At 46.2% G+C, this 109678-nt stretch overlaps 3 protein-coding genes across 14 annotated transcripts; 1 reads left to right on the plus strand and 2 right to left on the minus strand.

The window, feature by feature from the left end:
* Positions 1–22851: 22851 nt before the first annotated feature.
* LOC137357172 (matrix metalloproteinase-21-like) lies at positions 22852–47824 on the minus strand. Of its 4 annotated transcripts, none has more exons than XM_068023280.1 (7): positions 42798–47824; positions 33743–34433; positions 32184–32323; positions 30363–30504; positions 29156–29413; positions 26226–26398; positions 22852–25400 (listed from the first exon to the last, which is right to left on the minus strand). In XM_068023280.1, exons 1-7 carry the CDS (start codon positions 42807–42809, stop codon positions 25104–25106), a joined length of 1713 nt encoding a protein of 570 aa, XP_067879381.1. In that variant the 5' UTR covers positions 42810–47824; the 3' UTR covers positions 22852–25103. The 4 variants fall into 4 exon arrangements, with proteins under 4 accessions (XP_067879381.1, XP_067879382.1, XP_067879383.1 ...); XM_068023281.1 differs by having other exon boundaries at positions 43416–47823; XM_068023282.1 differs by having other exon boundaries at positions 42859–47823.
* On the plus strand, positions 46605–68820 carry LOC137357169 (phospholipase DDHD2-like). 6 transcript variants are annotated; one of them, XM_068023269.1, is made up of 17 exons: positions 46605–47599; positions 50034–50371; positions 51942–52152; positions 53110–53303; positions 54604–54693; positions 55728–55929; positions 57391–57532; positions 58022–58230; positions 59578–59684; positions 60371–60460; positions 60875–60970; positions 61337–61504; positions 62913–63068; positions 64237–64339; positions 66016–66189; positions 66985–67147; positions 68036–68820. In XM_068023269.1, the coding sequence occupies exons 2-17, from the start codon at positions 50051–50053 to the stop codon at positions 68115–68117; spliced, it is 2508 nt and encodes an 835-aa protein (XP_067879370.1). In that variant the 5' UTR covers positions 46605–47599; positions 50034–50050; the 3' UTR covers positions 68118–68820. The 6 variants fall into 6 exon arrangements, with proteins under 6 accessions (XP_067879370.1, XP_067879369.1, XP_067879374.1 ...); XM_068023268.1 differs by having other exon boundaries at positions 46605–47501; XM_068023273.1 differs by having other exon boundaries at positions 46605–47501; positions 53113–53303.
* Positions 68821–74187: 5367 nt separating this feature from the next.
* Positions 74188–92174, minus strand: LOC137357174 (phospholipid phosphatase 5-like). 4 transcript variants are annotated; one of them, XM_068023285.1, is made up of 9 exons: positions 92096–92139; positions 89304–89493; positions 88466–88577; positions 87713–87821; positions 87195–87285; positions 84654–84717; positions 79753–79877; positions 78731–78901; positions 74188–77325 (listed from the first exon to the last, which is right to left on the minus strand). In XM_068023285.1, exons 3-9 carry the CDS (start codon positions 88534–88536, stop codon positions 77159–77161), a joined length of 798 nt encoding a protein of 265 aa, XP_067879386.1. In that variant the 5' UTR covers positions 88537–88577; positions 89304–89493; positions 92096–92139; the 3' UTR covers positions 74188–77158. The 4 variants fall into 4 exon arrangements, with proteins under 4 accessions (XP_067879386.1, XP_067879387.1, XP_067879388.1 ...); XM_068023286.1 differs by lacking the exon at positions 89304–89493 and having other exon boundaries at positions 92096–92174; XM_068023287.1 differs by lacking the exon at positions 89304–89493 and having other exon boundaries at positions 92109–92167.
* Positions 92175–109678: the final 17504 nt, after the last annotated feature.

Genomic DNA, 109678 nt, shown 5'->3' on the forward strand with positions numbered 1-109678 from the left:
TCCACGCCCCTACTACTCTCTGAGTAAAGAAACTACCTCTAACATCTGTCCTATATCTATCACCCCTCAACTTAAAGCTATGTCCCCTCGTGTTTGCCATCACCATCCGAGGAAAAAGACTCTCACTATCCACCCAATCTAACCCTCTGATTATCTTATATGTCTCTATTAAGTCACCTCTCCTCCTCCTTCTCTCCAACGAAAACAACCTCAAGTCCCTCAGCCTTTCCTCGTAAGACCTTCCCTCCATACCAGGCAACATCCTCATAAATCTCCTCTGCACCCTTTCCATAGCTTCCACATCCTTCCTATAATGCGGTGACCAGAACTGCATGCAATACTCCAGGTGCGGCCTCACCAGAGTTTTGTACAGCTGCAGCATGACCTCGTGGTTCTGAAACTCGATCCCACTACTAATAAAAGCTAACACACCATATGCCTTCTTAACAGCCCTATTAACCTGGGTAGCAACCTTCAGGGATTTATGCACCTGGACACCAAGATCTCTCTCTTCATCTACACTACCAAGAATCTTCCCATTAGCCCAGTACTCTGCATTCCTGTTACTCTTTCCAAAGTGAATCACCTCGCACTTTTCCGCATTAAACTCCATTTGCCATCTCTCAGCCCAGCTCTGCAGCCTATCTATGTCCCTCTGTACCCGACAACATCCTTCGGCACTATCCACAACTCCACCGACCTTCGTGTCATCCGCAAATTTACTAACCCACCCTTCTACACCCTCTTCCAGGTCACTTATAAAAATGACAAACAGCAGTGGCCCCAAAACAGATCCTTGCGGTACACCACTAGTAACTAAACTCCAGGATGAACATTTGCCATCAACCACCACCCTCTGTCTTCTTTCAGCTAGCCAATTTCTGATCCAAAGCTCTAAATCACCTTCAACCCCATACTTCCGTATTTTCTGCAATAGCCTACCGTGGGGAACCTTATCAAACGCCTTACTGAAATCCATATACACCACATCCACTGCTTTACCCTCATCCACCTGTTTGGTCACCTTCTCGAAAAACTCAATAAGGTTTGTGAGGCACGACCTACCCGTCACAAAACCGTGCTGACTATTGCTAATGAACTTATTCTTTTCAAGATGATTATAAATCCTGTCTCTTATAACCTTTTCCAACATTTTACCTGCAACCGAAGTAAGGCTCACAGGTCTATAATTACCAGGGTTGTCTCTACTCCCCTTCTTGAACAAGGGGACAACATTTGCTATCCTGCAGTCTTCCGGCACTATTCCTGTCGACAATGACGACATAAAGATCAAGGACAAAGGCTCTGCAATCTCCTCTCTAGCTTCCCAGAGAATCCTAGGATAAATCCCATCTGGCCCAGGGGACTTATCTATTTTCACACTTTCCAAAATTGCTAACACCTCCTCCTTGTGAACCTCAGTCCCATCTAGCCTAATAGCCTGAATCTCAGTATTCTCCTCGACAACATTTTCTTTCTCTACTGTAAATACTGACGCAAAATATTCATTTAACACTTCCCCTATCTCCTCTGATTCCACACACAACTTCCCACTACTATCCTTGATTGGCCCTAATCTAACTCTAGTCATTCTTTTATTCCTGATATACCAATAGAAAGCCTTAGGGTTTTCCCTGATCCTATCCGCCAATGACTTCTCGTGTCCTCTCCTTGTTCTTCTTAGCCCTCCCTTTAGATCCTTCCTGGCTAGCTTGTAACTCTCAAGCGCCCTAACTGAGCCTTCACGTCTCATCCTAACATAAGCCTTCTTCTTCCTCTTGACAAGCGCTTCAACTTCTTTAGTAAACCACGGCTCCCTCGCTCGACAACTTCCTCCCTGCCTCACAGGTACATATTTATCAAGGACACGCAGTAGCTGCTCCTTGAATAAGCTCCACATTTCGTTTGTGCCCATCCCCTGCAGTTTCCTTCCCCATCCTACACATCCTAAATCTTGCCTAATCGCGTCATAATTTCCTTTCCCCCAGCTATAATTCTTGCCCTGCGGTATATACCTGTCCCTGCCCATCGCTAAGGTAAACCTAACCGAATTGTGATCACCATCACCAAAGTGCTCACCTACATCTAAATCTAACACCTGGCAGGGTTTATTACCCAGTACCAAATCCAATGTGGCATCGCCCCTGGTTGGCCTGTTTACATACTGTGTCAGAAAACCCTCCTGCACACACTGGACAAAAACTGACCCATCTAAAGTACTCGAACTATAGTATTTCCAGTCGATATTTGGAAAGTTAAAGTCCCCCATAACAACTACCCTGTTACTCTCACCCCTGCCGAGAATCATTTTCGCCTTCCTTTCCTCTACATCTCTGGAACTATTTGGAGGTCTATAAAAGACTCCCAACAGGGTGACCTCACCTATCCTGTTTCTAACCTTGGCCCATACTACCTCAGTAGACGAGTCCTCAAACGTCCTTTCTGTCGCTGTAATACTCTCCTTGATTAACAATGCCACACCCCCCCCCTCTTTTACCATCTTCTCTGTTCTTACTGAAACATCTAAATCCCGGAACCTGCAACATCCATTCCTGCCCCTGCTCTATCCATGTCTCCGAAATGGCCACAACATCGAGATCCCAGGTACCAACCCATGCTGCAAGCTCACCCACCTTATTCCGGATGCTCCTGGCGTTGAAGTAGACACACTTTAAACCAAGTTCTTGCTTGCCAGTGCCCTCTCGCGTCCTTGTAACCTTATCCCTGACCTCAGTACTCTCAACATCCTGTACACTGGCACTACAATTTAGGTTCCCATTCCCCTGCTGAATTAGTTTAACCCCCCCCCGAAGAGCACTAGCAAATCTCCCCCCCAGGATATTGGTACCCCTCTGGTTCAGGTGAAGACCATCCTGTTTGTCGAGGTCCCACCTACCCCAGAAAGAGCCCCAATTATCCAGGAAACCAAAACCCTCCCTCCTACACCATCCCTGCAGCCACGTGTTCAACTCCTCTCTCTCCCTATTCCTCGCTTCGCTATCACGTGGCACGGGCAACAACCCAGAGATAACAACTCTGTTTGTTCTCGCTCTAAGCTTCCACCCTAGCTCCCTGAATTTCTGTCTTAAATCCCCATCTCTCTTCCTACCTATGTCGTTGGTGCCTATGTGGACCACGACTTGGGGCTGCTCCCCCTCCCCCTTAAGGATCCCAAAAACACGATCCGAGACATCACGAACCCTGGCACCTGGGAGGCAACATACCAACCGTGAGTCTCTCTCGTTCCCACAGAACCTCCTATCTGTTCCCCTAACTATGGAGTCCCCAATGACTAATGCTCTGCTCCTCTTCCACCTTCCCTTCTGAGCAACAGGGACAGACTCTGTGCCAGATACCTGTACCCCATTGCTTACCCCTGGTAAGGCATCCCCCGCAACAGTATCCAAAACGGTATACCTGTTGTTGAGGGAAACGGCCACAGGGGATCCCTGCACTGCCTGCTGTTTCTGGGCTGTATATTCTATGTAATAGGTGACCCCAAATTTCTTACCATCCCAGTCCCTCTACAATTTTTACCTTCTTAGCCTCTCCTTTAGCAGAAGCCTGGTGTCAGTGTCATTCAGAACTCTAATCGACCAGGCAGTGTCTGACCCCCCCAGTACATGACTGCAAATACCCTGTGCTATCATTCCTCACTGGATCACTTTCAGCTCCTGTAAATCTCGATTTGATGTCTCTTTGATAGCAGGATGAATATTTCAGCTGACTACTTGAGTGCAGAATAAAAGACAGCACTGAAATTTCCATGCTGCACTTGAAATGTATTTCATTGAAACGGTGTTAGTCCGGGATAATAAACCTCTGTTGCTCAGTTAATGAACATGGACTTTGCTAATATCAGAGATGCAGTCTGGCTGTTGAATTCCATCAGTATTTTACAATCCAGGACTGCAGTCGTTTGATGACGCAGCACTTTTTACTGCAGCCCTTGGTTTGCAGGCGAGCTTGTCAGCGACTCTGTTTTACCAGCGATTGATGAGACTGTCATCATTCTAAAGCCCCTCTGCCTTGCAAAATTCCAGCCAAATGAGCACTTCTCCATATCAGCTAAGGCCTGACCCAACGTGGAGAGAAGCTGCAGCTGCCCGGGTCACTAATGGAGGTTCAGTTGCCCACTCTGGGGAATTTGACATTAATTTGATTGAATGATCTGTCGCGCTCTGCAGTCCTGTTTTTAACAGCATTTCCACATCTCCCAGACAGAGCCATTAGCATTAAGTATTGGCAGAAGGGTCCAGAAAGGACTACGGTAATCATCTTCTGTAAATGGACGTGATGCTGAGGGAAGTGGCTTTGCTTAATGTTAATGAAAGTAGAATCATGAATAATTATTGGATCAAGAAATTGATGATCCAGCACGCCTTGTGCAGTACAATTTGAAAAAGCTGTCTCTCTCTCTCTCTCTCTCTCTCTCATTTCTCCAAATTACAATTCTGTCTTGTTCAAGGTGATTTAAGAACAGTCAGTGGGTTGGTACAATATGAGTAGTCTATCACACCTGAACAATGGGATCTATCTCCACTAGATAAATTCTATGCTGGCTCTTGTAATTAAGGTCCATGGATGGGTGGGGAGGGGATTGTATCAGACAGTCATGTAGAATTCAATGGAATTTAAAACACAGACACAGGCCATTTGGCCCAACTTGTCAGCGTTAGATTTACCCTCCGCTTGAGTAGTATCTTAATCCTTTCTTCCCATAGCCTTTTGTTCATGTTTTTCTCCGACACCACTCTCACCTGTTGGCAGGATCTCTGTTTGAATTTCTCACTCAGGTAGTGCATATCCCAGCCTAAACCTCCTCCCATTTTAATCTTCCACGTACGTCTCCTCGTTCTCATCCCCTCAATCACCCAGAAACTGTCTGTTCCTCTTAAATCTCACTCCCATCCCTTCCACATATTGAACACCTCCAGCCAACCGTCCGGTAATCTGCTCGAATGAAAATGTATCTTCCTCCATCTACCTGCCTGACCTAACGGTATAATCTCTGACTCCTGACCTTTTGTCTTTACTGCTCTGTACTCACAGTTGTCTCTTCCTGCACCAGGTTTTCTGTGCTAGCTCAATGCACCTTTATCAACTCTGTGCAGAATCAATTGGTGGTAAGACCAGGGAGAGCTTTGCTCCTGTGAGCTAAAGCAAACATTGCTCTCGGAACCACCTAACAACTGTCAACCCCTCCAGCTCATTGGTGAACAAGTGTGGGATCTGACTGTCCAACGATACAGGACACAGGAGGCAGCCTGTTGGGCTCTTGTTGGTCCTAAGCTCACTCCGCTACCCCTCTGCATCCACCTGCTCTCTCCCCATAGCTCTGGATCTTCCTCTGATTTAAATGCTGATCGACCCTTCAGCTGCACACGGAATGGTTGCCTCAATTGTTTGGGGAAGTTTCTGAGGTGATTGATGGGCTGCTGCAATGTTGCGGACCTTTAAATGGGTTTGTTGGCTAGTGGCTGAGGGTGTTGGAGGATGGTTTGATAGTACAGGCAATCCGTCTCTTTCCCCTGCCATCACTCCGCACCCCTTCCCCACCGCCCACCTCCCAAGTGGCTGTGTGTTCATGGACAATCTCAGTTTATGAATGAGCACTCTGTCACTCTACCCACCTTTGTTTTCCATTAACTGACTACCCACTTCTTGTTGCAGCACTGCAGTTCTACCTCAGCTGTATAACTTTTTTTTTGCTCTACTGACTGACTGATTTACCATCCTCCTCTGTTTCCAGGCCCAGATTATTGATGGCTTTCATTAAAATATTCAAGATGTAAGAATTTTCTGGTGTGCCGATCAGTGAGGAACAGGAGGTGTCCATTCAGCCCCATGAGCCTGTCCCGCCTTTCAGTTCGATCATGGCTGATATGGATCTTAACTCCAGCTCCACACTTTGGTTCCGGAACCTTCAATGTCTTTAAGCTAACAAAGGAAACGGTACGAAATATGACTGATGAACTTTGTCACGGCAGCAGAATTAATTCTTCGAGGGGCGTGGTGTTTAAAACATTCCCACTTGCTTTATTTTGAAGTTTGCAAGCAGATAGTTAAAAGGGCTGGAATGATTTATCATTGGAGGCTGACTCTGGGTTTCATTCAGTATTGCAGACTGGGCGTCTGTTCGTCTGCTGGCAAAGTCTGCTCCAGCGAGGACTGACTTGATGTCTGGTGTTGGGAGTCCTGCACTGCCCCTCAGTGTTGTAGACCATTTGTTGCAGGACAGGAACAGGAGACACTATCTCCTTCAGTTATGCAGGAATATAATAAATCACAGGGGAGCAGGTCCCTGACTGTTCCTTAACCATAGGAGTTCCTGACGTTTTGCAGGGAAACTGCTTGATTTGGCCGAGGGAGCCCACCTTGTTGAAAAGAAAAATCAACACCTGATTGCAAAATGGTTTCTTTGTCTTTGCTGCCTCTAAAATTGGTGGTCACCTTGCCAAGTGGCCTTGAGATAGGATCAGTAGTTGTTTCCTGGGAACCTGTCCTGATGGATTTTAATTGAGGTGAATTCAGAGAAAGGATCAAGGATATTCATTGGGTGGGAGAACCATTAAAAAGGAGCAGCCTGCTTGAGATATTGGAGCAGCGGATTGAGATATGGAAGCTTCAAGGAGGATACGTAACTTGTGCATTTTATTCTCTTGCCACCGCCCTACCCAACCACGGGAACTAGAAGAGGTCATTCAGCCCCTCCTTTTTTCATTAAGTTCTAAGAAGGCTAATCTGTGCTTGACCTTGACGCGACATCTCTTCATGTCTTTAGGCAACAAACCTACTGACCTACGTCTTGAGTTCCAAATGACCCACAGTCTTTTAGGGGGCATGTTAGGCGTGGAGGAGATCCTGACTACTCTTTGTGTTTACAATCTCGGGGAATTTGCCTGAGCCAGTCTCTGCCCAATCATGTGTCCAATGGGGCGAAGTTGTAATTTTGAGCTGCCTTTCTGTTGGTTGACTGGGCCACACTCCTGAATCTGGTTTCCAGTCGTGATGGGTCAGTCAGTTCTCAAAGCTTCCTTTTTCCTCCTTCCTCATTCTGGGGACAATCTCTACAGCTTGAGCAGTGTTACGGCAAATGCTTCCTGGTCAGGTCGATGTCATCACAAAAACACAATATCTGGTCATGATCACATTGCCATTCATGGGAGCTTGCTGTGCAAAGTTTGACTGCTGTCTTTGCTACCTGACAACAGTGACTACACTTCAAGAAATTACTTCATTGGCTGTAAAATGTTTGAGGATAACCTGAGGTGCTGACAGACCCAATCTAAATGCAAATCTTCCTTTCTTTTGTTGAAACAGTTGTGTGTTGACATCATGCTCTACTCGAATTGCTCTACGTTTAAGGTTGCTGGCGATGAGGTGTATCACTCTTCTGCTGTGCTTTTCCTCGATTTCCAAGTACCATTTTACATATCTCCTCAGAAGTAAATCTCCGTTATGCTACTTCCCCCTTTACCGGTGTGCTGCTTGAGGATTGAATATGGGAGGGGGCTGCGAGTTCATGCACTGATTCTAGTGTTGAACTCCCAGAGGGGCGATGTGGATTGAAATGCAAAGGAGTGGGGGTTGGGCCAGCAGGATGTCAAGGATGGTGTTTGGTTTCAGCTAGTGATTCCGTTGAAAAGGGATACGCAAATGCATTGTTGGGTGCAAGGTTCACACCTTTTACATGGAGTTTCCAGCACACAAACAGGACATTGGGCCCAGCCAATCAATATTGATGTTAATGCTCCACACAAACATCCCTGGGTTCAGTTGTATTCACAGTCTGGATGTATACTACTGAGTGTGCTGTTACATCTGGCCAGAATTCTGTCTGCGAGATGTCAGTTAGTTGATGACAGAGCTGCATGTGAGGTAGATGCTGGGAGCCAGCTGGTGAGATTATACATAGCTTGGGGGGGGAAAAAAAACTTTCAGGAAAATGGACTGTCGAGAATAACCCCCGCAGTCTCTCCACAATATGTCCTGATATACTTAACCAGCCTGCAATTCCCCACTCTGCAAGGTCATTTGGATATTCTGCGGAAAGTGCTCTGTCTTGTTTTTTTGTTTTGTAAAAGATAATTGGAAGCTGTCCATAAGAAAGTGCATTTTCCCAGCTGCTCCGGTTGTCTCTGTGTGGGATTTATTACCCTTTGTTTACTTACAGGCATGAAAAATGAGTGTGTTTCGAAGGCAGCTCCCCCCTACTCCATATCTTCTCTAACCTTTCACCAACAGTGTTTACAGGATCTGTGGAGTTATATCTGCAGATAATCACAGACTCATCCAGCACTCAAGGAGGCCCTTCAACCCATCATGCCTGTGCTGGCACTTTGAAAGGGCACTCCAAATAATCCCAATGTATATTTGCTCTAATCTTCTCTGCTCTAAGGAGAACAATCCCAGCTTCTCCAATCTCTCCACATAACTGAAGTCCCGCATTCCTGGTACCTTTTCCAATAAATCTCATCTACACCCTCGCCAAAGGCCTTGCCATCCTATGCGCAGCACATAGGTGTGTATGTTCAACGGAACTGTCGCGGTGTTGAACTGTGCTGATTCTGGCAGTCCTGTGCTTCAGGTGAGGGTGTCGCTGCAGTGGTTCTGCTTAATGATGCCATGCTGGCATGGGCAACGGTGCTATACTGACTGTCAGTCCTATTGATGTAGGCATTGCGCTGATAGCAAACACTGATGATTGATGCAGATTTGCATCTGGTAGCCTATTCACATGACTGAGCTCTTGCGTCTGACTGACATCACTTCAACAATGGCGAGGAGGGCGGGAGAATGCAAAGTTTCACTGTCGCTGTAGAACATTCCATTTATGGGTCCACAGAATGTAAATGGGACGCAGACAGTTTGGATGAGGCCTCCTGGTCAGTCTCCCACTACGTGTCATCAACGTGTAGAAAACAATCGTCCAAATTCAGGCCAGGAAATGGATTCCAAAACAATCCAGATGGGATTTAATATTTCAGGGGGTGGAGAGGCAGTGAGATCCCAGAGGTATTCCTTTACCCACATTGAACATTTGATTCCAAAGTGCAAACCAAGGACTCATTTCTCAAAGCTGCCTCGTGACCATGTTAAATAAACCCATCGGGAGGTGATGTAGGAATGCAAGTTTGTCTTCATTGATCAGGTCCAGGGAAGGTACTTCAGACACGTGACTTTTTTTTCAAATATAGTCACTTGTTAGGTGGGAGAACTCACTAGCCCGTCTCCACACAGCAAGATCCCACCAACAGCAAACCAGGCAAATGACCAGGGCCCCGGTCATTGACCCAGCTGAGTTTGTGTGTTCTGTGATGTGTCCGTCGGTGGGATTTCAGAGTGACATTGAGGACAGCTTGCATCAACATGGCTGGATTCCCTTGCGTTTAAATGTTTGAGAGGTGATGCAATTAAAATGACCAAGGGATTTAGTAGGATAGATCCAGGGAAAGAGTTTCAGTTGGTGGGAAATCCAGAACAAGGGGACACAAGCTTCAAACTAGAGCCAGGCTATTGAGCAGAGAACTGAGGATGAGCTTCTTCACATGAAGACGAGGGGAAATCTGGAACCTCCCTCACCACCGCTACCTCACCACCGCTACTCCACCCCCTCACCCCCGCCAAAGGACTCTGGAGGCTGGGGTCAGTTGAACTTTTCAAGATGGAGGTAGATAGATTTTTGTTGGGCGAAGGGTATCCAGGGATATCTGTGATAGATGGATAAATGAAGTTAAAGTACAGATCTGACATGGTCTTAATAAATGGCAGACCAGATTTGAGGGGCTGAATGGCCTCTTCCTGCTCCTATTCCACAGTGCTTTCAGGTGACTGATTGCCAATTCCTGAGCTTTTGTGCCATGGGGCTGAGGTCTATAGTGCAGGTTTACCCCTGAAGTTCAAAAAAGTCGTACAGAAGACATGGTCAACCAAGATGTAGTCATCACATGAAGTCAAGCCGAAATCATTTTCCTTTTAGTCCAAGTACCCAGCAGCAGGAAAGGAAAGGTTGAGGGAGTTCACTGGCTCAAAATTACTTGGGGATATGACTATTCCAGCTCCCTGGAACACAGAGGTTAAGGGGAGATTTCGTCGAGATATTCAGAGTAAATGGGAAGAAACGGTTTCCACTGGCAGGAGGGTCGGTCAACAGCGGGCACCAACCTCATGTAAAAGAACTAGAAGCAACATTTGTTATGATCCGAAATATTCTGCCTGTCAGGGTGCTGGCAGCAGATTCAACAGCAAATTGCACAAGAGAATTGAAGAAATACTTGGAGAAAGAGTTGCAGGGCGATGGGGAAAGAGCAGGATTCATGGGATAGCTTTACCAAGAGCTAGCACAGGCATGATGGGCTCAATGGCCTCTTTCCGTGCTGGATCATTCTATGATTCTAAAGGCCAGAAGCTTTTCAAGCAAGGAGGAGCTCCTGACCAGGGTGGAACTAGCCACCTGCCCAAAGGAGTGCAGAGCAACAGAGATCATGTCTTCAGTAAAGCAGGTAGAAAAAGGCTGTGTAGGTCACGGATGCCCCCACAGACACCGAGATGCCTTGTGTTAAATCTGTGCAAATTGGATTGATATAAATTTCACACCAGTGCTCTGGTTCTGAAATGCTTCCAGCTGCAGACAGCAGCAAAGGAACCTGTTAAAAGCCTCCAATGTGAATTATATTGGAATATGACTGAACAAGTGCTTGAAAGACACTGAGGAAAGGTGGCTAAAGGAGTAAAGGTATATGTTTATTTGTGAAATCTTATTATTCACCCAGTACCTCCTCTCTCTCTCTCTCTCTCTCTCTATCTCCTCTCTCTCTCCACCCACCCCCAACACTCTGCTATTTCCCAAGGCCTCTCTCCCACTCTGAGTTATACACGACCTCCCTCCAATGGCCACTGGTTGTAATTGCTGCATGTTTAATTCACGCTCTGAGTGTTTTTGTCGTTGGGCTTCCACAATTGTTCACTTTTGCCTCAAATCACCTGTGTGTATTCAAATTCCGATTTCCAAGCATGGCTGGCCACTGGTCTCAGTCAATAAGAAATAGCCCCTTGATAAACCTGATCGTCTTGAGGACAAATTGCAAATCACACTGATCAGCAGCACTGTGGAACAGGCACAGTATGGTGGTGGGGTGGGGGGGTGGTTGCAAAAGGCTGGGGTCAAATTATCCATCTGATCCCCAAATCAGTCTAAAAGTAACTTTTAAATTTGTGTGTCCTGAAAAGGCCTTACATTTCACGACCTTTTTGTGGTGTTTTACTTAATTTCACTGTTATCTGACCAGAAATCAGGCAGCAACTGCAGACTCTGGGGAGTGGCCTCTCCTTCATTCTGGTGCCACAGATCAGGTTAATTCAGGCTTCTGGTGAAGGCAAATGTTCCCATTCCCAGCGCATTAACATTCATTGATTTTTTTTAATGTACTAATCAGATTCAATCTTGGGTGATAGGTCAGACTTTGAGACTGTCGCTTACCTTTCACAGAATCGTTACAGTGCAGGAGGAGGCCATTCGGCCCCTCATGTCCACACTGGCTCTCTGAAAGAACAATTCCCTCCGTTCCATTCGCCCGCCTTCTCCCCAGTCATTTGACCAGTCATTTCAAGAAAAATATTGGCCCACAATTAAACCCACAATTACATTCACACGATATTATTGGTATTAAACAACATAAAAACTGTGTGCTTTTCCAACCAAACCTGATGGAATATAAAGTATTAAAAGCTTGAAATAATTATTAAGTACTGCTGTTCTGTATCTTCTCCTGGAAAAACTTATTTCTCAATAATTCTCTATCTTCAGCTCTTTTTCTTTGGTTTCTCTAATTCTTTGATTTTTCCATCCAGTTTATTTCCATTGTCTACCATCGCTGTCTAACATCTGAAGTGATTTCCGTCACACCGTAATTTAGAGTTTCTAGATTAATTCAGGGACGTCAGCCTCAAATTTCTTTTTGTCCTTTTTCCACTGCTGTGTGTATGGCAGGGCAGAACTTCCATCTGCCTGTGTGTCCCTCTCTGACCCAGTCCCACTTCATGTGGTTAGATGCACAAACCTACCTTGGGAAGGGAGTCGGAAACTCGGGCACCTTACCATGAAGTCGATGGGCCCGCACTCCACCCAGTCAGTTGCATTTTGATTGCAGTGGGGAAACTGACCTCCCCCAAACCTGCCCACCCAGTTTATTACATTTTTACACGGGAAAGTCAAAGAAACAAGGAAAAGTAAATTGAAATGACAAAAGCCGCAAACAGTGAATTTTCAAATACAAAACGCTTCATAGTAAAATTATAACTATCCGAATTAATTTCAAAGATCCCAATTAATTTCATTCAGTATCACGTTTAATATACGTAACAAAAAGAATCAGTATGTGAGATGCAACAAATCAGTTGCAGTACTCACCACAATAGGAATACCTCAATGTCTGGACCAAAACACACGTTATCCATAAATAGCCCCATAAAGGTTACAAGCTATTGCACTGGACTTCCCAACCCATTCACTGACACAAAATGATATTCTTTCACAAATCGCATTGGGTTTTTTTCTTGAGCCTTTTGCAGGGTCACATTGCAATCTCTAACTTATAAAGGACATGGCTTTAAGACTAGCATGGAGCGTCAGGGTTTTCAGGCAAGGCTGAGTGCAATTATGCAATGCATTGTCACCAGTGGCTCTTGAGATTGAGTCAGTCGCAAGACTTGGAGGGGAATGAGGTTATCATTGAAGGGTATATTGGCCATTGGGCCAAGGACGCGTCTTTTGCTGAAATTTCCATCATGGTAAACAACAAGAGGTGCCTTGTTCCCTGTTGTCATTTCGTCCTGATTGCTAGCTGTTGGAATCTGATGCTGCTCACACACCAAGTCCCAATCTGATATCAGACCAATCCTGCTTGGTTGCTCTTTGAATGGATAACCATTGGCTTTGAATAAATGTCATGAATTCGAAGGCAAAACATTCAGCAGCCATGTGTTGTATTAGCTGATGAGCACACTATATCGGCTGCAATTGATTCGAACTTAATTTGTGAAAAAAATGATCACAATTTCACTAATTTTCAAATTTAACTGCATGTTGGAACACATGATTTTCCTCATTGATTTTGCAAACCAGAGGTGGTGGCACAGTGGTAAACAGTCGGGAGGAAGTTGCCTTGGGAGTCCTCAACATTGACTCCAGACCCCATGAAGTCTCACATGGGCAAGCAAACCTCCTACTGATAACCACCTACCACCCCCTCGGCTGATGAATCAGTACTCCTCCACGCTGAACACCAATTGGAAGAAGCACTGAGGGTAGCAAGGGCACAGAATATACTCTGGGTGGGAAACTTCAATCTCCATCACCAAGAGTGGCTCGGTAGCACCACTGCTGACCGAGCTGGCGAATTTTAGGGGACATAGCTGAGAGGCTGGGTCTGCAGCTGCTGGCGAGGGAAAAACCTACTTGACCTTGTCCTCATCAGTCTGCTTTCCGCAGATGCATCTGTCCATGACAACATTGGTAGGAGTGGCCAGCGTGCAGTACTTGTGGAGACCAAGTGCCATCTTCACATTGTGGATACCCTCCATTGTGTTGTGTGGCACTACCACCATGCTAAATGGGGTAGATTTCAAACAGATCTAGCAATGCAAAACTGGGCATCCATGAGGCGCTGTGGGCCATCAGCAGCAGCAGAATTGTACTCAACCACAATCTGTAACCTCATGGCCCGGCATAACCCCCCACTCTACCAATACCATCAAGCTGGGAGACCAACGTTGGTTCAATGACTCCTCATTTTTAGGTGTGCCTGGTGCTGCTCCTGACATGTCCTCCTGCACGCTGCAGAAATCAAATTGGGGTGTTTTAAAAGGCAAATGGACATAACTGTGAGATTCAGGCAGCAAGGAGTATGCAGCAATATAGGACATGAGGATAGAGTTACCCTGGCTAGCAAACAATACCCCAGATGGTGATGCCTTTTTCTGCTTCAGTGAAGTGGAGTCAAGCACGAGGGGTCTCCGGCTCTCATCTTGTCTCAAAGACACATTCAGGGCTGGATGAATTGCTTCTTTCTTCATCAACTGATGTCATCGATTTGTTAAGAATCAGTCAAAAGAGCCTGAGTAAAAGCAAGGTGCTCATTAAAAGACGTCTTCAGTCACCTCGAGAAAACGACTGGTAATTGAGTAACAGAACACCATCCCATTGAGTACTTGTCCCAGATGCTGAAAAATTTCTGAAATGGTGCATAGCCTGCCTGGAACCTTAATCAGTTCAAGACGAGAGAGAGAGAGAGAAGCAGTTGATCTCATTATAGTGTCTCTCAGGATTCAATGGTGAGGGATAATATATAATTGCAGTTTTTAAATTCATTTTAAGATGATACGAACTAGAAACCGGAGTCGACCATAGGCCCCTTCAGCCTGCTTAAACGTTGAATAAGATCATGGCCCAATTAGTTCCTCAACTCCACTTTCCTGCGCTATCCTCATATCCCTTCATTCCCTTCGTGTACAAATATCTATCGATCTTAGCCTTCAATCGCTGAGCATCCACAATCCTCTGGAGGAGAGAATGTTAAAGACTGCCAACCCTGTGACCCAAGAAATTTCTCCTCCTCCCAGTCCTAAATGGTCGACCCATTTTGCCAAGACTGTGCCACCTCATTCTTGACTTTCCAGCCAAGGGAAACAACCTTTCAGCATCTACTCCGTCAAGCCCCCTCACAATGTTCCGTGTTAAAATGAGATCGCCTCTCATTCGGCTAAAACCCAGAGAATTCCCAAAGGGAATTTGTCCCAGTCGGTCGAGGTTCCACAATTGAGACGGCAGGACTCTCAGAATCTCGGGAGTGCCGTTGTTGGACGTTGTCTGGAATTAAATGGGATGAGCTGTCCCAGCCCAACAGGATTAATGGGTTAATCCTGCCGCCTGTGTTGCAGCCTCAATCAGGAACAGCGTCAAGGATGTAATTTGCATCCTTCCGCTCTGGGTGTTGTGTTGCTGATCAGTGTCACCCAACGTAGACAGAATTAGATTGAATTTTACAGCCCAGAAACAGGCCATTCAGCCCCACTGGTCCATGCTGGTATTTGTTCTCCACGTGAGCCTCCTCCCACCCATCTTGATCTCACTCCCGTCAGCATCTCCTTCTATTGCTTTCTCCCTATATGTTTATCCCACTTCCCCTTAAATGTAACGATACTATTCACCTCAGTCATACCCTGTGGTAGTGAGTTCCACACACTCTCTGGGGGGTGGGGGGGGGGGGGGAAGAAAATTCTCTGGAATTCTTCCTTCAAGAATCGATGATGGCTTAAGGACGGCACTCCTGATGGATGATTGATTTTTCACCGACAGTGGAGGTCACCCACCCCCTTTTCCTTGGTAAGAAATGAATCCTGACACATGGAGACCACAGCAAAAAAAAATGCTGAATATAAATACCAAGAAGTGTGGCACACCTGGGCTGAGTATCCGTGCTGTGATTGTAAACCTGTGTGTGTTCAGGCATGACGTTGGAATGGGAACGTATGCTCAGCTGGATTGTAATTGTTCATCTTAGTACTGAGGGACATGTACACACACTTGAGGTGTCTTTCCTTGCCCATATAGGTCGATCGATTCTGGAGAAGGAAGGAGGTGAAAGGTTATTGGGGGTAGGCGGGAAGGTTACAATCAGATCAGCCATGATCTTGTTGAATGGCGGAGCAGGCTCGAGGGGCCGAGTGGCCTACTTCTGCTCCTAATTCGTATGCTCGCACGTGTGTATGAGTGATTTCTTTTCATGTTCAGCTTGTAATAATCCACCAAAGGCACAAACTAAATTGGCAAACTTCCTCTCGCACTGAAATTGCAGATTTCTGCTGCAGTCACAACACCAAAGAAGTGTCGGGGTCAAGGTATCCGAATGTGTGTCTTTCCTTTTAATGCAGGCTGTTGTCTACCATTTATCAAGGCCCAGTCCAATGGACATGTGCTGTGCTCTTGGTACTGTGCACCCTGCAGTCCCATTGGAACAGGAGCAGGCATTCAGCCCCTCTGGCCTGCTCGGCCGGTCAGATCGATGACGGTTACTCCATTGTTGTCCATATTTTCTCCAACTGGGAAGCCAGAGTGAAGGGTGGAGGTCCACAGTCAGCGGCACTGGGTAAGAAGATGGCAGATGGAGAAATAGTGAAGCTAAACTTGGGATCTCAAAAAAGCAGGAGGGAGGGATGACTGAGGAAGATTTGCGATTGTGACTGTTTTGGGGAAGATCGAGGCAGAGCTTGTGTGAAAAGCGATCGATTGAAGAACCACACTTGCAGAAGTCTGGCCGATTGCCTGCGCAGCTAGTGGTTTTGACAAGAGTAGGAAGGGCAGGGGGAGATGCAATTGCATCTGCAGATGCAACTGCTCATTGAGCTAACTTTTGTGAGGCCAAATAGCCGTAGCCTGCAGACAACATCGACCAGTTAATCGCCGCTTCTAAATCTGTGAAATGAAGCTTCATTGGATAGATGATGACCGTTATCAGGTACTATTCCACAGGGTCCTGATGCCATTATCCCATTCTGAGCCTTCACAAGTTCCAGAAAGCTATTCCCCGCTGAATGCTGCCTTCGCCGAGACTCATCCTGTTCTCAGCTTCAACATCTGGACTTCCAGTAAACATTAGCCGGGAAGCAAGAATCTTGCTGGGTCTCCTGGCCCTCCCCTGTCTATAACAGTACAACCCCCTGCCTCAGACCATTCAGCACAAACCAGGGATCCAAACCAGACTGTGTTCATCTGCACAGCTGAAAAGCTGTGGAGTTCCCTTTGCCATTCCGGGGAGTCAGTGAGGGGCTGCTGGTTAGTGAGAGCTTGGTGCAGTTGGGGCTGCACTATAGAGGACATGACTTCAACTATCTAAATGCCACACCTGCTTTGGTTAATAAAATGCATTTGAGTAAATTTCTGGTTTAATGGGGTTTCTTGTTAATATTGTGCTTGTACAATTCCATTATATACCAACAGCCTCATGAAAGTCAAAGCAGTAAATTTATTCTTCGGACTGTCTTGCAAGTGCGTGACTGCAAATCTCTTGAATGTAATTATATTTGCTCTTTAGACTTTATCTTTTCCATCTGAACGACATCCTAAAGCCTCACATCTGGCGGCAGGGGGTGGGGGAGCGGTGTGGAGGGGAAGAAAGCACGTCCGACACTACAGCAGCACTTGGGTTTTTTGCTGTGGTTCTGAAGCTGAGCAGCAGTAAAGGAGGTGGGAGTGCTGGCAGTGTGGTAAGCTGATGTGGTGCAACACTGCGGTGAGCGAATCATCCACTGTTTAAGCCACAAAAAGGGACAGGTGATGTGAAAAGTGAGATGTGACACGGTGAGTATTGAAGGGAAGGGGGCCACTCGTTGCAGAGATCATGAAATAGCTCAGGATATGGGTCTGGGATGAGGTAATGTCTGTAAGTGACAGCTGCTGCAGTGAACATTCTGTCTCTCATTCCTCACTGATGATTGGAAAATATCCATCGGACTCAGCAGAAAAATTAGCCTGCTCAGTTGAGTTTCCCATCTCAGCATTTGTGTGAGCATTTATCGCCATTCTTTTTAACCTTTCCCTCTCCACTGCATTACTGATTGAAAGTTGATGCTATTTGGAGTGTTAACAGTTGCATACAAATGATCAGAACTGTGAAATACCCACACAAATCTGAAATAAGGCTTTTGAAGACTCTGAATTGATCCTCAAAACAAGATACCCTCCGAGGTTTCGAAAGAGGTGGCGTTTGGAATTTTTGGCTGCCTCACGAGAGATACTTGGGGACAATGTTATTCTCCTCCCTCTCTGGACCCCCTCGAGGTCGGTTGGAACACTGATTTAACTCTGCACTGCAGTCAACAGAGAGCAATATATGAAAGGGTGTTCCACCCCATCCAATGGCAATCCCACCTGTGAGTCAGGTGAAAATGAACCCCATTGAACAGCTGGAGATATCTAATGGCAGTGTTGTTGATGATCTGGTTTGTGATCGACAGAACCATGATTCTGCAGGAAATGCTGTCCTTAGAGAGATCAAATGCTCCTAAATCCCAGGGGAGTACAATGAGGCTACAAGTGTAGATTGTACATCAGGTGCAAAGTGAGTTCCAAGCAGATGGAGTTTGCTCCCTCTGTCAATTCTCGCTCCTCCTTTACTCCAATGTCAGGTTGAGCCTTGCCTCCCCGTTGAGGCTGTATTTACACTAGCTACAGAGGCAGTGAGAAGCAGCATCAAAGCTGCACTTGCAGTGACTGCACCGTTCGATGCAGAGGTGCATCTCCCTCTGCTCCACCCCAAAAAAATGCCTCAACCCTTGGCTCAAGTTCGATAAACTAACTCCACCAGTGTTTTCTGATTCTTGCTGTTCCTAATTTCCACCCATACTGATTTGACTTCACGATCTTCCAAGGCTATATCTTTTCTCACCAATGTCCTCATGTCATCCTTTACCATCAGGACTACCCTTCCTCCTTAGCCATTCTGTCTGTCTTTATGAAAGATTGTGTTTATTTCCCAACCTTGATCACCTTGTAAACATGTAAGGTTTAGTGCGTCCTGGACATTCAAATGTGCCAATCTCGGTCGTTGACAGCTCTTTGCACTGGTAGACCAGCAAGTTTCAGGCAGATCAAAGATGGTCCTCCAGCAGCAGTTGGTGTTCATCTCCGTGTATGGCCCTGGGAAGAGCCCAGAGGGCACTGAGTCCTGCCTTACTGAGCTGATCAGCATGAACCTCGACCAAAACCACTGCATCTGCTTAACAGTAACGTCCAGCTCACATCTTCATGTCCAGATTTCAGTTCATCGAGTGCTGGCTCTTTGCTTTTTGAGCACTCCTATTGTTGGCTTGCAGGTCAGTGTGGCAACAATTCTGCTTCCACACATTTCACCTGAGCCTTTTTGACTGTTTATGACAGGCAGGCAAAAAAAAAAGAACTCTTTGAAATTACTGCTGTTCCTGAACAGAAAAACATGTATTTATTTTTGAGCCTTTAACAGATCCCAATGTGCCTCACAGCAGTTTGACCAGAGAATATTTGCCACTGAGCTACATAAGGTATTGAGACAGGTGACTGAATGCTTGGTCAAAGTTAGGTTTTCAGGAGCAGCTTAAATGAGGAGAGAGAGCTTCAGATCTAAACAGTGGAAGATACAATAACCAACATCCTGGGGGTGACCATTGACCAGAAACTGAACTGGAGTAGCCATATAAATACTGTGGCTACAAGAGCAGGTCAGAGGCTGGGAATCCTGAGGCGAGTAACTCACCTCCTGACTCCCCAAAGCCTGTCCACCATCTGCAAGGCACAAGTCAGGAGTGTGATGGAATACTCTCCACTTGCCTGGATGGGAGCAGCTCCAACAACATTCAAGAAGCTCGACACCATCCAGGACAAAGCAGCCCACTTGATCGGCACCCCATCTACAAACATTCACTCCCTCCACCACTGACACACAGTGGCAGCAGTGTGTACCATCTACAAGATGCACTGCAGCAATGCACCAAGGCTCCTTCGACAGCACCTTCCAAACCCGCAACCTCTACCACCCAGAAGGACAAGGGCAGCAAATACATGGGAACACCACCACCTGCAAGTTCCCGTCCAAGTCACACACCATCCTGACTTGGAACTATATCGCCGTTCCTTCACCGTCGCTGGGTCAAAATCCTAGAACTCCCTTCCTAACAGCACTGTGGGTGTACCTACCCCACATGGACTGCAGCGGTTCAAGAAGGCAGCTCACCACCACCTTCTTCTGATGACATGTGACTGGACTTGTGTTAACCAGACAATCTCTGATGAACCTCTTGATCTTTACTCCTCTGAGTTCAAATCTTAGCAGCATTTTGCTCTATCAGTGATCTGAGAGCAGCTGTTTCCCCAGAAAACAGCTCACTAAACCCTCACTGTCTCGCTGTCTCCCCCTCTCTCTCACTGTCTCTCCCTCTCTCTCGCTGTCTCCCCCTCTCTCTCTCTCTCTCTCTCTCTCTTTCTGTTTAGGCCACGCAGCTGCAGGGAAATCTATGCTCATCAAGGTAGGGGGAGCATAAAATTGGGTGGGATGGTGGCCCGGGTTGGGGGGGGGATTCTCGCCACCATCCCACCTCTGCCAAAATGTAGTCCTGTGGGTGAAGCCTGTGGGCAGTCTTCCCACCCCACCGCCAGTGGAGGCCCTTACCTGGGCGATTAACCCCTATTAAGGGCCTCTTGTATCCGCTATTACCTGTGCATGGGAAGCACGGCCCGAAAAACCGGGCTGTTTGCTGGCTCCGGGATGCGGCTTGGGGCATCCCCCGTTAAAATGCACTTAGTGCCTGAACGAGGGACCCAGCATCAGGAAGGGGAAGGGCCAATGAGGGCCACTCCCCTGCCCTTGCTGCTCACACCCCTACCACCCAGCTCCCCTGCAACCCCCACCCAGCGGGACCCCTCCTGCCCTGAACTACCTGAGGCCTGGGTCCAGCGATGCTCCTTGGCCTGAAGAATGTGTTCTTCCAGCAGCAGCCACTGCCTTCCAGCATCTGACTGGCCGGCAGCTTTCCAAGGGTGGGACTTCCAACAAAGGCGTCCTTGATCCTGTGGAAGGTCCGCCGCTGTCCACTTAACTGCTTGATTGGCAATCGATGCGGTGGGCCTTCCGATGAGACGACGCGGCAATCTCAACGTGACTTTTTTCAGACGTCGAGACCCTTCCACCAGAATAAAATCCCAGCCCGATCTTGGTTTCTGACTGTCAGCCTCCACATCTAGCAAATTTATGCAGATTAGAAGTCTATAGTTGTTTCCCTTTTACAATTTTTCCAGAGACCATAAGTCTGACCGTAGAAAAACCACCTGTGCTTCTTTTGTTTCCAGGTGTTTAAACCTTGTAATTCAGATTTGCTGCTGGCTCCCTGTTTACAATCTGAGAGTCTGAGAGAGTGAAACCCGTTGTCCTTTAGGTGTTAAAACCCTGGCACCCTGCTTTCAAAAGGGTCTTTGATCTGGGTTCCTTGTTCTCCTGGGAACCAAGACCCCTGCCTTGTGTGCGATCACATGCTTCATCCAAATGTCCATTTTGACACTGCATTAAAGATCACAGTTTTTACATCAGAACCCGACTACCAAGTCCAGTGGTCATAACAATTTTTGGGGGGTAAGGGCATGAGAGGATCTGGAACCAAGGCGGTAGGTAGTGAAGGAACAGATTAGCCCTGATTTCACTGAATGATGGAACAGGCTGAAGGGGCTGAATAGCCTCCTCCTGGTCCATTTTCCACACTCACAGTATAAGCTGAAAGAAGCCTTCAGCTGCCGATTGTATGTCTTGTTTGTAATCCCTTCAACGATCGTGCCAGGGAAGCTGAATGCTTGGTTAGCCCATGTGCTACTTGTTCTCGCAGGAAGCCTGACGGGCGACAAGGTCTGAGAGTGGTTTTTCAGTCTGTCCCTGATTAGTTGATCCAATGTCAAGTGCAGCAGACTCATTGCATGCCTGTGTAGCTGTCCAGTGATCCCTGGTGGAATGGCCCAGTCTGTTGCCGAGGGGATTGGTTAGGAATGGGCTTGGGCTTTGATGGTTTTGCTGCTGAATCATCCACAGGCCCAGAGATACAGGGGAAAAGATGGGCAGCTGTAGATTCATAGTACAGCAAGATTCGTGAGGACGGGAGGGTAGAGCGAAAGGGGGAAAACTGGATGAGTGAAAACTTAATTTTAAACAAAGCACAAGCGTCAGTTCAGCCTGGGACCATTCCTCGGCTGGAAACAACAGGTGACTGTTTGGACTTCTCTCTGCTTCCCTGCGATGCAGAACCTCTCAACTGTGTCGCTCCTTGAAAACATTGAGTAGATTGTGTTGTGGAGGTAAGACGCTGAGAGCTCTGTTTGGTCTTTGGAGAGTTGACTGATGTAGTCTGTCACTGGGAGCAGTCACCGGGGGCTGGAGGAGTTTGCTGCGCAGAGAGATGATCTGGGTCAGCCACCCTCCCATTAGCCCCCACCCCTCCCCCCACCTCTCTCTCTCTCTCTTACACAAATGGCACAGTTCTGTCTTGCAATAAAGGAGGTCAAATTTCATATCGTCAGCTGACCTCAGCATGTTTGGATAGAATTACATAGGCCTTCAGTTTCACTTGAGGAACTTCATAATTAATCATTTCTTGTTTGATAAAAATATCCAGGTTGCCATGGAAGGCAAGATGCTTGACCTTGTCCTGCCCTGGACAGATACTAAAGCATGGAGCTGAACAAAAGACTGTCTTATAGGCTGAATGCTCAGAATGAGAATCAAAGCAGTAACTGTGGGCAATAGTTAGGATGTGAGAGGAAAAGGAGAGGTTCACTTCCCAAGTGGACTGAATTCTCCACTCTGATACTGTCGTCTATTATTTCTCTCTGCATATGAGTAATTCCAACAGTTTCTGCTTCTCGTTTATCTCATTGTAACATTTGTTTGGGAGTAGATCTGATTGGAAGTCATTCCGATTTTTTTTCTTTTTGCATGCCAGGATTCTAATGTTGCTGCAGAGATGAGCTAACTTGAGATTGGCTATTAGATGATCCCATAATTTGAGATTTGAAGAAAAGTTCAGACTGTGCTCCAGTTTTGCAGCATGGTCACAGTCTATACGATATGCCTGCAAAACGAGGATGCTCACACCTCAGTATGTGCTTTCTCACTGTCAGGTTCGTGATGTGAAGGAACGAGTGCTTCACATTGACACGAAATTCGAGTCCAAATGCGGATTTTCGAGGCTCTGACTCTGGAGCAAAGCCACACTGAGACACTGTGTGGTCATGAGGGCGAGGTGAGATATTGGTTCAGGTGAGGAGTTTCAAATAGGATCTTTCAGTCAGAGAGATTGAATCTTCATTTATTCCTAACCAGTAACACACAAAAACTAGCAAGATGTCGAAATGACTACATATCTATCAAATCAGAGAGTCCAATGAAACATAAGTTCTCACAAGGCGAGGTTAATGAAACAATCACCAATTAAACCCATTATTTGACACTGCTGAAGTACACACGCATTCACCAATGAACAGCACATTATGCAAAATATGCAGCAGAGGACCTATACAAAGAAAATATTAAACAATTAACAGGAGTGAACAAGAAGCAGACAGGAATGATAATTGCAGGTTGTCTTCAGCTCCCAAAGTAGCAAGAGAACATGTTGCTGGTCAAAATAATAGAAAATAATCAGCAGTCCCATTCCCACGAATGATTGACAAATGGAGCATGTAAAATACCCGGTGGGTGGGCAGAGAACAATCGAATGCATTGAACTCCAATTGCAGCTTTCCCTCCATATTTCAATAGATTGAAACCAGGGATGAACCATTTCAATTGTTTCGAGAATTTGCACTTCTTTTTCTTGGAGCAGAGAAGGTTAAGGGCAGTTTGAAATGGGAATGGGATTTTGTTAGAATAGCTAAGGAACAACTGTTGACATCAGCAAGCGGGTCAGTAGTCAGAATAGACGGCTTCAGGATAATTGGTCCAGGAGCCAAAGAAGGGATGAGGAAAAATTATCGAACACGGGAAGTGGTTGTGATCTGGAAGGCTGGTGTAGGCAGATTCAGTAGGAACTTTCAAAAAGGAATTGGATATATACCTACACAAGAAAAACATTATCTGTCTATGGAGAAAAGGGTGAGGGAGAGACTGGAATTAGATGGCTTTTTAAAAGTGCTGGACCCAGTCATGATGTGCTGTAAAATTTTGTAAATTTCTGGGTTTCTAATCTGTTCAGATCGTGTGATATTAGTTGTCTCCCGGCTTATTTAGGGTGTTGCCGTTTTTCTGTGAGAGGAAAGCTTCGCACCAGTGTCTTTCCTCATGGGACGCAGATCAAGAAATTTCTAGTCATCAAAGCAGAATTGGAAACATCACCACATCATTTCCTTCCTCCCAGCACCCATACCGTTTCTGTGATCATCAAGAAAAAAGACCCTGCACTTGTCAAAAATGCAGTGCAATCAAGCGATGGACTTCTTTTCAATTGAGGCACTGTTGGTTGGGCAGGCAGTTGCAGCAGCCAAGCCAGATCCCCAAATCAACAAATAAATGTACAATCAGGTAACCATTATTTTGTTTGACATTTGAGGGAGCAATCTTGGCTTGGACACTGGAATTGAAAAAGCTATCACCGTCCTGACGTTGAATATTTTTGAAGTTGTTCCTTTTGGGATCTGTGTGTGTGTGTGTGTGGAGCTCGACTATAAACTAAGAGTTATCTGAACAGGTGTCCTGTGCACTCCTCTATCCACACGGCAAACTGTGGTAGTGTGAATAGAAATGGGGGAAGTGAGCAAGTGGGGAACAAGGCAGAATTGGGAGAGATTTAATTTCTATTTCAACATGGTGGGTGGGTGTGAAAAATGCAAGTGTTCCATTCCCCGATAGTAATGTTCTCCAACTTGAACAGCATAAAAATTTCTTACAGAAAAGCACACACAGTGAAGCTGAATTGACAATCATACAGCACAGCATCATGTTAATCTGCATCTCGTCGCCCACTTGGACAATTTGCTCAATTATAAAACTATAATAGCCTCACCAAAATATTGAAAAACCATGTCATCAAAAATGATTAATCACAAAATATTCCATGGAAGATAAATACATCATCAGCCGACAATTGCACAATGAATTGAAGATTTTAACTTGCACCAGCGAACTGGACTCTTACGTCCTCAAACTCAAGAATACACAATTGAAACACCGCTGACATTTCTTCACTTGAGGTGGTTTACTGCTGTATCTTGTTGTGATATTCGACAAGCAACATCTCCAGCGAGTGTGGGGTTATTCCAAAAAAAAAACAAATGCTGTTACTGTGTGGCAGACCGAGAAGCTTGCACATCTGGACAAATGCTCGATTGAGTGGACAGATCTACATGATGCTGTATAGAATGTAGAGCTCAGGGCAATCTTTCGAACTAATCTCCTTCCTCCTCTGTGTTGCCACTCAGGAGTGAAAAGCTTAAGAACTTGAGCCTTGTGCTTTCTCTTGTCTGTCTGTCTCTTCTCACCCTGTCAGACATTGTCTGACTGTATTTCCTCTAACTTTGCCAGAGTCGGTCGGTTGCCTCATGTCATGGTGGAGGGGTGCACGTTGCAGATATCGAACCACAGCTCGCTGACCTTGCGCTTGGGCTGCAGACCGTTGTAAGGCACGCTGGGGTTGGTTACCCTGTCAAGTCTGTTGGTCACCCTCCAGAAGTAAATGCCTTTGAAGAAGAAGGTAGCTCTGTGGGTGTACGAATAGTAGACTGCGTCCAGGTTGCTCATTGGATGATCACCTAGGACCAGTGGTGGGAAGACCTCGATGATCCTTTTCGGATATCCAGTGACCCTCCGATTTGTGTTGACATTAAAAGCTGTAACCTGTTGAGAACCAGGGTTTAACAGTGATTTTTTAAAGACTTGAATGAGGAAAATATGCAAGCTGCAAAACTAATGGCAAACCCACTTTCACCAACAGTACAATGACATAAATGAAGTTTAAATGCAGTTGTAAAAGGGAAACAACCCCTTGAATAGTTAGCACAATTTTTCTGCCTCTGTAACCATTGGTTGAGTTTGAAAGTTCATATTTCACTTGGTTTTGAAGCTTTCATATGAAATATTATTTATCTTAGCTGTTACGATTCTGACTCTCTTTGGCTTGTCATACTGATGGTGCTAATTTTATAATCTATTGCTGGCTTAAAGACAGCAAGTCCTGGCATCCTATTTGAATGGCCACTTTTGCAGGAATACATGTCATAAAGTGGCTGTGTGACGTGCACCTCCTCTGCACATTCAAAATGCTATTTGTGGTTTGAGTATGAGTCCAGAGTGCTTCTTCAAAATGACACATCCTGGGCATGGAGTAGTTTGGTTTTACATTCAGCTACCTGTCAGCACATGAGAGGATCTTGAGGGTTTATTCTGAATTGTATTTTATTAGTCACAGTTGTGGAGTTCCTATTTTGGATTTTTTTTTTTGAATGGTGGTTTCCATTTATACTGACTGACTGACCCCTCTCCCCCTCCCTCTCTTTCCCCCCCCACCCTCACACGTTTCCCACACAAATGTCTACCTACTACCGTGTAGCTGTTCGTCATTCAGAAAAAAAACCAGTCCTGGGCAAGCCTGCAGAAGGGCCGCTGACCTAGATGGAGAAACAGAGAGTGACAGCCCCTGTTGGACGGGAAAAGATGTCTTACCATGCTTTCCTTGAAGAAATAAATACATTGGTCACGTCGATCAAACAAGGCTGCATTAATTGGACCAGAAATACCAGGGAATCCCTGAGAGATCAGCTTGGGATATCTGACACCATGCGGGTCCTCCGTGTATGCACGATCGTTCAAATGATCATACCTCCAGTACTGAGTTCCTATTGGACAAATGGAACAATATTTCATGATTAACTCTTCTATGTGCAGACATTTCCAAAATCTTCACTTCCTGTCTACAAAACCAGATGCTTCTTCCCATTCTTGGTCAGGTAAACCACTATCAACATTTCCCATTCAGAACTCCCGTGTCAACTTCTATCATGGAGGTGCATGCTTGAGCCATGAGGTGCCTGTTTGGAGTGAGTTTCTGAACTCCCTCTCCCAATTTGGGACAGCCAGAGATTGTGAAAGGCGCTATCTCAATGTAAATTCTGTCCTTACTCCTGGAAATGGACATCCTTCCCCGTACCCACAGATCTTGGGAGATGCCGCTCCTCTGTCTTGGCACACTCGGCTAACGTTTCACATCCCACTTCCTGTGCCTGACCTTGACTAGATTCAGCTGTCGGGACCTTTCACAGGTTTTCAAGCAATTCCCTACCATTCCTTCACTCTCTCCCACTTCTGCTTTTAACTGAAAAGGTAGTTTGATTGAAAAGCAAGAATGCCAGATTGTAAACGCAATGTCTCAGTGTCCACACTGAGATTCAGATAGACTTATTCAAAAGCTTTATGCATGAATTTTAACCGAGTATTTCAGCGCTGAGTATGTGTGTTTGTGAAGGGCAGTTGACCGGCTGGTTGGTTGATATCCTGTTTGTCCACCTTTCCAGGTACAGTCACTTAGAGGTTATGGGACCAGGTGGGCAACGCAGAGATCGTCTGTTCTTCTACCTTGGCAAGTTGTTAAACTGACTGCAATAAACTGGCTCATTTGTGGGTTGAAGGAAACTGATCTCCCTTGCAATGTTTGTATTTTTTAGTGCTGTTTGAAACTGTTTGGTGATGTATTTTTTACAGATTTTTATGAATAAAGTATATTTTGGAAAAAAAAAAATTTGTGGGTTGGAGTCAGGAAAATGGCCATGAAAACTGCAGGATTGTGGTTAAAAAAAAACCCAACGAGGTGACTTGGCTTCTTCAGGGAAGGAAACCTATTGGTCCCTCCCCCTAGTTCAGCCAGTGTGAGTCAATCTCACACAATGGGCTGAATTTTGTCCAGCTCCTGATGTCAGCCTCCGTGGCGGTGGCAGGGGGGGAAGCCAGAAGATCGCGGCAGCAATGGCCCGCCACGGAGCCCCATGCCGGGATTGCCGGGCCCAATCTTCCTGGCGGCGAGGCTCTGTGGCAGCACCCCCGCCCCGCCCTGCCCCCAGCCGCTCAGCGACAGGACCCGACTTTAAATATTGAAATAAACCTCATGAATACATTGATGTCAAATTCCCTGCCATCTTCACGGCCGGGATTTTGCGTGTGACGGGCGGCACTCGCGCGCCTTCACTTTCCCGTCCAGGGAAAGCCCGGGCCACCGAGGTGGGAAAAGGGGGGAGCTGAGAATTTTAGTGAAATGTGGGGGGGAGATGTTCAACTCTCCAGTTTAAAAAGAGCGCCAGCGCCTGTGCCGAGGCAGCTGACGCCGTTCACTGCATCGCTATGGCTGCCCCGCCACGTGGGGGGCCCACCCTGTGTCCCACCCTGTGTCCCACCCTGTGTATTTAAACGGGACCGCGTGCTGGATCGTGGTGGCGCGGTCCGCCATTTTTTCCGCCCACTGCCACTCTCGGTCGATTCAGTGCATTGTGCAAACTTGTTCTCCACTGTGTCCTTCAGTGCCTGTGGATCATTGCTCCAGAGAACAACATTGATTTGTCCCCCTCCTCCATCCCCACACCATTGTTTAACCCTGTTGGATTGAGTTTCTGCTTATTTTCACTGGTTTGTTCTCTCCTAATTTGCCCAATATTGGTGAAATAGGCACAAAAGATCACGGAATTTCGTACACTGCAAGTCGGAGTTCCCGCCATCTTTTGCACTAATTTAAACACCATTGAGTTTGAAGCCAGTACCCACCCACTCACTTGGGTGAATTAATCACCAGGCTGAAAAATTAAACACTCTTTTCAATGCAATGACACTAATTGGCACATTTCAAGGTTTCAGGTGTAACTTTTTAAAAAGTTTACTACGAAACTGACTACCAAAGCCCAATGAAACTAGAAAACAATTCTAATTTTACGAAGTGATTTTCAGTCATGTAAAATCGGCAGCTGGTAGATTGACACTGAGAAAAAAATGCTTATTTTTTTTTCCAATGAATTCATTTTCAGCTGTAATTATTCAAACTGCACTGTTGGCACTCAAATGTTGAGGAGTTTGTTTGGAAGTAAAATGTTGTTTTTCGAGTATGTTGTCTAACACTGCCAGATTGTGCTGGATTTTTTGGGAGGTTGTACGTGCAGGGATGGGTCAAGGAGTTTGAGGATTGCACCAAAAGCTGTAACTCGTGCAAATGGGGCCTGATTTTGACGGGGGGGAACTGTTCCCTCTCTTGAAAAGATCAAGAACGAGAGGGCACAGATTCAGGGTAATTGGCAAAAGAAACAATAGCTACACGAGGAGAAACCTTTTCATGCAGTGAGTGGTTCGGATCTGCAATGCAGCACCTGAGAGTGTGGTGGAGGCAGGTTCAATCGAGGCATTCAAAGGGGAATTTGACTGTTATCTGAAAAGGAAGAATGTGCAGGGTTACGGGGAGTAGGCAGGGGAGTGGCACTAGGTGAATTGTTCATTCAGAGAGCCAGTGCAGACACGATGGGCTGAACGGCCTCCTTCTGTGCTGGAATGATTCTGCGTAAGTGAGTGGGTTTTGAGTGAGTTAAAATTGACCCATTGGTCATTCGGCTTCTGTCGGTTACCTTTGAAGAAGTAAGCAGCTTCTTTTGACCAGGTGCAGACGTGCACGAAGGCATCGATGCCCGCCGCGGGAATGCCACGCCAGCCGCTGCAGATTGGCAGGGGGTCTCCGTAACGCGTGCGGTTGTTGCGGTTCTCATACATCCAGTACCAGCTGTCTCGGAAGAAGTACGTGTTGAAGCCAATGACTAGCCTGCCGTCCTGACCCCTCTCCCTTCGCACCCAGTCAAAGACGGTGTCAAATGGTCCCTCGCAGACCCCTGGTCAGGAGGATAAGAGCAACAGACCCGAGTTGTGAAAAGTGCATGAAGGAAGAAACTGGAAATGCTTGGACGGCTCTCACCAGCGAAAGGTAAGTGGCGTTTTTATTTTCAGTCTGTCAGATCAGGAAATGGCAGCTGCAATAGTATTGCTGATTCAAATCTGTAACTTCAACTCGTGACACAGCATTTGGGAACTTGTCTCCCACATCTTGCCGCTCCTCTTTTCCCCCACCACCACCTCACCCCACTTGCTGTAACACATGCAGCCAACGTACCCCTTCGAAAGACACTTGCGTATATCGCCTGTTTTACTCCTCTTTCCACCTCCCCCAGCCCACACAGGACCAGCTGTCCAATTGCACAGCTGATAAGAGCAGGCACATGTGTGACCAACTGGACGATGGCTGCTGGCTGGTGTTGAACCCCAGCAAGTGTTAGTGCTACAAGGGGATCAGGAGAGCAATGGCCTGAAACAAGTGGAGCAAGGACATGGGCTGAGGCTCCCAGTGAGGAGAGATGCTGGCCGGGGGACAAATCTTTGGAAATCACAGCTGCACCGCCCCATGCTTTTATAGCCTTGTACTTTATTTCACAGACCATCAGAGGCTGTGTCCCCACCATCTCATGAAATATGCTTCCTTTGACTGTCCCCGGAAGCCTCACTCTAATGCTTCTGCTGCATCGTGAGCATCTCGGCAAAATTGCTTTCCATGTCATACCTCATCCAGACTCCCCGACCTGTCGGAGCGCCTTCACCACGTGGACTGCAGGGGATCAGGCAAGTGGCTCACTGCCACCTTGGGGTACTAGGGATAGGTAATTAACACCAGCCTTGCCAGCGACACAGCACCCCGAGAATGAATGAATTTTTTTTTTAAAACCCCACGATTGGAACATGCATGAGCAGCTTTCAAAATGTATCCCGACTTGCCAAGCGAATTCTTACCGTACAGCTGCTGAATGGCTTTTCGATCTGTCCAATCCAGCTCTGTGCCCCAGCCCACCACACTGTAGTTGGGCTGCATTATTGAACCTCTGCCATATATGTGAGGCAAGCCCAGGACGTGACCGACCTCATGCACAGCCACCTAAACATGGGGGAGGTGCACAGACCGTGGTTATTCTATGTTACGTTGGGCACTTGCACTAAGTATCATGGAATCATACATCAATGTGGCCATTCTGCCCAGACTGCTTGTGCCAGCTCTCTCTCTCTGAACTGCCCATTCGTTCCCACTTGCCCACTCTTTGCTGTAATGCTGCAAATTCTTTTTCTGACGTATTTATTCAATTGTATTTGAAAAGTAACTATTGAATCTGCTTCTGCCACCCTTTCAGGCAGTGCATTCCAGATCATCATAACCCTTCGCTTTTGTATTTCCAGCAAGAATTCTCTTCATCTCGTCTCTGGTTCTCTTGCCAATTATTCTAAATCTTTGGACTCTGGTCACCCATATGCCAGTGGAAAAAGTTTGTCCCTCGTTACTCTATTAAGACCTTTCGTGATTTTGAACAGCTCTCTTAAATCTCCCCTTAACTTTCTCTGCTCTCAGGAGAGGATTCCCAATTTCTCCAGTTTCCCACAAAGCTGAAGTCCCTCATTCCTGGTTCCATTCTTGTCAATCTCCTACGCACCAGCTCCAAAGCCTTCCACATCCTCCCTGAAGTGAGATGCAGAGAAGTGGGCACAATATTCCAACTGGGCTGTAACCAGTGATTTATCAAGGTTTGGCATCAGTTCTTTTGCTTTTGAACTCTGTCTCTCCTTACAAAGCCAAACTTTGAACAGTTATATCAACCTTCAAAGCGGCTTTCTTCCCTTTTATTTACCATTATTCGCAGAATTGTTGGGATCCTGCAAATCTTCTGCAAACCAAAAAGTGAAGGAGAAAATGCTGAAAAGTTGCGGCAGGCACAGTAATCAGAGAGAGAGGCCAAGTTGATGTTTTTCAGCTGAAAATTTTCATTTGCTTGTGACCACGACTCCAGTAAATGGGTCGTTTAAGGTCATTTTATACCTTGGGTGAATATTAAAGGGAGACTTGCATTTCTGTCATGCCTTTGAGATCCCAGGACATCCCAAAGTGTGGTCCGTGTTGTAATGTAGGAAACGTGGCAGTCACTTGGGACACAGCAAGCTCCCACAAACAGAAATGTTATAATGACCAGATCATCGGTTTGAGTGATACTGAATGAAGGATAAATATTGGGTGGATCAATTGTCGAGATACCTGCCACCATGCACTAGCTGAGCTGACCCCACTATTTATTCTTTATTCACAGGTCCAGAACAGATTCTTTCATCTCGGGGAGGCTGAGGGAATGGCTCACACCTGACTTTTAGCTCCCCTAATGTCCATACTTGACCATCTGTCATTTCCAACAGCTCACTGGAGAGTGACCAGAGGATCTCTTTCGTTCTGATTTATATCTGCCAGCTCAAGGACTTTGAGACCAGTGTTCTAATCCATCTGCTCTCATCCTGACTGAAATCAGACCACTGCACTCAGACTTCGACTGTCCGACCCATTGCTGGTGTTACCACTCAGCCTGGTTTGGCTGGTCCAGGAGGAGATGGTCCTTTTTGCAATCAGTGTAGTGCTCCTGCCACTCTTGAGCAGCTCGCTTCCGGATCTCCTCCTCTGCCACTGCCGCTCCCACCGCCACCACCTACAGACCCATCGCATGTTCCCTTACCCCTCTTGTGTTCTCCCCCACCTCCCCTCCCCTCCCCCCCCCCTTGGAAATGAGTTGCCTGTGGCCTTACCCTCAGCAGACTGATTCCCTGGTTACTGTTGGCTGCTGAGAAATGTTCATCATCGTCGAAGTGAATAGCTCCATTCTGCCAAGCGTGTGCCACCTCCTGACCAGCTCCATCGAATGCCTGCGAACAGCCTAGGTGGCGTCCTGAGGAAACAGTCCAAGATGTGATTCAGCTCACTTCAAGGAGAAAGCCTAATATTGTTTTATTTTCTCATGTCCATTTTATACATTAACATACTGGACACAGCAGAGTGAGTTGACAACAGTGACTACACTTCAAAGAAGTACTTCATTGGCAGTAAAGAACTTTGGGATACCCTGAGGTTGTGAAAGTTGCTATATAAATGCAAGTTTCTCGTTGTTGTGCGCAATCTCACGCTGACGGTGTTCTGGAAACCCTCAAGCTGCCCTTATAGCTCTCTGCTTTTTCTTCATTTTATTGTCTTTTCCCTCACCCTCTCCCCACCCCACCCAGGCTTTGATTATTTAACTTGCCAGGATGGAATGGATAAGACAGTCTCCAGAAATTTATGTTCACAGTGGTGCAAACTGGACTCCCTGCGAGAGTGCTAGGACTCGGAAGAGATCAGCCACTCACCATGAGGGAAATTGTGATCAGTTGTGTCAAGTACAATCTGTAATACTGAGGTTAATTAATGGAAGGAGATAGCAACACGAGTAAAAAAAAAAACTGCGTGATCACAGGTGCCATATGAAAGGGGAGGCTGGGCATTCACTTGTTGGTGTTCAGAAGCTCCAAAAACCTGTACCCTGTCTTGAAAGAGTAACATTTAGCTCTTGCTCAAACGGAAATGTAAAACTAGTGCTGGCGTACCTGGTGCTTATGATGCTCAGTGCTGCTCACACTTGTGTTCACTAAACATAACTACCCTCGTGAACAATCTTGTGACCTTGTTGAAAACAACAGGAAAATCCTGTAGATGCTGGAAATATGAATTCAAACAGAAAATGGTGGAAATACTCAGCATGTCAGGTGGCATCTGTGGAGAGAAAAAGAGGAAACATTTTCAGTTCTGTGATCTCTCATCAGAACTGGGAAAAGTTTAAAAATATAATAGGTTTTCGAGCAAGTAGAAGGAAGGAAGGTTTGGACAAAGAATGTTCCAGCCTCCTGGACTCGACATGGCGTTCAAGAGTTTCCGACCAGAACCTCTGCCCCCGTCTTGTTTGCTTTTCTTGCAGGTTTTGATCTTCCTCTCTTGTTTTTTTTTATTTTCAGGTGCAGCTGTTCATTATTCTGCCATTGACACCTCCTGTAGACACATCTCTTGTTTCTTTCCTGGTCCCATTACTAGTCCCTTTGGTTCTGTACTGACAACTCTTTGTCATTCAATCTCTCCTGTCTTCCACACATACAAAGGCCTTTCCTCATGTTCTTTGTCCCTATCTCCCCTCTTTCACTTGGTGAAAATCTGTTCAATCAGAACTGGATAAGTTAGAAATTTAAGGTCATTGACCTGGAACATAAGCTCTGTTTCTCTCTCCACAGATGCTGCCTTAACTGCTGAGTATTTGCAGTGTTATTTCGAATGACCTTTTTACCTCTGCCAAATGCCAGTGTGATGTCCACAGTTGAGACAGATGATCTCAGATCCTCTTCGAAGTCTATTGGTGTGACCTCACTCCACAGTCTGAAAGCAAGTCGAATGGCTGCTCTTTGATCAATGACCGGCAACTGAGAGCTGTAGCCCTCAGTCAGCAAGCGCCATTTCAGTTTCCGCTTGCCAAAGGCCAGGCCAGAGACGTTTCCATCTGCAACCTCCCTTCTCCTCCCTCTTGACTTTTGGCCATGAAAGAGGAGGTGCAAAAATCGCTTCTTGCGGACAAGACGATCACTTGCAGTCGCTTTGACTTTCCCCTCAGCTGTCTGCTTGGTCCTCTCTGTGCCGTTGGGCAATGTTGCATTGACCGGCAGCTGAGCCCCGGGGAGAGATTTCTGATCTGGCACCCCACATCTGGGTGTGTTCATCGCTTCTCTTGTCGCTGAGTCAAGAGTGCCAGTCACTGCTAGTCCGTTGGCTTCTTGGAATGCTTTCAAAGCCCGGATAAAAGCTGGGCTTTCTGTGGCTTGGTTTGTTGAAGGATACGTCTGGCTTGAGACTTCAACATCTTCTCCGATGAGGCTCATCAAGTCTGGAGGAGCTGGGTCCTCATCGGTGGGCATTGCTCCGTCTTGGTGTGAGACATCCTCCCAATTAACAGGCTCTGTCCATCCATACCTGGCAAGGAATTTCTAATTGGAATAGAAAGGAGATGTTTGTTAGCATTCAAAGACAGCTGGTTCCAAACACCTGCTCAAATCTCCTGCAGCTTCTCAAAGGGAGGCCTCAGCCAGGAGTTTGGATGTGGCTCACAGTTAACCCTCAGGACCTGGCTACGAATCCGGGTTGGCTACTGGGTGGCAGTTTGCAACACGGTATCACAACCCTGTCCTTCAGCCAGGACAACTGGTATGGCTTGCCCTGAGCTCTGTGGCATTTTCAGAAATTGGACATGAATGAAGATCTAGTGATCTTGATGTCCACCTTGGGCTTTTAAAGCCGAAACGAGTGTGAGCATTCATTACTGGGTGACGACTAAACAATTCAACTCCACACCTTGTCACTCTCAAATTGGATCCATCACAACAGCCTTAGAACTTGACAGCAACAGCATATTCCAACAAAATTGGAATTAATTTCCAAGTTTGATGGGACAACAACTGGGCTTGCAAAGATTGCATCCGACGTGTAAAGTTAGCCATGAGAAACTTTGAGCAGCGATTTTGATTTTAAAGCAGACAGAGAGTTAACCATTTGTGCCACTCTGTTACCTGGGCAGATTGTTGGGCCTTGATGGGGTTGGCTTGATGGGCAACTCTGATATCATAACGGTCTCTGGAATGAAAGATTCTCTCTGCCGTAGCCAAGTTGCAGAATATCCAGGCAATAATCGAGAAGGCAGTGGGCTCATTCATGACTGATACACTCAAACTGATTCAGCACAGGGAAGGGTTCTGCAGGAATGGAGGGAGTGTCCCTACTCACTGCCTTTATATTGATGTTTTTTTTTTTTACCTGGCTCCACCTCCTGAACTATTGAGGCCAACAGAGTTTTTTTCTTGGCAGACAATCTTGGCAGCGGAAAAGCACAGAAACATGTCATGCCTGGCCAGCCCGCTTAACTCATAATCTAACTCTGTTCCTGTAGGCGAGCTGTGTTTTTACTGACTTCAATTCCCAGATCTTTGGAGCATTACAACACTGTTCTGGCTGAGGTGTCACGGCTAATTTGGCTAAGTTGCAACAATTAAACTGCAATATTGAGTCATCTTGAAGAAAGACTTTTCGATTCTCTCTCCTGGAGGGAAATGTTTCTCCACAATTTCACAGGGAAAGGCTCAAAAAAACATTTACACAGCTCCCTGAACATAGGAAAAAAGAACTTAAGGCACGTCACAAGAGTGCTAACGAACAAAATCGGATGCCAGCTACAGGAGATATTACCAATAGCTTGGTCACAGAGGTAGGTTTTAAAGGAGGAGAGCTGAGTTGGGGGCGGCAGTTGCAGAACTCGGGGCCCAGGCAGCGAAAGGCACTCGTGGTGGTGTGCATGTGCAATGTGCACAAGGTCAGAATCGAAGGAGCGCAGAGATCTGAGAGGACTGTCAGGTTGGAGGAGGTTGCAGAAGTAGCAAGGGGTGAGGCCAAAGAGGGATTTGAAAACAAGCTTGAGTTTTCAAAATTGAGGTATCGTGGCCCTTAGGCCAGGAGCCAATATAGGTCAGCAAGAACAGGGATGATGGGTAAACATTTGCATCATTTCAGATCAGTTAGAATTAGAATTAGAATTAGAACATTACAGCGCAGTACAGGCCCTTCGGCCCTCGATGTTGCGCCGATCATCTGACCTACACTATTCCATTTTCATCCATATGTCTATCCAATGACCACTTAAATGCCCTTAAAGTTGGCGAGTCTACTACTGTTGCAGGCAGGGCGTTCCACGCCCCTACTACTCTCTGAGTAAAGAAACTACCTCTATCATCTGTCCTATATCTATCACCCCTCAACTTAAAGCTATGTCCCCTCGTGTTTGCCATCACCATCCGAGGAAAACGACTCTCACGATCCACCCTATCTAACCCTCTGATTATCTTGTATGTCTCTATTAAGTCACCTCTCCTCCTCCTTCTCTCTAACGAAAACAACCCCAAGTCCCTCAGCCTTTCCTCGTAAGACCTTCCTTCCATACCAGGCAACATCCTAGTAAATCTCCTCTGCACCCTTTCCAAAGCTTCCACATCCTTCCTATAATGCGGTGACCAGAACTGCATGCAATACTCCAGGTGCGGTCTCACCAGAGTTTTGTACAGCTGCAGCATGACATCGTGGCTCCGAAACTCGATCCCCCTACTAATAAAAGCTAACACACCATATGCCTTCTTAACAGCCCTATTAACCTGGGTAGCAACTTTCAGGGATTTATGTACCTGGACACCAAGATCTCTCTGTTCATCTACACTACCAAGAATCTTCCCATTAGCCCAGTACTCTGCATTGCTGTTACTCCTTCCAAAGTGAATCACCTCACACTTCTCCGCATTAAACTCCATTTGCCATCTCTCAGCCCAGCTCTGCAGCCTATCTATGTCCCTCTGTACCTACAACACCCTTCGACACTATCCACAACTCCACCGACCTTCGTGTCATCCGCAAATTTACTAACCCACCCTTCTACATCCTCATCCAGGTCATTTATAAAAATGACAAACAGCAGTGGCCCCAAAACAGAACCTTGCGGTACACCACTAGTAACTAAACTCCAGGATGAACATTTGCCATCAACCACCACCCTCTGTCTTCTTTCAGCTAGCCAATTTCTGATCCAAAGCTCTAAATCACCTTCAACCCCATACTTCCGTATTTTCTGCAATAGCCTACCGTGGGGAACCTTATCAAACGCCTTACTGAAATCCATATACACCACATCCACTGCTTTACCCTCATCCACCTGTTTGGTCACCTTCTCGAAAAACTCAATAAGGTTTGTGAGGCACGACCTACCCGTCACAAAACCGTGCTGACTATCGCTAATGAACTTATTCTTTTCAAGATGATTATAAATCCTGTCTCTTATAACCTTTTCCAACATTTTACCCACAACCGAAGTAAGGCTCACAGGTCTATAATTACCAGGGCTGTCTCTACTCCCCTTCTTGAACAAGGGGACAACATTTGCTATCCTCCAGTCCTCCGGCACTACTCCTGTCGACAATGACGACATAAAGATCAACAACAACGGCTCTGCAATCTCCTCCCTGGCTTCCCAGAGAATCCTAGGATAAATCCCATCTGGCCCAGGGGACTTATCTATTTTCACTCTTTCCAAAATTGCTAACACCTCCTCCTTGTGAATCTCAATCCCATCTAGCCTAGTAGGCTGTATCTCAGTAATCTCCTCGGCAACATTTTCTTTCTCTACTGTAAATACTGACGAAAAATATTCATTTAACGCTTCCCCTATCTCCTCTGATTCCGCACACAACTTCCCACTACTATCCTTGATTGGCCCTGTTCTAACTCTTATCATTCTTTTATTCCTGATATACCTATAGAAAGCCTTAGGGTTTTCTTTGATCCTATCCGCCAATGACTTCTCGTGTCCTCTCCTTGCTCTTCTTAGCCCTCCCTTTAGATCCTTCCTGGCTAGCTTGTAACTCTCAAGCGCCCTAACTGAGCCTTCACGTCTCATCCTAACATAAGCCGCCCTCTTCCTCTTGACAAGCGCTTCAACTTCTTTAGTAAACCACGGCTCCCTCGCTTGACAAATTCCTCCCTGCCTGACAGGTACATACTTATCAAGGACACGCATTAGCTGCTCCTTGAATAAGCTCCACATTTCGTTTGTGCCCATCCCCTGCAGTTTCCTTCCCCATCCTACACATCCTAAATCTTGCCTAATCGCGTCATAATTTTCTTTCCCCCAGCTATAATTCTTGCCCTGCGGTATATACCTGTCCCTGCCCATCGCTAAGGTAAACCTAACCGAATTGTGATCACTATCGCCAAAGTGCTCACCTACATCTAAATCTAACACCTGGCCGGGTTCATTACCCAGTACCAAATCCAATGTGGCATCGCCCCTGGTTGGCCTGTCTACATACTGTGTCAGAAAACCCTCCTGCACACACTGGACAAAAACAGACCCATCTAAAGTACTCGAACTATAGTATTTCCAGTCAATATTTGGAAAGTTAAAGTCCCCCATAACCACTACCCTGTTACTCTCGCTCCTGTCGAGAATCATCTTCGCTATCCTTTCCTCTACATCTCTGGAACTATTCGGAGGTCTATAGAAAACTCCTAACAGGGTGACCTCTCCTCTCCTGTTTCTAACCTCAGCCCATACTTCCTCAGTAGACGAGTCCTCAAACGTCATTTCTGCCGCTGTAATACTTTCCTTGATTAACAATGCCACACCCCCCCCTCTTTTACCCTCTTCTCTGTTCTTACTGAAACATCTAAATCCCGGAACCTGCAACATCCATTCCTGCCCCTGCTCTCCCCATGTCTCTGAAATGGCCACAACATCAGGATCCCAGGTACCAACCCATGCTGCAAGCTCACCCACCTTATTCCGGATGCTCCTGGCGTTGAAGTAGACACACTTTAAACCAAGTTCTTGCTTGCCAGTGCCCTCTTGCGTCCCTGTAACCTTATCCCCTACCTCACTACTCTCAACAGCCTGTACACTGGAACTACAATTTAGGTTCCCATTCCCCTGCTGATTTAGTTTAAACCCCCCCCGAAGAGCACTAACAAATCTCCCCCCCAGGATATTGGTACCCCTCTGGTTCAGGTGAAGACTATCCTGTTTGTAGAGGTCCCACCTACCCCAGAATGAGCCCCAATTATCCAGGAAACCAAAACCCTCCCTCCTACACCATTCCTGCAGCCACGTGTTCAACTCCTCTCTCTCCCTATTCCTCTCTTCGCTAGCACGTGGCACGGGCAACAACCCAGAGATAACAACTCTGGTTGTTCTCGCTCTAAGCTTCCACCCTAGCTCCCTGAATTTCTGCCTTAAATCCCCATCTCTCTTCCTACCTATGTCGTTGGTGCCTATGTGGACCACGACTTGGGGGGTGCTCCCCCTCCCCCTTAAGGATCCCAAAAACACGATCAGAGACATCACGTACCCTGGCACCTGGGAGGCAACACACCAACCGTGAGTCTCTCTCGTTCCCACAGAACCTCCTATCTGTTCCCCTAACTATGGAGTCCCCAATGACTAATGCTCTGCTCCTCTTCCCCTTTCCCTTCTGAGCAACAGGGACAGACTCTGTGCCAGAGACCTGCACCCCATTGCTTACCCCTGGTAAGTCCCCCCCCCCCCCCAACAGTATCCAAAACGGTATACCTGTTGTTGAGGGAAACGGCCACAGGGGATCCCTGCACTGCCTGCTGGTTCCCTTTCCTTCCCCTGACGGTAACCCATCTACCGACTTCTTTTACCTGAGGTGTGACTGCCTCCCTATAACTCCTGTCAATAATCCCCTCCACCTCCCAAATGATCCGAAGTTCATCCAGCTCCAGCTCCAGTTCCCTAACGCGGTCTGCGAGGAGCTGGAGTTGGGTGCACTTCCCGCAGATGCAGTCAGCAGGGACACTCTTGGCGACCCCTACCTCCCACATTCTGCAGGAGGAACATACAACTGCCTTTACCTCCATTCCCACTATTCTAGATTCCCAACAAATCTACTGAAAAACCAAACGAAAAAAAAAAAGTCAAAACTTGTTCGCTGAGCAATCCGACGGACTGAACTTTTTAAATAAAAAGCTTACCTTATCAACACACCAGAGTCCTTTTTTTATTTTTTATGTCCCAGCAAATTCTGGGCTGTGAAGCTGCTTCATTTGCACATTAATTGCCCACCAAACTCGCCACGGAAAGTTGTTGAGTAATTTATAGTCTAGGTACCCTTTCAATGATGTTATCATTGTTAATGACTGCCAATCGACGTTTCTTGCCCAGTGAACAATTCAAAGTGTGGAGTCTCTTTCCTTCCAGTAATGAATTATTGTTGGAGATTTTAAAAGGCGTCAATTTTTTAAATGAAAACATGGAATCTTTTTCTATCTCATTTATCTCTCTCAATCCAATGTTACTTTCCCTCCATATTTCTCTTCCTGTTCCTGATTGGACATTGGCGTCACCTTCCTTTTCAGTCTTTCCTTTGTTTATTTCTCAAACCTTTAAATCCCATTGGTTGCGGAGGTACACTATTGGTCCCATGAGTCACCAAGGTTTCAGATGGCACGTTGGCTTGGTTGCACCGTTACCAGCTCACACTACCAGCAGCTTTGTGAACACACATTCTTTTAAGCAGAAGGGTTCAGGAACAGGTTTAACTCATAGTTGCCCACCATGAGATGCCCTGCTCCTGCAAATGCTGGTCCTATTTAGCATGTCCTCTCTCAGTTATAAAGTAAAAATAAAAAGAATGGAAATCACCAATAATTCTACAGCGACCTCTCTTAAAATGTGATCATTTGTGACCTGCAGCTATGCATTATATTGATGATACCGTGATTTTACAGAGCACAAACTCTGATTGCTTCTCCTGGTTGTCATTTGGTGTCGTTGGACCATTTCTGAAGTAGTCCTTTTAATTTGCATCACATTACCAAACCTCAAACAACAACCAGGGCCAGCATTCAGGTCTTTGAAGCAATATTGGGAAAACATGCATGAGTGGGCCTTGCTGTGTAACTGCACAAGTAATCCTTCAGCATTCCATAACTGATTTAATTCCATTAAATTCAGCTCCTGAGAAAAGAAACTTGTTTCCTCTAATGTCGCTTCTGTAAGTATGCCTTGTTTACTTTCTTTCCCCTCCGATTTCCCCCCCCCCCCCACCCGCCTCCCCTTCACACCTTGCTGCACTGTTCTGGTCAGAGTTTTTCTATTCGATGTTCCAGGAATTGAGACTCCTGGAGATGTCATTCTACTTACAAGGAAAAATGGGACAATGACAGATTTTCTCTATAATTAACCTGGGAACAAAACCGTTCACTTAGCAATTGCCTGTTTGAAAGCCAAGCATAGCACAGCCTGGCGATCCGGGGATAGAGGGCATCTGCCAGTATGTCGTCCAAGTGGAATGTCACCTTCTGCCATCCAATCCCAATCCCCATCTCTTGAGTTGTGTGTGGGTTCAGGTGCATTTCTGTACCAGGCTATCTGTCGTAGGAACTGTGGGGTTAACAACTGCCATGTTTAATTTGTTGGATGAATCTATGGCTTGATAGAATTCACACAAGTGGCCACGTTTAAAAGTGGAATGATTTTAAGTGATGTTGCAGTTATGCTCAGGAATAGTTATACTTTATGAATGTATCAATGTAAAATTACATTATGGACCTTGTGTTTGGAATCATGATATGTGAAATGTATATTAGTATGCTGCATTTGAGAGAGATGGTGGAAGATGCTGTTTACTGGAACAACAAGACAGGATGTCTTGGTAACTACCCTTCTGCATTTCAATTAAGAGCGACTCACAGTCACAATAAGCGATAGACTTGGAGGCCTCATGTGGATGGTAATAATTAAGATATGCGGAGACCGGTCATGACTGGAATGATGATGGGGAGAGCAAACATTCCCCATTGTGTGACAATGACTTGGGCCGTCAAGCTATTTGTGGAGATGATGGATGGAAGGTGAGGTCACACCTGACCAATCAAAAGGATTAAGGTGGATTGTAACCTAATATGGAATGAAGGAACCCTCGCCAAGGGGTGCATAAATAAAAGGTGCTGAGAGACATCGGCGCAAACAGTCAACAGAAGACTACACCACAGCAGCTCGGGAACTGAGGACACCCTGCACTCTGCCATATAACTCCTGGCATTGGTGAGGTATTGCTTGTATATTCTTGTGCTCAATAAAGTCTCTATCTTGATTTCAGAAGACCTGAGTCTGTCCCCTGTGTGCCCAAACACACAAAAATCTTACACTGTCACCCTTCATCCTCTGACCCTTCAGATCTATAAATATGTTCCTGATGTGATGAACCTTGTGATTTTTTTCTCACATTCAAGACCATATAAATGGTGTGTTTTTCTTTAAGCAGGTCTAATCTTCCATTTCAAAAACTAGCACAGTAACTAGACTGAGAGACTCCTGTTTCCCTATAGGCAGAACTCAACTGTAGGGTGTGAACACGAAAGCCAGACAGTGGTGTCTTAGATTGTTGCTTCCCACAGATCGAGATTTAGCCACTCTCAACATGCTGCGACCCCGTATTATAATAAATTTAAACATGCACTTGGTTATAAATGTGGACCCAGGAATTTATAATGGAAATATAAAAATGGACACTGTGAATGGATTTAAAATGATTCAATGATGTCTGGTTTAATTATCTACCACCACTGCACCCCCCCCCCCCCCTCAAACCCCCAACATACACACACACATACTTCAGCTCACTTTTACCAGTACATTGACTTGGTCTTGACTTAACATGTTCAAAAGCACTTTGTGCAGGCAGAGCCCAATCTTTGGCACTAATCTTCACCGCCCCCACCGCCCCCCCCCCCCCCCCTACCTGCAGAGACATGGGTCAGTTGGTGATCAGTCAGCTGTGGCTCAGTGGGTGGCACTCTCACCCCTAAGCAAGAAGTTTGTGGGTTCAAGTCTCAGAAACGTGAGCACAAATTCCAGGGTGCCCCTCCAGTGCAGTGCAGAGGAAGTGCTGCACTGTCAGCAGTGCGATCTTTTGGATGAGATGTTACCAAGGCCGAGTCGACCTGTGGCACTATTTATAACCTGATGACGGGTATATTTTGTTCATTTCTCTTTATGTTCACTAGTCCCAGTGCTCCTGAAAAACCATGAGATGCCGACCATTAGTTATATTGCTTTTGTGATGTTGGAGCAACACGATTGAGTTATTTTTGAAATTGAGGAAAATAACAGGATTATGCTTTTGCTAAATTACACTCTGGAGGAGATGAGATGAGTAGTTGATTCAATACAAAGGCTGTATCACTTGTTTCCTTGACCTTGGTCTTTAGTTTGTGTCTTTGACGAAACAGCAATTGTTCATTACATTTAAAGAGTAGGATTTACCAGTGATCTGAAGAACTGGTTGATTATGTTATGAGCACTTTGATGCAATTAAACTAAACAACCATGTGATGAAAATGCCTTGGGTGATACTTGCCTGGTTCAAAGTCCCAGTAGCTATTAAATCTCAAGTTAATCCAATGATGGAAGTTTTTTTAGACAAGGGCTACATTATACGTTAATTGCATTTAATGCCACTCAGCAGCATTGCGTTTCAGCCTGTGCAGTCAAGTGTCAAAAACCAACAGCCAGGAAACCTCAGTTCACCCATCTGTTTAAAAATGATTCTTCTTTTCATTGCCTGACCATCTGCAATGAGTCAATGGATCATCAAAGGAAAAGAATTTAGACCTTAGCCGAGTTCCATATTTGACCCCATGCAAATGAATATTAATCAGGGAGCTATTCCAAAGTTGCTGGACATCCGAGAATTTGTTTCCACGTGCTTGCTGAAAACAGACTTTGTTGTTATTCGTGGCCTTGTCAGCGATGCTGACATCCCAAAATTTATTTCCCATCCCTAATGGTGAGCTGCCTTCTTGAACTATTGTAGTCCTTGGGGTGTAGGTACACCCACAGTGCTGTTCGGAAGGGAGTTCCAGGATTTTGACCCAGCGATAGTGAAGGAACGGCGATATAGTTCCAAGTCAGGATGGTGTGTGGCTTGGAGGGGAACTTGCAGGTGGTGGTGTTCCCATGCATCTGCTGCCCTTGTCCTTCTAGTTGGTAGAGGTCACGGGTTTGGAAGGTGCTGTCTAAGGAGCCTTGGTGCATTGCTGCAGTGCATCTTATAGATGGTACACACTTGCTGCCACTGTGCGCCATTGGTGGAGGGAGTGAATGTTTGTAGATGGGGTGCCAATCAAGCGGGCTGCTTTGTCCTGGATGGTGTCGAGCTTCTTTAGTGTTGTTGGAGCTGCACCCATCCAGGCAAATGGACAGTATCCCATCACACTCCTGACTTGTGCCTTGTAGATGGTGGACAGGCTTTGGGGAGTCAGGTGGTGAGTTATTCGCCACAGGATTCCCAGCCTCTGACCTGCTCTTGTAGCCACAGTATTTATGTGGCTGTTCTAGTTCAGTTTCTGGTCAGTGGTAACCCCCAGGATGTTGATAGTGGGGGATTCAGTGATGGTAATGCCATTGAATGTCAAGGGGAGATGGTTAGATTCTCTCTTGTTGGTGATGGTCTCTCTACTTGTCAATCTTGATCGCCTGACATTTGTGTGGCACAAATGTGACTTGCCACTTAGCCCAAGCCTGAGTGTTGTCCATGTCTCGCTGCATTTCTACACAGACTGCTTCATTATCTGAGGAGTTGCAAATGGTGCTGAACATTGTGCAATCATCAGCGAACATCCCCACTTCTGACCTTATGATTGAAGGAAGGTCATTGATGAAGCAGCTGAAGATGGTTGGGCCTAGGACACTACCCTGAGGAACTCCTGCAGTGATGTCCTGGGACTGAGATGGTTGACCTCCAACAACCAAAACCATTTTTGTTTGTACTAGGTATGACTCCAGCCAGTGGTGGGTTTTCCCCTGATTCCCATTGACTCCAGTTTTGTTAGGGCTCCTTGATGCCATACTCGGTCAAATGCTGCCTTGATGTCAAGGGCAGTCACTCTCAGCTCGCCTCTGGAATTCATGTTTGTCCAGGCTTAGATCAAGGTTGTAATAAGGTCAGAAGCTGAGCGGCCGTGGCTGAACTGAAACTGAGCGTCGGTGAGCAGGTTATTGCTGAGCAAGTGCTGCTTGATAGCACTGTCGATGACAACTTCCATCACCTTCCTTGATTGAGAGTAGACTGGGGTGGTAATGGGGTGGATTTGATTTGTCCTGCTTTTTGTGTAACGGGGCATACTCGGGCAATTTTCCACAGGGCTCGGTAGATGACTGTGTTGCAGCTGTACTTGGAAGAGCTTGACAAGGGGTGTAGCTAGTTCTGGAGCAGAAATCTTCAGTACGCGGCAGGGATGTTGCTGAGTCCCATCGTCTTTGCTCTGTCCAGCACCTACAGCTATTTCTTAATATCAATTAATAATCTTACAAGTTTATCAGTGACTAGCACTGGCTGTTTTGAAATGCTGTCTTTGGTGACTAAACCACAAAAGGCGGATGTTTGCAGGAAGACATTGAAAAAACTCGATAAACGCTTCCCTGGAAGTTCTGAGCTCTGTTCAGGACACGCAAGGCATTTAGTTTCTCATCTTTGTCCGATGTGTGTTATATGTAGCAGCAGTACCTAACTGTTCCAACAAGTTCTACAAATGAGTGTTTCATACAAGGTGAACAAACAGCCAGATAGTTGATGGCTGTTTCTGTCTGCACTGTTTTATATCTTGCACTTAAAGTAACTATCCATCTTAATGTTTCTACACCATTTCCAATTTCGAAGCGCACCCTTGTTTAAGCCAAGTGGGGAAGAGATCATCCAAAGTTCTGTTTCAACCACAACTTCTCTTTCATGGCTTGGGCGGCACAGTGGTTAGCACCGCAGCCTCACAGCTCCAGCGACCGGGGTTTGGTTCTGGGTACTACCGGTGTGGAGTTTGCAAGTCCTCTTTCACCGCGTGGGTTTCCGCCGTGTGCTCTGGTTTCCTCCCACAGCCAAAGACTTGCAGGTTCACAGGTAAATTGGCCATTGTAAATTGCCCCTAGTGCAGGCAGGTGGTAGGAGAATTGAGGGAAGGTGGGGATGTGGTAGGTAATGTAGGATTCGTATAAATCGGTGGTTGATGGTCGGCACAGGATTGGCGGGGGGGGGGGGGTCGAAGGGCCTGTTTTAGTGCTGTATCTCTCCATGACTATGTTGCGGAGAGTAGAATGTGGTAGACAAGGCACGAGTGTATTGGGATGGTCCAGTCGACAGGCAATGAAGGCAGGAATGAGAGTTTCAGCAGCATCAGAGCGGAGACGGGGCAAAGTTGGGCGATGTTAAAGAGGGTAGGAATAGCCATTAATGGAAGTGTGGCAAGATGCTCCCCGTCACATGTGACACTGAAAGGGCGGGTTGGGGGGGTGGGGAGCAGATGATCTCCAAAGTACAGCATTTTGTGTTTTTTCCCCCTATATTGTCACTGCTGTTTTATAAGAGGACTTGTAGCGAGGAGTGCCCCTTTCTGCACTGAGCTTCCCCTTGTCAGGGGAGAAAATCAGTGCAGGAGATTTGGGCCAAGTGCCATCTGTCAGTTTGAAGCAGGCAATGCCAGGACTCCAGATGTGCCCGCCTTGTTGTCGCGGTGACGCTGAACTGGTGTCTGACGTTTTCAGCTGGGAATGGCAGTGCATGTTGACGGGGGTAGGGGGAGGAAGGGATGATGGAGGGGAGCAGGGCGCCGAGGAGGAATGGAAGGCTACGGGCTGGTGCAATAAGAGCAGGGGCTCGGGTGCAAGGCTGAGAAGACGGTGAAGTTGCCTCTTGTGCTGTGGCCAGGGCAGAGGAGAGAGAGAGGGAGAGGGAGAAGGAGGAGGAGAGTCCCCCGATCGGGCCTGAAATGGACAAGCGGCTCAGTTTCAGGCTGCAGGCGGCGCGTGCGCACCTCCTTTGGAACGTTGCCCTGGACATTTGTATCATTTTGAATTGTCGCCACGTTCCATTTCGGATGTAACAATTGGAATTGTTACAATTTTCTTCCAACTGTTACTGTTGCCCCAGCGGAGAAAGAGAGAGGGAGACACGAAGGCTTGCTTCTCTTTTAACACAAGTAAACACTGCCTCCCCAGCTCGCTTTCTGTTCCAAGCACATCAAAGATTTCATCCAGAGCCGGAATCAGATGAAATCTCCTCTTTTTTAAACACTCGCAAAGGATCGTCTTGCTCCAATCATTCTCTTGACCCTTTCTCCTCTTGTGAGTAGTGGAGATAATGTTCCTGCTTCTCAAGCTCGAGTTCAGAGGTGCATTCTGCGTGTTTCCGTTCAGCTGCTTTGCCCATTTTTAACACATGTTTTCGGCTTCCGGGTTTGGACTTGTTGCTGTCAAAGGTGCGCCTGCCTGTCCGATTGTGTCCCTCTTCAGAGGAATTCCTCTGGGAAGGCCACACGGATGTGGACGATGAAGCCTCTTTAAATCCATGTTTCCAGAAATTTACCCGTGACGCCAAGCTGAGCCTCTGATCAGGAGTCATCGAGGACACTGGGCCGAAACCTTTTCCAGACCTCCCGGCTACACAGATGAGCCAGTGAGTCAAAACCTGCAAATCCAAGCAGATGGGGGTTATTTGGGCCCGAGGCAAACCGCAGTCTGTTTTTGATTGAATAATCTTGTATACCTGTTCAGGTGAATATTTGGAACTATATTATAAAGCAGCTGGGAGTTCCCACAGGAACAAAAAGCAAAGACAGCTGAGCGCAGTCACACATTATGTGGCATTTTAGGCAGCTGGCCGGGAGAACAAACATCCCAGAATTGCTCGGTGTGTCAGCACAGCAGTTTGAGGTGCTCTCATTCTCCCTTTCACCTGGGAGTTGCAGAAATGGGGTGCAGAGAGGAATCAGCCGGGGTTCCTGCTCCTGCTGAAGCCCTTATGATGGCTGCTTGGGGGGGCGGGGCGGGGCGGTGCACGGGTGGAGATTGGCTGCGAACTGATTTGGTCTGGACAAAGTGAATAATATGTCAACACTGGGCCTCAAGACCTCTGCAGGAAGACTGGGCACCTGGGAGAGGTACAGGCCACATGATACTCCGAATCATTCAACTGTACTTTTTGAACCTTTGGGGAACTGGGAAGGGTGCAGGACACTCGGTGTCACGAGAGTTGGTAGCAGATTCGTACAAGTCACCGAAACAGGTGAGAAGCAAGAAGAAAGCAGATGTAACCACAAGGACAGTGACTGAACTTGTGCAATCTGACTTTCCCTTGGACTCTCTGAAGGTGGTGGATACTCACACCAGTCCACATGACCACCAAACAACCACAAGCTTCTTCTGCCCATATACTTTAGAGCAGCCAAGTAGGTCATAGTATGGACATTTACCATTTTTTTTGTTCGGACAATTTTGGAGTTGGAAGAGCTGGCACAGACATGATGGGCCAAATGGTCTCCCTCTGTCCTGTATAATTCATGTCGTGCTCTGTTGCAGTCTGGAGCGCACAGCAGTGTGAAATATTTGAGAAGGTTTTAGCCAAGATTCCAACAAACGATATTTTGTGCGATGCGTGCAATAATCTAACTGTCCTGCCTTTTTGTGTGCTCTTTCATTGTTGGGTTTTTATTTTGCGATCTAGCAGTGAAAACCGCAGAGCCACATGTGTGACATTTGATTGTAACCACATTACACTGAAGTGTTCCGAGCTGATGGGTGTTAACTTGGTTACTTGAGTGCCAGTTGGATGCGAGAAAGTATCAGCCTGCTTGCCTGTTCAGGTCTCACAGCTTTGCCTCTATTTCTGTGCAAATTTAGACTTCGACTTGGCTTCAGGTTCCAGTGAAAACCTTGTTTTAAGCTCCAGTTAAGTTGTACATCTTTAGATCTAAATTGGATTCAAACCGATTAATTTCCTCCCTGTAAGGAGACTATTAACCCCTTGCAGTTCTAATATTGCATACATCAATTGCTCACAGTCCAGTTAACCATAGCATCTCCCTCCGAAGCCATGTCATTGACCATGTAAGTCAGCCCGCATGCTTTGATCATTCTTCGTTATTGAATCGAAACCAGGGTATCTGCAGTGTCTGTGACTTCTTTTCCCCCACGCCATTATCTCTATTCTTGGCGACCTCCTCTTCCTCCTCCACGTGATGTCTCTTTATCGACTTCATCTGCCAACCTGGAGTCATACTCCACGTGATGACACCTAGCTCTACCTCAGCACCTCACCCAGCCCCTCCACTACCTTTGGGTAGGAGGACTTGTCCAATGTCCAGCCGAGTTATAATCTTTCAGTTAAAAATCTTCAGCATCCATCCCAAATTCCATGATCTTAGCGCCAATTCCATACCCTCCCCAGCCATTGTCTCAGACTGTTGGTAACCTCTCCATCCTCTTTGTCCTGGACCTTTTGTTTCCTGCCCCAATATCATGGCAAAGATCATCTCAACCCAAGTAATATCGCCTGTCTCTACCTAATCTCAGGCCATCTGCCTTGAATTCTTCATTCATGCCTTTGTCATCTCTCTCGCCTTGATTTATTCTAATGCACACATGCACAGCCTTCGTTCTTTAACCCATTCAAAATTCCACTGTTCCAAATCTATTGAGCACCCAGTCTCGCTGATCCATTGCCCTAGTCCTTGCCGGCATCACCCAGTCATCGTCATGTTCAGATCCTTCACCCTACTCTCACTGTAACCTCTCTCAGCCCTATAACCCTCTCCTTTTCTCGCCTCTCTGTATGTCTGCTTAAAGCTGAGGCATCTCTCACCTCTCCATTTAAGCCCATCTGTTTGCCCAAACATTTGGTCAGCCCTCCTGGTAGCTCCTTGTTTGGCTTGGCATCTATTTCGTTTTGGGTTGACCTTTGAGGATATTTTTCCTGCATTAAAGTGGCTGTCTAAGTGCGAGGTTTTGTTAGGAGTGATGCTGTAACATTTACACTGGTGATATTTGTAGAGAGGAGATCACTGGGTTATATGATAGGACGATGAGATTCAGAAGCTGTTAGATGATGCAAGGGACCCTTCCGTTGGTACAATTTGTAAAATGAAACGGAGACGACTGCCATGATCTGTGTTATTAAACAGTTTTTGTCTTTTTTATTGGGGGCATGTAGCTGCTTCAGTGAGAGACATGGACAAGCCGCCCTCTCCTCTTACTGGCACCAGTGATGGGCTGGAAAATTCAAGTGGAATCCTGGAAACTGATGGTACGGAGCCTACGGAATTGTTGCCATTGACGACAGACACCCAGGAGCCATCCTCACAGCTGACACTTTCTCCGCCTATTTCCTCGACGAGTGTCTTTGAGCCATTTGCCAGTGCAGTCTGCCAGGAGGCAGTAGAGCAAGAGACTGGCGAAGCAGCCAGCTCCGAGGCTTGGAAAGAGAAGAATGTGTCCTGCAGCACGCATCAGGAGGAGCACAATGTTGGCATGTTTCATTCTGAACAGCAGGTGAGTGCTGCCTTACTCAAGATTACGCTCGAGCTGTTGTTTTTAATGTTATGTAGAAGGAGGATTCAGCAGTACACAAGCAGAGTTCTGGGAGCAGGTCACCTAGTACTTGTCAAAGCTGAGAGTGGTCGATGGAGCAAGTGAGACAAGTTTTGGTGGCACTCCTTCCTCATCATGTTGGTTTGAGGGCAAATGGAACCCTTTCCAGCTCCGTTAGACACTGCAAGTCTTCTGCTGTTCCATTCCCCATAGCAACCACCCTGTCGCCCCTTAAGGTGAAAGCACAGATGAGTTGTTTGTGTTGAACTTGTGGTAATTTTACAGTGTGGATCCATCTGGACTGTCACTTGGAATCAGACTGACTAACTTCAGTTGATGGGAGATTCTTGCAGGCAGAGCAGACTTAGAGTTTGCAGATGTTCAAGGGCTGTATCTCTCCCAAGGCACTGGCCTGCCCTGTCATTGTTGCAGTGAAGCAAAAAACTTTTGCTCAAGATCAGCCGGAATGGTCTCAGGTTTGGCTCCAGTGTCACACTTGTTTCCTGAGCGAACAGCCGTGCTGAGGGAGTGCTGCCCTGGAGTTGCTGTGGAATTGCATGTTATGTTCATAACCACTCTCATCCCTGAGTGCAGTATTGACAGACGTTCTTCAAACTTTGAGGCTAATGTTCAAGGAAGAACAAACCAATTTGAATTTATATCAGTCCATGCCCAATGAGCTCCCTCGCCAATGAAATGTTGTGGCTGCTGTAATGTAGGCGATCACAGCAATGCAGTCATGAGAAAAAGGACAAGATCTTTTTTTTTTCATTGTCCCGGCCACTGGGAGAACTCTTCAATTCTGTAATTCTGCTGTGGGTCTTTTATGTCCACGTGAGAGGGTAGACATCTGTTCAAGACTGGATGGTCTGGCTCCTCGCTCTTCTGTAAACAATCGAGCTACTTAAGATGTGTGAAAGGAGCTGAAAGCGTACACTTGCCGGTTGGGTTCTATGAATGTGAAGGTGGCTGGTTTCAAGGTAACTGAACCTCCTCCTCGTGCCCTGGAGAGGTGATCTGAGCTCTAGAGTTGCACTGGATCTCCGCAGGGTGCGGTGGTTCTTCGGAGCCCCTGGGCTAAAGTGGGTCAATGTCAAATGGTGTTCCCACTCCTTGCTATCCAGTAACCCCCTCTCCCCCCCTCCAGCACTCAGCCTGCCTGGAAGAGCACGTGTGGAGAAGCTAGGTCGAGCTGTGATGTCCACTGCAGTCCAATAGCCTCTTGGCACTTCTTGTCCCGGCTCCTAAGTAGAGAATCGGCATCTCGTTGATTTACTGCAGGCCTTTGTGCAAGTGTGGATCCAAACCAGCTTTCAGGAGTGGAGAGACCAAGTTGTGAGGGAGAATAGTTCAAGGAAAAGCCCAGAGATCACTTGTGATTCAGGCAGCCTCCTCGATTTCTTAATCACGGGATCTCTGTGTTCTGCTGCTTTTGGGGCTTTTTCTATCTCCATACCACATGTGTGTTTAAGGTTATGTGCATGTGAAATTTCTGTTGGGATGCTGCAAATGTGTTGTTCAAATGTTTTAGGAATCCCCGGGAACGTTGGGCTCAGGAGAGGGCCAACCCGATCCGTCACTTGCAAGCCATCGTGGTGAGGCCACCAAGGCGAATCCAGCACAGAGCCCATATGACACAGTGCAGCCTCACTGGTTCTACTGCAAGATGGAAGACTCCAAACCCATCTGGATTCCCTTCAGTAAACTGGACTCCAACACACTGGAGGCCAAGCATTGCTCCGGTAAGTACCGGGCTTTAGGCAGGAGCTCTCGGTCAAAACCCTCGGAATGCAACTTGATTTGGTGGGAGCATGCTGCCAAAATTTGGCATTTCTTGAAGTGAGGGAGAAAAATAGCAAGGGGGTCGGGTCGGGGAGGGAAGAGTCTTGGAGGAGAAAACCTGACTGCAGTTTGCACTCCCCTGCTGCTGGGCAAGTCGCTGCAGCTTGAACTACAACAACAACTTGCATTTATATCGAGCGATGTGAGGAGATAGTCGGGCAGATGAAGTTCTATTCTTCCATGGGATGTGACCTTCACTGGCAAGGCCAACATTTGTTGCCCATCCTTAATTGCCCCTTGAGAAGGTGGGTTTAAGGAGTGTCTTAGAGGAGGAAAGAGTGGTTTAGGCATGGAATTCCAGAGCTCAGGGCCCAAACGGCTGAAGGCACGGCCATCAATGATGGTGCAATTTAAAATTAGCGGAGCTCTGGACGTCAAAACCCAGTCTGTACAGAGTCTCCATGTAAGTGCTAGTTGCATTTCCTGCTGTAGCGAGTGAGCAGATTCCTTCCTTCGGGCTGGTGCAAAGACCAACCTTGGGGACTTGTATCTCTCCATGTGTCTCTTGCATTAAGATGGTTTGGAGCAGGTTGCACATTTGGCACAAAGACAGTTGGCGGGTTGGCGAAAGGGGAGAAAAATAACAATTGGGAGGAGGAGAGAGTCTTGGGGACATGGGGAGTGGGTGGTGGGAAAAACATTGGAACTTGACTGAAACTAACACTCCCCTGCTGTTGGTGCTGTCAAGTTGTGCAGAACACTGGAACGTGTGGAAACTGGAAAGCTGGTTCTGCCAGATAGTGGCAGAGTGGTGCAATGTGATGTGAATGCTGATGTTTAGTCAGTCCTGCTGTCTTGAAGCAAGATAGATTGATGGAAAGCACCCGCGTGTCTTCTGAGGAATGTTCTTTTTTCAGAAGCATTGGATCCAGAGAATGTGGTGGTGGCGACAGATGGCGGGCGGTACGATGTATTTCTGGCCAGGCGCATGCGGCACGCGGTGTACTGGCAGGAGACACCCACTCAAGTGCGGAGATGCACCTGGTTTTCCAAAGGTGAAAAGGACAGCAGATATAACCCATACCCAGAGGAGCTCAGTGAACTGATTGAGGTACGGTGCCACTAACTGATGCCTGAACTCTCACTGCACCTAGACGTGTCTCGCCTGAAGTCCAAACGCTTGTTGCAGCTCAGCAGATGGTTATCATTTGTCAGTTGCTGTTGTTCCAATCTTGTCTTCCTGATGTTCTCATTTCTGTCGTCAGAGCAGATTGCACTCAGTTATTGGGGACCCTGTGTTACAGTGAAATAATTGCAGTTGGGAATTCAGGTGAAGATGTTCTTCATTAGCACACTGGATTTAGAGGTGAACATGCCACGAACGCAGATAAGAAATTGGAGCAGAGGTCAACCCGCCTCTCAGAACTTTCCGTTTGTCACAAGCAGATAATCATGTTGGGCACCTTGACTTGGCAGTTCCGATTCTGAGGAATGCCCATTGATTAGACTCTGCTCTTCACCATGTGATGGGATTGGTTTTTTAAAACCCCTTTTCCTGCCCCTCTCCTCGTCGCTGGTTCATGTTTGTGGCAGGGACTGTCACTGGGCTTTATGGAGGGACCAAGGAAATGACAGTGCCTTCTGTGAATGTTAAGTTGTCAGCTTGTTCAGTCCTTCAAATGCCAAGGGACGAGATTCATGAAATCAAATCGGTTGTCCGATCCTGACTTTCTCCGACTGTTTACTGAGCCTCTTGTTCATGAGAATAAGCCACGAGTTCTGGCTTTCCATTTTTCCCAGCAAGGCAGCTGGGCGATTTAAAATAACCGGATGTTGCAGGATACTTTGAGCATGTTGGAAAATACTGTCACAGTGTGCGAATGAAGATTGCCTCAACCAGCTCGACTGGTTGCCGCAGAGACTCACCGGACTCAATGGGCTGAAAGGTCCTGCTGAGCCACAGTGATTCTATAACTCTACTATCCTCTGTGCCTTCCTGCACTTCAGACTGAAGGGTTTGTTTAGTCTCTTCTGTTTGCTGGATGAGTTGGAGAGGCCTCGGTCCATGTGGGTACAAGTCCACAGCGTTGACTCGTAACTAGGTGCCAAATTGGCTCTGTTACTGCAAACTGCCAAAAGAAGGAAATGTTGTGGGACATGTTGCAGGAGAACTGTGATGATACTGAGGGAATGCAGAACCTGGCTGATTCTAAACGCAGCCGTTGCTGCAAGTGACCAGTTACTGCTTGAGGCTGACGCGAGGTGTCACAGGTGGAATCCGAGTACGTTTGTGACTCCCGTTAACTTGTCGAGAATGAATGCTCAGCAAGGGGCTGTCTGTTTTAAAAATTCAGTTTGAACAGAAGACTCCCTGTCTGAAAGGCTTAACAAAAATTCTTCACTCCCCACAGAAAACATACAGGGACGCAGTGGTAACCAACGAGTGGAACAAGAAGGTGGAAATTCCCACAGGAGAAGTCATTATCTTGCACAATCCAAAGGTGAGGGGACGGTCTCGGTGTATTGAGTGTTGTCGCAGCATCACATGCTCAGACCTGGATAGGAATAGCCAAGCGTGAGATTTCCCTTTTGCAGCTTTCGCATGTTTTGTGCATGTGAGCTGCAATGTGTGCACTCACATCATGGTGCCTGGGTTGGTTTGGAGGAGTGGGAGACAGGAACAAACAGAGAAGAATAAAGTGGGCTGCTCACACCATGGGCAAGCCTGTGTGATATTGGGATGATGACGCAGGGGACCACCATCTTCAGTTACGTATATATCAGCATGTTGCAGTAAAAGTGCTTTTTTTTTTTTAATACTGAAAACCTCTCCCTGCCTCTGTGGCATGCAGTCTCTGGTTGTGACGCCCGCTTAGCATAACCTGAGTGACATCTTGTTTGAGAGGTCTGTGTATCAGACCATGAGTGTTGCCATGCAGGCCAACTCTGGGTCCAAGCTGTCCTGACACACATGTGAGCAGGGGTTACTGGCTGGTGACTGGTTTCTTTCCGAACCCAATGCCAGTGGTCGCCCTTGCAAGAATCAGCCTTTGATAAGGTCTCGATGACGGCTGTATTTGAGTTAGTTCCACAGGCCCTTTTGCGTCTCCCTCAGAGGGCAGCCGAGGTGATGTGCTGGAGAGGCTTCGGGTCTGCGTGGGCACAAGTCCACAGCACTGACTCGTAATTAGATGCCAAATTGTCTCTGCGGCTGCAAACTGCCATAAGAAGGAATAGGTGCGGAACGTGGACATATTACAAAAGAACTAAGATGATACTGAGCTGAAAAAATGGCACCTTTGATAGTGCAGCATTCCCTGAACGCTGCACTGAAGTGTCAGCCTGGGTTATGTGCTCAAGACTGTGGAGTGGGGTTTGAACCCACTGTCTTCTGATTCGGGCAAGAGTGCTACCCATGGAGCCAAGGTTGGCCATGATCAACCAGATCTCGAGCGCTTGCTCATTGTTGGAGCTGTCATTGTAACACACTGTCTCATATCTCCCTGTCTTTCTGCCTTCTTTGTGTTTGGTTCAGCTGATGATGCATTTCCAACCTTCCGATGAGTGGGGTTCGGCAGCAACGGAGCAGAGTAAACCATGGACTGTAAAAAGAGGGACAGAACAGACGTATGGCGATACCTTTGTCGGCGAGCCTGTGAAGGTGGATCACTTGGTCTTTATGGTCCATGGGATTGGACCAGCGTGTGACATTCGCTTCCGGAGTATCATTCAGTGCGGTGAGTTTTCACTGTCATAGCATTTTGTTGGCCTTTTTACAAGTTAGTGAATCTACCAGCTCCCTCTGCAGAAAAGCCAATCTTTTAGTTGTCTTGGCCGTTTTGACCTGTTATCTCTCCCCTTTCTTTACCGAGGACCGGAGCACAATGTCTATGCTGAGTACTACATTGCCAAAGGTGCCATCCTTTGTATGAGATCGAATACCAAGACCCCATCTGTGGGTCTTCAGGTGCATGCCAAGATGCCATGCACTATTCCCACACTCTCTTTCCTCGTGTCCTGGGCAATAATTTACTCAACATTATGAACAAAAGAATTTATTTTGGTCTCTTATTTAAGCGACATTGATTGTAACACCTAAGTGTCCCAAATGCTTTTGCCTTCCAGTAGTAATTACTGAGCCATGTTCAGAAGCAGTAACAGTCAAGCAGGGTTCCCAAGTCACTTATCGCACCCCACACTGCGAAAATCAGCAATTTCAACGTAGACTGGAAACCATTGTGGGACTGTCATGCAGTAGACGCTGCCTTTGTCTGCTGTTGGTTCGAAGACAGCTGTAAGAAAATTTGTATCTGTCAAATCAAATCTGGTTGCAATATAATCCTTTTATTCTGTTTGATCAAGTCCAGCTCGACACAATGTCTTAAAGCAGTCGACATACAGAGAAAGAAATCTCATTTACTCTTTTGCCCCCAGATAGACACATCGCCTTTGCCCATCCTTTCGATACTGACTCTCTCTCGACACATTATGAAGGAAAGCTCAAGATTGCCATTTGCCAAGCACTCTGTCCTTGCTCATTTGTCGTGGTGTGGCATTATTGTGAACAGGACTGCCGACAAAACACCAGTTGCCAACTTGTTTACCATCCTGGCCTAATATCCCACTTAGTTTATCAACAGGCAACAATCATACATCCTGCACTTTGTACCGTGGCTAAATTGTACCCTGACACATTAAAAACCCTAAAGCACCCTAGAATGGAACAACTTCAACCTTGTCATTATTTCTAACAACAGGACAAATGCCCAAGCCATTTATTAACTGGTGCGAAACAAGGGAGAAACTGACTAGGCTCTATTACGTTCTCTTCCTCTTTGGATGTCAAGTGAAGATATTCTAAGTAGTGTTACTGTAGTTGTTTGTAACTGATCTTGTGACAGTACAATGTGCTAATTGACTGGAAGCAGAAATTCGAACCTCAGTTCATTTGTGAATGATGTGTTTACTCAGAGTTTCCCAATCTTCCAGATCATGTAGAACACAAACTTTTAAATGTTAGACTTGGGTCACCAAGCAAAGTCCAGTCATCCTCACTGGAACAGCTGGTCCATGATGGTCCACGAGCCGCCCAAGGGACTGTTGCCTTCTGCCGTGTGGTTGCAGAGAAACTGCTCAAACTTCGGTTGGCCCCACAGATCCCCAGCTGCTGGTTGATCCGCCTTTCCTCTTTCTTACAGTGAATGACTTTCGGAACGCGTCTCTCAACCTGCTGCAGACGCACTTCAAGAAAGCACAAGATGAGCAGCAAGTTGGGCGGGTGGAATTTCTCCCTGTAAATTGGTACTGCACGTTGCATGGAGACGCTACAGGAGTGGATGAGTGAGTTCCTTGAGCCCCTACATAAGTAAGCTTTGGAAAAAAAATAAATAATGTCGTGCAAAATGTGCCTCGGTGCGAAGTCCATTCCCTCTGTGCTTCTGATATGGCTCGTGGATTGTTTTCCCCTTGTAGTTTTGGTTCTCTTATGCCCTGAATATGGCGAGGGCCATTTCACAGCTGTGAGTTAGGATGTCACCACTCTGCAGTGGATACAACAGAGGTTCCTCGTTTGGTACTAATTGAGAGGTCTAGGTCCTGTGTCATCCCCAAGAATGGCCACAGTTGGAGTTGAAATGGTGCCTTGTACACAGCCAAGGAACCTTTATTCTAACTTAGCTTGTACCTGTCCTAGAGGCTTGGCGCTTGCACCAGATTTAACCTGTATTCCATTTCCTGTGACATATCTTAGTAAGGTTTAATGGTATAACTTTCCAGAAGTGTCTCCCATTTGCATTCAGCCTGTCTGCCTCTTGCTCTGTTTCCTGTTAGAGACATTCAGAGAATCACACTACCAAGCATCAGCCGACTTCGCCACTTCACCAATGAGACACTACTCGACCTCTTCTTCTACAACAGCCCGACCTACTGTCAGACCATAGTGGACACAGTTGCCAACGAGATGAACCAACTCTTGACCATTTTTCAGCAACGCAACCCAGACTTCAAGGGAGGGATCTCCGTGGCTGGACACAGTCTTGGTAAAGGAGGAGTCTCTTCGGTTTTTGCGACTGTGTTGGTCAGTTGGGTGCTGTGTTTTCTCCTGCCCATCTCTTTGCTGGTTGTGTGTGTTTTCGTTGGCATCAGGAGGAAATCTGATGCATTTTCAGGGAAGTAACAGATACCTGTGAGTGGCTGCAGTTGTAATGTAATGCAGTCCTTTTGTTTCAATGGCATTTGGATGAGTTACAGGCAGCAAGTTCATGGCACATGCCCCTCAGTGAGGTTTCAACCCAGATATCTTATCGATGAACAATGTGAAGCAAGCAATGAGGTGGCAGGTGGAATGGGCTCACAGGGATTCTCAGCTATTACCACCTGTGAAGTGGGCAGAGTTGAACATTTGTCCATTCTCACCTGACCTGAGGTGCTGGCCCACTGCTTTGAACCCCCTGCAGCCCTTCCTGTATTACAGAGGAGTTAAAGCACAGAAATAGGCCCTTCGGCCCAGCTGGTCCGTGCTGATGCTTTTGAACAACACAACCTTCCTCTGGCCCTTGTCACTATTATCTTTCTATTCCTTTCACCCTTATGTGTTTATCTCACATCGATACTATTCACCTCAACCACTCTGCGTGGTAGTGAGTTCCACATTCCCATCACTCTCTGGGGAAAGAGGTTTCTTCTGAATTCCCCATTGGATTTATCATGACTGTATTATTTTTATGGCCCCGAGTTCTGGTCTTGCCCACACATAGAAACATCATCTCCAAGTCTATGCTATCAAACAGTTTGATAATCTTCACAACCTCTATCAGGTCACCTTCAGTCGTCTCTAATAGAGAGAAACCAGCCTCAGCCTGTTTGATCTTTCCTAATAGGTATAGTCTATCAGTCCAGGTAGCAGTTTAATCGTTCTCTCACAAGGTTGGAAATTCCAGGATTTTCACCCAGTGACAACAGAGGCTGGTGTGTGATGTTGAACTGATTGGTGTTTGCACAATGAATTCTTCATCATCAATAATGAGAGCCCTTGATCAGATTCTGCCTTAGACTTGCTCCAGCTTGTCCAGATTCTCTGTCTGATAGCTGGAGAAGGCTGCTGTGGGGATGACCCTGTGGGGGGAGCTGAATTTACATTATACTCACACATGGAGCTCCTGAACTCCCACTATCATTGAGAGCTGACCTGATCGAGCTCTCTAATATGGAAGTCTGTGATAGGGTAGACATCGAGAAGATGGGAGAACAAAACGCAGGACCATAAATATCGGATCGTCATTAACAAATCCAGTCAGGAATTGAGGAAAAATGTCTTTAACCAGAGAGTGTTGAGAATGTGGAACTCACTGCCACTGTTGAATCTAAACCTGTCCCATGTTTCACAGGCTCTCTGATACTCTTCGACATTCTGACAAACCAGACGAGTTCCAGCTCCAAAGAACAGACTGCAAGGCAACAGATTGCAAAAAAGAATTGTCCTTCCTGTATCAAGGTACTTGTGGCTATTCCTGTGTGGGGGCTTGCAGCACATTGACAGCTCTGAGACAAGGCACATGGTTTCTGTCACGGTTTTACTGGGATTGGTGAATGGGTGTAAAGTGTTGGAGTTGCTCAAGTCCTTGTGTAAGTGTAGTGTAACCTCCATTCCCCATCTGGGAGGTATTCACAGCAGTGGCTGGACACTGTACACAGGAGGCAGCTATAGTTGCAGTACCTCCATAGAGCTCGTTAACTGCCTTTAATGGAATTTCATCCCGTCTTTCCAAGTTAGCAATTCCTGCTGAACCTCTACCTCTTCGGACTGAAACCAGGAAACATGTTTTCCACACACAAGGAAAGGCGGGTAAATGGAGTTGAACTGCATATTTGCTCTGATTTAATGGAATGATGGAACAGATTTGAGGGGCTGAATGGCCTACTCCTGTCCTAGGCTCTACATGTCAAAGCATTTATAAAACTGAAATTTGAAAACTTAAGTTCTTGCGGTGCTCTCTGCTCACCTGAAATTGCAGCAACTTCATGTCTAACTGCTGAATGAGTTTGTATGAGATTCCTCTTCTGTCTGATCCTGTTCTTTCCTGACGTAAGTATCTGTGCCCTTGAAGTAGGTGACCACTGGAAGTTTGGTCAAACTGGATGCATTACTAAAGCCTTTGTCTTCTTTATTGACTGCACCAGGGGATGAGTATGGAGGAAGCTCTGAAAATACATGGATTGTCTGAATTCCTGAGCGTTTTGATAAAGGAAAAGCTGGACCTGGAGTCACTGGTAAGATGCGTCCAAAAGGCTTTCTCCATTTTTTTTATTTCTATCAATTCTTCCAAACTCCTCCCCCATAATGAAGCAGCTGAAAACTGGTTCAAAAGCAGTTTTGATGGTTCGGGAACATGCCGCTTTCCTGAGCACATCTCTGGAGAAAATGAAAGAAGCAACGATGTGTTTCCTGGTCAGTTGTAATTGTGACGTTGACACACGATTGGAAAACTTCAGCCCTACCTGTAAAGGTGCATGACTGTGAGCCTCTTGGGAGCTGCTGCGCATTTGCGCCAAATCCGAAAGAGATTTGCAAAGCTTGGCTGAAATGCGAAACATTTTGCCATGTGCTGTCATCACATATTTGTCAAGCCTCCTGACTTGGAGGGAGAGGAGTGTTTTCAGATTCTGTTTGCTTATTTTTATCAGGTGCTGTGTTCAGATGCTGAATTGAAAGACTTGGGGATTCCTCTGGGACCAAGGAAGAAAATCCTCAGTCTGGCGAAGAGGTTGGCCAATGTCCAGGTACAATAGTTTGTCTTGCTCCTTGTCTGCTGTCCCTCTGGTATAAGCTGCAACTCTGCATCCATGTCAAGGGGGAGGTTAGAGAGAATGCTTTCACCGAGTGGAGGTACTTGGTTCTGGAATGCAAGTGGTCATGAAAGCTGAACTGACAAAAGGGAATTGGCTTGAGCAAAGATCTTTGACGTCTGCATAGTTTGTAAAAAGCAAGGAAAGAGAGTTCGAGTTAGCTGCTGATATTGCCAGGCACAAAGTGAGCAAGGGCCACGTCAGACACCTGCACACTGGCTGCGCTGAAATTTCTCTTGGACCAATCGGCAGTGTGTTACTTTGACACTGCTGTAACGCGTGCATGCTTATATTTGGCAGGAGAGCCGTGAAGAGGAGCAAATGGGTGAGCCGGCGCTGAGGACCATTCCTGAGAAAACCACCCAACCCACGGAGGAGGGAGGTGGTGGCGAGCAGTCACAGCGGCCGCTGTCCACGAGCAGCGTCACTTCAGTCAACTACGAACAATTTGATGTTGGCATTGGTCAGGTAAGCCACTGGTTACCCAATGGTTGAAAGAAGACGTTGATCATCTAACCTGAGCAAATATAATCTATGAATGGCACTGGGCTGGATTTCATTTGTCCACTTAGCTTATCGAAATTTGATAAAGTATCAATGACTGGATGTAACAGTATAAAGTTATTGAACACAAGTGAACTCCATTTGTGTCTTTAATGCATCGGCACAGACTCGATGGGCCGAAGGGCCTCTTCTGCACTGTATTATTCTGTGATTCAGTGCATTGAAACACAGCACCCATCTTCCTCCTGCTGCTGTGATAACCTTTGAGAGATTGTTAACGTGATAAATGGGAGATATGAAACCCCAGACCAATTTAACAAATGATACAAGAAGATTTCACGTTTTGACATTTTTATTATTATAAGTAAACTGCAAGAAATCCCCAGTTAACTAAATAGTACTTTATAATTAGCTGATACCCCAAGATTACAAATCAAGGTATTCTCTTCACTTATTCACCACCTGAAAACCTCACACCACACTTCTACATTCCAGTCCTTTTTGCTGACATCCTTTGCAGTTAAAAGTCCCAAACTCCTCCCAGTTGCAATGGGTTGGATCTCCCATCAAAAAGCCCTCTGGCCACCTTATTGTTCCAGGTGTTTACACCTGCCTGGTGCATTTGCATGTTCTGAATTGGTGACTCCTTGTTTTTACAACCCGAAAGTCTGGGAGGAGGAAACCCGTTGTTCTCCAGGTGTTAGCGATGTAGTCTCTGTTTTCCAGAATGCAGTCTTTGATCTGAGTTCCCTTTTCGCAGAGAGGAGGTGAGGTCACCTGACTTTCTGGAGTCCACCTTGAATTTTTAAAAATCACAATTTTAAGACATAATCATGTTACAGGGTCCAGTTGTTCATAACACTGCCCCTCTGCGACAATGGTTCGTGATGGATTCTTACAATGAAACTGTGGAATCTTGAATATGCCCATCAAGTAAACATCCACAGCCCTCTGTGGTAAACAGTTCCAAAGACATGCAACCCTCTGAGTGAAGAAATTGCTCTTAATCTCATTCCTAAATAGTCGACCCCTTATTCTGAGACTGCCTCCGTGCTCTGGACTCTCCAGCCAGGGGGAAACAGTCTCTCAGTGTCGACCCTCTCCAACCTTCTTAAGAATTTCAAATATTTGAATGAGATCACCTCTCATTCTTCAAAACTCCAGAGAGAATAGGCCCAGTCTACTCAATCCTCAGAGAACAATGCATTCCTCCGAGGAATCAATCAGTGTTGGAGTTGTTAACTGATGTAGTTGCACAGCACGAGCAACAGATTCTCTGAAATGGTGTTGCTGTCTGGATTTTACATTAAAATTTTAAAAGACCTCTTTTTTTTTTTCTCCCACCCCTTCCCTTCCCTCCCCACTCTTTAAGGTTTCGGTTAATTATCCACATATCAACTTTGACCCGGAGATCTTCTTTGCCTTCGGATCACCGATTGGAATGTTTCTGACAGTCCGAGGATTGAAGAGAATCGATCCCAACTACACATTCCCAACCTGCAAGAGATTCTTCAATATTTATCACCCTGTAGGTATCTGCTCCAACATCTCGGCAAGATCGGTTCTGTGATGTGAGGGTCTAAATGGTCATCCATAGGGCAACTCTTAACACATTCATAATATCCCTCATGTCCATTATGTGATCAGGGGTTTTAAAGCATCTATTTTATTTGGCGATAACTCCTCTGCAGAGATGTGCTAAGTGTTAGTCCCCTAAAATCACCAAACAGAAATTTCTAGCTTCCAAAAGGGTCACTCATTAACATGTTGAAGTGTTGTCCATGGTAATGCTGGGGATGCAGACCAGAGCAGTGTGATTCAAGGCTGGTTCCTTTTCCCTTCAAGTCAGGGAGAAGAAGGTGATGGGGTGACACTGCACTGACTGATTAAATAACCAGTGGAATTCACCAGCAGTTATATATTTATTGTATTCGTTGAGGATATGTGGGCATCGCCCATCCCTAATTGCCCTCGAGGTGGTGGTGGTGAGCTGCCTTCTTGAACCGCTGCAGTTCATGTGGGGTTGGTACACCCACAGTGCTGTCAGGAAGGGAGTTCCAGGATTTTGACCCAGCGACGGTGAAGGAACGGCGATACAGTTCCAAGTCAGGATGGTGTGTGACTTGGGGGGGAACTTGCAGGTGGTGGTGTTCCCATGTATTTGCTGCCCTTGTCCTTCTAGGTGGTAGAGGTCGCGGGTTTGGAAGGTGCTGTCTGAGGAGCCTTGGTGCATTGCTGCAGTGCATCTTGTAGATGGTACACACTGCTGCCACTGTGCGTCGGTGATGAGGGGAGTGAGTGTTGAAGGTGGTGGATGGGGTGCCAGTCATGCAGGTTGCTTTGTCCTGGACAGTGTCAAGCTTCTTGAGTGTTGTTGGAGCTGTACCCATCCTGGCAAGTGGAGAGTATTCCATCACACTCCTGACTTGTGCCTTGTAGATGGTGGACAGGTTTTGGGGAGTCAGGAGGTGAGTTACTCGCCTCAGGATTCCCAACCTCTGAGCTGCTCTTGTAGCCACAGCATTTATGTGGCTGGTCCAGTTCAGTTTCTGGTCAATGGTAACCCCCAGGATGTTGATACTGGGGGACTCAGCGATGGTAATTGCAAACCTGGAAACAGTCTGAGGTAGATGGTATGCTTCACTGACATGATCTTTGACCATTTTGTTGTCTGTATTCCCCCATCCCCACTGCAGTTTGACCCCGTCGCTTATCGGATTGAACCCATGGTTGTGCCAGACGTGGAGCTGGAACCTATGCTGATCCCTCATCACAAGGGCAGGAAGAGAATGCACCTGGGTAAGAACTGCCTTCCATCCCCACTGTCGTTGGTCCTCAGACATTTGAAGCAATGCAAGATCTGACCACGTTTTGCCAGTGACTTCCCACCTACCAGGTTTATTTTAAGTTTCCAAATTTTGAATCCGACTGGCCTCTGCACAGGCTGGAGATAGATGCTGGTCTGCTTCCTCTCACGGACCATGCAGTAAAGGTATTTGGTTGCATATATAGACGCAAAAATTGATGGAGCTATCCATTTATCACTCATTGCTCATAGCGCATGTGAGGCTGTCATTGCAGTCTTCCACCTCCCTTGGACTTGTTAAGGACAGGAGCGTCCTGTTTGTACCTGAATGCAGTCACTCAGAGTTTGAGGAAACTAGTGGTTGTTGGTGTCCATTTCATGTGGTACCTGACAACACAGGCTTCGGTAAAGTCACTGATGGAATATAACATGCTGGCTGCTGCATGTTATCCTATTGTTAGGCCCAAAGAGGGAGTAATGCACTGTTAATTCAGTCCCAATACTCCACAGGTCACAGCATATCAAGAAAGTTTCCCACCCACTGAAGAGTAGTCAAATTAGATGCTCGATTAGTCCTCCAGAATAAAGCACACCAAACCAAACCAAGTTTCCAGAAACAACAAAAACATTAACTATTTATTGGAAAAGAAATAATAAGTTGTGACTATTGATAGGTAAATTGGCCATTATAAATTGCCCCTGGTATAGGTAGGTGGTAGGGAAATATGGGGACAGGTGGGGATGTGGTAGGAATGTGGAATTAGTGCAGGATCAGTATAAATGAGTGGTTGATGGTCGGCACAGACTCGGTGGGCCGAAGGGCCTGTTTCAGTGCTGTATCTCTAAACTAAAAGCGAAACTAAAATAAATCTATATATTGGAAAAACTCCTTATTTCCTCAGCCCTCATGCACACACACATAAATTCAAAAAAAGCTGGCTAACCGGGGAAAAAAGAGTTTTGGTTTACAAAATAGGAATAAAAAGGAAAAAAAATAAAATGACTAAGTTGATCATGTTCTGCTAAGATGTTTTCGGGACAGTGAGGTGTCCCAGATTCGAATAGTTGGATGCCACTCCAAGTCTCTCCAGGCGAGGTTGATGAATAGTTTGTGATGGGTCGGCATTGAAGGCAATTTGGCTGCAGCAGGTGTCACACTGTGTTGTGCAATCTGCGGACCAAGCATCTCATGGCCCTATCAACTGAATCTTGTCTGTTCCACGGAAGGCCTGACCCAGGGCAAAGTCTGTGTGTCGACCGTTGAACCAAGGCGTGTGTGTTCACAAGTGACTCTAGGCTATGTAAAAGGCCATCTGGTTTCCCGGGACCGTGCCTGGTTGCAACTCAAAGAGCCGAGGCAGCATACCAAGACTGGGTAGTTCATTGATGGAGCTAAATGCTGCTTTAAAGAGCAAATTGGCACCAGTAAATTACTCAGTGAAATAACGCTTGCGTTAAGGAAAAAAACTTCATATTTTTTCCTTCTATTCTATTGATACATGTCTTCAGACGGTTGTTTGCACATTTCTTTTGTGTGGAGAGACACTGTGAAAATATTTTTTCTCCCAGATATGCACCTTCTCCTCTGCTCAGGTATTGGCTTCTTTTGTTTTCAAAGGTTACTGATTTTGCTGTCCTTCATCGGTTTTCTTTTTTTGTGTCCAACCAGAACTGAAGGACAGTTTGACACGGATGGGCTCCGACCTGAAGAATGGTTTGTTCTGCTCCCTGAGGAATGCCTGGCAATCGTTTACCCGCATCCAGTCGCCCACACCCCAACTGCTGGCGGAAGCAGCCACCGTGGGTAACCAGGCCAACGAGCCAGCAGCCAAGGAGAATCCAGGTGGCTCCCAGTCCCTCTGCTACCCAACACCAGCCCCCTCCCCCCCTCTCTATGTACATTTTATAAGATGTTCACTTTGAAATGACAGATGGGACACAATCACCGATCCTCTGCTCCCTGCCCATTGACAGATCCTTACCGACACTGGGCTGCATCCCTGCAGTGCAGCTTCTCCAGCTCAAAGCATGGCAACCTCCTGGGAGTGCTGTGTGCGTGAATGCAACGCAAATGTTTGAAGGATAGCGAGAAAACTTATACATCTTGACACTGTGGGGAAAGGTGTATCAATAGTTCACCTCTCCAGTTAACTTGCGTTCAAATCCACAGTCAATTCTGAAATGTCAGTGTTGCTCAATGAATAGAAATCAGCCTTGATTTTACAAATATCTCATTGGCTGAAGACGGATTCCACTCCAGTCAGACGTGTACTGCACCTCTGAGCTGGGCTCACGTGATGGCACGGGCCCTGTGGGTCAGCAGCTTTGGCTAACAATGCAGTGCCCGAGGGAGTGCTGCTGGGTCAGAGGTGCCTGTTCTGATGAGGAACGGGGCATTCTCACAGTGTCCTGTTCAACATGTCGTTCTCAAGGGACATGAACAGAGTAGCTGCCACTTTTCTCAAACCATTGCTCTACCTCCACCCCCCTTCTCCCCCCACCCCCACCACCACCCCCAAACCAAGTCACTGACATGGGTATGAGGAAGCCCTTACCTTCTAAATGCTGGTCTTGCCATCCATGAAGCCATGCTTCGAGCACCCCTTTCCAGTCTTAACCCCGTTCTTTTTCTTTGCAGCTGGGACCGAGATGGACAGCGGCTGCTCCTTGGAGCAGGAGAAAGAGGCGATGAAGATTGGAATGCTGAATGGTGGTCATCGTATCGATTACGTGTTGCAGGAGAAGCCCATCGAAAGTTTCAATGAGTATCTCTTTGCACTCCAGAGCCACCTCTGTTACTGGTGAGGGGGCAGTGTCAATGTTTGGTGAACTGATGAGAGAGAGAGGGGCAAGAGATTGATCCAACAGTTGAGTGTGAGACTCCAACATGGAGTGAGATTTGATGTCGACTCACTGTCAGATACGTTGGGTTAGCACTGACGCAGGCAGAGGAGGAACTGCCCTGTTAGCAGTTTTCGAAATCAGCAGGATGGTGTCAGCATTGTAACACCTGGTATTGAAATCAAGTGTCTTCCTGAGGCCAGAGACAGACAGCAACCGCTCTGTCAGAGGTGCACTCTTAGCTTGGGTTGGAGGGTTTTCATGGTGCAATGAGTGAAGTAACATGACCGGGACTGGAAATATGTTCATTTTCCTGCATTGTGCAGTCCGGTGTGCAAGGTCGAGAGAAACTGCAATTGCAGCAGATCTGTAAATAAAGCTGCATTTATATCGCATCTTGTGCAATCTCCACCCTGCCCCGGGCTACCATTGGTGGCTGGACTTTCAGCCATCTGGGCGATGACTCTGGAGTGCCTGTCCCTTTAGATCTTCTCGACCAAGTGTTTGGTCCACTCTCCCTCCTCCTTTTGGATTGCTATCCATTTTTATTATCTGACTGACACTTCCAAAAAGCGCCTTGGGGTGGTTTTTCAATTTTGAAGGTGCTGCGCAGATGCAAGTTGTTGTTGCTATAACATCTTTTTTTCTGACAAGGTGACACACTGAAGGAGGAAGTCCCAGGAAATGGCAGCTGTGTCCAACGTGTTCCACCATGTCTTTTTGCCATAAGTCTTTGATACCTCTTCATTCGACAATTAGATGCATGTCTTCTTGCCTTCATTTTTATCCATGTATCAATGATGCCATTTTTTTGAAAACTGTGCTAACCTTGTTCTCTGATCCTCTAGGGAATCGGAAGACACAGCACTGTTAATTTTGAAGGAAGTCTACCAGACACTTGGAGTCAACCTTGAACAAGTACAACATTGATGGGCATGGAATCTCCAGTCATCACCAACAATAGTACGAACTCGAATGGGACCCAGGGGAAGGATTGATGTATCTCCTCTTTGTATTTTCAAGCTGAGCAGTTTTCCCAGACCATACACAATTGGTTTATCTTCTCGCGTGGAAATGACATGTACTTTGTATGCTCTCGAGAAGGGTTGAGGTTCGTTTTCAAACCTCTTGAAAGTCTTGTCAAGCCTGACTCTTGAGGTTTCTCTTTGAACAGCACAAGGCAGTGAAGAGGGACTGCCATGAGGGGAACACCAGTGCATCTATTCTCAGATACATTGCGCCTCTCTCACCAGCAGATCCAGGCAGTGGAAACAGCACTAACAAGCCATCATTGTCCGCAACTCACCCACAAGCAGAATTAATCGTTGCCGTCAACTCTCTGATGCAGCTCATGAAAGATTAACTTTGGCTAATGAGGTCTGACTCTTCAGCATCTGCAAGTGTCGATCATCCTTGACAACGTTTGGAGACTGGAACTGTGCCTTTGATTGGGCCAGTTTGCAAAGATTTATTTATTTATTTCCCTATTTGCATTGAAGTTGCACTTGTAAGACAAGTAGTGTTAAACAGAAACATTTCGAATTTTGTTACCTGATGAATCACTAGTTTCCAGTTTAACTTCCTCAAGTATGAATGATGTTGAAGCTGTTTCATAACATGATTTTCAAGTTTGGATGCTGTCTTTATTTACTCTTCCTTTTCCTGTGCTCTCAAAATACAAATCCTGTGCTCTCACGACTGCTGGGGTAATTGTCAGTGGACAATGTGCCATGTCATCTGTGTACCAGCCATGAAGGCAATCCTATTTCTGAATGCTATAGCTGGAGACTGTAACAAACCGACAGACGGTGTTTTATGACAGTCTGGCACATGATGAGTGCTGCACTGTATGATGAGGTAACTGGACAGTCGGATTCAGTGCCTCAGGGCAACACATCGGCCATAAAGAAAAGGAGGGCTTCCTCCTCCCTGCTCTTCCTTTCTCCTAGTCATCTCACTACCCTCTATCTTGTTCATCTTTTCTGCCTTCTGTCCTTTTTATGAAATATCGTGCTATTGCATGTGCTGGGGTCGAAGTGAGAAAGTTGCAGATGTCATTGTGATGCAGGTTTTGCTTGGTATCTCTATGCCCTGATGGCAACAAATCCTTCTGTGTCAGTGGAAAACAAATAAAGAAGGGGAGTCTTCAGTCCTTGCAGTTCTCATAGCTGCACAAGAAGGGTTTGAGTGCTGGAGACAACCATCACTGCAGGTTGAGCTCAGAGCACTGACATTGGCTGAATGATTCTTTGACCGGACCTCCTGAGGTTTGCTAGTGTGGTTATTGCCATTAGATGGTGCAGTGTCAAACATTTACAAGATCAGTCATGAAGAGCAGCTGCTGCGAATTGATTGGAGGACACAGACACAAAACAGAAGAGTGTTAATGAACAAATAAATGAGACAAGGCTGTGCAGTGACGAAAAAAAACTTGTAATGACATCGCCCTTTTCACGACCTTCCGACCTCTTAAAGTACTTCATTAGCTGTAAAGTGATTTTTTTTTTTGAAGTGTTGTTTGTCTTGTCGGGAATGCAGCAGCCGGTTTGTGCACAGCAAGATCCCACAAACAGCAATCTGAGGATCTTTGCAATATTGCCATGCGATCTTTTGTATTCACCGAAGCAGGCAGTTGCAGTCGACTTTCAACGACTCCACTGCGAGATTGACAGTGTAACACTCCCTCACTACTGTGCACTCAGTTGTCACTTTGCAGGTCAGATGCTGGGATTGAGATTTGTGACCTTCAAGTGAGAGAGAGCAAACCGTTGTGCTGCAGCTGATTCGAAAGTAAACGATTACTTTAAGTTACAGAGAATTGAACAGATATCTAACCTGATGTTTTCTCCAGCAATGGATTTGGCTAAGAGGTTGCAAATTCGCTTTGTCGTGGTTTGACTGTGTGAGAGCCTGGTTCAAAGCTGACTCGGGTTTTTTCCCCCCCTGATCTTTACTGTTTGAGGCCCCGGAATGGGCATGAAGGTGTAAAGTAACAACCCAATCAGACTGTAAGCAAGGTACTCTGTGGTTTCGAGGATGTGAGGTTGGTCTTGCATGCGACTGCTGAAAAGGCAGGTTCAAGATTGCTTGTTTCATTTCCATTGGGCGAAAAAGCTCAGCGGGTAATTTAAAGTGCTTCCTAAAGGGATTGAAGCTGTTAAGTAGCAAGTAAATGATGTGCTTGGTAAGCAAGGTTGAGTGGCTTGTGGATAAGTAGTTTGCTTTGTAGGGTTGGAGTGCAATCAGTTCAAATCCTGCTTGTGATGTTGAAGAGGTTGTGAAGTGTTCCATTTTTTCAGATATTATTGGACGTCATGGAGGCAGCAGAGATGTTAAGAATCAGCTCCAAATATCACAAAAGCATGGAAGATAGAGTGGCTGAAAGGACTGCATGCTTACCTTCCTGCGATATTAAGAGTGCTTTGATCCAAGTTCGGGGCTAGTTAAAGACAGCTAAATTAGAGTAATAGAATGAGGTTGTGTAGAGTAGTGGTGATCGGGTGGATATGAAGTTAAGGGTGGTAAGATGAGTTCGTGAGGAACGATCGAGGTGGGAGAGGTGAGCAGGACAGGGTGTGTGAGCAGCTGAACTAACTAATGGAGGAAGCAATAACCCTGTCCTGACACAGCAAGAGGAGTGGGGGCGAACAGGTTATGTTTCTCGATCTACACCCCCGCCCCACAAAAGACTGCAAAGGTAGGTGGGCATAATTCTTTTTTTTGGGGGGGGTGGTGGTTAAAGAAAAAAAAAATGCCTGCTCCCTTCCACTACTTCTTCTGACCCTGTCTCAACACCAACTTCCTCCAAGTGCTTGATTTCTGCTGTCGAGACAGGGTCTCCTCCTACCACCCCTCTATCTTCCTTTACTGCCCTCGATTCCCTGCTTCCACATATCTTACCCAGTACTTATCCTTCTTTTACATTCCTCACATATTACTGTAACCCTTATTTTCCCTTAAGCAATCTACAACCCCTCATTTTAATTTAACTATCTTTAGCTAGCCTTGAACCTAGATCAAAGGAATTTCAGTATTGCAGGAAGGTGAGCATGCAGTCCTTTCAGCCACTCGATCTTCCATGGTTTTGTGGGATTTGGTGGTGATTCTTAACATCTCTGCTCCCTCCATGACTTCTAATAATATCAGCATTTTGTTTGACCTGAAAATATGTAACACTTTGCAGCCCTCTAAAATCACAAGCAGGATTTGAACTTCTGTCGTTCCAATGCTGCCAAGCAAACTACTTGTCCACAAGCCAATCAACCTGACATACCACAACACCCTCTCCTTGTCACTTAACATCTTCATTCCCTCTATACTACTTTAAAAAAATACTTGGCTTTTTCACTCAAAGAGAAATTAAGCAGCAAGTAATTTTGAACCTGTAACTTACACAATCGCACCATACAAGACCAACCTCACATCCTCTTCACCATCCTCACTTTCAGGCTCAAAGAGCTGTTATTTAACATCTTCATTACTCTGAGAGAGTCTGAAAGGAACCAACTCACTTCTCAACCAGTGACAAGAAGACAAACCCAAGGCACCTTGTCACACAACAGAACTGGTGGAAATATTGTCATGCCATTCTCTCTGTCCTAAAATGAAATTCTTGGTGCTTGAAACCAAACTCATTTGCTTTCCTGGGTTTAAATGCCCTTTCAGAATGTTAATATAATTGAGAGATAAGCTTTCTGCTCAAAGGACGAGAAACATTTGAAAATATTCATTCATTGCTACCTCCAGGTTCTCAGCATTGCTGGGGGAGTCAGTGTCAGATTGAGCAGGGTCCACTGCTGCAGTGCCCAGACTATTAAATGCGGAAGGAGAAACCCCCCACCCACCGACCGACCGACCGACCCCCAGCTCAAGAGGTTCATCAGGCAACAGTGATGGTCCCCAGCACCACATCATTGAGCTGCGAAGATGGAGTTGAGCATCAAAAATCTAGGCTAACTCGCGCAGTACACTACTGAGGGAGTGCTGCACTGTCAGAGGTGTCATCTTTCAGAAGAAAGGTTAAACCGAGGTCCCGTCTGCTCTCTCAGTTTGAAGTGAAAGATCCCAATTCGAAGAAGAACGGGAGGAGTTCTCCCCGGTGTCCTGGCCAAATCTTGTCCCTTAATCAACACCCCGGAAAACATTATCTGGTCAGTGTGAAATTACGGTTAATGAGAGCTTGCTGTGCACAGTCTGCGGTGTTTCCTCCAATACAACAATGAGGACACTTCTAAAGCACTTCAGTGGGTGAGAAAAGGTTTACAACCCTTTCACTGATTTGCAGCACTGTGTCCAGACCACACAAACTGCACTGAAATCATCTCTGTTAGTTTGGAAAGAGAAGCAATCTTCACTGAGAGCCAAAGACAGGTCAGCCGTCACATAACTTGACTTCAAAGTGTACGTGTCATGCGGATGCCAACTTCAGTCAGCCGGTGGCACTCTCTCCCCTCTGCGATTGGATGCAGGACTTTTCTCTCGGTCCAACTTTGTCATCTGTTATCGACTGGGAGTATCTTAGCCACCTCTTCTTGTACCGTTTCAACCCCAGCACGGCAATGTTCTGTGACAAACCATGCTTGCGAACTGAGAAAACTTCTCCGCCATTCACAAGATTTTCTTTTTCAACTCGAGGAGACCCCCAGCCTTGCTTGAACTGTTATTTGATTCTGGATGGTTTTTGGTAAAATCAGCCACCTGTGATCCACCGGTTTTTTTCTTCACGCCATCTCTGAATCTTTCTGAAATGTGAGCCTGAGATTTGCCAATCATATGTCTACTTTCAAAGGTGTCTGTGCATTTTGATAGGAACTTCTCTCATCGAATCAGAGAAACATGGAGCACAGACCATGAGAGTTGCTGGACCTCGGTGGCTCTTGAAGGAGCAGTCTTCCTTCCTCCAGCACCCCCACTTGTTTGTCGAAAAGCCTGTTTATTCCCTCAAGCTCAGACATACCTGCCCAACTCCCTTTCCAATCATTAATGGGATCAGCTTCTGCCACCGTTTCAGGTCGAGCTTCCCGGAACATGCCAACTGAGCAGAATTGAACAACCTCCCAACATTTTCAGCCTCTCCCCTCACTCTTACTTCCAGTGGGATTATGCCCGGTGCAGACCCTCACCATCTCCTGCTCATTGTTTTGCATGCTGTGCGACGTGCGAATTTCTTCAGTCCACTTTACATGGGCGAGTTTCCTTTTTACTTCAACTGAATGTACTTTGGAGAATTCACTCTCCTTTTCACTTTTTTACCGAGCCCAAAAACATTATGCTCATTTTCCCAGATGTTTCCCAAAGCTTGGGACGACACAGTTAAAAAGAATCAAAGACTTGCTTTGTCTCACACCTTTCACGACCTCCGAATGTTGCAAAGTGCTTTTCTGCCAATGCTTAACTCAAGTGGCGTCAGGGCTGTGGCAACTGCAGCAGCCAATTTGCACACAGCAAGCTCCCACAAACAACAATGCGATAGTGAACAGATCACCTGTTTTAGTGATACTGGTTAAGGGATAAACAGCAGCCAGGTCATTGGAGAGACTCCCCCAATCTTCTTTAAATTGCATCATGAAATCTGTTGCAAACAGAGACAGGGCCTCCTTCTATTCTCGCCCAGGAGACAGCAGAGCTGACAGTGCAGTCAGCCCCAGGACTGCCCCAAGAGCGTCAACCTGGCTGACATGATCAAGCCTCTGGAGTGGAATCGAACCGAACCCACAACCTCCTGCATCAAAAGGTAAGAGTGCGGACACTGGACTGCCTTGGACTCCAACCTGTTATAAGTTTCTATATCCTGAAATTGCAGATCGACCAATAAAAGCTGGCATTCATGTTTCGAGAGAAGTGGTCTTTTTGCTGACATGTATCAGATCTGTAATGGAATGGGCATGAAGGTTCAAAGAGGTCTTGAATTTTGGAGTGGCCTGCACAGATATAAAGTTTGGCTTGTCAACAGATCCTCATCCTTGTGCCCTGCAGGTAAACGTATGAGCAGAGAAATCTGTAACTTTTTAACATATTGGTCTTTGTTTTATTTCAACACAAAGATTACCTTCCATTTATACAGAGGGTTGACTTAGAATTACAGTGAGATCAACACAGGATGAAAACTTTTCAGTCTCCCTTTGCATATTGACAGTACAGTCAGTGAGCTGATAAAGTCACACAGACAACAACTACAGTTGCTTACTGCAGCCAAGATGTTCAGCTGAAATCCACATTCCAGGGAAATGGAAAAGGAATAAACCAGCTTCATACTTTCCTTCCCTCAGACTGGACTCTGACTGCAGCCCGTGTCTGCCCATCCGAAACATCGAACGGAAAGTTTGGTTATTTTGACAGTTGCTTATATATTTCTCTCGATATTTACACTTGGGTGAAAAAGCGCAGCAAAAGGCACAACAGAACCACATGCACAACTGGAGATGGCTCTACTTACAAGATTATTTTTTCCTGCAATTGGAAATACTTTCTATGCAAAGGCTAGGAAACGGGAAGAATCAGAACATGGAGCAGACAAACAAAGTTAACAATTTCAGTTCAAGGTCCAACCAGCGGCCTGTTCAACAGACCGCCACATGTTGCAGTCATGCTGTTTTCCATGGTTAACACATGTCCATGACAGGAGTATCACACCATGGCATTATAAAGTGGAATGTGTACAACAAAAGTATGTCCTTTGATGATGATAATTTATTTCAAATTGGCACATAAGCAAAATGAGGAAGGTGTGCGTCTTTGCATTTTAATCACTGCTGCACTGAACTAATTCTGGATCCAAGTTGCGGCATCAAATAAAGTGGAGGCTGTTAATCTAGTCTTGTGATTTCACAGATGGTTCATCACTCACCACTCTATTTCATTTGAAATTTATTTTGGAAAAGCAATATCTCGACTTCACCTCACAGCGAGCTGAAATCCTCCCCCGGCAGAGGCGGTAGCTTTGAATACCAGATAGTGCCGACAGTATCCATCTGAAAATGGTATGTTATTAGCACATCTGTGGTCACTGGGATCCTCCCTGCCGCCCACACACATTGGGAGCAACAGGTAGTTCCACGGAAAAAATACATAGAATTCTGTACAAAAGACATGAAGCAACACAGCTACAAAAATAGACCAGTCCCAGGTTTACAAAGAGGACAGATCTGTGAGTAAAACCATGGGGGAAGGCTGCTATTTTATTGTCCATATGGAAAGATGGATGGAATCGTCAAGTTTGATGCACAAAGCCCGAAGAAAAATAGCTGAATCCTAACAGGAAACAGAATTTGACATGTCCCATCCCTGTAAGTCAGCAGCCCTGATAACAAGGACTGACGGGATAAACATCACTCACAAGGGGACAATCAATTAATTTACAGGATGCAAATTGCACCCTACCTCCCAGATATAACCATTTCAAAGTCTATAAACAACATTCCCAACCTCACTGTGCACTTTACCCCCCACTCTACCCTTTGTTACAAAATGTGGAAGTTCATGGGAATGGCAATCACCAGGAGTGGTAGAAAATCCTTTTCATATTCAATCCACAGCCAGCTTGCGAAAGGGTTGGGTGGCGTCGCTGTGATGTTGCTGGGGGAGTGAGCTGGGGAACGGGACTCAATTCAGAGAATGCAAGTTCCAGTACAGCCATGGCAATTGGAAGATTTCAACAAAGTTTTTTGTTTGGATAAACCTGCGAATAAAATACTGGCATCCCACCAGGAAGCTGTTGTTAAAACCCAAACGGTTCAAGACTGCCCCTTCGGCAAGGTAACCTGCTGTTTTCCCAATCTGAGCGTTTGTGACTTCGAATATGCTTGATTCTTAACTGTCCTAACTAACAATCCCGAAATGTATCAAAACTCATCCTCCAGGTTCAAGAACATGTACCACAATCGTCTCAAAAATCAGGACCTGTTTTTTAAAAATTAGCTGTTCACCATAGCTGAGAGCTCTGTCACTTGAAGGGAGAGGGGACAGATAACTCAGTCCCAACACCGGTTTCACCATCAGGTCTGTCCTTATTTGTTTTCCACAGCCATTTGGACTTTGGGAAATGTTATCAGCTCATCTTGCCCAGGCCAGGGAACTTAGTCGCCCTTTCGTCAGAACCACTTGTTCGAGTAGGACAAGGAGCCGCAGTCAAGACTCTGGGCACAGCAACATCATCACAGTGACAGAATTAACCCAGGAGTGATGTCAGCCAGGTTTGTTCCAAGAGCAGGAACTCTGTCTCTGTTGTTCTAAGTTTCTGTGGGATCTGAATCTGGATGGACAATCTCCTCTTCCGATTAAATACAAATGTACACCTTCCCCTGTCACAATAAATTCAGTGATAACCTGCAATCACATTCTTTAACCTGAATTGAAACAAGACCAACGCATCAAGGCGATTGATTACCTACCACTGGCATTTTTTCATTCTGTAGAATGAATTTCAGCCACTTGGTCCTGACAGTCACTGCACAGTGCAAAGTTTGGATGGGCAGTCATCTGTTCCCCACTCGAATTAATTCCACAGAACTAGTGGGTTCAGCAAGTAATTATATTCAAAGTGTCACTGCCTTAGAAAAGGGATCCATTTGAAAGTCTAAACACACTTACTTGTTACAACCATGGTGAACTATTGGTGAAAATACCATCGGTATTTTATTTGCAAATTTTTAGATTCGAGCAAAAACAAAAAAAAAAGGCTCGTTTAAAAAGAGGGTAAAATCAACCACTTTAACTTCATCAATCAATGAAATCTGAAATGCTCTGGTCTCTTGCCGGTCCATTTAATTCCCTTGTTTTGCACATGTATTGTGTGTGTGTGTGTGTGTGTTATGTGCGGAGGAGTGTGTGTGTGTGTGCTGCGCGTGCGTTTGTGTAAACGCACACTCGCTAGCGTGTTGCAAAAGGTCCCATGATAAATATGTGCAAACGTTGCCCAAAAAAATAAATGCGACATGGTGAGAAGGTTGAAGTTCCCTGGTGCAGGCTGCTCTCTATACGTCCAGTTTGAAGCTGGGGTTCGATAGCTTACGCTCCTGCACCGTTGACAGTTTGGTCTTCAAGTACGGTTTGTGGCATTCAGGGTCCGACAGACACGGGTAGTGCTGGCGGTAGCAGGTATACGACACAGTCAGTCCTATCAGAGAGCCAACCACTACATCTGCAAGACAAAATAGCACTTCAACTCGAGGAGAAAAGACCAGTTGCCTTGCAAACAACTGTTTTAAGCAGCCGAGGCTGTATTGGTCCACCAGCCAAGGTCTTGCTGAATAATTCCTGTGTAACATAAATTTTATGAGTGATTGCTGAGAATGCTGTGTCTGCTATGACTTAATGAGGAAAGGCAACGACCTGCATAAATACAGCAGCTTTAATGTAAACATCCCAACACGCTTTACAGCAGTGTTATTTAACAACGTTTGACACTGAGCCACATGAGGGGATATCAGGATGGATGACTAAAAGCTTGGTCAAACAGGCAGGTTTTGAGGTGCATCTTCTAGGAGGAGAGTGAGGTAGAGAGTTGCAGAGGTTTGGGGAGAGAATTTCAGTTTACAATGAAAATTACAAATCCATGAGGCACTAGAATTACAGGAGAGGAGAGAAGTGGGGAGGATTGTTGGGCTTCATTAGTTTCCCAGATAGGAAAGGACTAGGCCATGGAAAGATTTAAAAACCATGATAAGAATGCTAAAATCGAAGCTGGACAGGACTGAGAGCCAATGTCGGTCGGTCAGTAAGCACAGGGGTGACAGGAGAACTTAGATGAGCTGCAGAGTTTTAGATGAGCTCAAGTTTAGAATACAGTTGCTAAAAACTACAAGAGTGCTCCCAAGGATGGTGTATTGACTTCTGGAGACAGAGAAGGAAACAAACAGCAAACTGGATTCCAATCCCCCATCAGTTGTCCCAATTGTCATTGGGATCACCAGATGATTTGCCTGGGACTTAAACCAAGGGTTTCCAATCTTGCCAAATCACCGACAGTAGAATTTGTAGCACTTAAAATGCAAGAGGGATGAGATTTCTTAAAACTCTTCAGCAGTTACTTCAAATTGAGCAGTGGGGGTTGTTAATAAAGAGAGATTGTGGGCTCAAAACGGACGCAGAACGATCCACCGAGGGAATTAAATACCAATATGATTACGAGGTGGGAAGACTGCGACACTCAACATGTCAACAGCAGATCGCTGTGTTGCACTCCAATGGCAAATAAGTGCCATCGACAATTTGGCCCAAATTGGTCGACGCATTTCTGCTCCACACAGGGCCCCTCCCACATTACTCCATCTCACTCTATTCCCATTCCCCCTCACGCGTTTATCTGATAAGAGTGAACAATGGGGACTCTACTCGACATGAATACTTCTCACCGACCCACACTTAGCTGTCTGTGCTCGCACTCCACTGTTCTGCAGGAGAAACGCAGTATTTGCTATTGGCTGGGGAGCAGTTGGACAAGTTACTCTTCTGGAATCACGAAGCAAATTTCTATCAGGTTGCACGATACGATGGAATTCTCGGATATAAATAGTTCGGTACTGTGCAATGCCTGCACTCCTCACCTTGCCAATGGTGCCTGTAGTCACAGGCCCGCGTCAGAGCAATCATGGCTGCCATGTAGAACGGCATCAACATTGCACAGAGTCGCCATCCTTTTCCACGGCCCCTTGACGTGAAGCAGTGGAGCTTCCCTCCCAGGTAGAAGGCGGTGAACCCGAGGCCGGCAAAAGCAACTGCGAGGACAATTGAAAGAACAAGATTCAAATATGATTCTGCCACCCACCTGCTTCACTCTCACAGTCAAAGGCTGCAATGTCCACGTGGCACTGAATTTGGGTCAAAGTTGACAGTACAGGACCCACACCCCCACGCCCACCAAAGACTGGGAAAAAGAACGTCAGGGGGAAAGGTCAATATCAAGGAGTTACACTTGAGGGCTTGGAAATGAATATACCAGTGTTGGCAAGGAGTGCTGTAAGGTTCACAGCTAAGGCTGCTCAAGTGGCAAGTTACTGCCCTCAGAGCCAGTTTTGATAAGGTGCTGTGTAACTGGGCCCTCCAATGAACTCCTGACACAAGCCACAGTGAGACGCTTGGGGAGCAAGGCACCAAGTGCATCACCTTGCCAAGGGAACTGTGTGAAGTCATTTCATCCTCATCAAACATTCAGACTACGATCACTTGAAATGAGAGAGCAACCCAGCAGGGCAATTAGGTGAAGACTTGTTCATCCAAGGATGGTTGTCCCCAGATGGACACTTTTACACAAGAGTGTTAGCAGTCTGCCACTTTGGAGGGAGCAATTTGAGCTGATTTAGTATGAAACACTTAAGTGAGAGTCCAATGATAAATGACAGAAGTTGGTGTGGGACTGGTCCCTTCCATCTGAGACTGGACCCAATGATGGCCCACATGAAGCATGAACAAATGAGAAGCAAGTTTCCTCCTTCAAAGGAGGCAGTGAAAATGGGGAGTGCGGTCTTCATCTCACCCACAGAACACTGACCTACCAATGAAGAATGGTGAGTCTGTTCTGGATCTTTCTACATGGCGATATTAAGAACACATAGCCACGTGTACTTACATGAAGAATGGCCACTCGGGAAACTCTTCCTTCCCTCCACTATCACGCCAGGGTCACCAGTGCACTGCATATCCTCGGTCACCACTCCGTCTGGGAAGCAGCGGTAGAAATAGTCTGGCCGAGGCCTGGAAACAATGAGTGTCAGTCATCAGTTCACCCATTCACAGCACATTGGAACAGCAAAAATGCTTCATTCTCGGTAAAGCAATCTGAGGTCAGGAGAGATGTGAAATAAATGCAATCGGGAATTCAATAGAAATCTCTTTCCCCAGAGAGTGGTGAGAACGTGGAAATCACTGCCACCAGGATTGCCTGAGCTAAACAGCACTGATTCATGTAATTATATAGATTCTGCTTAAATGTATCAGAAAGGAATAGAAGGATATGGTGGCTCATATGGAGAGAAATACTGGCATGAACACTAGGCCAAATGGCCATATGTTTTATCTATCCAAGTTCTTTCTTGATTGGCAACATCTGGAGCCTTTCCCTGTGTGAACAGCAAGGCCAGATAACAGGAAACAGAGAATAGGCATAAATGGGTCATTTTCTGGTTGACAAGTTGTAACGAGTGACATGCCACAGGGGTCAGTGCTGGGGCCTCAACTTTTTTAGAACTTGTAGAAATGACTTGGATGAAGGAACCGAAGGTATGGTTGCTAAATTTGCTTTGACACAGAGATAGGTAGGAAGGTAAGTTGTGAAGAGGACAAAAGGAGGCTACAAAGGGATAAAGATCGGTTAAGTGAGTGGGCAAAGACCTGGCAAATGGGAGTATAATGTGTGAAAATGTGAAATTGTCTACTTTGGCAGGAAGAATAAAAAAAGCATGCAGTCTGCAGGTTCAGCAAGCAATTAGGAAAGCTAGCAGAATGTTATTCTTTATTGCGAGGGGAATTGAATATAAAAGTAGAGATGTTATGCTTCAGTTATACAGGGCACTGGTGAGACCACATCTGGAGTACTGTGTACAGAATTGGTCTCCTTATTTAAGGAAGGATGTAAATGCTTTAGAAGCAGTTCAGAGAAGGTTTACTAGACTCATACCTGAAATGGGTGAGTTGTCTTACGAGGAAAGGTTGGACAGGCTAGGCTTGTATCCGCTGGAGTTTAGAAGAGTAAAAGGCAACTAGATTGAAACATTTAAGATCCTGAGAGGTCTTGACAGGGTGGATGTGGAAAGGATGATTCCCCTTGTGGGAGAATCTAGAAATAGGGATGATTTTTTAAAAATAAAAGGGGCCATTTAAGACAGAGATGAGGAGAAATTTTTTCTTTCAGAGGGTCGTGAGTCTTTGGAACTCTCTTCCTCAAAACACAGTGGAAGCAGAGTCTCTGAAGATTTTTAAAGCAGAGGTGGATAGATTCTTGATAAGCAAGGGGATGAAAGGTTATCAGGGGTAGGCGGGAATGTGGAGTTGAGGTTCCAATCAGATCAGCCATGATCTTGTTGAATGGCAGAGCAGGCTCAAAGGGCCAAGTGGCCTACTCCTGCTCCTAACCCGTATGTTCACATGTATAATGAAAGCTGGCTGCTTTCTGCTCCAGCATCCGCACGTCCTCCTCTTTCAGTACACAATGTGAAACCGTGACGTTGGTAATGGGGAAGATGCTCAAGGCAATCATTTGGGATGTAATGTAGAGAGAGACAGACAGACAGATTAGGGGCACCTAACGCAGCTTCAGATAAAGGCCGTGACTTCCAAGTCTGACTTTATTTCTTTTTGAAGACGTCACCAAGATGGTGGATGAAGAAAGCTCAGGAGACACTGTGTACTTAGACTTCCAAACTGTTTTTGACAAGCCATAACATGATATTTCTCAACAAGAACCAAGCCTTGGGTATTTCACAGAATTGATACAGCGCAGAAGGCGGCCATTCGGCCCATCCTTGCTCCCTGAAAGAACAATCCCCTCAGTCCCATTCCCATCTTCACCCGTAACCCTGCACTGTCCAATTCCCTTTTGAATGCTTCAATTGAACCTGCCTCCACCACTCTCTCAGGCAGCGCGTTCCTGATCTGAACCACTCACTGTGTGAAAAAGCTTTTCCTCATGTCACTTTTGCTTCTCTTCGCAAATACTTTAAATCTGTGCCCTCATTCTCAATTCTTTCATGCATGGCAACAGTTTCTCTCTCTAGCTGCTCTGTCCAGACCCCTCATGATTTTGAATACCTCTGTCAAATCACCTCCCTGCCTTCTCTTCAAGGATAACAGTCCTAACTTCTCCAATCTATCTCACAACTGAAATCCCTGGAACCACTCTCGTTAATCTTTTCTGTACTCTCTCCAATGCCTTAATGTCTTCCCTCAAGTGCGGCACCTAGAATTGGACACAATACTCCAGCTGAGGCCAAACTAGTGTCTTGTATAATTTCAACATAATTTCCTTGCTCTTGTCCTCTATGCCTCTATTAATAAAGCCCAGGATACTGTCTGCTTTCTGAACTGCTCTCAACCTGTCCTGCCACCTTTCATGACTTAAGCACATGTACACCCAGGTCCCTCTGCTCCTGCACCCCCTTTCGAATTGTACCCTTTATTCTATATTGTCTTTCCATGTTCTTCCTACCAAAATGAATCACCTCATTTCTCTGCATTGAACTTCATCTGCCACTGTCTGCCCATTCCACCAACCTGTCTATATCCTTTTGAAGTTCTACACTATCCTCACAGTTCACAATGCTTCCAAGTTTCCTATCATCTGTAAACTTTGAAACTGTGCCCTGTACACCAAGGTCTAGATCATTAGTATATATCAGGAAAAGCAAGGGTCCCAACACTGATGACTGGGGAACTCCACTACAAACCTTCCTCCAGCCCAAAAAACATCCATTAACCACTACTCTTCGTTTCCTGTCACTCAGCCACTTTCGTATCCATGTTGCTATCGTCCCTTTTATTCCATGAGCTACAAGTTTGCTCACAAGCCTGTTGTGTGGCACCGTATCAAATGCCTTTTGAAAGTCCATGTACACTGCATCAACAGCATTGCCCTCATCAACCCTCGCTGTTACCTCCTCAAAAAACTCCAGCAAGTTAGTTAAACATGATTTTCCAACAGGAAATCCATGCTGGCTTTCTTTAATTGACCCGCATTTGTCCATGTGACTCGTAATTATGTCCTGAATTATTCCTTCTGGAAGTTTCCCCACCACCGCAGTTAAACTGACTGGCCTGTAGTTGCTGGGCTTATCTTTACACCCTTTTTTGAAGGGTGCAACGTTTGCAACTCTCCAGTCCTCTGGCACCATCCCTGAGTCTAAGGAAGACTGAAAAATTATGGCCAGTGCCTCTGCGATTTCCACCCTCACTTCCCTCAGTATCCTTGGATGCATCTCATCCGACCCTGGTGTTTTATCCACTTTCAGTACAGACAGCCTATCTGATATTTACTCTTTATCAATTTTAAACCCCTCTAGTATCTGACTTACCTTCTCTTTCAACATTGCCTGGGTTGCATCTTCTTCCTGATGCAAAGTATTCATTTGATACCTCGACTATGCCCTCTGCCTCCTTATGTAAATTGTGCTGATATTTTGAACTAGATTATGAACTGGCTGGAAGGATGTAGACACAAAGTAGTTTTTGATGGATTTGGATGTGTTTGGATACTGCTCACTGGTGGTGTCCTACAGTGATTGGTGTTGGGACTATCCCTCCACTATATTTATTATTGATCTGGATGTAGGTGTTGGGATTGCAGTCTGCAGATGATACTCAGATTTGTCTGTGTGTTAGGACTGTAGACAACACTTGACTGCTTCAGGTGCATCCCGAATGTGTTGAGATTGGGCGCTTTTTTTTTTCCACCTTAAACATCAGTTGCCAGTAATGAGTCCTCTTAACCATGAGCTTTAACTAAAAAAGGCAGTGTTCGGCATGTTGGCAGGGTAAATGCTCAATCGGCATGCAATAAAGCAATTGGAGAGAAAGACCTAGGGGCTCTCATCCATCATAAGCAATGCCATGAAGCAATAGCTAGAGCGAATAGGATGTTGGGGTATATTTATAGCACAATTGATGACAAGACCAGGTAACTTATTTCGTAGTTGGTCAGTTCCTTGGTCAGACCTCCGTTCGAATATTGTGCCCAGTTTTGGGCTCTTCACATGACAGGTATCAGAGGCTTTGGAAAGGATGCAGAGGTGGGCCACAAGATTACTTCCCAGTTTGAAGCATCACTGTTATCAAGGTAAGCTAGAAGAACTAGGACTCAACAATTTAGTGAAGCATAGATGTGGAGGTGATTTGATGGAGGATTATAAGACAGTAGAGGGAATATATGGCGTTCAAGTAGACAGCTTGTTCCAACTAAACAGGTTAGTTTAACTTGTATAAGGCCAGATTAAGGACACGTCAGGAGGTATTTCTTTATCCAGAAAATGGCCAACTGCTGAGGCTCAGAGCCTCCAAAAACCATGCCCCAGCAAGTCTAAAAACAAGGCGACAAAAGATTGGTGGAGGGTTAGCATTGTTTCTTGTTTTCTCAAGGCTTTTAGGCCTGATGCTTCAATGTTGTTTGAAGGCAAGAGCCTCATGTATTGCTGGGAAAGGAAGACAAGGGGGAGTAAGTTACATTGCCTCTTACTGGAGACTAACCGTCATCATCAAACTGTGCTGCAGCAATTTCATTCTGGCTTTTATCAGTGAACAAAAGTGTGCCACGGTCTGATCGCTGACCGACTCTGCTAGGTGAAGGCAAAGTGCAGAGACATGATGTTTCAGGATTTCTTGCTGAAAGTGAGCCAAGGTGAAGCAAAGTTTTTAAAATGGACAACAATTAGCATTCAGAGCCAGAATCTGCTCAAATCCTCAGGCCATGCAAAGGAACTTGACACCAGCAGTTCCTTCAACAACCACAACTGTGCTTTTAGAGCTGTGCAGACCCAAACTTACCTTCCAATCACGAGCTTCAAGGTGTTTGTGATCACTCCATTCAAAACCAGGCCCAGAGATACCGCTGCAAGTGAAAACAACAACGATTACCTTGCATTTGTGCCATCACAACAGAAAAATCATTGAAGAGAATCACTGGGCAGTGATAATGTCACAGATTCAAAAAGAAACTCTGTCCATCTTCATGGAAAGGCTGCTTTGAGTTGCCAACAAAGGTTACCAGGGGCACAATTATTTTTTTCAGTCCCCAGAGGAGGATGCTGAGGGATGGAACACTTTCCCTGCACCTGCATCAAGCTCACCCAGGTCAGGTCCTGCTTGGCTAGATGCACATCAAAGTTGCCTGGACTCCCACCCGCACAACGTCCCATCCTGAATTCAGAGCCAATGCCGTGTTGTGAACCCTGGGTTTACCACGAAGTGAGACTGACACTGCCCAAATTCCACGCAGACCTGCACAATCAGAGATGCTGGCTATCCCCTCAGTTTGAACTGAAACAGTGCAAGACCAAGGGAAAAAGCACTGTCTGCAGGAGAACTGAAGTTCAGTTCATTCAATGAATCGAGATGAAAAGCCATTATCAGTAAAGGTGACCTTGAAACTACCAGATTGTCATAAAAACCCATCTGGTTCACTAATGCCCCTCAGGAAAGGAAATCTGCCATCCTTATCTGGTCTGGCCAACATGTGAATCAAGACCCACAGCAATGTGGTTGACTCTTGACTGCCCTCTGAAATGACCAAGCAAGCCACTCAGTTGCAAACAAAACATCCATATCCCACTCGTGTTGGTTTTGTCATTCAATAGATAAATAAATCAAACGAGACACAACAGAGCTGTCAATACCCATCTCCCCTTGACATTCAACAGCATGACCATCGCTGAATCCCCCACTATCAACATCCTAGGGGTTACCATTGACTAGAAACTGAACTGGAGTAGCCATATAAATACCGTGGCTACAAGAGCAGGTCAGAGGCTAGGAATCCTGCGGCGAGTAACTCACCTCCTGACTCCTCAAAGCCTGTCCACCATCTACAAGGCACAAGTCAGGAGTGTGATGGAATACTCTCCACTTGCCTGGATGGGTGCAGCTTCAACAACACTCAAGAAGCTTGACACTGTCCAGGACAAAGCAGCCCATTTGATTGGCACCCCATCCACAAACATTCACTCCCTCCACCACCGACGCACAGTGGCAGCAGTGTGTACCATCTACAAGATGCACTGCAGTAATGCACAAAGGCTCCTCAGACAGCACCTTCCAAACCCGCGACCTCTACCAACTAGAAGGACAAGGGCAGCAAATACATGGGAACACCACCACCTGCAAGTTCCCCCCCAAGTCACACACCATCCTGACTTGGAACTATATCGCCGTTCCTTCACTGTCGCTGGGTCAAAATCCTGGAACTCCCTCCCTAACAGCACTGTGGGTATACCTACCCCACATGGACTGCAGCGGTTCAAGAAGGAAGCTCACCACCACCTTCTCAAGCGCAATTAGGGATGGGCAATAAATGCTGGCCTGGCCAGCGACGCCCACATCCCATGAATAAATAAAACAAAAACCCTGTATTGGAGCAAACGCCAGTTTCTCCGAACAGGAAAAGATTAACTCAAATGAATGCAGAGGGCCAAGATTTTTAATCTTTTGCCATCTTATTCCCCTCCTCATTCAAGTGTACACTCGCTGCTCGCATCTTCTTCCCTACTCTTGACAAGACGCCATTCGTCCTTATGCACCAGCCTCAACAATGAGCATCAGCAGATTGATCGATCACATCCAGGTTTCTGCTCATTCACGCGTCACTGCAGAGTGAGAAGCCCCGCCCGCTCAGTTCTCTTCCTGTTGCTAGACAAGGGGAGTTGTAGCCCAGCTGCTGTCCCAGTTGAGCCCAATCTTAGCCGCACGACACACTGATGTCACTGGACAACAATCAGGAGCATGGCCTCAATGGATTTTCTTCTCCCCAACTCCCTGAACAAGGGACACACGGGGTCAACTGCAGTGCCCCCAATTACCACAAACCTGCCCAACATCAGGCAATGTGGCAAAGGATAGAACTGAACCCGGGAATCTCAGGGGGGCTGAGCACATAATCAACGCTGGCACTCCTCTGCAGCAGTGAGGGAGTGCCGCACAGCCAGAGGAGATGTCTTTCAGTCGAGAAGGTTTAGCGGAAGCTGCATGTGCCCTCTCATGCAGACAGAAAAGATCCCACGGCAAAATTTTAAACAAGAGGAGAGTTCTCCCAATGGCTGATACTGATCCCTCATCCAACACCACTGAAAGCAGCCACATTCATCAGCCATGTCATTTGCTGTGTGCAAATTGGCAGCTGCGTTTGCCTACATAACAAGGGACTGAACTTCACAATTGACACATTGGGCAGGAGGCACTTTGGGATCTCACGAGGATGGGAGGCTCTTTTTTTCTTCTTTTATGATGTAGGCCTACGGCAGAAGTATTTCAAAAAGAACATTCAACAACTTGAAACTGGCTTCTCCTCAGAATGAACTGATTGGTAACCCTCACCTAAACATCCTTCCTTCACATCCCCATTTTCTGTTCGATTCAGCAGCTTCATCAGGATAATCATCACCAATGGCGTCAGGAAGGAAACGCCCTGTTGAAGGAAGAACAGTAAACATCATGAGCCGAATTTTAAAATGGGGCAGCAGGTTACGCACCTTGTAAGTGAACTGAGACTTGAAATTGCCAGAGAGCGGATTTCACGATACACCAAGTTCCGACGCTGACTCACTTGGTCCCAGAACTATACGGGCGGAATTACAAAGGCCAGAAGAATGAAACTTCTTCCGAGACTATGCTCAGTTAGCACATGTGAGCCAAGGTGTCAGTTGCTGGGAGGTACTACAATGAACTTCACAGCCCCTGGGCCAGAGAGAGAAGCAGCTGCCAGGATGCCACTGCTCATCTCTATCCAGAAGGTGGGTTATTTGACTGTGCTGAGTTTCCAAAAATGAGCGTCACTAACTCGCAAACGCGACAGTACATGGCTGAACGAAGATTGCTCCATGAGTTTTACTCACAAACATGTGCCACGTAGGGACAGTATCTCTCTCAGTCCGGGGGTTTTTGTACAGCCACATCTCCTCTGGATGGATAATCCGGTGGAATGGAGTCAACGTCTCGGTAATCCTGCAGAAAACAAACAGTGGGTCACTTTAATGCCCCTTCAATGATTTTAAACACCATATTGATGCCTGACTCCGTCGCCAGTGCAGAGTGCCAGACAACAACTTCTGAGAAATGGTCTACCAAAATGAAAATCCACTTGGATTGATTGGTGCTGGGCAAACTAACACTCAATGGAATCATCAACCTTTCCCAGGTCAAGTGCTGGACCATTACATGCAAGATGACACTCCCTCGTTCCAGCCCCACACTAACCAACTGGTGCACTGAAGGATCAGCCCTGGCTCACTGGTCACACATCCACCTCTGAATTGCAAGCTCTCAGTTCAGGTCCCACTCCAGGCTTCATTGGTACATAACCTGTCCCTGTGCAGTTCTGACGGAGTACACACGGTACCCTGCTTCGTTAACCGCAGATCTGGGGGAAATAGCAGTTTTTAAACATACTGCAAACTGGCACTTTTGAGCTTTTTTTTGCTTGTAAAAAAAAAACAGACGAGGTGCCAGAACTGGAGCAAAACTGGTTCCAAGCGATGGCTGCTGACAGCTTGCGACCAGGCTCAAAATGTTCATCACGAACAAGCACCAGAGGGCAGTTTACACGACTGACGGGCACAGGAGTACTGCCAGAAAGTTGAAACACTTACAGGAATATTGCAAAAAGGAATAATCTCAGTGCCACTTCACAGATCAGGTTTACTACGACATTCTTCCGCATGATGATCCGAGTTTGATGCTGTCCTCCGTTTCAGTGCCAATCTGTTTGGAAAGACAAGTGCACCACGTCAGACATCCCAATGCAAGAACCACTCGTACGTCATAAGTCATTTTCAGTTATGCAGGACCGTTTTCTCTCTGCAACCTCTGCATTGTGCGAGCCAGTCTTGGCAAATGCAGGACATTAAAAAAGGTATTGGATACGTTGTAGATTTTGTTTTAAGTCCGATTAGCAAGGATTACATCGGCATCATATGGCACTGTAAACAAAGTGGTAGAGAGAAGCAGAAAGAAATATCTGTCTTCCCGCCCCAACCAGGATAGTTTCATCAGATGGGACTGGGAGTGATTTTTATGTGATACACAATGCATCAGAGTAGTGTGGGACAGGCTGGATGGAGCTGTCTGTCCCAGATGCTAAGTTTCAGCTCTGAGGAAACTCGTTTTGAATCTGAGAGACTGAGCACGACATTGGTATGTAAACTAGTCTCAGTCTGGCTGCAGCCGAGCTGGGGGATATCGAACCACGTACAATCTTCACAGCTCTCTTGGAACTTGTCTGCCATTTCCTACCCGACAAACTCCCAGAGATTTGGATCACATGCACAATTTGGTCACCTTGCATCCTCTCCACAAAGCTGAGCGTAGCATTGACAGCCCAATGAAGAGTTGAGGACAGATACAAGTACCAAAGCTCCCATTTCCCCAAGCTTTGAACAGCCTCCAAGAATACAAAAGCAAAGCAAAACTCCGTGATATTTTCCACACCTCGTTCCAATTGTCCAAACTATCTCAATGAAGTTGAAAACCAGAGCAGCATAGTTAGTGGACGAAGACATTCAGCCTCTTCAGCCTGCTCTGCCATTCAAATAGATAATGTCTGATTTGCAGTTTAATTCCATTTCCCTGTCCTCAGTGCATATCGGTCTTGAAAACTCCATCCAGCATCCAAGGCCATCTGGGGGAAGAGAATTCCAGATTTCTGCTAACTTTCGTATGGAAAAAGCACTTGATATTTCCTTTCTAAATGGCCTGGCAGTAATTTTAAGACAATGTCCTCTCGCCCTGGATGCCCCCACCACAAGACACAGTTTCAGTCATCAACCCTGTCAAATCTTTTTATCATTTTAAACACCTCAATCAGGTCACCCCCCCACCCGCCTCAATCTTTCATACTCGACCAGCGGGGAATAATTTAACCCTTTAAGACCCTAGCAGAGTACTCGTGCAGCTGAAGCTTCATGGAGCGAAGACAGGGCCTGCTGCGGTTCCAGCGAATACCACCACACGCATGTCAAACTAATTTGCCTCACTCACTTAACCGAGCACGTCTCAACCTCTGATGTCATTCACTAAAGGAGAATTTGGAACACTCCCTCTGCAAGTTCACAAACAGCATCAAACTACAATGAACTTTGCAGCCAAAATCTGATCTGCAGTTTTGATGGCGAACGGCCACTCTTTTGTTGTAGTCACAGAAATCATACAACAGAAGACATGGCCTTCATTGCCCGTGCTCTTTGACGGAGCTGTCCAATTTGTCCCATTATCCTGATGTTTCCCCATAACACTGGTAATTGGGTATGGATCCAATTCCTTTTTGAAAGTTATGATCGAGTCGGCCTCCACTGCCCTTTCAGATCCCAACAATTCACTGTGTAATAGTTCTCATTTTCCTCTGACTCCCTTCAATCTCTCCCCTCTGGTTACCCACCCTCCTGCCAGTGGAAATAGTCCACAATATTCCTCTCATCCCCACCCGCCCAAAGCCTCACCTTTTCACAAACTGTGAGCTCAATGACTCCCTTGAAGGAAGGAGCGTCAGAAGGCACAAACATTGCCTCATGCGTGCCACAAGTGCCCAGAATGTCAGCAGGCACTGGACAGCCAAGAACACAATCAACGACAACCAAAGACAAATCACAGAAAGTTACAGCACTGAAGGAGCCCATTCGGCCCATCGTGTCTGCACTGGCTGACTAGGAGGCACCCAACCAAATCCCACTTTCCAGCACTTGGTCCACAGCCTTGTAGGTTATGGTGCTTCAACTGCATATCCAAGTACTTTTTAGACATTGCGAGGGTTTCTGCTTCCACCATCCTTTCAGACAGTGAATTCCAGATCCCCACCACCCTCCGGGTGATAACATTTCCCCCTAAATAACCCTCTTCATGTCCTCTTTCCTATCTGAAATCTATGCCCCCTGGTTATGCACCCCTCGACCAGGGGGAATCGAGCTTTCCTATCCACTCTACACAGACTCCTTATAACATTTCAGTTACGGATCTCCTCAGCCTCCTCTGTTCTCTTTCAAACCAGATCAAAACAAAAAACTCGACTGCAATTAATTCTTTTCCAAAGCAAGTGCGTATGAACTGGAAATCTGAATCAACAATCACAAAACATTCAAGGTGTCCAGCCTCTGAAAATGAAGAGCGACCATTGTTGAAGAGCTGTTCAGGTCACAGAGAATAAAGAAAGCTGGGGGTTTGGGGGAAAATCCTCCACACAGACAGACAACTGTTGGTGCAGGTCAACTTAGCCAGAGGGAGTCAGAGAGGCAGAGACCACTGCAGCTTGGAAACGCAAAACTGGACCAAGGACTTGGCAAAGAGACAGACAGCAGGGGTGAGGGGAAGGGGGTGGTGAGGGGAAGGGGGTGGTGAGGGGAAGGGGGTGGTGAGGGGAAGGGGGTGGTGAGGGGAAGGGGGTGGTGAGGGGAAGGGGGTGGTGAGGGGAAGGGGGTGGTGAGGGGAAGGGGGTGGTGAGGGGAAGGGGGTGGTGAGAGTGCTGCCATTGAGATCACTGTCGGGAAGGCTCCAGCAGGGAGCCAGATGGGAGGAATGGTCACCTCCTGTCCTGGAAACTTCAATCAGAGAGCTCAGAACACCATGGCAGGGAGGAGGTGACACAGGGGAGGGAGAGTGGAGTGGAGGGAGGGAGTGGAGGGATGGAGAAGTGGAGGGATGGAGGGAGGGGGAAGTGGAGGGATGGGGAAGTGGAGGGATGGAGGGAGGGGGAAGTGGAGGAATGGAGGGAGGGGGAAGTGGAGGGAGGGGGGAAGTGGAGGGAGGGGGAAGTGGAGGGAGGGGGAAGTGGAGGGATGGAGGAGGGGGAAGTGGAGGGATGGAGGGAGGGGGAAGTGGAGGGAGGGGGAAGTGGAGGGAGGGGGAAGTGGAGGGATGGAGGGAGGGGGAAGTGGAGGGATGGAGGGAGGGGGAAGTGGAGGGATGGAGGAGGGGGAAGTGGAGGGATGGAGGAGGGGGAAGTGGAGGGATGGAGGAGGGGGAAGTGGAGGGAGGGGGAAGTGGAGGGATGGAGGAGGGGGAAGTGGAGGGAGGGGGAAGTGGAGGGATGAGGTGCAGAGGAGCCTGCCCCAGGATGACAGCGGATCCTCCCTGCCCGCTCATCCCTCTCAATGGAACCGACTGAAAACACATCGCAGGAGCAGCAATGAAAACCACTGGTGTTGTTATCTCAATCCCAGGCCTCCGGGAGGGAGGGAAGCAGCCTACCGCCCTTCCTCCGTCCCTCCGCCACCTCTCCCTCTCCCACTCACCGGCCCCGGTTACCTGGAAACCCCTGACGTGGCAGCAAGAGTCGCCGCCGTCCCCGTGGCCCGAGCCGTCCGGTCCTCCAGCTGCAGCGCCCCCCGCAGCCTGGGAGCGGCACTGCAGCGCCTAGCTCCAGCTCCACTCACCCAAAAGGTTGCAACTCCATCCCTCAACTCTCTCTCTCCCCCCCTCATTCAAAAGCTACCTCTTTGACCAAGCCTGTCCCTCATATCTCCGTATGCGGCTCAGGGGTCAAACTTTGTTTGCCAATGGCTCCTGTGAAGCACCTCGGGATGCTTTTTATGATGTTAAAGAATCGGTCGTTTCAACAAAAGGAAAAAAGACTTGCATTCATATGGCACCTTTTGTGACCACCTCAAAGTGCCAATGAAGTACTTTTTGAAGTACAACAGCGTGCATATATGTAGCGCCTGTAACGTTATAAGACATCCCAAAGCACTTCACAGGAGCATTATCAAACAAAGTTTGTCACTGAGCCACATGAGTGCAGACAATGAAAAGCCTCATCAAAGAAGCAGATTTCAAGGAATGTCTTAAAGGAACAAAGCTAGATCGAGAGGCAGAGACATTAGGGAGAGAATTCCAGAGCTCAGGGCCTTGGGAGCTGAAGGCACAGCCGCCAATGGTTGAGAAGTACAAGTCGTGCAAATTAACATCGCAAAGTCTGCTGCAGATACAGAGCTATGTGCATCAGATCAGCCGAGGAGTCGCATTCATTTCAACTTATTTCAAGGAGAATTTCATGAAAGTGAAGGTTGATCCAGACCTTCGCTATGGTTTGGAATCACATGTGATCATAAAATTTGACCTTTGGCATTTATGACATCGAAAGATTTCAAGACAAAGTCCGCAGTATCTGTTCCGAAGAAGGGTCGCTGACCCGAAACGTTAACTCTGCTTCTCTTTCCACAGATGCTGCCAGACCTGCTGAGTGACTCCAGCATTTCTTGTTTTTGTTTCAGATTTCCAGCATCCGCAGTATTTTGCTTTTATTTATCCGCAGTATCTGTGTTTGTTTCAACAACTTATTTTTATATAGCGCCTTTAACAAATCAAAACATCCCAACACACTTCACAGGAACTTTGTAAAACAAAATTTGACAGCCACAAAAGGAGATATTCGATCAAGTGACCAAAAGTTTGTTCAAAGATGTAAGACGATTTGGTGACTAAAAAGTTACTCACCAGAATACTAATTGTTAAAATCTAGCTATTATAAACTAATTTTTAACTAATCTGATAGACTTATTATCATAAACTAGCATTTAGCTTTTTTAGAGTTATCAAGTTAAGCAGAACTGACGAAAGGTCACAGACCTGAAACGTTAACTCTGCTTCTCTCTCCACAGATGCTGCCAGACATGCTGAGTATTTCCAGCATTTTCTGTTTTTATTTCCAATTTCCAGCATCTGCAATATTTGACTTTTAATTTAGTGCTTTGGAATAGTCAAATCTCGAGGGAAGGAAAGCATGGAAGGGGGTTTCAGCAGCAGATGAGCTGAGACAGGGTGAAGTCAGGCGATGTGACAGAGGTGGAAATAGGCGGTCTTAGTGATGGCATGAAGATGAGGTCGGAAGCTCATCTCGAGGTCAAATGTGGCACCAAGGTTGCGAACAGACTGGTTTAATCTCAGACTGTAGACAGGGAGAGGGATGGAGTCGGTAGCTCAGGAATGGTGTTTGGAGCAGGGACTGAAAACAATGGCTTCAGTATTCCCAATATTTAATTAGAGGAAATTTATGCTCATGGATGCCGGATAAGCAGTCTGATAATTTAGCAACAGTGGAGAGGTCAAGAGAGGTGGTGGTGAGATAGAGCTGGGTGTTGTCAGTTTACATGTGAAAACTAACACTGTGCTTTTGGATGATGTCGCCGAGGGTTAGCAAGTAGATGAGAAATAGGAGGGGGCCAAGGACAGATCCTTGGGGGACACCAGAGGTAACAGTGTGGGAGCAGGAAGGGGAAGCCACTGCAAGTGATTCTCTGGCTACAAGTAGATAGATAAGAATGGAAGTAGGTGAGAGCAGTCCCACCCAGCTGGACGACAGTAGAGAGGTGTTGGAGGAGGATGGTGTGGTCAACTGTGTCAAAGGCTGCAGACAGGCCAAGAAGGTCGAGGAGAGAAAGTTTACCTTTGTCACAGTCACATCGAATGTCATTTGATAAGAGCTGTTTTGATACTGTGGAAACCTGACTGGAGGGATTCAGACATGACGTTTCGTGAAAGATGAGGACGGATTTGGGAGGCAACAGCACATTCAAGGACTTTGGAGAAAAAAGGCAGGTTGAAGATGGGACGGTAGTTCGCAAGGGCGGTGGGGTCAAGGGTTAAACTTTTGAGGAGAGGGGTGATGACAGCAGATTTAAAGGAGAGAGGGACAACACCTGAAGATACAGAACCGTTTACAATATCGGCTAACAGGGAGATCAGGAGAAGTTGGGTGATCAGTTTAGTGGGAATAGGATGAAAGGAACAGGAGGTGGGTCTCATGGACAAGATGAGCTCAGAGAGGGCATGAGGGGAGATAGGAGAGAAACTAGAGAAATATGTAAGTTCAGGGCTAGGTCAACCGGGAGCAGTATAGGAAGTTTGGCCAGGTGGGCTCGTGGTAGGGAGGGATGCGGAAGAGGCAGCTGATCGGACCTCAGTGACAAAGAAGTCCACTCACATGAAGCTCCTTTCACTTATTGTTGGAGGTGAGGGTGGAGGGGACAGGGAAGAGGGGTTGAAGATGACAGTTTACAAGACAGATAATGATCGTTGAGCTAATGAGAAATTATTGCCCCAAAAAATGAACTGTTTCTCTCTCTCTCTCTCCACAGATGCTGCCTCACTGCCAAGAGTTTGCAGTATTTTGTGTTTTTATGTCAGTTTTCCAGCATCCACACAGTTTTTGGCTTTTTGCTGTATTAGAGCTGTCTACTCCAGTCCTATTTCCTCACCCCTCTCCCCTACCCCCAACACTCTCTATTTCCCATTCTGCTGCCTTATGTCATAAAAATTACTCTGCTTTATTGGAGATGGGGTCTTTGGGATGTCCGAATATCTCCAAAGCTGCGATATCAATGCAAGCTCCCTCTTCCTGTATTGAAGGTTCAGTAGGAGGGTAAAAATATCTGTGATTAAAGTCAGTAGTGGTGCAGTGGTTAGCACTGCAGCCTCACAGCTCCAGGGTCCTGGGTTTGATTCTGGGTGCTGCCTGTGCGGAGTTTGCAAGTTCTCCCAATGACTGTGTGGGTTTTTTGCCGGGTGCTCCGGTTTCCTCCCACAGCCAAAGACTTGCAGGTGATAGATAAATTGGCCATTGCAAATTGCCCCGAGTGTAGGGATGTGGTAGGGAATATGGGATTACTGTTGGGTGAGAATAAATGGGTGGTTGTTGGTCGGCACAGACTCGGTGGGCCGAAGGGCCTGTTTCAGTGCTGTAGCTCCAAAATAAAATAATAAAAAAATAAAGAGAGAGCGAACCAACTTTAATAGAAACAAGTTAAACAATGTATAGATCCTTGCAAAATACTCATGGGGCAACATGATCAGGATTGTCTCCAACCATATAAAATGTACTTAAAGCCCATTGTAAAAGTGCTTTCATATCATATCCTGCACCAGAGATACATGTGTAAAAACAAATTGCCACTCACTCTGCATTTCTCCTGCTTTCCTGTCGCTGCTTTCCATCACTTCTTTGTGCTTGTTGCTTCTCCCAGTTTCTCTGGCACTCTCTTCATTGCCCGGGGCCTGAACGCACAAATCAATGAATATTTATTCACAGTGTAGTGATTCCCCAACGTGACCCAATGGCCTGGAAAGAATTCCCTCAGAACGATTTTGGGATTTCCTTCAGCCTTTCCCAACTCTCCAGGCTGCGTTCTTCATTCATGTTTTTCAGAAAGAGAAAGAGAGAAGCAAGTCAACACTGAGGATCTTCCTCTCCATTTGGAATCCTCAGCCTTACATTCAGGCCTCTTGGCATTCCCACCCCTTTGGTCTTGGCTGTTAGGGACTAGAATGTCGTACACAAGCTGTACATAGGGGAGCTTGGACTATCAGCTGGGAACATGGATAGAAATCAAGATTCGTAACCAAATCAGCCACCTACCTTAGCCTGACACAAGACGTGAAGGTGAACCAATCCCTTGGGATAGGAATTGAAACAACGATTGAAGGGAGCAGAAAAAGAGAGTTTCAGGTGGGAAATGTAAAACAAAAGGCAGAGAGTGGTCGGTTTTGTGTTTCGTAACAGGTAAAGGAGGGAGAGAGAAAGAAAGAAAAAAAAAGAAAATGAGGAAAAAAGGAAATTCTACAGGTCAGGCTCTGATCAGCTGAGGTGCCAGACAATGTGAGACTCTCAGACGATGTCACACTGGCAGTACACCATGATGTCAGGCCAACTCATGAATCAGTCACAATACTGCACAGAAGATGATGCAAACGCAAAGCAGGTCAAGTCAACATCTGAAAGAGATTGACCAATTTGAGCTGGGACCCCCCCTCCCCCCCTCCCCTTTCCGAGTCAGGATTTCTTTGTCTCTCTCAATGATCACAGAAGGCCCAATGTCACTGAGGACAACGACTCACAGCTTTCTGTGGAGAAGAGGTGTGAGGTTCACAATGAGACATCAGCAATCACTTTACCCCCTTCTGTCGAACTTCTTTATCTCTTCCCCTGTCTGAGAGGTGGTGAAATCTTCAAACTCCATTCGATATAGCCACGGCTGGGCCGATTCCATGACCCTGGATGCGAACACCCAAAGCAAGGGTTTTAAAAATAAACACATGCACAGTTCAGTTAGCAAGGAATGACTTCCTCGTACTCCAACCTCTGAGCTTAACTCAGGAGCAAACCAAATCCCTTTCACCATCACGGTTTAAGATGTTGTGTCAACTGACAGTCGATTAGTATCTTGGAATCTTGAAAGTTCCAACTTGAATAATTTCCCGTGACTGAGGTGGCCTGCATTGTTGGGGTGGGCTGGGAGGGGGATCGGGGGAGGGTCAGTGAACAAAAGGCCCAGATCTCCACCAATACTGACTTTAATTGGCCAAGAGAAAATATGAGGTACAAATCTTCTTCACTACTTTCTGTCCAAAGTGCCTTCAGACAGTGTGTGTGCTTTTTAAATAGGATGTACCTTACACAGGGAACCTCACAGAGTTGCTCAAGATGATTCAACGTTTGAAGTATTATAAATTACAGGTGCTGGGGGATAGATCACTGAGGCATCATCACATTGTGCAACACCAGTGAGGAGAACACAGGAGATTTTGGGCTGCGGAGCCAAAAGGAATGAACAAAATTGATAGGCAGGGAAGTACCAACAGGTCCATCAAGCCTGCCCATACCATGCTGGCTGGACGATCGTGACTAGACACTTCTCCTCCCTCCTCCACAGAAGGTAGTGAATGCATGGAATTGGCTTCCAAGGGAAGCAGTGGGAGCTGATTGCACCCACACAGTCAAAACAAAATTTGGATAAACTCCCCGAAGAAGATCATTGATCCAGGAATAGGAGACATTGTGGAACAGGATATTTCCTGAAAGCTGGGACCAGCTCGCCCTATTTGCTCCATCTCTTGTCCCACCGATGCCTCAATCCCACTCTTGAACTCCCTCCGTAAATCCAATTCCTCTTCTCCCTCTCTACATTGCAAAACCTTCTTAAAACTTAAAGCTTCAACCAAGCTTTCAATCACCTCTTTGCCATGGCTCTGTGTCCATTCCTTTTTCTGGTTTCCTATCTGCGACATTTTTCGACATTGAAGGCTGTATATAAAGAACAAAGAACAAAGAACAGTACAGCACAGGAACAGGCCATTCGGCCCTCCAAGCCTGCGCCGATCTTGATGCCTGCCAAAACTAACACCTTCTGCACTTCCGGGGCCCATATCCCTCTATTCCCTTCCTATTCATGTATTTGTCAAGATGCCTCTTAAACGTCGCTATCGTATCTGCTTCATCGTATCTATCATCATTATCCGCAACTCCGCCAACCTTTGTGTCGTCCGCAAACTTACTAATCAGACCAGCTACATTTTCCTCCAAATCATTTATATACACTACAAACAGCAAAGGTCCCAGCACTGATCCCTGCGGAACACCACTAGTCACATCCCTCCATTCAGAAAAACACCCATCCACTGCTACCCTCTGTCTTCTATGACCAAGCCAGTTCTGTATCCATCTTGCCAGCTCACCTCTGATCCCGTGTGACTTCACCTTTTGTACCAGTCTGCCATGCGGGACCTTGTCAAAGGCTTTACTGAAGTCCAAATAGATAACATCCACTGCCCTTCCTTCATCAATCATCTTTGTCACTTCCTCAAAAAACTCAATCAAATTAGTGAGACACGACCTCCCCTTCACAAAACCATGCTGCCTCTCGCTAATAAGTTCGTTTGTTTCCAAATGGGAGTAAATCCTGTCCCGAAGAATCCTCTCTAATAATTTCCTTACCACTGACGTAAGGCTCACCGGCCTATAATTTCCTGGATTAGTATAAATGGGTGGTTGATGTTCGGCACAGACTCGGAGGGCCGAAGGGCCTGTTTCAGTGATGTATCTCTAATCTAATCAAAAAAATCTAATCACCCTTGTGGCAAGTTATTCTGTCGTTTGCCAAAAAGGCCTCATGACACAAACAGACTCCATGTTCCACCTTCAAGACATAAAATAAATGCCGAGCGGCAGGGAAGACTTACACAGGACATTTGAAGAGTCAGCAAGTCAAACTTATCACACGACTGCAACACCTTTCACGCAAAACATCCCAAAGCAATTGAAAGGAGATGTTAGAACAGATGAACAAAAGCTTGGAAAAGTGGTGAGTTTTAAGGAACATCTGAAAGGAGAGGTAAGGTGGTTCAGGGAGGGAATTGCAGAGCCTCGGACGCAGGCAGTTGAAGACACGATGACCAAGAGTGGAGTGATGGAAATCAGGGGTGTATAAGAGGCCAGAATTGGAGGAGCACAGAGATCTTGAAGGGTTGTCAGACAGGAGGAGACTGCAGAGATGGGAAGGGATGAAGCCATGGTGGGTTTGAAAACAAAGATGAGAATTTTAAAACTGAGGCATTGCCAGACTGGGATCCAATGTCAGTCAGTGAGCACAGGAGTGGCGGGTGAACGAGACTTGGGTGCGGGTCAGGCTGAGGGAAGCAGATCTTTGCACGGCCTCAAGTTTCTATAGGGTGGAAAATGGAAGGCTGGCCAGGAGTGCGTTGGAGTAGTCTGGTCCAGAGGTGGCAAAGGCATGGGTGAGGGTTTGAGTAGCAGCAGCTGAGCTGAAGCAGGAGCACAGTTGAGCAACCTTACAGAAGGTGTTGGATGACTCGTCGAAAGTGGGACCATTGCTCATGTTAGTCGGTGGTATTGTGCAGCAAGCAAATGTGGCCTCAGGATGTCATAGCTATTTTTCACTGCCAGAAACATATCCTTGTCCTGCATTCATTCTCTGTGCAAACAATGAGGTCCCTGTTCCCAGAGGATTCCGCCTGTCACCATTTGTCAATCTGGGACATCAAGTCCCGGCTTTCAAGGACACACAAATACTTTCTTGCACCGTGAGATAGTGAGGTTAATGGGCAGCACTATTTTCGATCCCAAGTTTAGTCCTGGCAGCGGTGAAGGTCTTGTCTTGCTTCCATTTACGTCAGTATGTTGTCTTATCCAACTCTTGACAGGGAACAGCTGCTGGGCTGAAGAGACTAATCACAAAAGGGGGCTGCAGCAGTTTGGATCAAAAATATACAGAGAGGAAATATTTACAAAAAGTACAACAAGTGTTTGTCGAGGAAACATTGACAGTAGCAATTAAAGGTGTTGCTTCTCCAGCATTGAAAACGAAACCAAGACTTGCATTTATATAGCACCTTTCACATCCTCAGGTCATCCCCGATTTATTTTCAGCCAGTGAAGCACCTTTTGAAGTGTAGTCACCTTTGTAAGGCAGGAAATGCGGCAGCCAATTTGTGCACAGCAAGCTCCCACAAACAGCAATGTGTTAATGGCCAGATAATCTATCTTTGTGATGTTGGTTGAGGGATATATATTGTCCAGGACACCAGGGAGAACTGCCCTGTTTTTCTTCGAAATAATGCCGGGGGATCTTTTCTACCCACCTGACAGGGCAGATGGGGCTTCGGTTGAATGTCTCATCCAAAAGACGACACCTCTGACAGTACAGCAGTTACTCAGTACTGCACGGGAGGGTCAGCCTTGGGATTTGCACTCAAGTCTTGTCGTGGCACTTGAACCCCCAGCTTTTGGACTTGATGTGAGACTGCTACCACAGCTAACACACTTGTTTTGAATGGAAGAGTTGGTGATTGAAAGCAAAGTAATTTCATAGATTTGTTGACATTACTGGATAACTGAGGAAAGAAATCACAACCTGGTTGAAGCAGTCCTTCATCTCCAAGGATGGGGTCTGTGAAGACTGAGAATAAAGGAGACAGGATTTGAGATCATCAACCTACTATCATATACCTGACCGCACATGCCAACACAGCCATGTCATCTTATCCAGTGAATGGCATAGACTAGTTACTTCCCATTTGAAAATAGTCACATTCCGATGGTTTGACCGACATCTCATGTAAGAACAAATCAAAAACTTGAACAATAAAAGCACCACAGCCCTTGTGCGCTTGGGAGAAAGGGGACTGTTGGTCTGAGTTAGACTGTAGGAGACAGCTGTATTCTGAAACCTCAGAGACAGTACATTTGCCATCTTAATTACAGAATTAATGGGGGACTACCCTGAACAGAAACAACTGAGAGACTGTCACAGCATTTTTTTGGATACCATGATGATGTTTCAAACAGGTTTCAAACAGAGATCAGTGGAGACTCAGTTTGTTACAATGCACTTAAAAACATACTCACCACCGTGTTCGCTGACGGAACATCTGTTCATAACCACATCCATTCAGGGTAGGTTTACAGAAACACAGTTTTAACAGTAGGAATATCAAACTGCTTCCTTCCTGTACTGCGGCCAAGTAAAAGGCCACTTTTATTTGGAAGAGTGTGTTTGAATTGTTAGGAAACATGTGACCACTTAATTGACTTTGCTGGGATGTCCTGAGATTGTGAAAGGTGTTATTTCAATGCAAGTTTGTTCTTTTGTTTGCTTGGCATTTTGCTTTGAAGACGAGATTGGATTTTGATACAGATTCCTGCAATGAAGCTCTTTGACCACCAAGTGCTCCATTTTAATGGGAAATCAACAGTCGAAGATTTTCTGAGTCTGAATGACTTGTGTGAGATGAGTGGTGATTTTCTCTGAGCTGATCATGTGGGTAGGTAGTGTCACATGGCAAAGCAGCTCAGTGGCTATGGCACTTCTCAAGCCTGCTGCACTTTGTATCTGGATGGGAAACATGCTAACCAGAAATACATAGATATCTCTCCAAGTTACAACACAGGAACAAGCTGTTCAGCCCAACCAATGAGTGTTTATCCTCCATATGATGAAATAGTGCTAATCACATTTCCCCATTTTATTCCCATATCCCTTTAACCCCTATCCATTCTCATCTTGATATTGATATAGTTTACGCCTCCACCACTTCCCATGCAAGTGCATTCCACAGCCACACAACTGTGTCCAGAAATCTCTCTTGCCCACTGTTCGAAATCTCTTGTGTTTCATCTTGTGTTTCTCATTCAGGCTACCTCAACGACTGAAAACAATCTTATACCTACCCTTTTCCATGCCTTCATACTTATAAAGACTTCTTTCATTGCACCCAACAATTAAATCGATCTCATATTTTGTTATCGGATGCAAATTTCAACAATACGGCCTCCAGTGGTCCAAATCATTGACAGAGACAGTGAACACTGTGTCACACCATTGTGCACTTTCAACAAACTGAAAAACTGCTCCTAATTCCAAATTTTTTCTTTCTAACCAATTTGTAATCCCGTTTGCTCTCCTTCCCCCTTAATCCATAAACTTTACTGTTGTCTTGTTATCTCCAGCATGGTACCTTTTGTCTAAAGTCCATATACACTGCATCCAAAGCATTTTCCCCCATCTACCATGTCTGTTACCTCCTGAAATAAGGTATGAAGTTTTTCATGAATGATAGACTTGCATTGCAAGACTTATAAGGGCATTGCCTTTCACGTTTTCAAATTGTCCAAGAGTACTTTACAGCCAATGAAAAGCACAACTGTCTCTTTTGAAATCAGTGTTAACTACTTCGAACAGCTTTCACTTTATGTGAAAATGCATTCCAAAATTTCACAGCCAAACATGACAGACATCACAACCGCACTCATGGTGAAAATGGAAGTTCAAATCTTCAAACTATGAATGGCCCTGGTACAATGTTGTCGGTCTTTCAGGTCCTTCAATCAGAAGGTCAGAAGTGGGGATGTTCGCTGATGATTGCACAATGTTCAGCACCATTCGTGACTCCTCAGATACCGAAGCAGTCTGTGTAGAAATGCAGCAAGAACTGGACAATATCCAGGCTTGGGCTGATAAGTGACAAGTAACATTCGCACCACACAAGTACCAGGCAATGACCATCTCCAACAAGAGTGACTCTAACCACCTCCCCTTGACATTCAACAGCATTACCATCGCTGAATCCCCCACTATCAACATCCTAGGGGCTACCATTGACCAGAAACTGAACTGGAGTAGCCATATAAATACCGTGGCTACAAGAGCAGGTCAGAGGCTAGGAATCCTGAGGCGAGTAACTCACCTCCTGACTCCCCAAAGCCTGTCCACCATCTACAAGGCACAAGTCAGGAGTGTGATGGAATACTCTCCACTTGCCTGGATGGATGCAGCTTCAACAACACTCAAGAAGCTTGACACCATCCAGGACAAAGCAGCCCACTTGATTGGCACCCCATCCACAAACATTCACTCCCTCCACCACCGACACACAGTGGCAGCAGTGTGTACCATCTACAAGATGCACTGCAGCAATGCACCAAGGCTCCTCAGACAGCACCTTCCAAACCCGCGACCTCTACCAACTAGAAGGACAAGGGCAGCAAATACATGGGAACACCACCACCTGCAAGTTCCCCTCCAAGTCACACACCATCCTGACTTGGAACTATATCGCCGTTCCTTCACTGTCGCTGGGTCAAAATCCTGGAACTCCCTTCCGAACAGCACTGTGGGTGTACCTACCCCACAGGGACTGCAGCGGTTCAAGAAGGCAGCTCACCACCACCTTCTCAAAGGCAATTAGGGATGGGCAATAAATGCTGGCATAGCCAGCGACACCCACATTCCATGAATGAATAAAAGAAAAAGTACAAGTTTAGAAATCCCTGATGCCCTGGATCACTGAAACAACCAATTCCTGGACTGTAATCATATTGGATGAGGCAGATGTATGTATTAACTTGTAGCACACTGTCCTTAGGTGATTCTCAAACTCAACATCACTTGGACATTATCTTGTGTCCGAATTAGACTTGCGGTGCACAGATAACAACAGAAAAGTGCTGGAAATACTCAGCAGGTCAGGCAGCATCTGTGGAGAGAGAAACAGAGTTAACGTTTCAGGTCAGTGACCTTTCATCAGTTTCATCAGACCCTGCTGAGTATTTCCAGCACTTTCTGTTTTTATTTCAGATTTCCAGCATCAGCAGCAGTTTGCTTTTGTATTATTGTGGTCGACAGGTGTTCAAATTAAAACTCCGAAACTGGAGCTCAGAATAGCCTCATCCCGTTCTCTATCGACCGGAATGAGTTGAACAACAGCAACTGTCCCACAGAAAAAAAAAATACTCGCTTTTTTAAAGCTCCTTTCACCACCTTCTGAATGTTTCAAAGCGTTTGACGGCCAATCAAGTACTTCTTGGAGTGTGATGTGTGAACCGCAGCAGCCAAGTTGTGCACAGCAAGCTCCCACAAACAGCAACGTGATCATGACCAGATCACCTGCTTTCCTTCAAATAGTGCTGAGGGATTTTCTTACATTCACCTGAGAGAGCAGCTAGGACCTCGGTTTAATGTCTCATTTGAAGGGTGCCACCTCCCGATATTGTTACCATCCCTTCGTGCTGCACTGGGAGCGTTAGACTGGCTCATGTGCTCAAGTCTCTGGAGAAGTAGGGCTTAAACCCACAAGACATTTCCTTTTCTCTCAGTCCCCCGCGTTCCCTTTTCCCAGGTATTTTCTGAAAAGCCGGTCATTTTCCCTTTCTGATGAAAGGTCACAGACCTGAAACGTTAACTCTCTCTCTCTCTCTCTCTCTCCACAGAAGCTGCCAGGCCTACTGAGCATTTCCAGCATCAACTTTCTGTTTCGATTTCAGATTTCCGGCATCTGCAGTATTTTGCTGTCGGCAACCAGAGAGTTACAGGTTGAGCTGCATCAATGCTGCCAGCCAGGTAATCTTTCAGTGAGTCAACTGAATGATTTAATTGAATTATTTCAATCTAACTAACGTTCCATGGCCTTTCCAGTGGAAGTCCAGACAAAGTTTACGTTCCACCTTGGGTGACTTATTGCGGCTGTGCAACCCTACCCTTGTACCAGCACTGAAGATTCAGCCTGGACTTCACACTCAAATCTCTGGAGTGCAATTTGAACCCACAACCTTCTCACCAAGAGAAGGTGTGACCCACTGAGACACAGCTACTTCTTCTTTGGCCTCCTTGTCTCGAGAGACAATGGGTAAGCGCCTGGAGGTGGTCAGTGGTTTGTGGAGCCAGCGCCTGGAGTGGCTATAAAGGCCAATTCTAGAGTGACAGACTCTTCCACATGCGCTGCAGATAAAATTGGTTGTCGGGGCTGTTACACAGTTGGCTCTCCCCTTGCGCCTCTGTCTTTTTTCCTGCCAACTGCTAAGTCTCTTCGGCTCGCCACACTTTAGCCTCGCCTTTATGGCTGCCCGCCAGCTCTGGCGATCACTGGCAACTGACTCCCACGACTTGTGATCAGTGTCACAGGACTTCATGTCGCGTTTGCAGACGTCTTTAAAGCGGAGACATGGACGGCCGGTGGGTCTGATACCAGTGACGAGCTCGCTGTACAATGTGTCTTTGGGGATCCTGCCATCTTCCATGCGGCTCACATGGCCAAGCCATCTCAAGCACTCCTGGCTCAGTAGGGTGTATATGCTGGGGATGTTGGCCGCCTTGAGGACTTCTGTGTTGGAGATACGGTCCTGCCACCTGCATCCAAAGATTCTCCGGAGGCAGCGAAGATGGAATGAATTGAGACGTCGCTCTTGGCAGACGTACATTGTCCAGGCCTCACTGCCGTAGAGCAAGGTACTGAGGACACAGGCCTGATACACTCGGACTTTTGTGTTCCGTGTCAGTGCGCCATTTTCCCACACTCTCTTGGCCAGTCTGGACATATCAGAGGAAGCCTTTCCCATGCGCTTGTTGAATTCTGCATCTAGAGACAGGTTACTGGTGATAGTTGAGCCTAGGTAGGTGAACTCTTGAACCACTTCCAGAGTGTGGTCACCGATATTTATGGATGGAGCATTTCTGACGTCCTGTCCCATGATGTTCGTTTTCTTGAGGCTGATGTTTAGGCCAAATTCGGTGCAGGCAACCGTAATCCTGTAGATGAGTCTCTGCAGACACTCTTCTGTGTGGGATGTTAATGCAGCATCGTCAGCAAAGAGGAGTTCCCTGATGAGGACTTTCTGTACTTTGGTCTTCACTCTTAGACGGGCAAGGTTGAACAACCTGCCCCCTGATCTTGTGTGGAGGAAAATTCCTTCTTCTGAAGACTTGAACGCATGTGAAAGCAGCAGGGAGAAGATCCCAAACAGTGTTGGTGCGAGAACACAGCCCTGTTTCATACCACTCAGGATAGGAAAGGGGTCTGATGAGGCACAGCTCACACCTAACCAATAGATACAAAGAGAAAAGGTATTTTATTCTCTGGTCTTGTGTTATTAACTTCTTGTGTAAACATTTTGTTGACGTGGATACAATTTCTAGTCGTGGCCTGTTCGAAGAGACACAAAAAAATCCTCGCAAGTCATACATGATAACATTACTCCAGCTTAATCCTTGAAGTTAAATTCATTATGCCAAGCCTCCAACATTCTCAAAAATGTGTGGGTGAACAGTTTACAATCGATAAAATTAGTGCTAATGCTACAATTTCAAAGGCTCGTTTGTCCAGTGGAGTTGTAGCTTTTAAACATTTGACGAAACGAAGGCTTGTTTGCTACGATTGGTCAGATAACTCCAAGTGACATTCAATTATAGCAGCTCCAGATATTTAAGGTTGATCATTCGGCCGAGTCCAATTGTCTCAGTAAATGGGATGAGGCATTTCCTGTGAAGTTGCTACTGAAGAGATACTTAGAAAATACTCAAGGACTTAACATCACTGCCACAACCCAAATATACCAAAACTATCCAATACTTCAGCTATCGAGTAGAAAGAGATTTTAAAAACGAGTATCCCGAAAGCAATACGACTGCTACTTTGAAATCAAACCCAACCAATTTTGGAAATTGTATTGGTAAGTCCAGCCAATGTTGTTGATTATGTCTATTTTTGAGCTTGCTAGCTTATAGGGAATGCTTGTTACTTTTGAAATGTTATCACGGCCTGTTTTTGCAGGGCTTTTTGACAAAGATCTATCAGCATTCGCAGTCATTACCCCGTCATGCACATCAGTGTTGCAATGATACAGGGGCGGCACAGTGGCGCAGTGGTTAGCACCGCAGCCTCACAGCTCCAGCGACCCGGGTTCAATTCTGGGTACTGCCTGTGTGGAGTTTGCAAGTTCTCCCTGTGTCTGCGTGGGTTTCCTCCAGGTGCTCTGGTTTCCTCCCACATGCCAAAGACTTGCTGGTTGATAGGTAAATTGTCCATTAGCAATTGCCCCTAGTATAGGTAGGTAGTAGGGGAATATAGGAACAGGTGAGGATGTGGTAGGAATATGGAATTAGTGTAGGATTAGTATAAATGGGTGGTTGATGGTCGGCACAGACTTGGTGGGCAGAAGGGCCTGTTTCAGTGCCGTATCTCTAAACTAAACATTCAAGGAGTAACTCTGAAGAGTTTATCTTTGTCTTTAAAAAAGTGAATCTTGATTTTTTAAAGAGTGAACAATGGTCCAAAGTGGCCACTGTAGAGAAGGGGATTATCCTTTTATTTTTTCAAACAGTCTTACCGAGACAAAGGACAAATCTTCAAAGTCAAAAGTTGTTAATGAAACCCATTTCATACCTGTCACAGAAACAGTGCAGAATTGAATGTCTTCTTCTAAAACAAAGGAGGTGTGAAGTAGCCACATCCTGGGCCATTGTGCGATCACCATGGGGAAGAAACCAGAATGTCTCCGAACAGGAGGTGAGGAGTGACGCAGTATTTTCTTAAAAATGCGAGGCAAAGAGAGAGAGAGACTGACCCAGAAAGTGAAGCGGCTTGTAACTGCTGGCATTCCAGAAAGCCAGAAAGCACATGCCCTGCTGAAAATAATGCGACATCGACATCGTACAGCAGACAGAAGTGACCCACCATCTTCAACAGAACCTTCAATCAAGAGAAAATCTACAATCATCTCAGGCCTGCAACTACCTGGACTTTGAGTCTCAAGAAAATTCAACAGGTTTATTGTAACCCTTCTCCCCCTACTAAAACCCACCTACCTCTTCCCCTTCTCTACCTGTTTCGTGTGTGTGTGCACATGCAAGTGTGCGTGAGTGAATGCGTGAGTGAATGCAGTTGCGACAATCTCAGGATAAGGCGTATTGATCAATAAACAATTGACTTTCTGATTTTTAAAACCTCCAAGAAAACCTGTCGCTGTCTGTTTATTTGAAAAATAAAACACCAAAGGGCGAAACGCTTAATAATAATACACTTGCCGCAGTCAGGTGGGGAGTTGAACAGGGGGAAACACCCACGTCCCACCACGTGGCCGGAACACCCCGACTGACAGCAACTTCAGGACATAGTCGCAGTCTGTCATTGACAGCTCCACCATCGGCTGCTATGTGGACCCCCCCACAGTGCCTCTCCCTGCCCCTGTCATCAGTTTATGTGCTCAGAACTTCCCCTCTCCCAATCTCACTCCCTGTTAGAAACTCCATAAAAAAATCACACCTTCTTCAATCAGGTGAAACTGATTGCACATCGGGCCCAGGATTGAAGCCTTGCTGTTATGCTTTATCACTAGGCACGACAGGGTATGGAATGTCTTATAGAAACTGGTAAGACTATGATTCCGTTGTCGGTTCGTTTTGCTTTGGGTGGGACTTGGTTGCTTATTTTGACTTCTTCTAGTTTGATTGGATCACACGGTTCTTTCCAAGATTGAGCGGTTCCCTAAATAGAACACTTGTGATGTTTCTTGTTTGGTAACCTTGGGGTTACCAGGAATATTTTTTATTCTATCATGGGATGTGGGTATCACTGGCAAGGCCAGCATTTGTTGGGCCCATCCTTAAACGCCCTTGAGAAGGTGGTGGTTGAACTGCCTTGTTGAACTGCTGCAGTCCATTGGGAGAACCTGTTCCCACTCAGATCGAGAGGGCACAGATTTCAAGTAATTGGTAAGAGAAGCAAAAGCGACATGAGCAAAAACTTTTTCACGCAGCGAGTGGTTACGGTCAGGAAGGCAGTGCCTGACAGTGTGGTGGAGGCAGGTTCAATCAAGGCATTCAAGAGGGAATTAGACTGTTATCTGAAAAGGAAGAATGTGCAGGGTTACATGGAGAAGGCGGTGGGGGGGGCAATGGAACGAGGTGAACTGCTCATTCAGAGAGCTGGTGCAGACACGATAGGCCAAATGGTCTCCTCCTGTCCTGTAATCATTCTGTGAATCGATGTGGGGTAGGTACACCCACAGTGCTGTGAGGGAGGGAGTTCCAGGATTTTGACCCAGCGACAGTGAAGGAACGGCGATATAGTTCCAAGTTAGGATGGTGTGTGGCTTGGAGGGGAACTTGCAGGTGGTGGTGTTCCCATGCCTCTGCTGCCCTTGTCCTTCTGGGTGGTAGAGGTTGCGGGTTTGGAAAGTGCTGTCCAAGGAGCCTCGATGCAGTGCATCTTGTAGATGCTACACAGTGCTACCACTATGCGTCGGTGGTAGAGGGAGTGAATGTTGAAGGTGGTAAATGGGGTGCCAATCAAGCGGGCTGCTTTGTCCTGGATGGCGTCAAGCTTCTTCATTATGATTGGAGCTGCACCCATCCAGCTAAATGGTGTGTATTCCATCACACTCCTGACTTGTGCCTTGTAGATGGTGGACAGGCTTTGGGGAGTCAGGAGGTGAGGACCTTTAATGCACCTGAAATGTAATAAAACATTCCAAGGCACTTCATAGAAGCTAGAGCAAACAAAATTTGACACCAATGTATGAATGCACCATCATTTAAATCTAGCCATGTCTTAGTTCGATCTAAAACAGTCAGGTTTTCTCATGCTGAACCTGATTGTCATTCCAGTAAGTTTATTTCTAAAACGTCTTGCATTTATGGAGATTGGAAAAAAATCAATGACACAATTTGCAAGCAGGTGACTCGAGAGCATTCGCTAAAATTAACATCCTTATCGAACAGAATCTTATCTGAAGGTCAGTATTTTGGCGAGTTGTA

This window comes from Heterodontus francisci, chromosome 47, assembly GCF_036365525.1.
Source record: "Heterodontus francisci isolate sHetFra1 chromosome 47, sHetFra1.hap1, whole genome shotgun sequence".
NCBI classification, from domain to species: domain Eukaryota; kingdom Metazoa; phylum Chordata; class Chondrichthyes; order Heterodontiformes; family Heterodontidae; genus Heterodontus; species Heterodontus francisci.

Coding starts and splice junctions, on each gene's coding strand:
- LOC137357172 (XM_068023279.1), bottom strand. CDS start 35,156: ATGAATGAGCCCACTGCCTTCTCGATTATTGCCTGGATATTCTGCAAC. Junction 32,324..33,742: donor CACACTGGCATTTGGCAGAG/GTAAAAAGGTCA, acceptor CTGTTTCCTCAG/GACGCCACCTAGGCTGTTCG. Junction 25,401..26,225: donor ATTTCTTCAAGGAAAGCATG/GTAAGACATCTT, acceptor GGTTCTCAACAG/GTTACAGCTTTTAATGTCAA.
- LOC137357174 (XM_068023286.1), bottom strand. CDS start 88,536: ATGCGGAAGAATGTCGTAGTAAACCTGATCTGTGAAGTGGCACTGAGA. Junction 87,286..87,712: donor TCCCTACGTGGCACATGTTT/GTGAGTAAAACT, acceptor TTCCTTCAACAG/GGCGTTTCCTTCCTGACGCC. Junction 79,878..84,653: donor TTGAAGCTCGTGATTGGAAG/GTAAGTTTGGGT, acceptor CATTGTTTCCAG/GCCTCGGCCAGACTATTTCT.
- LOC137357169 (XM_068023269.1), top strand. CDS start 50,051: ATGGACAAGCCGCCCTCTCCTCTTACTGGCACCAGTGATGGGCTGGAA. Junction 64,340..66,015: donor CAGGAAGAGAATGCACCTGG/GTAAGAACTGCC, acceptor GTGTCCAACCAG/AACTGAAGGACAGTTTGACA. Junction 66,190..66,984: donor AGCAGCCAAGGAGAATCCAG/GTGGCTCCCAGT, acceptor TTTTCTTTGCAG/CTGGGACCGAGATGGACAGC.